We start from the raw sequence: 102510 nt of genomic DNA on the forward strand, positions 1-102510 counted from the left end.
CTGCCACAGTCACCCCAGGGCCAGGTACCAAACAACCAGAGATGGCCCCTATGCTCCAGAGCCCACTGCAATGATCCAAACTCCCCAATCCTTGGCCTGCCTACCCTGCCTTGTGTGTTTCTTTCCATGGAAACCACAGTAGAGGCTCTGCCCGAAGTTTCCCATCTCCCTCTGCCTCCTGACCACCCCCGGTACATCCTCGGGTGGACGCCCCCCCACCCCTACCCCAGGATGGCATGCCCCGTTCTCTTGGGATCTGTGAGAAACTATTTCTTCGATGGCAGATGCCTCTTGATCTGTTGGCCTTGCCAGACCTAAATAATAATAAAGACTATATTTAAAACAGTGACTCTGGGCAACAACCCCACAGTCAAGCCACTCCCAAATTTCTGACCCAGAGAAGGAGATAATAAATGTTTATTATTTTAAGTGAATAAACTTTGGGGTCATTTGTTAGACAGCAGTAGATAACTAATACAGGGTCGGAACCAGGCCAGCAGCATCTGGTCCCAGCGTGGGATGAACATGGAGCAACTTTCCGGGTTCATGAAGCAAGGCAGGTGTTCTGAGGTTTCATGAGCTACTTCCCAGAGGTTTTCTGGTTCCTTTGGTTGAGGTTTGGTGTCTCCTCTGACACCACTGGGCACAAGTGCTTGTTAGTCCTTGGGATAAAGGTACATTCTTCAAACAGGAATCTTTGCTTTGATGATCTCAATTCCTGATTGCAAACCCAGCGCAGCCCAATGCCCCAGTGCATATTCCAACAATTAGTGTTTCCATGCAGGTCATTCACACTGAAGAGCAGCTAATGAGCTTGGCTTCAGGTCCCATCCCTTCCCCTCATTTGCTCTGTGATCCTGATCGCCATACCCAAACAAAGCAATACATCTAAAACAGCTCTGGACTTTCCGGGTGCTCCAGTGGTTAAGAATCTGCCTGCCAGTGCGGGGGACACAGGTTCAATCTCTGGTCAGGGAAGATCCCACCTGATGTGGGGCAACTAAGCCCATGTACTACAACTACTGAGCCACACACCTTGAGCCTGTGCCCCACAACAGGAGAAGGCACTGCAACCAGAAGCCGGGACCCTGCAATGCACAGTAGCCCCTGCTCACCGCAACTAGGGAAAGCCCACGCGGCAAAGAGGACCCAGTGCAGCCAAAAATAAAGAAATCGTTAAAAAATTCTTATCTGTGTCTCCCCTACTGCTTCTGTTTCTGGATAGAATGCTGACTAATACACTATTTAAACAGAAGCATAGGATATTTCCCTGGTGGTCAAGTGGCTAAGACTCCACACTCCCAATGCAGGGGCCCAGGTTTGATCCCTGCTTAGGGAACTAGATCCCACACTCTGCAGCTGAGACCTGGAGCAGTCAAACAGATACAAATAAGCATTTAAAAATAAATTAATACAATTGCATTTAAAATTAAAAAAAACAGAAGACTCACCTATTGAGGGCTGTCTCTGAAAAGATTGATTTTCTATCTGTTGTGATTAGAACAATCCATTTGGTTTTTATTCTTTAAAAAAAAAAGTTAATTTTAATTGAAGGATAATTGCTTTACATTATTGTATTGGTGTCTGCCATACATGAACATGATGGCTTTTATTCTTGAATAACATGTTGATTTTAAAAATTGAATAAGAAAAAACTTGATTTAAAAAACTTTACTTGGAGAGGAAATCTCAAAGTAGTAATATTTCTTTATTTCATTATACATGCAAGCGCTCAAATGATGACTTGGCTGAAAATGTTGAACTTCAAGTTTTGCTAGAGGTCAGCATATCATCAGTTGTTTTCTTTCCCCTCTTGCTCAATTGCATACTTGTGTAAATGTATGGTGAGAGAAAAGATGCCACCTTCCCAAGATGTTGAGATAGCCCCTAAGGTAAGGGTGATGAAAATACCTGCAGAGCTGGCTTCTTACAAAAATTGTGTTCAGCCATTTATTGAACATTTACTATGGGCCAGGCATTGAGCTAGAGGTTTTCTTTATTTTTTAAAAAAAATTTGGGGGGTCTTCATTGCTACATGCAGACTGCCCTCTACTTGTGGCACACACTTCTCACTGAGATGGCCGCTCTTGCTCAGGGCACAGGCTCTAGAGCGCAAGCTCAGAGTTGCTCTGAGCCACGTGGAGTCTATTTTATACATAGTAATTTGTATCTGCTAGTCCCAAACTCCTAGTTTACTTCTCCCACCCCTTTCCCCTTTGGTAACCACAGATTTGTTTTCTGTTTATAAGTCTGTTTCTGCTTTGTAAATAAGTTCATTTGTATCACTTTTTTAAGATTCCAAATATAAACAATATTGTATGACATTTGTCTTTTTCTGACTACTTCACTTAGTATGATAATCTCTAGGTTCATCCATGTTGCTGCAAATGGCATTCTTTCATTTTCCCACTTTTCCCTGGTGGCTCAGACAGTAAAGAATCCATCTGCAGTGTGGGAGACTGGGTTTGATCCCTGGGTTGGGAAGATCCCCTGGAGAAGGGAATGGCTACCCACTCCAGTATTCTGGCCTGGAGAATTCCATGGACTGTATAATCCAAAGGGTCACAAAGAGTCAGACACGACTGAGGAACTTTCATTTTCACAATTTATGGTAGGTGTGCTTAAGCATGTGTGTGTTGCTGCTAAATTGCTTCAGTTGTATCCAGCTTTTTGCAACCCTATGGACTGTAAGCCCGCCAGGCTCCTCTGTCCATGGGATTCTCCCCTCAAGAATACTAGAGGGGGTGGCCATTCTTTTCTCCAGTGGATTTTCCCGACCCAGGGATCAAACCTGTGTCCTCTGCATTGCGAGGAGGATTCTTAACCACTGAGCCACCTGGGAAGCCTCCAGACTAACACATACATCCTTCAGTGGGTAAGTGGTTAAATATCCCAAGGAATATGACTCAGGAATAAAAGGAATGAACTGAGACTTCCCTGGTGGTCCAGTGGCTAAGACTCCATACTCCCAATGCAGGAGTCGGGGGTGGGTTTCGATCCCTGGACGGGGAGCTAGATCCCACATGCTGCAACTAAGAAAAAAAAAAAAAAAAAGACTCGTGCCAAAACTAAAAGACCGAAGATCACAGGTGGGGCAACTAAGACCTAGTGCAGTCAAATTAATTATTTAATTGATTTTCAAAAAGAGGAATGAACTATTGATTCACAGGGCAACCGGAATCCAGAGAAGTGTGCTGAGTTGGGGGGGGTGGAAAGCTGATCCCAAAAGCTTACATACTGTTTGATTCCATTTATATAACATTCTTGTCATGACTAAATTATAGAAATGGAGGACAGATTGTGGTTGCCAGAGATTAAGGACAGGCAAGCGGATTGGAAGTGTTGTGGAGCTGGGGCGGGGGTGGGGGGGTGGGTGGGGGAGAGACGCAGGTGTGGTTGTCAAAGATGATGTAAGAAATCGTGTGGTGAGGAACTGTTCAGGGTCCTGACTGTGGTGGTGGATGCGCGAACCTACACAGGTGATAAAATTGCATAGAACTAGAAACGGCAACCCGCTCCAGTGTTTTTGCCTGGAGAATCCCAGGGACGGGGGAGCCTGGTGGGCTGCCGTCTATGGGGGTCACACAGAGTCGGACACGACTGACACGACTTAGCAGCAGCAGACACACACTCACAGGAGTCCCGCTGAAGCCAGGGCACTCTGCACAAGATGGTTAGATTGTATCAGAGTCAACATCCTGGGTGTGACTTTGTAGCACTCCAGTTTTGCAAGATGTTATCTCAAAAGGAAAAGTTTAGGTCAAAAAAAGTAAATAGATATAAAGGTTCTAATTAAAAGACACAGGATGTCAGAATGACAAAAGAACATTAAAGTCCATTCTCTGTATAAGAACACATTTCAGGCCTAGGATGGAGAAGCTGAAAGTGAAAGGGTGAAAAGGCATGCTGTGCCAGTACCACCTGAAAGAAAGCGTAGCTGCATCAGTATCAGGACAACAGCGCTTGGAAGCCAAAAGTCAATACATAGTGAATGAAAAACAAAAAAATATAGAGAGGGGATTTTGTTAATGAGAAAAGCCTCAATATTTATCCAGAAGTCAAAACTCTAAGTTTGTATGTATCTAATACCATGGCCTCAAACTTTATAAAGCAAAACATGATGGAATTGCAATGAGACATACACAAAGCTGAAGTCATTACGTGTGTGTGTGTGCATTTGCCAGTCTTGTTTCGTTTATATTTTCTTTCCATCTGTATTCAGGTATTTTAACATGCTTCTCTTAGTAACTGATAGATCGGGCAGAGAAAAAATTCAACATAATATGGAAAAGCCAAACAACCACAGAATACACTTTTATTTATTTATTTGGCTGCGTTGGGTCTTAGTTGCGGCATGGAGGATCTTTCCTTGCAGCACATGGACTCTCTAGTTGTGGCTCAGTAGTCGAGGAGCATGGGCTTAATTCTACTGCATTTGGGATCTTAGTTCCCCAACTAGGGATTGAACCTGTGTCCTCTGGATTGCGAGGAGGATTCTTAACCACTGGACCAGGGAAGTCCCAGAATACACTTTCTTTTCAATACGCATGTAACATATACCAAAATTGATTCTGTAGAAATGTCAGCGCATTCCAGTGGATTGAAATTGTAGAGTCCGCTGCCTATGCACAGTGAAAGTGAGCTAAAAGCCAATTTCCAAAAAGACAATTTAGATGGTTGTGATTAAAGGACTATTTCAGGAGCTGAGTCCTCATGCCAGCAAACCACAAGTACCACAGAGAATCACTGCTTCATAGAAAGCAAACCAATATGAAAATGGTAAAAGACAAATTTACCTCAACTTGTTTTTGGAAAATTAGTTAACTTATTTATTTAATTTTAATTTAATTTGGGTCTTCATTGCTGTGAGGGCGTTTCTCTAGTTGAGGCGAGTGGGGGCTACTCTCTAGCTGCGGGATGCGGGCTTCTCATCGCAGCGGCTTCTCTTGTGTGAAGCATAGGCTATAGGGTGTGAGGGAGCAATAGTTATGTCTCGCAGGCTCTAGATCACAGGCTCAGCAGCTGTGGTGCGTGGGCTGAATTGCTCCCTGGCCTGTGGAATCTGCCCAGATCAGGGATCAAACCTGTGTCTCCTGCATGGGCAGGAAGATTCTTTACCACTGAGCCACCAGGGAAGCTCAAATGTGTATTTGGGTTTTTAACTTTAGGGATAAATTTTGCTGTTGTTGAGGTATTATACATCCATAAATACATAATTATGCCTACAGTGCACATACTGTAAAGTACACTCCTCTTTAAGTGGATTTTGTGAGTTTTCAGATTCATGCAGACCTCTGCAGTTACCACCAGATCAAGAGAGAGAGAATGTTTCTAATACCTCAACCCCATAAAGTCGCCTCAAAGTTAGTGCCCTCCAAACCACACATCATTCTGGCTCCTAATGCCATAAACTAGTTTTGCATGTTTCTGAATTCACATAAATGCAGTCGTATACCAGGCATTATTCCGTGTGGCTTCTTTGGCTTAGTGTAATGTCTGTGGGTTTCATCCTTGTGGTGTGTGGCAGCATCCGTTGGGTGTGTTAGTTGCTTAGTTGTGCCCAACTCTTTGCGACCCCATGGACTGTAGCCCGCCAGGCTCCTCTGTCCATGGAATTCTCCAGACAAGAATACCAGAGTTAGTTGCCATTCCCTTCTCCAGGGGATCTTCCTGACCAAGGGATCGAACCCAGGTCTCCTGCCTTGCAGGCAGATTCTTTACCATCTAAGCCACCAGGGAAGCCCTCCACTGGGTGACCGTATCATCACTGATTGGTTGACATCTGGGTTGAATGTCTGGTTTGGGGCTATTATGAGTTAAGGATCAGCTTATTTGATTGTGGAAGCTTGGTAAATCCAAAATCTGAAGGGTAGGCTGGCATTGTCTACTGATTTAAATGTCAATCTCATCTAAAAAAAAAAAAAAAAACCTTCAGAGAAGCATCTAGAATAGTATTTGACCAAACATCTGGGTACTGTGGCTTATTCAAGTTAACACATAAAATTAACCATCACAAATATATACCCAGGAGTTTAGCTTTGGTAGAGAACACGATTTTTCCAAGTAGTTGAATCATTTTAACACTCCCACCAAGAAAGCATGAAAGTTCCAGTTGCTCTATGTCCTTGCTAACACTTGGAATTGTCAGTGCTTCCAATTTTCCTAATGGATGTATAGTGGTAATCTAATGGTTTTTATTTCCTTGATGACTAATGATGTCACACACCTTTTCTTATGCTTGAGGCTTGTGTGATATTGCCACACAAACTATTTCCAAACAGCAAACTCTTTCCCCCCCTTAATTTTATTGAAGAATAGTTAACTTCCAGTGTTGTATTAATTTCTGCTCTACAGCAAAGTGATTCAATTATGCACATTCATGTATTTTTTTCATATTCTTTCCCATTTGGTTTATCACGGGGTATTGTTTGCAGTGTTTTATGCCATTCAGTAGGACCTTGCTGTTTATCCATCCTCTGTATACAACAAGCAGTTTTATTTTATTTATTTATTTTGTTGTGGCGTGTGAGATCTAGTAGCCTGACCAGGGATGTAACCCGGGCCCCCTGCGTTGGGAGTGCGGAGTCTTAACCATTTCCTTGGACCATCAGGGAAATCACAAATACTCTTTTTTAAAAAGATGAGAGTTGGACTCTGAAATATGGGCACAGGTGGCTAGTACTCTGCTCCCCTTTCAAGCCAAAGGTTTTAAATATGTAGTCATCACATATTAAATATTAAGTTTGGCCATATAAAATATGCTTTAAGAAAAGAGATTGTTTACAGAAACATATTCACTTTGGGGGGCTGGAAAAAACCTTCATAGCCATTGCCTACCTTTCTGCTTCTTTGTTATTACTCTTTAGTTACTCGGTCGTGTCTGATTCTTTGCAGCTTCATGGACTGTAGCCCACCAGGCTCCTCTGTCCCTGGGATTTCCCAGGCAAGAATACTGGAGTGGATTGCATTCCCTTCTCCAGGGGATCGAACCCAGGCCTCCTGCATTGCAGGTGGATTCTTTACCACTGAACCACCTGGGAATTCTTGCTTCCAGTTGTGTATTAATTGAATATAAGTTCAACTGAGGTTACAAAGCTTTCAAATAACAGAAGCTGAAACAAGTTAGTTCTTTTCTTGTTCAACTAACGGTCCAGAATCATCTGGATGGGCTGGTATCCACTCCCCATGGTGTTGGAGACCCAGGCTCCTTCCGGCTGACTCTGTCACATGGTTGGCCCATCTCCTGAGTTCCAGCCAGGGGAAGGGGGTCTCTGAACCACACCTGCTGGGGTGGCACCTTCTGGGGTTTACCATGCAGTTGGTAAAATAAGTTACTTGCTGCCAATACCCAGTGTGACCCCACGCAGCATTTGGTTTGGAAGTTCTGACTTTCAATCGACAATAATTTCTAGTGAACAGGCCTTGCAAAAATCCTCAGCAAAAGAGAGGCAATGTTATCAAGAAGTCCCTTTTTTCTCCATTTTCAGCACTTCGGGGTGGTGGGGGAAGAGCGGCATGGATCAATTCATATTCAATCAGTTATTTTAAGGAATCAAGGTGGGGGGGTAAGCTGCCTACTGTATAACTGGTTTATTTCAGTTCTGTTTCATATACAGGCCCCCAGGGAAGCTCCCCCTGGGCTCTGCCCAAGCCCCTGTCTGACTGGGGTAACACATCCCTGGTTTGACAGCAGCAATTCTCTCACATTCTACCAAGCATCTCCTGAAGCCCACAAACATGCCACCACCACAGGGCTGGAGGGCTCACTCCTAACACTCTCTCATCCACTTGTGTTAGAATGATTTGGACTGCACGCCACAGAAACCCCACTCAAAGCAAAGTGAACGGACTGACCTAGCCGGCGGGGAGAGGACGATGCTTCTGACTCGAGGCTCACCGGCTCAGCTCCAGCCCGTCCCAGTTTCCCTGGCCCCTCACCCCTGCTCCCTGGACCGCTGCCCCAAACCAGCGGCCTGCCCCAAGCCATGTCCTGGTCTCGGACTCTGCTTTCTGGGGAGTCCCAGCCTGAGACAAGGAGCTTGTTATGATAAGTTTTTTGTGAGTATTTTCAACCTTGGGAAGGGGAGTGGCTGATTTATTTAGTCCCACGGGTTTTGTTGGTAGAATCTGTCAATGCACAGGGAGGAGGGGATCAGGCAGGTTCCATGGGCTCAGGGACTCTGTCTCACCCCGTGCTGAGTTCTCAGTGCCTTGACCAGTTCCTGATATTCAGTAGATGTTCAAGAAAAAGCTGTGGAGGGTGTGAGGGGGTGGGTGGTCCCGCTGTTCTTGGGCAGCATCTTTTGGTCCTGTCTCTCTGTGTCAAGTTTCTTCCTGGGTTGCACCTCCCCCCTGGCTGCTGAACTCCCTGGCTGTGCCTCAGGAGGGTGCCAGAACCTTGACATCTAGAGAGGAAGGGTGCTCCCCACAGCCCAGGCCCTGCACCTGACAGTCCCTGGCTGGGTGTTTCAGGATGTGTGCCTGGAGGAAAAACCTTACCAGTTTCTCCCACACGAGGCGGGAACTCATCAGCCCCTGGCAGGCGTGGGGATGGCTCTAGGGTGGGGTGCGCTCCCTGGAGCTAGTCTCAGGGAGCAGAGATCCTGAGAGCAGAAAAGGCATCTACCCCAGAATAGATGGGGAGGACGAGAGGTCTGGATCCTGAGTTGACCCATTGGGTTCTGACCACCTTCCCTCTGCTAACTGGGGAGGTGGGAGAGAAGAATCTGTGGCTCTATTTGGAGTGCAGGGCAGCGGGCAGGGACCAGGCTGGGTACGAATGATACCTCTGTGTGCCAGTATCATCTCATTTAATCCCCACAGCTTGTCTCCACTTTGCACGAGAGGAAAGGGAGGCACAAAAATTCTAAGGAGCTAGGCCAAGGTCCCTGAAAGCGTGTGGGAGCTATAATGCAAGCTGCTTGGCCCCAAGATTGCACTCTTGCCCTTGAAGCCCAAGAGGGGGAACTATAAGCCAAAAGCCTTCTTGATTGCTCAGTTTGTGGAGGCCAAGCTTTCGAACTATGGTATTGGAGAAGACTTTTGAGAGTCCCTTTGACAGCAAGGAAATCAAACCAGTCAATCCTAAAGGAAATCAACTCTGGATATTCATTGGAAGGACTGATGCTGATGCTGAAGCTCCAATATTTTGGCCATCTGATACGAAGAGCCAACTCATTGGAAAAGATCCTGATGCTGGGAAAGAGGGGAGAAGGATAAGGGGGCGACAGAGGATGAGATGATTGGATGGCATCACCGACTCAGTGGACATGAATTTGAGCAAACTCTGGGAGACAGTGAAGGACAGGGAAGCCTGGCGCACTGCAGTTTATGGGGTCGCAAAGTCACAACTTAGAGACTGAACAGCAACAACTCAGCTCTGGACCCTAACTGTGTCTTCCCAGGCTTTTAGTAAAGCAGGCAGGGTGCAGGCTGGTCCCTGAGAGCCATGTAATGGTGAGGTGTGGTCTGTCTGGTGGCAGGGCTATCATTTTTAAATTAAAAAATTTTTTTTCAAATTTATTTTGGGCTGCACTGGGTCTTTGTTGCCGCACACGGGCTTTCTCTAGTTGTGGCGCACATGCTTCTCATTACGGTGGCTCCTCTTGCTTCGGAGCACGGGCACACAGGCTTCAGTATTGTGGTGCACTGGCTTTAGTAGCCCCCAGGTATGTAGGATCTTCCTGGACTGGGAAGTGAACTCATGCCCCCTGCATTGGCAGGCCGATTCTTAACCAACCCCTGGACCACCAGAGAAGTCCCTGGGCTGTTATTGTTTTATTTATTTGCACCACTTGGCACGCAGGATCTTAGTTACCCCACCAGGGATCGAACCTGTGCCCTCTGCAGTGGAAGCACAGACTCCTAACCACTGGCCCTCCAGGGCTGTCCCAGGGCTGTTGCTGCTACTTTCTCAAGGCCTGTGCGGGGGGAGCCGTGCCTGCGGCCTTCCCCTGTCCTCGAGCGCTGTGGATGCCCGCATCCTGGCGCTAAGAGGACACAGACCCTGGAAGAGCCTTGCTGGCACCAGCTGGCCCTGCTCCAGCACGGCTGGAAATGCAAGCCCTTCTGGGGTTTCCTGTTGCTCCAGGAGGTTTGAGGGGATTACTCTGAACGCTCACCTGGTTATCAGCTTGTGCTGGGACACCACGAATGATGTGAGCAGGGCCCTGGAGCCCCAGGAATCTAGCCCCAGTCCCTCTCAGCCCTCTGGGGAGTGGTGGGGTGAAGTCGTCTTCCCTTCGTGCCCCTGGCTTGGCCTCTGAGGCCTGACTGAGCCCGAGCCCTTGGTCACACTTCCCATGGCAGTTCGGTGGGCATAGAGTGGCACTGGATCAGCCCAGGGCTGTGGGCTTTCCCTGGCATCAGCCTGCTCTTGGGGACCGGCTCTCCCATGGGAGGTGGAGCTCCCAAGATGGGCTGCTGTCAGCATCTTTCAGCAAGGCCTATGGCTGGGCCCCCAGAGGTCAGGCAGTCATGGTGACCAGCCCGTGTTTGGCCAGGCCCCTCAGCAGGCTGCTGAACCCACCATGGGAGGGGCCCAGAGTGATCTGAGGGGGAGCCTCCCCATTCCGGGCCTCCTTCTCCCAGGGCCTGGCTCACAGAGGTGTCAGCCCAGGCTGCTGGGTGCTGTCGGGTTTGGGGGAGCAGAGAGGGGCTCCAGGTCCCTGGTCTACTTTCTTGCTTCGCACCCTGATTTGGCTGCAGTGAAACTCCACATGGATTCCTAAGAAAAGCATGGAAGCTAGCTTTTTCGAAGCCGTCGTATCTAAAATGTCTATCTTTCCATTTGACCCATCATTTGGCTGAGTGGACATTCATGGCTGGAAATCATCCCCACCTCAACCTGGAGGTCCTCTCACCTCTACCCAGGGTTGATGGGGTAAGGAGGTGGTGGTGGGGGGATGCTGGGGCGTAGGGATCTAAGGCCAGTCTGATTTCACTCTTTTGTGAACAGTGCTTTTTTTCCTCCAAGGAAGCGTTTAGATTTTTTCACTCTGGATATTCTGAACCTCCTCAGCCATGGCTATAGGTGTCAGTCTTTTTTTTTTTCCCCCTTCATTCCCCTGGATTCCTAAGGTTTTTCAGTCTGGGGATGCATGTCCATTAGCTCACAAAACCCTCTCCTACCACCTGTGCAATAATGTCGTTTTCTCTGCTTTGTTAGTTGGATGGCAAAACTCTTGGTTTCATTTTTCTTGTCATTAGTCTTTTTCTTTTATCTGCTGAACAGTAACAACAACAAAAAATCATAAACCATCTCTTTATACTGCAATCCTTTAGTTAGATTTTTGTGTTGGCAATCATTTCGAACTTCTAAGAATTCTCTCTTCTGTGCTTCAGTTTTCTTCTCCAGGGAGATGCTGTACTGCCTGCTGAGAAGAATTCCCTTCTGAACCGAAGGGCAGGACCAGCTCCCCAGCCCTGGGCACACTGATGGCAAACAGCCCTGGGCAGTCCGTCCTCTTTGGAGCTGCTTTGGAAGACATTTGAGTTCACGCCTGAATTCACGCCTCCTTCCCAGCCCACATCCAGTGACTGGTTAGTTCATTTTTTACTGGAAGTTCTGCTTATTTATTTATTTGGCTGTGCTGAGTCTTTTTTCAGAAAGTAATTTAATTTATCTATTTTTGGCTGTGCTGGGCCTTCATTGCTGCCCGGGCTTTTCTCTGGCTGTGGCGAGTGTGGGCTACTCTCGAGTTGCGGCGCATGGGCTTCTCATCGCCGTGGCTTCTCTTGTTGCAGAGCACAGCCTCCAGGGTGTGAGGGCTCAGTCGTGGTGGCTCCCAGGCTCCAGAGCACAGGCTCAACCTGTGCTCAACTAAGCACAGGACCACAACCATCCAGTTGTGGTCCACGGGCTTAGTCACTCCTTGGCATGTGGGATCTTCCTGGGTCAGGGATTGAACCCATGTCTCCTGATTTGGCAGGCAGGCAGCTTCTTCACCACTGAGCCACCAGGGAAGCCCTTGTGCTGAGTCTTAGTTGCGGCATGCAGGACCTTTGGTCTCTGTTGCAGCGAGGAGGATCTTTAGTTGAGGCACATGCGATCCAGTTCCCTGACCAGGAATTGAAGCCCCCACTCCCTGCACTGTAACGCCAGTCTTACCACTGGACCTACCAGGGAAGTCCCCAGTGACTGGTCGACAAAGGAGTAAAAACACTGAACCTTTGTCTGAACTCAGGACAATCTTCCAGAACCATCCAGCTTCCACACTTTCCACAGGGTTGGCTGAGACCTTCACGGATACCCCACTTCAGCTCAGTTTATCCTCCACCCAATCCTGTTTCCTTCCTTTCTCTCCCCTGGGTGTTGACCCTAAGAACTCTCCCTATAAACCTTCTGCAGGCCGAGCTCTGCTTCCTGGGGAGCCAATACAGCAGCTGGTAACAGAAGTGACTCAGAAAGCAGACACCCAGTGGGAGTCTGGAGCAGGGTCACTCGTCATCCAGCTGGCCGTGACGGCACGCCACGCTGGTAGCAGAGAGAGCTCCTGGCCCAGGTAACAGAATGACTGCCATACTTTAACTGGGGAGGGAGGAGGCAGTGGAAAGAAATGTACCAGCTGTCCAGCTAGATCAGGCACGTGAGAAGCAGGAGGGCAGGTGTACCTACAAGGATGGTGGAATCAGATGTCCACTGCTAAGCTTGATTGATGCTTTGGAAAAAAAGACAGTGAAAGGCTGAGCGCATTGAATTGGGATGAAAACCTATGGGGTGTGAAGGAAGAGAGCTAGGCTTCCACCTCCCTGCAGAGCTGGAGGGCAGAGTACCAGGCCAGGAACTTAATCCAGAGAGCAGCTGAGCTCTAAAGAAGGTATAGTTTCCATCGAGGCATATCTGCTGTGCCCAGGTCAGGAGACTCTGCCATACAGCAGGGCACATCTGGGCTGACACCCCCCCCAAATTCTTGAATCTCCAGCTTCCCGCTGAACCTTCAAGCCAGAAGTGGCCCACTACTCTCGGTTAAGGGCTAATGCTCACCCCCACCCCTGTCCCACTTGCTTGAAGAAGGTGCATGCAAGACAGCATGCAGCGCCCCCTCCCCTCCCCCCGCCAGCCTCTTCCAACCACTGTGCAAATAACTAGGTGAGATCACCATACGACTAGGTGAGGACAAGCTGGGCTGATAAGGGAGGAATAAGACCGCCTTCAAAGGAGCCAGAGACCCAGATGACGCAGACCAGGAGAATGTGCCAGGGGCTGGATGGTAATCAAAGGAATCTGATGTTGAACCAAGGAGAGTTTATTGACCTGGGAACACTCTCCAGGGTTATTGGACTCAATTTCTGGCAAGGACTCCAGGAAATGGGGCACTAGAACTGTTAGGGTGGCTCCTAGCAGTAATATCCACACCAAGTGAGGTAGAAGTGCTAGGATTGCCATGATAGATGGTGGAAGGTACAGGTACAGGTTAAGTCGCTAAGTCGTGTCTGACTCTTGTAACCCCACGGACTGTAGCTTGCCAGGCTCCTCTGTCCATGGACTTTTCCAGGCAAGAATACTGGAATGGGTTGCCATTTCCTTCTCCAGGGGATCTTCCCGGCCCAGGAATCGAACCCGGGTCTCCTGCATTGCAGGCAGATTCTTTATCGACTGAGCTATAAGGGAAGTGCAGGTATAAGGCTCAGAGAAGTAGGCACGCAGGGCTGGTTATTCTGTGTAAGGCTGGGAACTCCACATAAACCAAAGAAGTAAAGGTTGCACTGGTGAGAGGGCCCCAGCCTCGCTATGAGTCTCATGGCCGTGCCCCTCCGCAGGCCAGGGCTGACAGTAGGGGAAGCTGTACAGATCTGGGTTCCCCATGGCAACGGGATGCCAGAAGCCTGAAACCACGTAGCCAGGTGGGTGCTTACCCAGAAGGAAATGGGAGCAATTACTGTTAAAAAAAAAAAAAAGAGAGAGAGAGAGAGTAGAATCAGAGTCAGGCTCTGATCAGCAGCTCAGGTCCTGATTGCAAAGGGGTATGTTTGTTTTCTCACTTCAGAGCAGAAATTTGGTGTCATGGTGACAAAGAGGGAGAAGAGGAAAAATATCATAGCATTTCTTAGAAGAAAACATCTCCCTAAAGAACATATCCAAAGTGCAACCGTGGCGCTCCCTCTTGCTGGAGCTCCGGATGCATTTAAAATTGAAGCGCAAGGAGAGGATGAAAAAGTCCTTCTGGACCTGTGGTTTTCAATTGTTGGAGATTGAGCGCCCCCAGGGGACATCTGGCACTGTCTGGGGACATTCTTGATCATCCAGGGAAGGCTGCTGGCTCGTAATGGGTAGAAGACAGGGGTGCTGAGAGGCAAGCTGCAGAATACAGGGCAGCCCTGGATACAGAACAATCCAGACCACAGTGTCTGGAGTCACATCTGAGAAGCTCCCTTTTATTTTATTTGAATTTATTTATTTATTTGGCTGCATCAGGTCTGATAGTTCACGGCATGTGAACTCTTAGCTGTGGCATGTGGGAATCTAGTTCCCTGACCAGGGATGGAACTCAGACCTCCTGCGCTGGGAGTCAGGAGTCCTAGCCATTGGACCACAGGGAAGTCTCAGCTCCGTTTTACTTTTTTTTAAATACTCTTCTTTTTAAAATATTTATTTATTTATTTTTGGTTATGCTGGGTCTTTGCTGTCAACCCGCTGTGCCCACAGTGCCCACAATACCTCTGCTATTTGTTCTTAATAAACTCACTCCTTTCTGCAATACTCTGCGTCTGGAAATTCTTTTTCAACCCTTGCTCGGACTGCCTCAAAAAATATATCATCTAGGAGTGTTACAGTCCATGGGTATCACAACAGAGTTGGACAAAGCTTAGTAACTAAACAACAACAACAAGAAAACAAAAAAGGAATTCATTAGAAATATATCAGTATAATTCTCTACACAAATAAAAATAAAGGAGAAACACCATCTGACTACATTAAGCAATGTAGGAAACGCATTTAATAAGATTTATTTATTTATGACACAAATTCTTATTAAATTGGGAATGGAAGAGAATTTCTTGAACTCGATGCAGTTTCCATGCCAAAAAATCACAGCAGATATTCTACATAATGGCCCTTAACCCTGGCTCAGACACCCTGACCAGGGGCAAAGTCACCCCGAGCCATGCGAAAAGGGAGGATTTAGATAAGACATTTCCTTCTTCATTCATGCTCACATGTCCCTTTAATATCAAAAGCAAGATATTTATATTTAATATAGTTCTGGAGGTGCTGGCCAATGAAATAAAGTAAAATAAATTAAAGCTGTACAGATTGGAAAAAAGGAGATAGAATTCTCCATATTTGCAGATGATGTGAGCATTCATTTAGAATGGACTCAACAGACTATTAGAATCAATAAGATTTCAGTAATATTGCTAGATAGAAACCTATAAAATCATAGTATTTCTAGAATTTCTCTACGTCTTTGATACCCAGCTAAAAAAACAGATTTTATTCACAGCAGCTAGATACAAAGTATCTAGAATATTTTGTTGTTGTTTAGTTGCTAAATCATGTCCCACTCTTCGCAATCCCATGGGCTATAGCCTGCCAGGCTATTCTGTCCATGGTATTTCCTAGACAAGAATACTGGAGAGGGCTGCCATTTCCTTCTCCAGGGGATCTTCCTGACCCAGGGATGGAACTCAGGCCTCTTGCGTTGGCAGACAGATTCTTTACCACTGAGCCACCTGGGAAGCCCCATCTGGAATATATAAGAATATGTAAAACCTCTTGGCTGTTGCTGCTGCTAAGTCACTTCAGTCGGGTCCGACTCTGTGCGACCCCCTGGACGGCAGCCCACCAGGCTCCCCCGTCCCTGGGATTCTCCAGGCAAGAACACTGGAGTGGGTTGCCATTTCCTTTTCCAGTGCACGAAAGTGGAAAATGAAAGTGAAGTCGCTCAGTTGTGTCCTTCTCTTAGCGACCCCATGGACTGCAGCCTACCAGGCTCCTCTGTCCACGGGATTTTCCAGGTAAGAGTACTGGAGTGGGTTGCCATTGCCTTCTCTGAAACCTCTTGGCAGAAAACTTTAATAAAAGATATAGAAGAGAATCTGAACAAGCAGAGAACAAGACCATCATGTGGAGTTCCATAGTGGCTCAGGCAGTAAAGAATCTGTCTGTAAAACAGGAGACCCGGGTTCAATCGCTGGGTTGGGAACAACCCCTGGAGAAGAGAATGGCAACCCACTCCAATATCCTTGCTTGGAGAATTCCATAGACAGAGGAACCTGATGGGCTACAGCCCACGGGTTGCAAAAATCGGACACGACTGATCGACTAAGTTTCACTTTCTTTCAGACAATAATATCGGGTAAGATGACAAAGTTACCGTAATGTGAGTTGTCTCCAAACTCATCTCTAAATGTAATGTAGTCCTAATCAAAATTCATTTGGATATTTTGGAGAAATTTGATAAATTCACAAAAGCATTTTTATAGATGAATAAAGATTCATAAATAGCTAAGAAAAACTTCCAAGAAGAGGAGGGCTCAGGAAAGGAGTGTGTGTGTTTCCTTACTAGAGTTGTAAGACCATGAACGTGAAAGTGTTAGTTACTCAGTCATGTCTGACTCTTTGTGACCCCGCAGACTGTGGCCTTCCAGGCTCCTCTGTCCATGGGATTCTCAAACAAGAATCCTGGAGTGGATAGCCATTCCCTCCTCCAGGGGATCTTCCCAACCCAGGGATTGAACCCAGGTCTCTTGCATTGCAGATTCTGTACTGTCTGAGCTACTAAGGAAGCCCTGTAAGGTTATAGTAATAATAATAATAAAAAATTACAGGGACTTCTCTGGTGGTCCAGTGGCTAAGACTCCTTGCTCTCAGTACAGGGGGCCTGCGTTCGATCCTGGGCTGCTCACACATGTTCGCATGCCACAAGCTGGAACCAAAAGGTCCCATGTGCTTCAACTAAGACCTGGCACAGCCAAATGTGTAAAGTAACTAAATAAATATTTTTCGAAAAATTATGGCACTGGCCAAGGAACAGACACAGAACAGAATGCAGAACTGACCCGACAGCTTCAGGAGCTCAATATGTAAGTCAGTACATTGTTCAGTAGATGGTGTTGGCGAGGTGAATTCCTCCCTGACAGTACAGGCAAGGTGGCCTCTTGATGACTGACGGTGTAAATCTGAAAGTGACTTGACAAAGTTAATAAAAGAAAACATAGGAGCATATTATTGTAATCCAGGGCCATAATTAAAGACTTTTTTTTAAAGTTGTTTTTATTATTAATCCCCAAGCTGTGTGACCTAACTAGTAAATATTGCCTCTTACAAGTCACACAAGTATAAATGTTCCATGTATTCTCTCCTGTCATTAAAACAAGCAGTAATAGGACTTCCCTGGTGGCTCAGTGGTTAGGACTCCCTGTTTCAAATGCAAAGGGCACAGGTTCCGTCTCTTCTTGGGGAAGTAAGATCCCGCATGCATGCCGCTCAGCACAGCTAAAAACAGCACAGAACAAAATAAAAACATTCAGAAATAAAAGGATTTTTAAACAAGGTTTCAAAAGCACAAAACACAAGCAATCCACTCCCCCAGAGAAAACCCCTCCTGATTACACTGTTTAAAGAAAGACATCTTGAACAAAGGGAAGAGACAGACTGAACAGAGAAGGTTTTTGTGATGCTTGAAACGTTTGTGACCTCAAGGACTGTACCCCTCCAGGCTCCTCTGTCCATGGGATTCTCCAGGCAAGAAGAATACTGGAGTGGGTAGCTGTTCCCTTCTCCAGGGGATCTTCCCAACCCAGATGGGAACCCAATGCCTCCATCATTGCAGGCAGATTCTTTATTGTCTGAGCCACCAGGAAAGCCCGATATCTAGAATAAACTCCTGCAAATCAACAAGAAATAGGCAGCAAATCGAATAGAAAATGGTCATGATATGAAGGGCAAAACAGAAGAGGAAAGCAAAATTCAAGGTGCATGGGACGAGATGATGCAGATCCTAGGAAAGAGGGATGCCATTTAGAACAACTTTATACCAATAAGACTGGCAAACATTCCAAAGCTGCTGATGCTGCGTGTTGGGGGTACGTGGGTCTGGAATGAGTCTGAAGGGTAGGAATGCATCTGAAGAGTAGCTGGGGTTTGGGGCGGGCTGGAGCAGCCATTTGGGACAGCAGCCTGGCGCTACTTATGTAAATCGAGGGTTCACATACCTGGGACGCAGCAGAATGAAATGTGGGGATAAAGGGAACACGGAACTAACTACATGCACACAAAGGGGGAGGGCGGAGCCAGAGCAGACGAGCAGTGACATTGGACCAGAATCTGAGGAGCAGGCGTGCTACACACACACCACACACACCCTTGAGGTCCAACAGGCAGGAACGGCCCAGGATGGCCCTGCGACTGCGCCGTGGGAGGAGAAAGCGATGAGACAAGTTGAAATGAACCCGGAAACCACCAGAGGAGTGGAGAAAACACCTAGGCCAGCCCTCCGGCCTGACCCCTGGACACACCCCTCCTACCCTCACTCAATATAAGGAACAAGCTCAGCACCACTGCCCCCACAACATGCCAGAGAGCAAGGGAAACTGTGGTTTGCTCTGTTCTCCATCTCCCTTGCTGTTACCCGGAAATAAAACTGCAAGTATTAGTCGCTCAGTCGTGTCAGACTCTTTGGGATCCCACGGACTGTAGCCCACCAGGTTCCTCTGTCTGTGGAATTCTCCAGGCAAGAACACTGGAGTGGGTTGCCATTTCCTCCTCCAGGGGACCTTCCTGACCCAGGGATTGAACCTGGGTAGAGGCCCCAGTAAAGCCCTGCCTGAAAAAATAAAACGAACCCTGGAGATCTCTTAAGATCCACATGGCACAGGGAAGGAGACTAGGGGTAGACAAATGCTCCTGTATACCCAGGGGCAATCAGGGAGATTGAGTTAAGTCTACTCAGAACCGTGGGAAAGGGACAGAGTCTGGGGCTGGGGCCACAGCAGGACAGGTTGGGGCGGGGAACACCAGCCAGGGTCACCCCCCAACCTCGTCCACCTCAACCCCCCACTTCAATTGCCCAGACCTAGGAGGGGAAGGGGGCGACAAAGGATGAGACGGTTGGATGGCATCACCGACTCAATGGACATGAGTTTGAGCAAGTTCTGGGAGATGGTGATGGACAGGGAAGCCTGGCGTGCGGCAGTCCACAGGGCCGCAGAGAGTCGGACACGACTGAGCAACTGAACAGCAGCAAGCACCCTGCCTGTACAGGAAGACTGAGGTCTGGCTGTCCCTCTCAGGCCCTCGAGACCCCAGAGGAGGGGGCCTCTGCGGTGCCTGGTGAGATTCTAGTCCTGATCATTGTGCGTGGGGGTGTGCAGGTGTGTTTGAGTGTGATGTGTGTGAAAGGGTTGTGCGGGTGTGGCTGTGTCTTTGCAGGTGGGGGCGTGTGGTCCTCCTCAGGGCTGTGGAAAATGCTGCAAAGGGAGAGTGTAGCAGGAAGGGAAATGGACAGGAAGTTTGTTTTTGATATAAAATTGCAACTGTTTATGTTTTTCTTTGCTCTTTGTAGCTCATTGAATATTGCATGTTAAGAACCGGGGGAGGCAAATTTCAGGTGACTTTTAGCTCAGGTCAAATAAGTAAAGGGAGCTCTTCTGGAAGACAAAGAAGAAAAAGAGTTTTGCGCCTTAAGGGATGAAGACGGTATTGGTGGGACCTGAGGGAAGAGGGTCGTGAGTAGAGTAGGAGCAGAGACTCTAAGTGCTGGCCCCTGGCGGGTGGGAACCTGGAGCGTGTGCTAAGGCCCAAGGACTGTGCTGATGGCTTGGCCCAGCCCTCCCGGGGGCCAGAACTGACTGCCTCAGAGCAGTGCCTGTCCTTGCCTGTACCTCCTCTGCCTGGGCCAGTGGTGATGTATAAGGAAATGATTGTTTCATTATCCACTTAGAAAGTTACATACTGACGATATTGTTCAAGCTTTGCATGGCCTCTGAAGAATCCCTGCTGGGGTGGGGCAGGGTCGGGGTGCAGGAGATGTCAAGGGGGTCAGGAGAGGTGCACTGGTCCTTAGGCAGGAATGTGGTTCTCCTGACTCCTGTCTGGGTTTTCTTTCTGCCTCTGCCCCGACCGCCACCCCAATCCCACAGACACCTGGACTCACCAGGTCCAGCACGATGTTGGATGTCCTCCCAGTGGCTGCCTCTCCTCCTGGGTCCCCCTCTCCATCTCCCATAAGGCTTCCTTCCCCACACAGTCACCAAGTCCAGAAGCTTCCACCTGGATGTGCTTGGAGAACTTGCCCAGGACCCAACCCAAGGTGTCCTGCCTGGGGCTTGGCTCTTCTGCATCAGGCCAGCTCTAGGGGAGGGGTCCTTATGAAATACCACCTGGACACCCCTCTCTGAAGCTTTCTCCATCACTGCCAAAAGGGAGACCCAGAGTAGTGCCTGAACAACTTGGAAAGGGGCTCCCAGGTGGACGGTTGGGGTTAAATAGCTTGGATGCTTGTCCTGGAATCCTTTAAAATCGCTCTCAATCCTGATGGAACTGAAGGACGCTGATCAGCTGGGTGTTATTGTGCCAGAAACACCTAACCTTGTTAGTGGCACGTTTGAAAAGGGAAGATCAGACCGTAAAGAATGTGCCTCCAGTGCAGGAGACCTGAGTTTGATCTCTAGGTCGGGAAGATCTCCTGGAGAAGGAAATAGCAATCCACTCCAGTACTCTTGCCTGGAGAATTCAATGCACCACAGAGCCTGGTGCGCCACAGTCCATGGGGTCACAAGGAGTCGGACAGGACCGAGCAACTAACACACACACACACACACACACACACACACGGTGTCCCGTTGTCTTCGATTTACAAAACCATTTCGTTCTCCGGTCGCGTTTTTACAGTTAAGTGCTTGTCACAAGTGGTGCTTGCTTCCACTTACGAGAGTAAGACAGGTTCCCTCTGCAGGCATATCTGAGCTGAAGTGAGAATTAATTTGTGTGTGTGCTCAGTCGCTTCAGTCTTTTCCAACTCTGTGACCCCATGGACTGCAGCCTGTCAGGCTCCTCTGTCCACGGGACTCTCCAGGCAAGAATACTGGAGTGGGTTGCCATGACCTCCTCCAAGGGATCTTCCCAACCCAGGGATGGAACCAGGGTCTCCTGCACTGGCAGGCAGGTTCTTTACCACTAGCACCACCTGGGAAGCCCAATTAATGTTTAAATTAATTAATTCAGATAAAAATGGTAAGGAAGGGGCAGCAGGGCACATGAGTCATACAAGAAACCCACGGTGGCCTCCAAACGGTCCACGGGTCTGAAAAGCCAACCTAGGGCGTGAGCTGGGTGTGCGCGCTTCGGTGTGTCTCCGTCTTTGTGTGCAGCATCTGCCTTTTGTCTGTGGAACAAGTGTCCACACGCAGGGGTTTGCGTGTCTGGGGTCTACGACCCCACTAGGGGTCGGACCGCGCGGACCCTCCGGGTTCTGGAAGCCATCGGCCATCAGAGCCCGGCGGACGTTCAGCAATCGGTCCCGGCGAGCTGCGGGCCCCCAGGGGATGGAAATTAAGCGGTGGGGCTGGGGGCGGCGGCGCAGCGGCTCGTGGCCAGAGCCGTGACTCAGCACGGGGGGCGGGCCGGCCAGCCGAGCCGGGCTTGGCCGGGGAGAGGCGGGGCGGGGCGCGCCCACCGCTATAAGGCTCAGGCCGCCGCCCAGCGCGCTGGAGCTTTGCTGCCGCCGCCACCTTTACCGACTTCCCCGACTCCAGGAGTGAGTTTCCCGTTGCCTGGGGCTCCCAGGGATTCCGAGGGGGGCGCCCAGGGTGTTTGGGGGGGCAGGTGGGGCTCTCGAGGGGGCGGGCTAGAGCGCCCAGAGCCGGGGATGGGACCCCCGGGGGGGACGGGCCGGTGTCGTCTCCCCCGGAACAGGCCTCTCCCGCCGCTAACTGGCTTCTTTGTGCATCCTGCAGTGCCTCCCTACACCATCGTCTACTTCCCGGTTCAAGGTAGGGACCTGGGACGGCGGGGGTGGGGCGGGAGGGGAGCCAGAAGTTGAGGGCTGCAGCCCACACCCCCGTTTTTTTCCCTGGCATCACGTGGCTACTAACTCGAGCCTCCTTCCTGGGCCCCGGAGCTGCCCGGGCTAGCGTACTTCTAGCCTCCCGGCCTTGGCCCGCCCCTCCGCCGTGTGCTGTGAGGTCTTCCGAGCAGTCCCCAGCCCCCTTGGCCCCTGCCCAGGGCACTGCCCACCCTCATTGCCCCGTCCTCCCCTCCCTCAGGGCGCTGCGAGGCCATGCGCATGCTGCTGGCCGACCAGGGCCAGAGCTGGAAGGAGGAGGTCGTAGCCATGCAGAGCTGGCTGCAGGGCCCACTCAAGGCCTCCTGCGTGAGTACTTTTGTCCCGTCCCCGGCTCAGGGGCTGGACCTTGTGGGGGCGGGTGGGGGGCACAACACTGGGGTGAGGGGCAGCCGAGCTCAGCGTCTCTGACAGAACTGTGCGTCCCCCCAGCTGTACGGGCAGCTCCCCAAGTTCCAGGACGGAGACCTCACGCTGTACCAGTCCAATGCCATCCTGCGGCACCTGGGCCGCACCCTCGGTGAGTCCTGGCACTGCAAGTGGCTCAGCCCAGGCTGGGGCGGCAGGCATCAGCCAGCCTTCCTGAGCACCTGCTGAGCCTCCTCCATGTCAATCAAATCGCCCAGCCACCCTGTGGAATGGAGGCGTGTGGAGGTTATCTAGGGCTTCCCTGGTAACTCAGTTGGTAAAGAATCTACCTGCAATGCAGGAGACCCCGGCTCCATTCCTGGGTCAGGAAGATACCCTGGCGAAGGGATAGGCTACCCACTCTAGTATTCTTGGGCTTCCCTTGTGGCTCAGCTGGTAAAGAATCTACCTGCAGTGCTGGAGACCTGGGTTCGATCCCTGGGTTGGGAAGATCCCTGCCTTAGAGTGGGGTCACCTGCCCTGAATTCCGGGCGTGGACTCAGCCCCTTTCTTCCTGCGCATCCTCCTCCCTCCTGCCTGGCCCAGGGGCACGGGCAGCCACATGGCCTGGCTGCAGGGCGCTGGGGGGTCATGTTGCCGTGGCTTTCAGGCTCCCACTCATGCCCTCTGCTCTCCCGCCACCCCAGGGCTGTATGGGAAGGACCAGCAGGAGGCGGCCCTGGTGGACATGGTGAATGACGGTGTAGAGGACCTTCGCTGCAAATACGTCTCCCTCATTTACACCAACTACGTAAGCGCAGGCGTCGGGGTGGACACGGAGGACAAAGAAAGAAAGGGGCTTTTTCCTTCTCACCCTATACTGCCCCCCTCTTGTGGCTCTGGCTGATCCCCGCCTGGGGCTGCTTCTGGTTCTGCGTGGGGGGGTGGGAATCAAGAGCCACTGTAGACCAGACACACCTTTCTGCCTCCCTGCCTGGGGGAGGGACTGGTCAGGTAGCAGTGCACTGCAGAGCGGTGCTAGGACAGGAGACGACCAGCCAGAGGTGGTTCCCTGATCCTCAGCCCGGGGAGGTCCGGAGGGCTTCCTGGAGCAGGTGCAGAAGGAGGAGCTTCTGGAAGGGATGCTGGTACTTTCGGATGCACGAAGTGTGCAGGCGCAGGGCACATCTGGGCACTTGGGAGCAGTTTCGCAGAGGCAGGGTGTGCCTCTGTGTGCGTGCAAATGAGAGTGTCAGGAGATGAATGGAGCTGGAGGGACAGCAGGCCCGCTCCTGAAGGCCTTGGCCAGCTGGCTTGGAGATGCGCTTTGGGGGGTCTAAGCAGGGCGGTGTCTGTGTGATCTGGAAAGATCCTGTGAGGCTTTTGCAAGGCTGGGGAGCGATCATGACAAGACTGGACAAGAGGAGACTCAGCCTCTGAAATGGACAGGATGTGGCAATAGCCTGGGGGGAGGTGAGGAGAGCAGGGCAGGGCTGGGCGAGTGGCCATCCTCTCATCCCCGGGGGCGGGGACGGGACGCGACGGGACGGCAGCATGCCAGGGCCAGGAGGATGATACCCAGCGGCCTCTCTCTGGCAGGAGGCGGGCAAGGAGGACTATGTGAAGGCGCTGCCCCAGCACCTGAAGCCTTTCGAGACCCTGCTGTCCCAGAACAAGGGTGGCCAGGCCTTCATCGTGGGCGACCAGGTGAGCTGGCCCCGCCTCGCCCCTTCTGCACCCCACTCTGTCCAGATGGCATAGCCATGCAGAGACAGCACAGGAGTCATGGGTTCAGCAAAGCTGGGGACTGCCTTGGGCGCCCTGCCCCCCAACTCCCACACCCCCTGAGTCCCATCCTGCTCTGCCCTGCAGATCTCCTTTGCGGACTACAACCTGCTGGACCTGCTTCGGATTCACCAGGTCCTGGCCCCCAGCTGTCTGGACTCCTTCCCCCTGCTCTCAGCCTACGTGGCCCGTCTCAACTCCCGGCCCAAGCTCAAGGCCTTCCTGGCCTCCCCGGAGCACATGAACCGGCCCATCAATGGCAATGGGAAACAGTGAGGGCTTGCGGCACTCTCTGCGCGAGGCAGGGGGCTGCCTGCTCTTCCCTTTCCCCAGGACCAATAAAACTTCCAAGAGAGAAGCAGTGAGCCTTGAGTTTTCTTGGCAGGGACCTCCCTGATCCTCTCGGGCTCTCAGGTTTGGGGAGGGCCGGGGCAACTGGCTGGGATGCTGCTGCTACGTTGCTTCAGTCGTGTCCAACTCTGTGCGACCCCACAGCCCATCAGGCTCCCCCGTCCCTGGGATTCTCCAGGCAAGAACACTGGAGTGGGTTGCCATTTCCTTCTTCAATGCATGAAAGTCAAAAGTGAAAGTGAAGTCGCTCAGTCGTGTCCAACTCTTAGCGACCCCATGGACTGCAGCCTACCAGGCTCCTCCGTCCATGGGATTTTCCAGGCAAGAGTACTGGAGTGGGGTGCCATTGCCTTCTCCGGGATACTTGGATCCTAAAACACAATCAGGCTTCCCTGGTGGCTCAAACAGGAAAGAATCTGCCTCATATGTGGGAGACCCAGGTTTGATCCCTGGGTAGGGATGATCCCCTGAAAGAGGGAATGGCAACCCACTCCACTATTCTTGCCTGGAGAATTCTATGGACAGAGGAGGCTGGTGAGCTACAGTCCCTGGGATTGAAAAGAGTCCGTGCGACTGAGCAGCTAACACTTTCGCTTTCAAAACATAATCGGTGTCTTCCTGAAGCCCTTGGGGTCTGCGTTTACTGAACTCCAAAAACAAAGAGGGGAAAGAAAAAAAAAAAAACAGGAAGAGAAATTAACTATGGTCCCTGCCCTGGATGTCCACACAGTCTAGAGAGACAGGCTCACTTAAATAAACATGTTTTCTGATCTCAGCTAGCCACCTGCCGGAGGGCCCCTGTGCAGGACAGCAGGAGCTCAGGGGCCCTTGGCTGAGAGGAGGGATGTGGAGAGGAGCTGAGTGGCTCAGAGCAGCCCTGGCTGGGGCAGTGGGAGGGTCAGCCGTGTGCTCAGGTGGGGCTCTCCTTGCTTCCCCGTGCATCCCAGGCATGGGAGCAGCACAGTGATCCAGGTGGCTTGCCTGCTGCCTTCTCTTACCATCCTTGTTAGCTGGGCAGAGAGAACAGCCCAGCCTGGGTGAGCTGGCTGTGGGGTGTCCACAGTGGGGAGGCATTGGGGTGCAAATAGCTTGGGGCTCTCGGGGCTCCCAGGAATGGCTGGAGGGAAGGGGCCATGGGCAGCCCCCTGTAGTTCAGCCTGGAGGAGAAGACCCTTCTCTGGGAAGCCTTGCCCAGCATCAGAGCTTCCTGCTCAAAGTAGGAAATCTGACCTCTCAGGAAGTCTACCTCTCATTTCTTTTTTAAATTAATTTTTTTTTTTAAACCTTGGCTGTGCTGGATCTTCCGTGTGGCGCACGTTTTCTCAGGTTGCGGGCTCAGTTGCCCTGCAGCATGTGGGTTCTTAGTTCCCAGGCCGGGGATGGAACCCTCATCTCCTGTTTTGGAAGGTAGATTCTTAACCACTGGACCACCAGGAAGTCCCAGCTTCTCGTTTCTTATGAGAGGACTCATAACAGGTTGAGACATCCAGGAAATGTCACCTGAGGGCCCAGGGGGAGGCCTCTGTGTGGTGACTAAGGTGACCTGCCTGCATGCTGCAGGGATGGTGGTTTGACAGAGAAATACCTGCATGCACCCATCCCACACCCAGAGGCCCTACTTAGGGGCCATTGGTGGTGTCAGAGCAGGTGTGGCTCCAGCATCAGGATGGAATGCCTTGGGGAGGCCTGGGAGCACAGAACGGCTGAGAGCAGTGCCATTGGGTGGGTGGCTGGGGAAACTGACTAGAGGCCTGAATGGGCACTGCCAGCTGGGGACTTTGGGTTCAGGGAGTGTGGATCAAAACTGAAGAGGCATTCGTCCCCCAGCCCTCTATAGCTGCCCTTGGAAATAATGATAATAATTGTTAAAGCTTATCGAGTCCCTTGGATGCCAGGCATCATACTAAATGCTTCAGTATATATGACCTTTAATTCTTACCACCCTTGAGTAGGTACGCTTATCCCTATTTATGGATGAGAAACTGAATCACAGAAAGTTTAAGTAACTTGTTGATGTGTGAGCAAAGGCGCAAGCAAGATTATTCATTTTATTGCTTGTGATCACACGCAGGTTGAAAACACCAGGTGTCCATCAACAGGAGACTGGCTGAGCACATTCAGCGCACACACAATGGCTCTTGCTGGTGCACCGTGGATTTTACTGCTATGAAAAAGAGAAAGGAGGTCAGGATTAGACTCTTACGGAGTACAGGAGGCTGGGCCAACAGTGAAGCCCTCTTTGCGAGACTTTTTCTATTGCACATCCATAACGTGGGAAAATCAAACTTCCCTGTCCCCTCTGCAGTGGGGAGGGGCCAGATAACAGGTTCTGATGCTGGACTGTGGGTAGAGTGGGTAATTCACTTCCAAGGACAGCATAGAGCTAGGCATGTGGAGTGGCTGAGCAGAGGCCTTGTGGTTTTACACTGCTGGCATTTTCTTTTTAATTTTTTATATTTATTACTGCATCAGGTTTTAGTTGGAGTGTGCAGGCTTCTCTCTGGTTGAAGAGCATGGGCTCAGTTGCTCCGAGACTTGTGGGATCCTAGTTCTCTGACCAGGCATCGAACCCACGTCCTCTGCATTGTAGGGTGGATTCTTAACCACAGGACCACCAGGTAAGTCCCACTACTGGCATTTTCGAGTTGCCTGTTACTGCAGCATAATTGACCCAACCTGTCTGATCTACCCTTTACTCTCAGCTCAGGCAAAGGGAATCCAGTCACCTCCCACCTTTGTCCTGCCTCTGAAAGTGATCAGGGGAGGAGAGAGGGCTGTGACCCTGAGGTATTCTCCCTAGCCCAGGACTAGGTCTCTCAGGCTCTCTCAGATCAGGCCCTGAGAGCTGTCAGTGATGGGGAAATGTCTGAGAAAATGTCTATCTGGAGGGCGGTTGGGAGGAAGACACCAAGCTGATCAGAGCGACTAAAGGGCACAGCCCTCTCCTTGGCATGGACATTCGGCTACAGGGCCAAAGTGGGATAGAGTTTGGCCTCTGGGGAGAGCAGAGGATGGTTTCAGAGCTGGGCTGGGCTGCTCCCTCTGCCCGGGAGCCCCCTGCACTTGCACACCTAGTCCACTCCTGGTGGATGGACAGAGACTGTCGGTGCTCCAGCAACCCCTGACCGCAGCACCTCCGTCATCTCTCTTTCGGAAACCCCACTTTCCTCCTAGCTGGTTCTAGCAGCCCTCTGGGAAAGTGAAGACCAGCAACTGAGAACAAGCGGTGGGTGTCCTCAGGGCAGGGAGTGCTCCAGCAAGGGAGTCAGCCACAGCCACTTGATTGGCAGAGCTCAAAGGCAGGCAGAGGAGTGGGAAAGCCTATGGGGTTGAAAAGGGGAGACTCAGGTGTACCCTGAATGGAGGCTGTCGGCCTGGGGTGCTCTGGGAGGGCTGACCGGAAGTGGAACATCCTATGTCACTGCTTAGGGGAGCAGATTTGGCTTCCTCTGGTTGGTCCTAAGTTGGAAGGTGATGGTTAAGTTGCTCCGTCGTGTCCCCGACTCTTGTGATCCCATGGACTGTAGCCCACCAGGCTCCTCTGTCCATGGGATTCTCCAGGCAAGAATACCGGAGTTGGTTGCCACTTCCTTTTCCAGGGGATATTCTTGACCCGGGGATCGAACCCAGGTCTCCTACACTGCAGGCAGGTTCTTTACCCACTGAGCTACAAGGGAAGCCCCTAAGTTGGAAGAGGGGATGAAAATTAAGGAAGCAGTCACTTATTGGGGCAATTATTACAAGGGTTATCCTAAATCATCCTAGAGATAGTCATCAGGCTTCCTACAAGTCTGACCTATTGTGGGATGGCTTCCTGTCTGGTTATTGTAAATAAGAGGTTGGTTTTCAGGCAGGTTGCTGCAGGCGTGGGTCAGATTCTACTTCCATATATAGTCTGGCCATTGTCTGTCGTGTTTTCAATCTCCTCTGCAGAGAGGTGACCCAGCCGTAGCAACTGGAAGCCTTTTCCTCTGTCATCTTCCTCCTTGAGTGGAGAAAACCTGTTGGGAGAAAGCAGGAGCCCACACAATCTCTTTCCAGGAACAGTTCTTGGCTCATTTCTGGGCCCTGGAGGAGACTGAATACTCGGGGCACCAGAGGATCAGTCTGACTTGCCCCTGCAAACACCAAGACAGAGATGGTGTGCTAAAGGGCACTGCTTCCATTGCACGTGGTTACTGAGGGACCCGGGAAGCTGCAAGAGTTGGTGATTCACGTTGCCAACATGCCTATACCTGCCCCACTCCGCCTGGAGGGCCCTGGGGGCTAAGAAAGAGCTGGGCTTCTGGCTGGGGTGGGCTGCCCTGAAGGACCCTGGAGAAGGATGCTCTCCAAGGAAGAACTTTGAGTGGCACCTCTCACTGCCCACTTCGCCAGGAAAAGAGAGAAAGCCAAGGTCAGTGTCCAGAGTCCGGGGCAGAGGCCAGTGATCAGGAACTTGGAGTGAGCAAGATTGGGGGGTGGGGGTGAGCAAGACTGAGGGTTGAGGGGTGGGTAAGATTGAGGGGGTGGGGGGATGGTGGCGTTGAGGCTGCTGGCATAAAGGGTTAAGGGAGGACCTTAGGGTGGCTGGTGGGATCACCCTGCTGCAGGAAAAGAGCTCCGAACTATTGGAGGCGCTGACCTCTAGAAGGTTCTTGGCTTCCTCCCTCCCCAGCTGACTCAGTCCCAGTGGGTTTCGAGGCACCTACTCCAGCAGTGCAAACTTGGTGGCATCACCCTCTATCAGGAATCCAGGCCTGGTGGAGATCTGGGTTGGCCTCCTGCGCTTGGCGACAGGCAGTGGGCGAGGCTGGCAGCCTTCGAGCCCTAGTACCGGCCCCCAAGCTCCACCTGCATCACCAGGCTGGCTCCAGCCGGAGCATGTGCAGAGGGGGCATCCGTGAGAAATGGAAACTGAGCCGATGGCCGCAGTCCTGCCACGCAGATCACAGTCCCCTCGATCACCTGGTTGCTGTTGCTAAGTCGTGACTCTGTGACCCCTTGGACTGTAGGAGGCAGATCTGCTTCCCTGCCCTTCACTATCTCCCGGAGTTTACTCAAACTCCTGAACTTCTGAACTTCCGTCAAACTTCCTGCTCAATCCTAATACCGCAAATCAACAGACAACAATGGCCAGATATTTGAGAGAAATCTCTAGCATAAAAAAGATAACAATGAATAGGAGGGAGGAAGGAACTCTGGGAAGGCAGAGAGTGTGCATGAGAAAACTTGAGTTAAAAATAAACTTTAATGATTATCTTCAGGGAGATAAGAAAAGTTATTAACTCAGAAGATTGATGATGGTGGTGGTGTTCAGTTGCTCAGTCTTGTATGCCTCTTTCTGACCCCGTGAACTGCAGCACTCCAGGCTTCCCTGTTCTTCACTGTCTCCCAGTTTGCTCAAGCTCATATCCATTGAGTCCATGATGCCATCCAACCACCTTGTCATCTGTCACTTTTTCTCTTCCTGCCTTCAATCTTTCCCAGCATCAGGGTCTCTTCCAGTGAGTCAGCTCGTCACATCAAGTGGCCAAAGTATTGGAGTTTCAGCTTCCGCATCAGTCCTTCTCATGAATATTCAGGGTTGGTTTCCTTTAGGATTGACTGGTTTTATCTCCTTGCAGTCCAAGGGACCCGGAAGATAAACTGAGGCTATTAAAAAAGAACGTGAGTTCTGAGTCAGCAGATCTGGGGTGGGACCCAAGAAAACTTGCATTTCTGACAAGGCCCAGACCAGAGCTCCAGCAGGCCCGACTCTCGGAAGGTGCCTTCAGCCCCATCTCCTTCAAGCCAGGCCTGCACCAGGCTGACATCAAGCTGACGGTGTGGAAAAGGCAAAAAAAAAAAAAAAAATAAATAAAAAAATAAAAAAGAACGTTCACTGGGACTTCTCTGGAGGTCCAGTGGTTAAAACTGGATCAGCTTTCATTGCGGGGAGTGTGGGTTCAATCCCTGGTCAGGAGATGCACAAGCCACATGGTGTGACCAAAACGAAACAAACAAACGAGTTCTCAAAAAGGAAAGTACTTTTTAAAAAAACCTAAAATATGATAACAGAAATGAAAAATCTCAAAAAATAAAGTTGAAAAAAGAAGACTCTTAAGAGTCCTTTAGACTGCAAGGAAATCCAACCAGTCCATCCTAAAGGATATTAGTCCTGAATATTCATTGGAAGGACTGAAGCTGAAACTCCAATACTTTGGCCACCTGATGCGAAGAAACGACTCATTGGAAAAGACCCCGATGCTGGGAAAGATTGAAGGCAGGAGAAGGAGATGACAGAGGATGAGATGGTTGGATGACATCACCTACTCAATGGACACGAGTTTGAGTAAACTCTGGGAGTTGGTGATGGACAGGGAGGCTGGAGTGCTGCAGTCCATGGGGTTGCAAAGAGTCGGACACGACTGAGCAGCTGAACTGAACTGGTGCTTTATATCTAGTCAGTCATTTCCTCTTCCTTGGCACAGAGCCCCCTTGTATCTGGACGCAGCGGAAGTGACGAGTGTTGCTCCAGGGCTGGGCAGTGGGAGGAGGTGTTTCTTCATCCCTGCTCCCTCCTTCCCCTCCCTCTCTCTCCAGCTCTGCTCTCTCCACCTGCGCTTTCTCTGTGGCAGCCTCAGGACCTTTGACACAATGACTGGAGTGAGTGTCTCCAGAGACACCACAAAGCTGTGTGACCTTCTTGAACTTAGCCTGGGAAGCCCCACTGTGTGGCATCCTCTGTCTTCACTGAGGCAACAGCAAGCACCTGCCCAGCTTCATGGGAGGGCACGGAGATGCCTAAGTGTCAAAGTACTTGTTTCGTCATCACCACAAGATAAGATGCAGTTTCAAGTTTTTTATGCCTTGTGTGTGGTGTTCCTCTCTTCGCAAGGTTGCATTTGCCTCCTGGGGGCCCTGGAATTTCACGGTTGCCTCGTGTATCAGTCTTCGGTCTGTTTTCATTCAATGTGCGGGGTACTTATTATGCTTTTCAACGTGACAGCTCACCTTCTTCAGGCCTGAGAATATGTATTATTCATCTGATAAGTGAAAGTGGCTCAGTCGTGTCAAACTCTTTGCGACCCCATGGACTATACAGTCCATAGAATTCTCCAGGCCAGAATACTGGAGTGGGTAGCCTTTCCCTTCTCCGGGGATCTTCCCAACCAAGGGATTGAACCCAAGTCTCCCGCACTGCAGGCAGATTCCTTACCAGCTGAGCCACAAGAGAAGCACATTCATCTGATAATCTGTCCCCTACTATTTTTTCCCTTGTCTCTCTCCCTCTCCAGATTTCCTCGACTAATACTCTATTTTTCTCATTTTTCCATGCTTTTATCTTTTCTATTTTTATGCATATTTTTCAACTTTCAGTTCAGTTCAGTTCGGTCGCTCAGTCATGTCTGACTCTTTGCAACCCCATGGACTGCAGCACATCAGGCCTCCCTGTCCATTACCAACACCCAGCGCTGGCTCTTCCCATCAGGGGTCCAAAGCATTGCAGCTTCAGCTTTAGCATCAGTCTTTCCAATGAATATTCAGGACTGATTTCCTTTAGGATGGACTGGTTTGATCTTGCTTAAGATCTCTGCATATACAGGAACCTGGTGTGTAATAGTAGTAGCATCACAAATGTCTGAAGAGTTGCTTAGTAAAACTGATTGACTGTATTGAGAAAAATGAGTGGCTTCTTACCTCATGCCATTTACAACAACAAACTCCAGATAGATCAGTGGTTCTTAATTGGGGGTGATTTTGTCCCCCAGATTATGCTTGACCATGTCTAGAGATATTTTTGTATCCTGCCATTCAACTCTGATGTATTTAACCAAGAGAAATGGAATTATGTGTCCACAAAAGACCTGTGAATGTTCATAGAGGCTTTACTCATCACAGCCAAGAACTGGAAACAACCCAAACAGCCATCAACTGACGAGTGGGGCTTTTTAATTGTGTAGAGATATTTTTGGTGCCACAACTTATGGTGTGCTGCTGGCACTTAGGGATGCTGCCAAACATCTTATAATGCACAGGAAAGCCACCCACAACAAAAAATTGTACAACCCCAGATGTCCATAGTATCAAGGTTCAAAAACACTGCCATAGGGCTCACTTATGTGTGAACAAGAAACATAAAATACCAACAAAAAAAATATAAGATTTTTCATTGTGACCTTGGACTGGGGATGAATTCCTTAAATGAGGCCCTCAAATGAATGAACTTGACTAGATCAAGACTCAGGATTTCTCAGGGACTTCCCTGGTCGTCCAGTGGTTAAGACCCGAGGCTTCCACTGCAGGGAGCATGGGCTCAGTCCCCGGGCAGATAACGAAGATCCTGCATGCTATGTGGTGCAGCCAAAAAAAAACACAAAACAACTCAGGATTTCTCTTGTACGAGGATAGCTACTATTATCAGTTATTAGAGACATGATAAAGGAGATATATTTGGACCATCTGACGGCCAGAGGCGGCCCAGTGGTTTATGATGTTGCAGATGGTGTTCCCACAAATCTTTCAGAATCCCCTCAAAGCCACAAAAAGCATAAAAAGCAAATACACACTCCATCTCTCATGTTGGCAGGAAACATCTGAAGTGTTTATAGTTATGAGCTTCTACGCACCAAATCACATACCCTGACTTTCATAAAGAGAAAGCTGATGGGAAGATAGAGACTGAGACATCTGGAAACAACAAATGTCAAACTCTGAAATAAGGAAACAGAGAAGGCACCGTCCTTTCAACTGTTCTTGGGATATTTGCTTCAATAACTATATATCATGGCTCAGAGAAAGTTTTACAACATTCCAGAGGGAGAGAAAGAAACAGTAAGACAACAGTCTCTCCTTATAAGTGATAAAAAAAAAAAAAAAAAAACTCAGGAAACACAAAGACCCTAATGTTTATAGATATAATATTTATATTTATAAGTATATTTATAAATCTCTCTTAAAATGACATGTCAAGAAAGAAACCGAGGGCTCGCCTGGTGGCTCAGTGGTAAAGAATCCTCCTATCAATGCAGGAGACATGGGTTTGATCCTTGATCTGGAAAGATCCTACATGGCACAGGAGCTGAGAGAAAATCCCGCAGCCTGGGAGCCACAGCTATGGAGCCCACGTGCTGCCAGCACTGAAGCGCCCACGCCCTAGAGCCCGCGCTCCACAGTAAGAGAAGCCACCACAATGGGAAGCCTGCATGCTGCAATGAAGACCAAGCACAGCCGAAAATAAATACAAATAACTTTATTCTATAAGTAAAATTTCAAAAAAAAAAGGAATAGAAATCAAAGTGGCAGAACTTCTAGAAAATGATGATGAAGAATCACAATACTTCGGAAGCCTGGTCTCCTTGTCTTGATCACTCTAGCTTTATAATTAATCTTACTCTCTGGCAGATCTCCCCTCAATTCTTTTGTTCATCTTCAAGATGAGGCTGGCCATCCTAGGCCCTTTGTTCTTCTATATCCATTTTATTTATTAAAAAAAAAATTTATTTATTTGGCTGCGCTGGATCTTTAGTTACAGCCTGCAAACCCGGGCCCCCTGCATTGGGAACATGGAGTCTTAGTCCCTGGACCACCAGGGAAGACCCTGTATCCATTTTGGAACCAGTTTTCCCAGCTCCATGAAAAGCCTTGATGGGATTTTGATCAGAATTGCAATGAGTTTGTAGATTAACTTGGAAAGATGTGACATCTTTATGATATTAAGTCAACCCACCTGGTAAAGTCTCCTGAGCAGCTGCAGTACTGGCTGGAGGCAGAGGGAACGTGGGATTCAGGAAGGAGGAAGGAAGCCATAAATACTGGCTATGGCGTCATGACCGTTGCAACAGCGGCGCCCCCGACCATGTGTCCTTCATGGCTCTGAGTTCTGTATATTGCGAGGAAATTGTCTTTGGAAGGTGCAAAGTGGTCATGGGAGGAAGAACATGTAACAGAAGATGAACGGCTCAATCTGTTTCTAATAAACACTCAACAGGTTTTGCTTTTTGCTGATTTATAAGGTAGGTCCTGGCATTTCTAAAAACTGAAACTTGAGTCTCGTATTTCTAAAGGCTTGGGATTAGTCGAGGGGTGTGTAAGCTCTTCCTGGTGTCTGTCATCCCAAATAGCAGTCAAGGGCTACATGGGGCAAAAAAGAGACTAGAGCTCTTGTGTTAAGGGCCAAAGCGGGTGTAGGCAGAATGCCAAGGGGCAACGTGAAGACGGGAAAGGGGCTGACACCCTGCAGATACCGCGACCTGATCCACCAGGTGTCTGAGTATGCGTCTGCCACCAAGGAGGTGCCAGAGTGGGTGGGCTGAGGGGACTGTATTGATCCCTGGGACTGAGACTTCACGGAGCTCCCTGATGGAGGCTGCAGACGGTGCCCAGGGTTTCAGCACCAGTATAAGCCAAAGAGGGACCCTGGGACCCTGGCAGGCCGACAGGTTCTCACGCCAGGACCAGACGGTCTGCAGGGCATGTGCGGGCGCTCTGCCCTGGAGAGCAGGGAGGGAGGCTGGGCCACGTGAGCCGTTAATTCTGCTGCTTGCGCTCACCTTGTCCCATGTGTGCCTCACCAGCGAAGGCTGACTGACTTTCTCAAGTTCAAATTAGTGGGAAAAAAATAGGGAGCTATCCAGTTGAAGGTATTAGAGTAGAACCGAACATGCACCGTTTCCCTCTCAAAGAAACAGAGAAGGGGAAAAAAGCGTTAGTAATGACATGCCAATCACATAGAAATGAACAAGGGAATTCTGTGTAGACTTGAAATAAGGCTCTCTTTGAAGGAAAGAAATAGGAAGAAAACCCCCAGCCTGGGGTGGGAGCTGAAGCCTTGTGACTTAGCCAGGAAGTGGGAGCACGGCCAAGCTGAACGCACAGGGCCTGGGGCCAAGTCTTCAGTCTGTAACCCGTGCTGGTGAACAAGGCTGAGAGGCTTCAGTGATGGAGGCCAGGTCTCCACCAAGAGCATGAAGCATGGTGCCAGAAATGCCCTCCCTGCCAGGTCATAAACAGGGCCAACCCAGAAAACAGGGATGCAGAACTTGTGATAGAGGTAAGTACAGAGAGATGCAGGACCACCTGTTTTTGTTTCAATTCAGCAGGAGGATAGACGTATAGATTAGCTTTTGCTGGAAAAGGAAATTTCCATCAGTGTTAAAAATGTAAGGGAAACCACTAAAAATATAAATAAAATGTATAACTTTGAAACCAATACTGGGGAAGAAGGGAATAGCACAAAGAAAACTCAATTAATTCAATAGAAGTTCAGAAAACAGAAGAAAAAGTAATCAAGAGAAAGAATGCTAAGTAGAAAACATAATATAATATGGCAGATATATGTTCCAGTGGAAATACCAATAAATGTAAATAGGTCAGACTCTTTTTAAAAGACAGTGACATTGGGTTAAAGTAAAACAAAATGAAAATTTAAATATGGGTTGTTTTTAAAGTCATCCCTAAAACAAGAGAAAGATGGAAAATAAAAAGAAAAGATCCCTGGGGTTTGCCTAGTGTTCCAGTGGCTAAGACTGTATTCCCAATGCAGGGCTAACAGGTTCTATCGCTGGTCAGGGAACTAGGATCCCTTATGCCACATAGCACAGCCAAAAACAGAAAGAAAGAAAGAAAAGAAAAACCCAAATACTAATAAAAAGAAAGCTTAGGTAGCAATAGTAATATCAGAGACCCTAGACCTCAAGGCAAAATCGTTAAAAAAAGAGAAATATTTTATATTAGAAAAAGGGACAATCCATGAAGAAAACATTCTTTAAAATATAGGTGTTCAAAAATGACTCAAGGAAATAAACAAATGGCCATAAAAGAAATGAAAACAGTGGTCAGCTCACCCATAAGCAGAGGCCCCAGCTCCAGATGGCCTTATGGTGAGTCCTAGTGATGCTTCAGGAAACGATGACTTTTACCCTCAGAAAACTCGTGCAAATGGGAAAAGGGGGAAAGGGGCATGCCACAGCTGTCAATCCAGTGAGAAAATATGACAGCATGACCAAAAGCCTTGTCCCTGGAATAATAAAAAACGAGGACAGCAAACACAGAGCACTTACAACCTTCGGGGCCCCGTTGTAAGGACCTCACGGAGATTAAAGCAGGTCACCACTGAAACTAGTCATGAAGCACAGAGAGGTCAAGAAACTTGTCGGATGCCAGGCAGCTGGTAGGTGACAGAACCCAAGATCCAACTGTTCTCTTAGTGACCTCACTCTGCCACCCCTTTAGGTCAAAAATAACTCAGTAGATTAGGAAAAAGACTGATGTAATTAAGAAGAAAGAAGAAACACAATAGGATCATCTCAGACACAGAAGAAGCATTCGGTGAAACTGAGCCTTAATACAATCAAGATCTCTATCAAAAGCCTCAGCAAACTGCATACTAACAGGCTGTCTTGACAGTTGTCACACTTAGCTTTTTTTGCCTTTTGACCACACCACATGCTTGTTTTTAAAATGGGCCAAAGTCTTCAGGACATTTACAATCCTGCCTGGTGCCCTGGGGCAACTAATAAAACCACGCCCAGATCTGGTGAAAGTGAAAGTGAAGTTGCTCAGTCTTGTCCGACTCTTTGCAACCTCATGGGCAGTAGCCTGCACCAGGCTCCTCCATCCATGGGATTTTCTAGGCGAAAGTACTGGAGTGGGTTCCATTTCCTTCTCCAGGGAATCTTCCCGTCCCAAGGATCGAACCCAGGTCTCCCACATTGTAGACAGATGCTTTACCATCTGAGTCACCAGGGAAGTCCTGGTAGGGTAATCCAAATATTGTTGCTCATATCCACCCTCCTCCCACCCACTGCATGGTTTGGAAGCAAGCCATTGGGAGGTTCAAGGTCACACCTCTGATTGACTAGGGAAGAAGCCGATCTGATTATCGCTATTGATTGTTTAGTCACTAAATCGAATCCGACTCCTTAGTGACCCCATGGACTGTAGCACGATGGGTTCCTCTGTCTTTGGGATTTCCCAGGCAAGAATCCTGGAGTGGGTTGCCATTTCCTCCTCCAGGGGATCTTCCTGACTCGCATTTCCTGCATCGCAGGTGGGGTCTTTACCACTGAGCCACCAGGGAAGCATCCAGGTCTGTGACAGAACAAGGCAATAAAGGATGCTGGAGAAAAGACTAGGACTGATGCTCTTGTGGATATTTCCAGACTCCAACTTTATCTAGAAAGGTTTTTAGGTGTTGTTGCTTAGAATTCCATCTCCTTTTGCACCTGCATTGGTGGTTCTTTTCTGCAGTCACTCTGCTTTCATTTTCACGAGTAGCTATTACTAATTAGGAGGGAAATAGACACTTACGGCAGGAATTCTGTTTCTGAGCTGCCAGTTAAAATGTGCTGGTCTAAGGAAATCTAAAGGCACATGAAGTGAAAAGGAGAAACAAAAATCCTAACAAATGGAATTGGAGATTTCAATATTAAGTTTTTACCACTCCCATTAAAGTTACACCCCATATAAGGAAGCTCTGTTGTTCAGTCGGTAAGTTGTGTCTGACTCTTTGCAACCCCAGTGGACTGCAGCACATCAGGCTTCCCTGTCCTTCACTATCTCCCTGAGCTTGCTCAAACTCATGTCCGTTGAGTCAGTGATGCCATCCAACCATCTCATCCTCGGTCGTCCCCTTCTCCTCCTGCCCTTAGTCTTTCCCAGCATCAGGGTCTTTTCCAGCGAGTTGACTCTTCGAATCAAGTAGCCTACTACACTATTCAATCTTATTCTGAAGCTCTTAGTTGATGAAATAAGAAAATAAACTAGAACCTGGCATTAGAAAGGAACATGCTAGGCTTATCATTTCTCAACAATACAATCATCAGCACAGAAAATAGAAAAGCTTCAACGGACAAACTTTCTCACGGGGAATTCCATTAAGGGTTCCAGATGTAAAATCAACTAAGACAAAATAACAGTGTACTAAACACAAACATCCATGGCTCAATGGTAAGGAATCTGCCTGTGATGCAGGAGACACCAGTTCAATCCCTGGGTCAGGAAGATCCCCTGGAGGAAGGCATGGCTACCCATTCCAGGATTCTTGCTTGAAAAATCCCATGGACAGAGGAGCCTGGCAGGCTACAGTCCATGGGGTCACAAAGAGTTGGACACGACTGAAGCGACTGAGCATGACATTCACAAACAACAGTCAATTAGAAAACGTTATCAGAACAGAGATCACAAAAACATCCCATAAAATTCCTATATTTTAAAATGTGTACAATTTTTAAAAATTTTAAATGCTTAGTGAAGGACCTAGTAGATCTGAAAAAAATAAGATCATATCACATGGCTGGATGGGAAGACTCAATAATGTAAAGATGCGGATTTTCTGAATTAATCTATTTAATCTAATCCAGTGCATTTAGCTGAACATTCTTAGGGCATTGTGTCAGACACTGCTCATTTACTTTCCTCAACCCTAACAGTGCTCTTTTGGGATGTATGTGATCCTAATTTCCTAATAGAGGCATGGGTCATAAAATTACACAGGAAGTAAGTGGTGGAAAGCAGGATTTTGAATCCAGGTCTTTAACCTTGATGCTCTGGTGTAACCTGTAGATAACTTGGTTTCTAAATCTATTTGTAAAATGGACTACTCTCAGACACAGTTTTGATTGAAAAAGCAGGGTGAAAGATCGTGTTATAGTTAGACACTGTTTCTACAAATTAAAAGCACTAAACACTCATTTTTCTGCAGGTAAGTGATGTACAAACAAAGTTGCTTTTTTTTTTTTTTAAAGGATTTAATATAAAATTGGATTAGACAGTATTTGGCTCTGGAGTGGAGGCACTTTAGTTTTTTCTATTAAAGTCTAAATTTTTAAGGGTTAGTATATTCATATGCTGGGAAGATTCCCTGGAGGAAGGCATGGAAACCCACTCCAGTGTTCTTGCCTGGAGAATCCCACAGACAGAGGAGCCTCGTGGGCTATAGTCTGTGGGGTCACAGAGTCGGACACGACTGAAGTGACTTAGCACATATTCATATGCTACTGTGAAATGTTTTTTAATCGTCTAGAAAACAGTGGAAAGAAGCAAAAATAATACTGGGGGGATTTCCCTGGTGGTCCGGAGGTAAAGACTCCACACTCCCACTGCAGTGGGTACAGGTTCGATCTCTGGAATTACGATTCCGCATGCTACGCAGCACAGCCAGAATAACAACAGTACTAACAGGGACTAAGTCAGGGCAGTGAAAACATGTGGCATGCATGCCAAGTCACTTCAATCGTGTCTGACTGTTGGCGACTCTACAGACCATAGCCCACCAGGCTCCTGTGTCCATGGGATTCTCCAGGCATGAATACTAGAGTGGGTTGCCATGCCCTTTTCCAGGGGATCTTCCCGACCAGGAAGGCAGGTTCTTTACCACTAGCGCCACCTGGGAAGCCCCTGAAAACATGTTACAACTTTCTCTTGTTACTACTCTCTTTTTGCTAGTTTGTATTTCTTAAATTTCCAACAAGGGAAAAGCATCTAGTTTTTTCATTTTCCAAATATAAAATTAGATTACAATATTGAGTAAGCCCCTCCCGGGAGAAGCTCTGTCCTGGGGGTTGGAGAAGACGGAAGATCAGATCAAGCTGAAGTCACGCTGGTCCCATGGCAGTAGTTATGCAAGAGTTGTATGAAGTGGTGGAAAAAAGCTTCCTGGGAGGTGACAGCCAAAGGGATCCTCTGGGGAGGAGGAGGCGGAGGAGGAAGGGGAGGAAGATGGGTTCCCCGGTGCAAAGCCAGCTGGCGTGGGCAGAGCCAGCTGAGCTAAGTTGGTCTCTGAGTGCCACGCCAGGAAGCCTGGGTTTCTTCCTGAGGACATGGGGAACCACGAGGGATCTCAGGCAGGGGAGGAGCAAGGCAGATCCCAGGTTTACAACAGTCCTGCTCGTTCCATGGTGCGAAGATGCGATTACAGGGCAAAGATTTGAGGCTGGGAGACCTCAAGGAGGCTTTGCAAAATTGCAGATGAAAGCTGATGGGTCATGGCCGCGGGGTGGGGCCTGAAGGCATGGGAACAGGAGCGCGCAGAAGGCAGGGCTGGCAGGATGCAATGGATCTGGGGACAACGAGGCATCCCGGATGCCTCCCAGTTTCTGGCCTGGGGGCTGGCAGGGGAGACAGTGGCGCAGGATGAGACAGCCGAGAACCAGGGTCTGGGATGCCTTAGAAGAGGGCTTCCTGGAAGAGGTGATACCCAGTGGAGCCTGGCAAGCGTGGGTGGGGACTGCAGGTCAGGAGACCTCAGGCCGAGTTCTGGCTGCTATGCTCCCTAGGCAGGCCACTCCGCATGGCTAATACTCTCTGTCCTCTTCCGAAAACAGGGGCCCATCATTCCTATGCTCTGGGTTGAGGGAGGATTAAGGAGATAACACATAGCAAGTGCTTGGCACTGAGCCTGGCACGGGATGATCTGGGGGCCCTGACCCTTGTTCTTACTTTCCCATCACCTCATGCCCAGCATCTCCCATCCGCAGCATCCCTGGGCTGCCTTCTCCCCATGGCTTTGTGTTCCCCTGACCCAGTTAGGCAGGGATGAGGAGAGAATCCACCCTCCGGCTCCATCCTGCCCTGCTTCTGCCACCCCAGAGGGAGGGATCCACGTACTCAGGTCTGAGCCCCAGATTAGCTGTGTAATCCCCAGCTCTGACTGGACAATCTCTTTTCCTGCCCGGGAGAGGGGGCCTGGGGGTGGGAGTCAGGACTGCTGGGCCCTGGGCCTGGGGCTGCCCCACCCCTCTGGGAGCCCTCAGACAAGGTGCCCTGCTCTTGCCTCTTCTTTTGGAAATGCCACTGACTCCCTGAAAGGATTGTCACGTGTGCGCCAGTTGCTCTGTGCGTCTGCTGTGTCTGGGGCGCTCTGAAAAGCAAGAAAGGCCTGGGTCGCTTTCCAGATCTACACACAGCAGCTTCACGCCCCTGGACAAGAGATGAAACCACCGTGGCCCTCCCTTTTCTTCGTGGGGAAAAAGAATTACCAGTACCCGGGGCTACTATGGGAAATATATGAGAAATTAAGGGCCTATTACTTTATAAATGGCACATTTCTTGAGAGATAAGAAAGGATGGGTCTTCCTTAGCGGTCCAGTGGTTCCGAATCCGCCTTCCAATGCAGGGGACCCTGGTCCAGGAAGATCCCACATGCATGGGGCAACTAAGCCACCCATGAGCCGCAGCTACTGAAGCCCGAGTGCCCTAGAGCCCCTGCTCCAAAACAAGAGAAGCCACCACAAGGGGAAGTCTGAGCACTCAACTAGAGAACAGCCCTGCCCCCTGCAACTACAGGAAGCCTGTGCACAGCAAGGAAGACCCAGTGCAGCCAAAATAAATTAATTAATTAATTTAATTTTTTAAAAAGGATGACCACAGGATAAGAGAATAGAGGAGCTGGGGAGAGAAGACCCAAACAGACATCTTGGGACTCAGAGCCACAGCGATCCAGAGAACTGACAAACTGATTAAAAAGTTAATCAAGCTTCGGAGACTTCAGGGGAAGGCGAAGATCAGAAGACCTTCTCAGGTCACTGGAGCCTGGTGGTGGTGGGGGTGGGGGTGTTGGGGACAGAAAGGCCCTAAAGTCCCAAGCGGAAGAGGTCCTGGAGAGAACGGGGCGTGACGTGGCCTGGGCCAGAAGACCCTGCGCGGGAGAGGCAGAGTCCGTCCATTCAGGCCAGGGCCAGGTTGCCAAGGCAGCGGGGACCACGCCAGGATCTTGAGCAGCAGCGCCAAATGCCAAACTCTCCTGACCCGCGCCGCGGGAGGGATGGTGCGGAGAGTGCAGCAGCACCGGGGAGAGGCTGGGCCGCCCGATGACCAGCTCCACCCTCTTGGCCTCACCCCAACCTAGAACTCTAGACGTCCCTCCTCTGGGAGACTCTGCCCCAGAGCCCCCGCCTGCCCCGCCTCCCGGCTTCCCTGAGCCCAGGGGTGCCCGAGGTGGGTGGGGGTAAAGTCACAGTCTGGCAGGGCTGGGACAGGGCCAGAGCAGTACAAGGCAGGCAGGAGGGTCCAGCTGCATAGTGGGCTCAAAGGCTGAGGGTCCGGAGGCAAATGCGAAAGAACAGAGCCGGCGAGCAAGACAGTAAATAAATGCCAGCCTCGCGACAGGAGAAAGGCGGTCCGCAGGCCCACGGGACTACATCTCCCAGCAGCCTCAGCGCCAGACAGGGCACTTCCGGCCTCTCCGCGCTCCCTCGAGGAGGCAGGGCCAAGGGCGGGGCGGGAGCGGCGCGGGGAAGTTGGGGCGCGCCCTGTCAGGGCGCGTGTGACGTTCTTCCTGTGCGCCGCCTAGCGTCTCGGTCGTGCCGGGTCCTGAGCCTCAGAGCTGTGAAGGTGACAGCGGGCGGTCACTGGCTTGCCTTTCCCCGCCCCTCCCCGCGATGCTGGCGGCACGGCGGCTGCTCGGCGGGTCGCTCCCCGCGCGGGTGTCTGTGCGATTCAGCGGCGACACGGTGAGGCCCGACCTGGCTCGTTCCAGGGGCGCTCGCGGGCCGGGTCTCGCTGTCGCGTCTGCGCGCGCCATACCTGGGTCCGTAGTGCCTTCTGGAGAAGCCTCTCATCTCCCCCGTCTGACAGGAAGGTTGCCGATGTAGGAGGGGACGGGTTCCAAACGGGAGGCTGATTCTCCCCGGCCCCCTAGCCCTCCGGCTCCTTGGCTTCCCCTTATTTAACAATTGCGCGACCTAACGGAGAATTTTGCAGGTGGCAAAGCGTCCTTGTCTCATTCCTTCCTCGCTACAACCTTGTAGCGCGTGAAGGGGTCACTGCCCCATTTTACAGATGCAGAAACAGCTTTGGAGAGGGCCGTTCATTCCTCGTCCAAAGTTCTGCTCCCTGTATTGGCCCTTAAGGGGTTAGGTGTCTGGAAGCGAGGTCCCCTTAGCCCTCAGCTGGGGTTCTCTCTATGTCTCATGGGATTCCAGAGCCATCTCTCCTCAACAGCTTTATCCCGAGCGGGTCTCCCGCCATCATCTTGTGTCCCAGCCTCAGTGAAGCATTCCTCTTCCTTCAGAAAACACGTTTTGTCTCCAGCAGAGTTTAGTCATATAAACAAGACTTTGGCCAAATTAAGTTTTGGTCCAGCAGAGCCATACAAGTAAATAAATGGACGTGACATCACGCTGGGTTCAGGGCTGTAGTCTGTTCTGTGGATCCTGTGTGGGCTTTGGCCACAGACAGACCTGTGCTTAGATTCCATCTGCTCCTTCAGGCTGTGTGCCTTTTGTAAGCTCATTTTGTTCTGAGTCTTGTTTCCTCTTCTGTGAAATGGAGGAAATCATTCCTATCTCAGGGTTAGGAGAATGAAATGAGATCTTGGATATAAAAAGCTTAGCCTAGTGCCTGCTAACAGAAAGTGCTTACTAAGTGGTAATGGTAGTTATGACCGTACGAAGGGTTCTGAAGCTTTGGCCCCTGCCCTCCTCCCAGTCCAACCCTCCTTAACTAGGGGACCCAAAAATCTGTAGCTCCTGGCCTGGCCCCTCATAATCCCAGAGCTCTCCTGGGCATACTGACTCTCTGTGTCCCCAGACAGCGCCCAAGAAAACCTCATTTGGCTCGCTGAAGGACGAAGACCGGATCTTCACCAACCTGTATGGCCGCCATGACTGGAGGTGAGATGGTGCCCTTAGGCTGGTGGGTCCCCAGGCAGGGCCTCCTCCTCACTGCCTTCCCCACCCTGCTGCTGCTGCTGCTGCTAAGTTGCTTCAGTCCTGTCCGACTGTGCGACCCCATAGACGGCAGCCCACCAGGCTCCCCCGTCCCTGGGATTCTCCAGGCAAGAACACTGGAGTGGGCTGCCATTTCCTTCTCCAATGCATGAAAGTGAAAAGTGAAAGTGAAGTCGCTCAGTCGTGTCCGACTCTTAGTGACCCCATGGAATGCAGCCTACCAGACTCCTCCATCCATGGGATTTTCCAGGCAAGAGTACTGGAGTGGGGTGCCATCGCCTTCTCCTTCTATCCAGGCTTAAAGGTGCCCAGAGTCGAGGTGACTGGTACAAGACGAAGGAGATTCTGCTGAAGGGGCCTGACTGGATCCTGGGTGAGGTCAAGACGTCGGGCTTGCGGGGCCGTGGAGGTGCTGGCTTCCCCACTGGCCTTAAATGGAGCTTCATGAATAAGCCCTCAGATGGCAGGTGTGTGTAGGCAGGCAGAAATGGGGTTGCACCTCTGGATGGCTGGGGCTTATCTGGGCCTTGGGGCTGTTTCCTTGGAAACCAAGAGTGAATGGAGTAGGAAAACCTTACCAGAGCTCCAGTAGCAGGGACTCGGTTCCATCGTCTTCCTCAGGAGTCTTGGGGGCAGCAGAGTCTACCCAAGATTTTAACCCAGCAGACTTAATTGATCAGTTCCTGGCTCTGCCATTTAATCATATAGCTTTGGGCAGTATTTCTGAACCTCAGTATTCTGTTCTGTAAATGTGTATTGTATTGTGCAGGGATTAGAGAGATACTGTGCCTTCCAGCTTTTGGCCTGCCCTTTGGTCTGCGTGTAGAAAGTAAATGATAAATGTCAGCTCTGCCTCCTTTTGGCTCCAGAGATATGATGGAGGTTCACGGAATGCTCATCGTGACCAAAAGCAGATGTGGGCTCTTGAGAAAGCACTGGGAGAAGCATTTGGGCTGAGTAGAACCAAGACCTTGCCTGTGCTCATAGCTGCCCCAGTGTGGACTAGGCAGTGAGCTCCCCGTCGTTGGTGGTGAGCAAGCAGAGCCCTGGGGACTTGTTGCGGGGACAGAGAAGGATTGGCTGTCAGATAAAACCTGTTTGAGGTTTCCTGGTAGACTGGGGTGGCATACGGTTGAAGGCCTGACCCTGGTGGCCCTGTGGCCCAACTGCCCTGCTGGCCCCTACAGGCCCAAGTATCTGGTGGTGAACGCGGATGAGGGGGAGCCAGGCACGTGCAAGGACCGAGAGATCATCCGCCACGACCCCCACAAGCTGGTGGAAGGCTGCCTAGTAGGGGGCCGGGCCATGGGTGCTCGTGCCGCCTACATCTACATCCGCGGGGAGTTCTACAACGAGGCCTCCAATCTGCAGGTGGGCAGGGGGAGGGCCAGGTGCTGAGTGGGCACTCTCATACCCCAACCCAGGCAGAGTTCTTCTTAGGTTCTCACGTGGGATCTATCTGGAGTTGTGCTGGGAGGGTGGGGATCTCTTGAGCTGGCCTGTGTCCTGAGTGGGACGTGCACCCCAAAGCCTCTGTCTCGCTCTGTGTCCCAGAGCCTCAGCCTGGGAGGTCTTCCAGGGCTCCAGGGCTCCTGGGGTGGCGGTAGGCTGGAGAACTCACACGTGGGCATTTTTCTTGAAGGGTCAAGAGGTCACGTCAGTAATTCTCAGCCCAGTGACGCCTATAGTAATTGGTCTAGGGCCGAAGCCTCACTTTTCTATTAGGTTCATAACCTGGCACATGGTAGCATTATGTGTGTTATTACATATTTAAAAATCAGCCTCCAGGGTCCTTTCCTCTACTCAGAAGCAGTACTCACTCATTGTAAAGACAGGAATCCACACACACCAAAGAAAAATCTCCCATAGACTACCTAGAGAAACTACTTGCTGAAATTTTCATTATTTCCGTAAAGTCTTTAAAAAATACATATAGTTAGAGATTTTGTTAAATGTTATCACACAAGCAGCACACACATTGTAAAAATCCCTACCCTTCTCCCAGCACGTCTTCTGCCTGTGTCCAGAGGGAGCTTTGGCCCTGGACTATGGTGATGAGCTCCCTGGGCCTGTACCCCGCCCTCCCACACGCAGTGTTCCTGGGCACGTGGGGACTGTGTCTGTACACCCCTGTCCCACAGGTAGCCATCCGAGAGGCCTACGAGGCTGGTCTGATTGGCAAGAATGCCTGCGGCTCCGGCTACGATTTCGACGTGTTTGTGGTGCGTGGGGCCGGGGCCTACATCTGCGGGGAGGAGACGGCGCTCATCGAGTCCATCGAGGGCAAACAGGGCAAGCCCCGCCTGAAGCCGCCTTTCCCTGCAGACGTGGGTACGACCTGGCGCCTGGCCTCGTCCCAGGCCTTGTCCTGTGGAACCTGGGATCTGGCTTCAGGTCGCCACTTATCATTCTTGGGGAATTTCTGAGTCCCTTCTGCACTGGGGGGCCTGACACCGAGTAGGTGGGAACAACATAGAGGCTGCGCCAGTGCCCCCAGGAGTCTCATCCTGCCCCAGGGCACAGGCCACACACCCGGGTGCGCTCCTACCCCCCGGGAACTTGGGGCAGGGTGGCAGAGATGCAGCACAGCTGGAATCGGGCTCCCGGGGGACGAGAGTTAACACGGGTGGAAGCAGGGCTCTCTGCCGCAGAAGCAGATCCTGGACAGATGCCACCTCCAGGAGACCCACCCCAACTGTCCCCAACCTCCAGCAGCCACTGGTTTGTTTTCTTTTAAAAAAAAAAAAATGTGTTTTTGGCTGTGCCAGGTCTTCGTTGCTGGGCAGGTTTTTCTCTCCTTGTGGCAAACGGGGCCACTCTAGTTCTGGTACACGGGCTTCTCATCACGATGGCCTCTTGCTGCCGAGCAAAAGCTCCAGGGCGCGTGGGCTTCAGTGGTGGAGCTCCCGGGCCCTGGGGGCAGGCTCAGTAGCTGTGGCGCACAGGCTTAGTTGCCCCTCAGCACGTGGGATTGAACCCACGTCTCCTGCATTGGCAGGTGGATTCTTTGCCACTGAGCCACCAGGGATGTGACATCCACCAGGTTCTTACCCTCCCCCCCGCAGGAGTGTTTGGCTGCCCTACAACTGTGGCCAATGTGGAGACTGTGGCCGTGTCCCCTACCATCTGCCGCCGTGGGGGTGCCTGGTTTGCCAGCTTCGGCCGAGAGCGCAACTCAGGCACCAAACTGTTCAACATCTCTGGCCACGTCAACAACCCCTGCACCGTGGAGGAGGAGATGTCTGTGCCGCTGAAGGAGCTGATTGAAAAGCACGCTGGTGAGGCCCGGGGCCACCCAGCGGGGTGGGCGGGCCTCGGGGGCCTGGGCTGGGGTGGGGGCTGACAGGCGTGCCGGCCCCCGCCCTGACCATCCATCCTCTCGGGGACTGGCTGGGGCCCCAGGGGGTGTCACGGGTGGCTGGGACAACCTCCTTGCTGTGATCCCTGGCGGCTCGTCCACCCCGCTGATCCCCAAGTCCGTGTGTGAGACGGTGCTGATGGACTTCGATGCGCTGATCCAGGCGCAGACGGGGCTGGGCACGGCTGCCGTGATCGTCATGGACCGCTCGGTAAGGAAGGGCTGCCCACGCTCCCACCCAGTGCCTGCCTTAGGCCAGCCTGGCTAGTAACCCAGCCCGAGCTTCTCAGAGACACCCGCCAGTTCTTGGGTCCCGATTCCTGTCACCCAAGATAAGGGAGGTGGGAGAGGCTGGGGGGCAAGGCTTCTCTATGGGGAACGGCCATGGAGCCTGGCAGCGCAGGATGCCTGGGGTGAGTGGAGGTGGCCAGAGCACTGCTGGAATCGGGCGGGTGTGCCGCCAGGGGCTGAGGCTCAGGCTCGGGCACCTCCTCACTGCCCCTTGTCTCCGCAGACGGACATTGTGAAAGCCATCGCCCGCCTCATCGAGTTCTACAAGCATGAGAGCTGTGGCCAGTGTACCCCGTGCCGCGAGGGTAGGCGTGCTGGGCAGGCTGAGGGTTTCTCTGTGGCTCATGCCGGGCCTGGGTGGGGCATGCGGCACAGGTGGCGTGGGTGGGGCACGGGGCACAGGTGGCGTGGGCTCCGGACCCTGAATGCACTGCTGCAGGCGCCCAGCTTGCTGTGGCTTCTCTCAGCCCCCCGACCCCATGACCTGCACCCCTTGGGTTCCATCCCCTGCACCCCGGCCCGGGGGGTCAGCAGGACATCTCTTGCTGCCCCGGCACAGGTGTGGACTGGATGAACAAGGTGATGGCCCGCTTTGTGAGGGGAGATGCCCGGCCGGCAGAGATCGACTCTCTGTGGGAGATCAGCAAGCAGATCGAGGGCCACACCATCTGCGCCCTGGGCGATGGGGCTGCGTGGCCCGTGCAGGTATGCTGCCCCACGAGGGGCACGGGGGGTGAGTGCCCAGGCATTGGGGGGGCAGCGGGGCTTTCACACCCTGCTTCACACAGCGCTCCCTGCATCCCCACCCCCACCCCAGGGCCTGATCCGACACTTCCGGCCGGAGCTCGAGGAGCGGATGCAGCAGTTTGCCCAGCAGCACCAGGCCAGGCAAGCAGCTTTCTGAGCCCACGGGGCTGGTGTCCGTCTGTCTGGATGGCTGGACAATAAAGCTAGCGATACCCACTCTCTCGTTGCATCTTCTCTGTGGCCTTGCTTGCCTGCATGCTGCTGCTGCAGCCTGTGACTCACAGAGGCTTGTTTCTCAGACGGCGGGGAATAGGTCAGGACAAGGTCATGTTGAGAGTTGACACCTTGACTCCTGTGTGTCAACCTGTCGCAGACTGGGCGTGCTCAGTCATGTCCGACTCTTTGGGACCCTTTGGGCTGAAGCCCGCCAGGCTCCTCTGTCCAGGGGATTCTTTCCAGGCAAGAATACTGGAGTGGGTTGCCATTTCTTTCTCCAGGGGATCTTCCTGGCCCAGGAATTGAATCCTCGTCTCCTGCATTGCAGGCGGATTCTTTATGCGCTGAGCCACAAGGGAAGCCCCTGTCATAGACCTCCCTGAGCATTTATTCCTCAGTGCAGCAATCAAGAGTGGGGAGGGGAAAACTGGCCTGGGGTCCAGACCTGGTCCTGGCCCTGTGCAGGCCTCTGGAGGGTGGGAGCAAGGAGAGCAGCGCCCATTCTGCCCTGTGAGGCGATGGCAGGGAAAAAACGGACTGTCTGGTCTGGTTGGGAGGAGAGGTTTATTCTTGCTTCGTGATTTGACGGTGGGGTGAATTTGGAAGTGGGGAAGGAAGGAAACAACGGACCAGGGGCTGGATAGCGGGAGTGAAGCAGCCCAGCGCCTTCCAGCTCTGCAGAGAGGCTGTGGGTCAGCCTGGGGAAGGGGCACTGAGCCGGCCAGGCTGGGGGCCCCACTAGTCGCTGAGCTGGAGGGGCGCGCCGTCCAGCGGGTGCCACAGCTCCAGCCTGCGGTCACTGTGGCCCAGGCATTCGCGCCAGTGTTGCTGGCGCTCCCCGCCGGCCCGGCTGCTCAGCTGCACTCCACCTGGGTTTGGGGACAGGTCAGGAGCCAGGTGGGAGTCCCACCCCCCGACTTAGCTCCCCCGAATTCCCGCTCACCAATGAAGTCGTCAGCCGTGCCCAGGTCGTAATCCCATACAGACACTAGCAGCGTCTTCTGGGCCAGCTCCTCCCGTGGGCCTGCGTAGAAGAACTCCTGCAGGGGACGCGGTGAAAAGGAGGCGGCCTTAGTCCTTCACAGCTTCAGGGACAGACTCAGGCGAGTGGCCCAGGGTGGCTGGGGCCTGTACTGTGAGACAGGATGCCGACCCCTCCCCCAGCAGCCGGGACTGCCTTCTCTCGGGCCAGCCTACCTCATTGAACTCGGGGTTCAGGGTCTTCTTCCGAACGCTGGTCTTGTATTTCGATTTCCTCCCTGTGTTGGGATGCAGGAAACTGGGAGAGATGAGGTTGGTTTCGGTGTGGCCCCAGAGAGGTGAGCCACGGGGGCACTCTGAGGAACCCCCACTGCCCACCCGGCCACCTGCTTCACACTCACAGGCGGACGAAGGGGTCCGAGTAGCCGTTGGAGTCCATGGGGGCGAGGTGGGCGCAGCGCAGCACGCCCACCAGCAGGCCCCCCCGCTGAGAGCTGTAGCACAGCGACAGCAGGACACGCCCGCGCTCCTCCGAGGCCAGCTCTGCCTCCACCTCCTGCTGCAGGGGTAGGCCGGGTCAGCCTGGTGGCCCAGCGCCCACAGGGTAGGCTGGGTCAGCCCCGCGGGAGAACTCAGACTGGCCTCAAATAAATCAGGGGCCAGTGTCCGATGTCGTGGTCCGGTTTCCCGATACTGTCACTGACTTAGTTCCCTGGAATGAGACTTCCAGGTCCACTCTACCCTCGGGCCTGAGAAGGGGAGGGGGCTTGTCCGGGTCTCGTGATCGGCCACTTGTGGCTCTGTTTGTCGTGGAAGGGGAGGGAACTGATGTCTCTGAGGGTCACAAACGTGTAGGAGCTTCCTAGGTGGCCTTCCATTAGGGGCCTGTCTCTTCCCTCTTGGGGAAGCCTCTCGGGGAAGCCTGGAAGCAGCTCCCAGAGGGTTGTCCCTCCTCAAAGTGCACACAGGCCTCGTCAGCTGCAAGACCCTCCCCCCTCACACCCCACACCCCAGGAGTCAGATGCTGAATGCCCTTTGCCCCCCCCCCCCACCCCCCACCCCGGCCCCTGGTGCTTCCAGAAGGACTCGGAGGATACCATGGAAAGAATGTGCTTCTCCCACCCTAATGTGATTTGCAGAAAGCCCATCTGCCTTGCATTCAGTTCTCAGTATGGGGTGGGGGGGTTGTGAGTGCCAGCCAGGCGCCAGGGGGCTGCTGTCAGGTGGGGGTGGGGGGTCTGGGACGGGAAGGGCTTGTAGTAGGGCTGCTCCCCGGGGAGGGCTCCCCAGCCTGGACTTGACTAACCGACAGTCGCAGGCTCCACTAGGGGGCAGGGCAGCAGCGCTTGGCCCTTAGGTCCTGGGGGAGCTGGGGCGGGGAGGGCCCTGCCCCAGCTCTGCGGGTCCCTGGGGCCCGTGGGCTGTAGTGGCTCTGGCCAGGTCTCTGGTTTCATTCTGCCAATCCCTTGTGGTCACCTTCACCCCTCCTGACAAGGGCCAGTCCAGAGCGCCCAGCCCAGGAGCGTTGCCTGCGCTGCCCCAGGGGCAGGCCTAGCAGCCGTGGGCCCAGCAGCCCACGCAGCCCAGTGGGAGCCTGCGACTGTCGGTTAGTCAAGTCCAGGCTAGGGAGCCCTCCCAGGAGAGCAGCCCTACTACAAGCCCTTCCCGTCCCAGAACGCCCCCCCAACCCCCGACAGCAGCCCCCTGGCCCCTGGCTGGCACTCACAACCCCCCAACCCCATACTGAGAACTGAACCGCCCATACTGAGAACTGAACCGCCCATGCAGGCCACTGACCAACTGCCCAGCTCCAGCCTCTGTCTCAAGCTGGCCTGTGCTCCTGAGACTATGAGTGTTCATGGGCCCAGAGAGAGAAAAGGCCTCAGTTTCTCTGAGCTCCCCTGGGCCCAGAGCCCTGCCCAGCACCCACCTCCGGGTCCCACGTCTCACTGACCTCATACAGAGACATGCCGCGTGCTGTGTCCAGGCTCTTGGGCCTCTTGGTCTGAAACAGCAGAGAGCCCGGTCACCTGGGCCAGACGACGCCTGGGTCTCCCTCCCTGTCACCCCCACCCAGCCCCACCCTGTGCGCCAGCCCCACTCACCAGCCTCCGCCTCTCCAGACACACGTCGAAGCTCCGGGCCCGGTTGGGCACCAGCTTCCTCAGGGGCACCCGCAGCTCTCCCAGGGGAGGCGCCCGCCTCCGTCGCCGCAGCCATGGGTCTTCACACACACACAGCCTGGGGGCCACCTGGGTCAGCCTGGCCAGGCCAGCCCCCCATCCCCACCCCCACCCCAGCCCCTCCTCGTGGCCCAGGCCCCGTCCTCACCGCAAGGTCTTGCGCCGGGCGTCCTGGAGGGTGAACCCATGATAGGTGAGCGTCTCCTCCCAGACAGGACCCCTCGTGCCCCGAACCGTGCGTGTCCGCAGCTGGCTGGCCTGAGGGCCAAGCAGGGAGTGTCAGAGCCCTCCTCGGGCCCCGGCGCCCCACCTGGGTGCCCCCCGTCCCAGCAATGGGGGGCCCCTGCCTGAGGGGGGAGGCCTTGGGGAGGAGGGGCATGGCAGACCAGGTGGGCGCTCCAGGCTGGATACCTGGCCGAGGGTCAGCGGTGGGGGCCTGCATCTCGCCCTCACCTTGCTGGCTCCGGGCAGCAGGTTGGCTTTGACGAAGGTATCCATGGAGCCAGAGGCTGGTGGCTTGAGGCCCTGGGAAGGGAGAGTGGCTGTGGGAGAGGCCCGGGGCGCAGGCCCGAGCCCCGGGGACGCCGCCCGCCCCCTCCTCACCTTGGCACGGTGAGCTGTGCAGTGCAGGGTGCTGTTGTCCGTGTCAAAAAGGAGCGTGAACTCGAGGGTGCCGAGGGCGGCTAGGGGCAGGTGGCAGACAGGTCAGCGTCTGCATCAACCCCCGCCGGGCACCAGGCCTCATGGTCCTCCCTGGTCTGAAGCCTGGCCTGCCTGCCCCAGACCCCCTTCCTGGATGGGCGGAGCCCAGAGTGTCCCTCCCCCACCCCGCCCCCACTCACTGCTGTCGTCTGAGTCTCCCTCTGGCTCTGGGTCCAGCTGGGGCTGGGGTGCAGAGCGGACCGGGGTCACTGGAGGGCGTGGGTCTGGGGGGTGCAAGGCAGGCTCAGCGGTGGGGTAGAAGTGCGGGAAGTAGTGGGAGATGAGGCGGATGGGCCGGATGGGGCCCGGGCTCACGTCGATAGCCATGTGCTCCTGCATGCTCACCCGCCCCCGGCCCGCCATGGGGGCGCAGGCATGGGCAGGGACTCAGAGGAGCCCCCGAGGACCGCAGATGAGGGGGCGGCACTGACCCACCCAGACAGGGCCAACGGGCATCACTGAGGGCGTCGTGGAGGGTCCTAGGAGGCAGTCGGGACCTGAGGACAGAGCACAGTGTCAAGGCTGGTGGGGTGGGGGCCTCCAGCCTAGGGGGGGGCACCCCGTGTGCCAGCGGCTAGGCCGGCGGGGCCACTTACCGCTCTGAGAGCCCCTGCACCTGCCTGGGTGGCTGCTGGGCGCTGACTGAGGTGACCCGTGAGAGCCAGCGGGTGGCCGTGGGGGAGGCAGAAGGGGCGGGACTCGGGGCCCCCCCAGAGCCCAGGAGCCCGCAGCTCCCTGCCCTCCACCCCAAGGGTCCCTTCCCCCCACAGTTCGCACTCTGTCGGAGAGTTATTTTCACCACCATCATGTGGCTCTGCTCCCAGGGGAGGAGGCTGGAGGGCCAGAGGTGACACAAGAGGTGTGAGGGCAACAGGAGGCAGGGTGGGGGGAAAGGGGGGGTGAGAGAGGGGGGTCGGGGAGTGGGGGTGGGGGGAAAGGAGGGGTGAGAGAGGACTGGGGGAGCGGGGGTGGGGGGAAAGGGGTGAGAGAGGGGGTGGGGGGAGGCAGGGTGGGGGGAAAGGAGGGGTGAGAGAGGGGGCTGGGGGGAGGCAGGGTGGGGGGAAAGGAGGGGTGAGAGAGGGGGTGGGGGAGGCAGGGTGGGGGGAAAGGAGGGGTGAGAGAGGGCTGGGGGAGGCAGGGTGGGGGGAAAGGGGTGAGAGAGGGGGCTGGGGGGAGGCAGGGTGGGGGGAAAGGAGGGGTGAGAGAGGGGGCTGGGGCGAGGCAGGGTGGGGGGAAAGGAGGGGTGAGAGAGGGGGCTGGGGGGAGGCAGGGTGGGGGGAAAGGGGTGAGAGAGGGGGCTGGGGGAGCGGGGGTGGGGGGAAAGGAGGGGTGAGAGAGGGGACTGGGGGGAGGCAGGGTGGGGGGAAAGGGGGGTGAGAGAGGGGGCTGGGGGAGCGGGGGTGGGGGGAAAGGGGTGAGAGGGGGCTGGGGGGAGGCAGGGTGGGGGGAAAGGAGGGGTGAGAGAGGGGGCTGGGGGGAGGCAGGGTGGGGGGAAAGGAGGGGTGAGAGAGGGGGCTGGGGGGAGGCAGGGTGGGGGGAAAGGGGGGGTGAGAGAGAGGACTGGGGGAGGCAGGGTGGGGGGAAAGGAGGGGTGAGAGGGGGCTGGGGGGAGGCAGGGTGGGGGGAAAGGAGGGGTGAGAGAGGGGGCTGGGGGGAGGCAGGGTGGGGGGAAAGGGGTGAGAGAGGGGGCTGGGGGAGCGGGGGTGGGGGGAAAGGAGGGGTGAGAGAGGGGGCTGGGGGAGGCAGGGTGGGGGGAAAGGAGGGGTGAGAGAGGGGGCTGGGGGGAGCGGGGGTGGGGGGAAAGGAGGGGTGAGAGAGGGGGCTGGGGGGAGGCAGGGTGGGGGGAAAGTGGGGGTGAGAGAGGGCTGGGGGAGCGGGGGTGGGGGGGAAGGAGGGGTGAGAGGGGGCTGGGGGGAGGCAGGGTGGGGGGAAAGGAGGGGTGAGAGAGGGGGCTGGGGGGAGGCAGGGTGGGGGGAAAGGGGTGAGAGAGGGGGCTGGGGGAGCGGGGGTGGGGGGAAAGGAGGGGTGAGAGAGGGGACTGGGGGGAGGCAGGGTGGGGGGAAAGGGGGGTGAGAGAGGGGGCTGGGGGAGCGGGGGTGGGGGGAAAGGGGTGAGAGGGGGCTGGGGGGAGGCAGGGTGGGGGGAAAGGAGGGGTGAGAGAGGGGGCTGGGGGGAGGCAGGGTGGGGGGAAAGGAGGGGTGAGAGAGGGGGCTGGGGGGAGGCAGGGTGGGGGGAAAGGGGGGGTGAGAGAGAGGACTGGGGGAGCAGGGGTGGGGGGAAAGGGGTGAGAGGGGGCTGGGGGGAGGCAGGGTGGGGGGAAAGGAGGGGTGAGAGAGGGGGCTGGGGGGAGGCAGGGTGGGGGGAAAGGGGTGAGAGAGGGGGCTGGGGGAGCGGGGGTGGGGGGAAAGGAGGGGTGAGAGAGGGGGCTGGGGGAGGCAGGGTGGGGGGGAAAGGAGGGGTGAGAGAGGGGGCTGGGGGGAGCGGGGGTGGGGGGAAAGGAGGGGTGAGAGAGGGGGCTGGGGGGAGGCAGGGTGGGGGGAAAGTGGGGGTGAGAGAGGGCTGGGGGAGCGGGGGTGGGGGGGAAGGAGGGGTGAGAGGGGGCTGGGGGGAGGCAGGGTGGGGGGAAAGGAGGGGTGAGAGAGGGGGCTGGGAGGGGGAGGGGCGGGGAGTGGGGAGGCGAGATGGGAGTGCTCCATGGAGACAGGAGGGGTAAGGCAACCTGGTCCCCTTGCCACTCAAGCCTTTAAAACATCAACCCATCACTTCGGCTCCTCTCCCCCTTCTCCCAGCTTGGAATAAAATCCTAACCCACCACTGAGGCTTCGCCCCTCGCTACGGCCCCCTGAACGGTGGGCCCCTTTGCCCCCACGTTTCCTTGAACACGCCAAGCTTTGTACAGTGTTGCTTCTTCTGATTGTTGTTCTGTCTCTCAGTCGTGTTTGACTCTTTGCGACCCCATGGACTGCAGCATACCAGGCTTCCCTGTCCTTCACTATCTCTGGAGATTGTTCCAATTCAGGTCCGTTGAGTCAATGACCCTCCTTCTAAGAGGGATAGACTAAGGATAGTTACACAAGCAGTTGCAGAGGTCCCAGTAGGGGACTAGAGACAGAGGGAACCCAGGGAACTCTGGGGGACTGCTGCAAGTTAGTGAGCACTCAAGAAAGCTGTCAGAACATCATGGGACGAAGCAGGCTTGCTTAACTATAAAGCCATAAATGGAAGCATGAGATATGCCTCAGGTCATTAAGTGAAAGAAAAAAATTATTCTGCTGATTTAAGTAAGCACTGAGACAGTCCTAGTTTGACCTTCTAGGGTCAGATACTCTCCTGTCCGATGTGAAGGAGGAGCTAGTGATGAAGAGTGAAAGTTGCTCAGTCGTATCCAACTTTTTGGGACCCCATGGACTATACAGTCCATGGAATTTTCCATGACAGAATACTGGAGTGGGTAGCATATCCCCCCTCCAGTGGATCTTCCCAACCCAAGAATCGAACTGGGGTCTCCTGCATTGCAGGTGGATTCTTAACCAACTGAGCTATCAGGGAAGACCACCTAGTGATGAAAGCCTGAGGTCTACTCGAAGAATGAGAAGGCAGTCTTTCCCCTCTCCCCAACTTTCCTTCGATTATAAAAATGTAACCCACTTAATCCTTGGGGCAGAGTCTCCTCTCTCACAAGCGTTCTATATTAATAAATCTACTTCTTGCCTAGCACTTTGTCTCTCACTGAATTCTTTCTGTGCTGAAACACAAGACCCTGAGCCTCAGTACGTTGAGACACCAGGTAAGTGACTCCAATTATAAGACTGTGGGCTCAAGTCCTAATCTGGGTTGCACTTTTGCCCCAACTTCCCTCCCTTGCCCTTTGACCTGCCCTGCTCCTGTTTATCTATGGTCTCAAGGTCACTCTCTGCAGGGGAATGTGGCTGCCTTTTGCCTGCTCACCTTCCCTTTCTCTTTCCAGGGGTCCTTTGGGGGGCCACCCCTTCCCTACTCTCATTCTAGGAGGTTCACCCTGTTCCCCAGGCCTGTGCCCCAGACCCGGCTGATCAATGAATTCCAAGTCCAGCAGCCAAGTGACAGGCTCAGGGAAGGTCTTGTGGACCAAAGTCAGCCAAGAAAGTGTAACTCTGGGATAGACTGGCCCAGAAAGAGAAGCTGTTTTCTGTTGATAGGATGCTGACGCTGGTACTGTTCCGTCCTACAGCTGTCGTCTTCTCCTCGCCTCTCAGCTCTGGGGAGTGGAGAATACTCCCGAGGGTGAGGCTGATACAGTGGAAAGCAAGGAAAGAAGAGCACCTGGAGCTCCTGGATCCAGCTATGCCTGAAGCTAGTCTGTCTGTGGAGTTTGCAATCACTTTTCCTCCAGATGGTGACTGCAGCCATGAAATTAAAAAACGTTTACTCCTTGGGAGATAAGTTATGACCAACTTAGCATATTGAAAAGCAGAAACATTACTTTGCCAACAAAGGTCTGTCTAGTCAAAGCTATGGTTTTTCCAGTAGTCATGTATGAATGTGAGAGTTGAACTATAAAGAAAGCTGAGCGCCAAAGAATTGATGGTTTTGAACTGTGGTGTTGGAGAAGACTCTTGAGAGTCCCTTGGACTGCAAGGAGATCCAACCAGTCCATCCTAAAGGAAATCAGTCCTGAATATTCGTTGGAAGGACTGATGCTGAAGCTGAAACTCCAATACTTTGGCCACCTGATGGGAACAGCCAACTCATTGGAATAGGCCCTGATGTGGGAAAGACTGAAGGCGGGAGAAGGGGACAACAGAGGATGAGATGGTTGGAGGACATCACTGATTCAACGAACATGAGTTTGAGTAAACTCCGGGAGTTGGTGACGGCCAGGGAGGTCTGGCGTGCTGCAGTCCCTGGGGTCGCAAAGAGTCCAACACGACTGACTGAATTGAACTGAATTCCTCCTTTGGCAAACTCAGCCACTGAGTGGCGTTTTCTATCCCTTGTCCTACCTGATAACGCCCAGTCCACCATCTCCAGGTCAGACTGCCCACCTCTTCAACTCACAGAGATTTACAAGATGGATATGTAATTCCATTACACATCTGTGAGTAATTAATGTGTAATCACATGATTATCTATGTGGCCTGGTCTAAGGTTGCCCCGAGACTGAGCACCCCTAGAGGGCAGGATAGCATCTGGCTGCTGCACAGATGTGGCCCCAGCACAGCTCCTGGCACAGGGAGAGCCTGGCACGTCACAGGTTTGCAGTAACATGCAGGGCTCCTCTCTGGATGGCTGCTGCCCGGCACAGCGTCAGCCAGGCTCGGAAGACAGTTCTGCGGTGGCTGTAGTGGCTAGGAGTTTGGGCTCTGGTGCCAGACAGGGCCTGGTTCAAATCCCAAACTGGGGTGACCTTGGGCAAGGTGTCTGCCCTCCCTGATCCCGTCTCACTACCCAGGGACAGCGTGGTCTCACCTCACAGGGCCGTGGCGAGGGTGAAATGAGAGAAAAGATGCCAGACACACAGTATGTGCGATAGCAGGTGACAGCGTGATTATCCCAAAGTGCCCCAGCCAGCAGGCCAGCTGTCCCATGGACTCTGCCCAAGGTCAGGGCTCCAGTGCAGAAGATGCAGTTGCCACGGTGTTGGGAAAGGCTTTATTCAGTCCTGGAGAGGAGCCGGCCTGGCCGGGCAGAGGCAGGGCCCGCTCGGGGCCAGGCCTTCAGCCCCGGGGCAGCTCCGGGCCAGCCAGGCGGGGCTGGTAGACGCCAGGGGCCAGCAGCTTCAGGGTGAACTCAGTGATGACGGCTGTGAGCCCCCAGACCCGGTGTGGCCCGTGCAGGAATACGGGCAGCGTGTACTGGAAGTGGCCACCACGGCAGAAGTGGGTGTAACCTTGGTTCTGCTCCTGCAGCAGATGGGCCAGGGGCAGGGCAAACACTTCATCCACCTGTGGGCAGGGGGCAGTGAGAGGGCAGACAGAGCGCTGGCCACTGCAGCCTCCCCCATCAGGACAACCCACCCTCCCCCTTCCTCCAGATGCCCCCACTCACCTCCTCGGGGTTGGGCCTAAGGCTCTGGGGATCCACCGGGCCCACGCCAGCCAGCACTGGCACCACTGTGGCCTTTTCCTGTGGTGGGAGGGGAGCAGGCTGTCAGGGCAGGGCTGGGCTGGGCTTGGCGGGGCTTTGGGCCAGGGGAGCCTGAGGGGAGGCCTCTGGGGCCTATAGCTGTGCAGGCTGGGTCCACCCGGCCCTGCTCATGGACTTGCTCCAGCCATGCTGACTGGCTCAGGCCCCCTCAACACACTAGACCCACTCGGGCCTCTGGGCCGTTGCTCTCCCTTACTTTTACCACCCTCAGATCTCCCCTGCCTAGCCTTCAACACCCTCCCCAACCTCTGTCCACCAAGCTGAGTGGAGCTGGTTCACCTGGAGCCACCTCCATCCCAGGACTGAGCCTCAGGATCCCCTGTGAAAGGGGAATCAAATACCCCTGGCCCCGTCCCGATGGGTGTGGGAGGTTGGAACACAACGGCTGGGCAGGTTGTCTGGGACCCCACCGCCCTCGGTGACTACCACAGTCCCCACAGCCACCCTCCTGGTCCCTGAGCGCCCTGCTCCTAGCCCGGGGCAAGCAGAGAGGCCGAGCGGGGTGAGGGCCTGAAGGGCTTACCCGGTCGTGCACTGGCCGCAGGACTCCCCACACCTGCTCCTCGGGCACAGCCATGCCCAGCTCCTCCTGCGTCTCCCTCAGGGCCGTGTGCACCACGTCCCGGTCAGCGGGGTCACACTTGCCGCCTGGGAAACTGAACAGGTAGAGGGAGCCTGCTTCTTGGGCCACTGGGGCCATGAAGGGCTGGGGGTGGCCGCTGTGGCAGGGACTCGCTTTAAAAAAAAACGTCCCTGCCCCTAGTTTGCAGAGAGGGCTGGGTAAGCCCCACGGCCTCTGCAGGCTCGGTTTACCTCCCTGAACAACAGGAGTAAGGGGGAGAAGCCCCGGGGCTTAGACACGCTAACTGGGCTTATCGTGGGTCGCCCCAGAGGTGCTGACAGCGACCCTAGGGTGTTCCCCGTTTCCGCCGGGGGAGGGGGGTCGCGGCCTGTGCGGGAAGCCAGATAGCCCCGCCCCGCGCTCCCCCTTGGCTCCCGGAGGGGAATCCTCCTGCAGTCGCAGGCAAGAGGCGAAGTTCTGCCTTTTCAGTGTGTGTGCTTGGTCGCTCAGTCGTGTCCGGCTCTTTGTGACCCCGTGGACTGCAGCCCGTCAGGCTCCTCTGTGCATGGGGATTCTCTAGGCAAGAAGACTGGAGTGGGTTGTCATGCCCTCCTCCAGAAGGATCTTCCCCACCCTGGAATCGAACCCCAGGTCTGCTGCATTGCAGGCGGATTCTTTACCGTCTGAGCCACCAGGGAAGCCCAAGAATACTGGAGTGGGTAGCCTGTCCCTTCTTCAGGGGATCTTCCCGACCCAGGAATCGAACCGAGGTCTCCTGCATTGCAGGCGGAGTCTTTATCAGCTGAGCTACCGTATGTCCCGCGCCCGCGCTTCGAGCGATCCGCGCGGCGGCGCCGGGGCAGGAGTACCTGCGGCGCCAGGTTCCGGGCGGAGGGATGTGAATAGTTGACTGCCTCCACAGCCGGCTGGCCGACGGGCTCTACTTAGACCCATTCTGCAGAGGCGGAAACCAAGGCTCGGGGAGGCTAAGTGCCTTGCCCACGACCCGGCGGTCTCCGGGGTTTAGCGGCGCCCTCCTAGAAGGGAGAGGAGGTCCCGGCAGGTGTACCTGACGTCACCCTTGTGCCTCCCGGCCAGGCGGCTGGACCGCAGCGTGTAGAGTAGCGCCGGGACCCCGCGCACCGAGCACAGCGGCACGAGGACCGCGGCCGCCGCAGGCCGCGCGCGCAGCCGAGCCGTGGCTCCCGCCAGCAACCGCCGGCAGCGCTGTTCGCCCTCCGCCGACAGGCAGTCGGGCAGCATGTCCGGTCCAGCGCGGCGGGGACACCGAGGGCACCGGGCGGCGCGAGGGAAGAAGTTCGTGAGAGCACACTCGGGGCGGTCTCTCGGGAACTTGGCCAGCGGGCCGTGGGAGGAGTCTGACCGCCTTGGTGGGGAAAGGTAACGGTACAGGCCACGCCTACGAGGGCGGGGCCCGACCAAGGGGCGGACTCAGGCAGGGGAGGGGCCCCTCTGAGAATTGTGGGGCGGGGCGGGAAGGGGCGGGGCTCGATAGCCTGGGCTTCCGGCAGGGGCAGGCTTGGGCTTCCGGTAGGAGAGGGCCTGGGGCGGGGCGGGCCTGGCCTGGGGCGGGGCGGGAAGGGGCGTGACTCGATAGTCTGGGCTTCCGGTAGGGGCGAGCCTGGGCTTCCGGTAGGGGCGGGTCTGGGGCAGGTAGGGGCGGGGCTGGGGCGGGGCTGGCCCGACGGGTCTGGAGAGTGTCCCCTGCCTAGTGCAATGAGACTCGTGTCTGGCCGGCGCCCGGGGTAGGCCGTACTGACCGTGGGGTTTGGAAGTTGGGGTGTCTGATTGTTGAGGCCCCGCATTTCTCTGCGCCCGCAAGTGCTGCAGGATGTTTGGAGTCGGCGTTTAGCGGGTAGAGATGCCTCCCCACCCTCCGGGCCCTATCTCCTGGCTCCGCTGGGTGGCATGAGCTGAGCCCTCTCGCTCCAGGGGACCCACTCCAGCCCCAGACCTTTCCCCTGCTTTTCCCACCTCCAGGAGCTGGCCTCTTCTCCTCTCCCGTCTCCTCCACAACTTCTACTCTTACAGGTGCTGGTCATTTTCTCTAGAAGCTCTCCTGCCTGGAATTTTGATTGAATTCTCAAACTCATCGCGCCACCCCCACCTTGACCCCTGTGGTCACTGCCAGTGGCGTGCTGCACCCCTCTGCCAGACTGTGGCAACCCCCCCTCCCCCCGCCAAGGACCAGACACCCTGGTTTTGCACACAGCACTTAAACGTGAAATGGCAGGTGTCCCATGCTTTGCTTCGACTTTGAGCAGTGCCTCCCTGAGCTGCAGATTTGGTCCTCATCTGGGCGGCGAGGCAGAGGGCAGGATTACAACCTCCCTCACAGCCCTGCCACTCAGGTTGTGTTGCCAGCTTTACCATGACTCTGCTCCCTGGGATGCCAGCAGCACGGAGCAGAGCTTTGTGATGTCTGCAGCCCAGACTCTGAGGTGTGGGTTTTCCTGAGGCCCTCCACCCTGACCTCCGAGGACAGAAGTGCTCTGACCACCCATTCCGTATGGTTTAATGTTGGAGGGAAGAGAAAGGTAAAGCAGGGTTTGGAGGAGTCGCCCCCAGGGCAGAGGGGGCAGCTTGGAGATAGGGGGTCCAGTTCCAAGCCTGGCACCACCTCAGCCTGGTAACTCTGGGCAGGTCGCTTTCCTCTCTGGGCTTCCACCTGCCCTGCTCTCCTGGTCAAGGGAGGTGGGGGGGGGGGGTCTCTGCAGAAGTAAGGCTGAAGAGAGTGGGCCCCAGGGTGAGAGGACTCTGTCCACAGGGCCCCCACCGTCACTGTGGGTCCTGGCCAGGCCCCAGGCACATTGCAGTGGGGGCGAGGAGCCCCAGCCCCGCTGGGAGGGGCAGGCCTCCCTGGTCCCTGTCGGCCTGGATATTGGGGAGGGGGTATGGTGTTGGTCGGGCCCTTGGTTGGACAGGGCTTGAGGCTCCAGGGTACAGGCCCTGGTAGGTGAGGGGCGGGTAGGTGGCTGGGGCCAGCAGTGCCTCAGGGCGGGCCAGCAGCTGATGGTGGAGCCTGGCGGGGATCCTGGAGGTGAAGGCTTTGTTGGGGTCTAAGGGGGGAGGGCGTGGTCTGAGTGGACCCCAGGCCTCCCCTCACGCCTTCAGCCCACTGGTCTAAGAGCCTGCTGCTCTCCTTTCTCAAGTTGCCCAGCGCTTAGCCTCTGTGCTTGCTCTTGCCTCTGCCTGGAATTTCTTCCCCTCCTCCTCCCTCCTTCTCGGTCCTCCAAGGCCCAGCTCAGGAACCGCCTCCTCCAGGAAGTCTACCAGACCTCCACCCTCACCCCCTACCACCCCTGCTCTCCACAACTAGTCCCTACCCAACTGTTCTCCCTGCCCTGGGTCCAAAATTGTCTCAGACATTTCTGCTTCCCCTCTCTGTCCACACAGATGCCTGGTGAGCTTGCTGAGCAGTCTACAGCTCCTTCCTCAGGGCCCTGTGGCCCTGTCCCCTCCCTTCCTTCCCACTCAGCGGGCTCCAGTCCCACAGTGTCTGTGGGCCTGGGGGCTGACCTTTCTCCCGCTCAGTGGAGCCTTTCAGCAGGCGGGGGCTGAGGCTGCTGCGACTCCGGGTCGGGACGCTGAGCAGGGGCCGTGGAGATATAGGCCTGGAGGTGGGGCAAGCAGGAATGGGGGCAGGGGTCATGGTGGGGAGCCCGTGGAGATGTAGGCCTGGAGGTGGGGCAAGCAGGAATGGGGGCAGAGGTCATGGTGGGGAGCCCAGGGCAAGGGTCATGGTCTGAGTCAGGCAGTGGGACCCCAGGACAAGCCAGTGGCTGTGAGCCTGAAGGAAGGGTCAGGAGCTGAGACCTTAATAGATGCCTAGGGATAGAAATGGGGTGAGAGGATGGGGCCAGACGGTACCAGGAGTCTGGGTCACTCTCCCGAAAGCCCTTGGCAAAAGGATTGCTGGCAATTTTCAGCTGGGTGATCTGCAGAGGAGAGAGTGTAGTTAGAGGTCAGCCTTGAGTTGGGGAGAGGCTGTGGGGCCCCAGGCTAGCCACCCTCTCCTCCCTGGATCCCCGCAATCTGGAGGCCCTGGGCCTCTCAGTCCAGGAACCACAGAGACAGTGGGCGTGAAGGCAGGGGAATGACTGTGGGCTGATGCCCATGGAGTCCCAGAAGGAGAGATGAGCAGGGCTCTGTGCGCCTGTCGGGCCTAAGAACCTGGTACTTCAGTTTCTCCCATGTGATGGACCAGGGGAGTCAGGTCGGGAACTGTGGCCTGACGCACCCGGTGGTTCTGATACGCCGTCACGGCCGTGAACTGGGTCTCCGCGAAGATGAAGGACTTGAAGTTCTCCTGGGCGTAGCGCTCGCTGTCTTTGCGCGGGTCCATGAAGACCACGTGGAAACGCGGCTGGTAGCGGTGCATGGAGTTGAGGATGATCTGTGGGGCGGGCAGGCGGCGGCAGCCAGCCTTCACTGAGGCTGACGCCCTTCCTCCAGGGCCCCCCACCCCCGCCCCGTCTCATAACTGCTGGTGCCGCGTGTGAGGTTGCGAGTCTGCGGTTCTGAGTCAAAGGCCCCTTTGTGTCTGAGCTTTCAGGAGGCTTGGCCTCTCTCACTCCCACATCCCAGCCATCACAGGATGGTTTGGGATCTGACCACCTCTCCGACCCCGTGGCCTCCACGCCGCCCAGCCACCACCGTCTTCCTCCTGGATTTCTGCAGCCACCTCCCAGCTGCGCCCCCTGCCTCTACTTGGTGCCTCTGCCTATTTTCCACATAGCAGCCCTCATGAGCTGCAGCTCAGAACCACCACCCCCCATCCGTGTCTCCCACCCCACACAGAGTAAAGATCTGAATCCTCTCCACAGCCAGCTGGTCCTGCAGATCAGCGCAGGCCGCCCCTAGTATCTCTTCCCCTCCCGCTGCCGCTTCTCGCTCCACTCCAGCCACACGGAGCCTCCTTGCAGGTCCTCTGACTCCCCAGTATCCTCCTGCCTCAGGGCCTTTGCACTCGCTGGCTCCTCTGCCTGCCATAGCTCCCTCTTCTATATACACAGGCTCCCTCCTCCACTCCATCAGACTTCTCTTCAAATAGCCTCAGTTGCCACGTGTCTGAGACCCCTTCCCTGTTTCCTTTTTCTCCTGACATCAGCCTGATCTTTGCCTTGGACAAAGTGTCAACGATGCTATGTTCGTGCGTTTGTGGTGGGCCTGGGCAGTTCCCTCTGCTGTCCGACCCCCTGGCCAGGTGGAATTGGGCATCAAAGCCCCAGCCGGTTCTGGCCCCAGGCTTCATCACACTCAGGCCCCAGTGTCCCCTGCCCTGGCCCAGCCCCTCCCCACGGTGGCCCGGGCCTCACGTGGCCGTTTTCATCCAGCAGGTTGTTGGTCAGCTTGAGCTTGTCAAAGGACACAATCTGACGCATCCACTGCGCGCCCTTGGCCGGTGAGTCGGGGTGGAAGTGCACGCGGCCGGGCGTGGCCGGGTCCGCCTTGCCCGCCACCAGCCAGGCGGAGCTGTGGAAGGCGTACCTGGGGACGGAGCGAGGTGGCGAGGGCGCCCTGACTGCACCCCAGGGCGCCTACCTCGTCTCTCTGCTGCCCCCACCTGGAGCCAAGACTGACGGGGGTCAACATGTCCCCTACTGCCCACGTGCTGGCCCATATGCACAAGAGGAACCAGAGGCTCCAGAAGGGTGTCCGGTCTGGGGTCCCCGCAGTCACGCCTGCCGCCCCGGGCTAGCCCCCTCCATCCCTGCCTGGCAGGGATAGACCCCCTGACATGGCTCCGACTGGCCCCTATTCACCCAGGGAGCGGGTGGGCTTCTGCTTCCCCGTCTCAGTGCCTGAAGTCTAAGCTGCAAGCCCCAGACCTGTATCTCTTGTCGTCCAAAGGCACGAAATCCATGAGCAGGGCATAGTCAGCCAGCGAGTCCATGCCCAGTATCTTCACCTGGAAGGTGGGGAACATCCTCCTGCGGGAGGGGGTGCTCAGCAGCCCCGGCATGGTTCCAGCCTGTCCCCCCTCCCACCACCCCCTCACGCCCCCGTGCTCATACCTGCCCGCCTTGGTGACGATCATCTCTGTGCCCAGCTGGTTGAACTCTTCCCACAGAGCCTTCATCTCCAGCTGAACCGTCACACTGGACACACGTGGGTTCTTGGGGCCCTGCTCAGTGGGCTCAGCCACCGCTGGGGCCCCTGTGGAACCGGTGGAAGGGCCTGATGGTAACATGGAGTCTGGCTGGGGCTCCCAGCTGGAGCTGGTCGTGGGCAGTGTGTAGGTCTCTGAGGGGGCAAATACCCCAAGGCTAGCAGAGAGGAAGGCTGGGGAGAGAGGACAGGATGTGGGCCTTTGGCCTCTGTTCTCCTCACCCCTCGCCACTCCACCTGGCCAGCCTTCATCTTTCAGGCTGCACTAAGATGCCTCTTCTTCCAGGAAGCCCTCCCTGATTGCCAGGCCTGTGTTCCCATAGTATCCCTAACTCAGCATCACTTCATGAGGTAAATGTTCACTTAAAGCTCCTGGAGGCCAGAGACAGGACCTGTCTGGCTTCCCAGGGAATCTTTGTGCCATCAGGAGGCCGTGTGGCCTTGAGCAAATTATTTCACCTCCTGGAACCTCAGTTTCCACATCTGTCCCAAGGAGTTCTTAAATCTGTCTTATTGAGCTGACGTGAGGATTCATGAAGACACACACAGGGCCTGACACGCAGTAGGCCCTTCAGAAAGGACCTTGTTATGGATGATGGTACAGGTGGGGTTGTGGGGGGGTGGGGGTGGGGGAGTCTTTCTCAGTTCTGTGCAGACCTGGCTTCCTCGTGCTGCTTAAGGAACACTGAGCTGAAGGAGATCCCCAAATTACTGTGAATGACTCTTACCTATCTCTGACCCTGAAGTTGTGTTAATCACTCAGTCACGTCTGACTCTTTGTGACCCCATGAACTGTTGCCCACCAGGCTCTCCTGTCCATGGGATTCTCCAAGCCAGTTTTAACATCTTTCCTCTCTGGCCTCCTCACTTTTTTCTTAAGAGCCCCTCTTTTGGGCTTCCCTGGTGGCCTAGTAGTTAAGAATCCAACTGCCAATGCAGGGGATACGGGTTTGATCCCTGGTCCGGGAAAATCTCACGTGGCACAGAGCAACTAAGCCTGTGTGTCATAACTCCTGAAGCCCACGGACCCTAGAGGCCGTGTTCTGCCTCAAGAGAAGCCACCATGATGAGAAGCCCAAGCACCACCACGAAGAATGACCCCTGCATGCAGCAACGAAGACCCAGAGCAACCAAAAATAAATCTTAAAAAGATAAAAGAGCCCATTTTTGGTCTGCAGTCCTGGCACATGGCTTGTGCAAAAGTTTGCCATGGCTCCATCCTTCTTATTAAAAAAAATTTCTTTTAACTACAATGAGATACTTTATACCTACGAGGATGGCTATTACCAAAAACCAAAGCAAGTAACAAAAACAATAACCAAAAGAGTGTTACACGTGTTGGTGAAGATGTAGAGAAATTGGAACCTTTGTGCATTGCTGGTGGAATGTTAGACGGTGTAGCCCCTGTGGAAGACCACTGATGGTTCCTCAAAATATGAAAGATAGAATTACTATGAAAAGTGGAAGTGTTAGTCAGTCACGTCTGACTCCTTGAGTCTCCTGCATTGGCGGGCAGATTCCTTACCACTGTGCCACTTGGGAAGCCCATGTCTGACTCTTTGTGACCCTGTGGACTACAGCCTGCCAGCTTCCTCTATCCATGGAATTCTCCAGGCAAGAATACTGGAATGCCCAAAAGAACCAAGAGCAAGTAGCTGAACAGATACGGGTTCATTGGTATTCAGAGCAGCATTGTTCACAACAGCTAAAATGTGGATGCAAACCTAGTGTCTGTCCACTGATGGATGAATGGATAAGAACGTGTGTATCCAGACAAGGAAATATTATTCAGTCTTTGAAAGGAAGGGTATTATGATGCAGACCATGACATGGATGACCCTTGAGGATGTTATGCTAAGTAAAACAAGCCAGTCACAAAAGGACAAAGACTGTATGATTCCATTCATAAGAGGTGCCTCGTAGCGAAATTCATAAACAGAAAGTGGATGGCGGTTGCCAGGGGCAGGGAGAGGGAATGAATTAATGTTCAATGGGGACAGTGTTTCAGCTTTGCAAGATGCAGAAAGTTCTGGAGATAGATGGTGGTGATGGTTGCACACCAATATGAATGTGCTTAATGCCACTGAACACTTAAAAATACTTAAAATGATAGTTTTGATGTTATGTTTGAAAAAGTGAAAAAGAAACTGTTAGTCGCTAGTCATGTCTGACTCTTTGAGACCCCATGGACTCTTGTCTGCCAGGTTCCTCTGTCCATGAAATCTCCAGGCAAGAATACTGGATTGGGTTGCCATGCCCTTCTCCAGGGGATCTTCCCGACTCAAGGATCAGACCTGGGTGTCCTGCATTACAGGCGGATTCCTTACTGTCTGAGCCATCAGGGAAGACCCATGTTATGTATATTTTAACACAAAATTTTAAAACTAGAAAAGACATCCTGAAAAGCAGACTGTTCATTTCTAGCAGCCCCACATGGGTTGAGAACCTAGTAAAACTGTGTGATCCCCTGGGCAGAGGTAGAATTATGGTGCTGGATGGATGGATGGATGGACAGATCCATGGATGGAGGGAGTTTCCTGGGATGATCACAGTTTCCTGTGATGAGTTGACAGGCGGGCAGCACCTGGCCAGAGCCAGTGCATAGCAGGTACCAGGTGAGAGTGTGGGGTCCAAGGTCAGTGGCCCCATCCTCAGCAGCCCTGAGAGCCACGTGTGAGAAGTGGCACCTCACTAAAGTCCCTGGAAGCTCTGCAGTCTGGGGATGGGTGGGTCTTACTGAAAGGGGACGGGCCATATCAGGTCTAAATCCCCCAGAGATGAAGGGTGGATGGGCCGATGTCCCCCATCACCTGGACCAGGCCATCAGGTGGGCAGTTGCCCATCACTTAGCTGTCCTGCTGGGGCAGGTACATTATCCAGATAACCAACGCCAGCCCCAGCATCTTTGGTGATGTGTCCCAGGGGAAAGAGGCTCATGGTTTTGCTGGGCCTGGGGGCTTCGCAGGCTGGTTACTGGCTCCCCAGTCTTCTGAGCCTATACCCTGCCCCTCCTGGTTCACATGCTGCCCTGTGCTGCCCTCAGTAACTCTGGGGAGGGGCCTGTCCTCTGCCCACTTCCTCTGAAAGCCAACACCTCTTGATTGCCAATTTCCTCCGACATGGAGTCAGATTTGGAGGGGAAGTTGTGGCTCCTTGTCCACCTTGATACACAAGGGGTGAGGCCCATAGAAAGGAGGGGCCAGGCCCAAGGTCCCCCATGCCTGATAAGGCTTTCACCTCCCAGAAATGGCTCTATCCTGCTGCCTATCAGCACTCCCACATTTGCACTTGGATGGCTGCATGGGCCCCGCCTTGGTGGGGCCTGAGGCCTCAGCCTGGGCTGCCTCTGCCCCATCCTCTTGCCCAGGCCCTGGGTACAGTAGGGTTTCCCTGGTCCCCTAAGCTTAGACCCAGCCCCACCGCACCCACCCCGGAGCTTGAACCCACTTGTGGGACTGCCTTGGCCGCCTGCCCCTTACCTGCCATGGGACAGCCCGGACTTCCGGTTCCTGGAGACAGTGGTTCAGCTGGGGTCCCTGCCTGCCGCCCCGGTGGTCAGCCTCTCCTGGTCTCCCGGTCCATTGGCAGCACTGCTCGGTGCTCAGGCCCTCCCTCGGTCCCCAGCCTCCTGGCAGGTCTGTCCTTCCTTCCTGGATCGTCTACGTCTTGGTTCTCTCCTCAAGCCAGGCACCTGGTCTCTGCAGGTGGGACCTCGGCTCTGGGGTGTGCAGAGCCCCTTCTGCAAGCCACCCTCAGACTGGACTGCTCGAGGCCCCGGGCTGGGCTCCTCCAGCTGCAGGCGCGATGCTGTGCGGGAGGAGGGCAGGTGGGGAAGCGCTGACGTGGCGAGGCCGCCTCTCCCCCTCCCGGTCCCTGCTCCTGGCTTCCTCCCCTCCCATTGGAGCCCCCCAGCCATTCCTGATCAATGGGCCCAGATGCACGCAGGGCCGGGGCCCATCTCCAGGACAGGCTGGGAGATCCGCAGGGGTCTGGGCCCGGCTGAATGGAGGGGCCAGGGCTGACAGGGCCTCGGGGAGGTCGAGGAGCTGCGGTAGAAGCATGGAAGGCTGAATGGCAGAGGCGCTGCCCTCTTCCCGGGACCCAGACCCCTGACCGGGAGCTGCTGTCATGCAATCACCAGGGACCTTGGGCCGGAAAGGCAAGGGGGCAGCAGCCACGTGTATGAGCAGAAGCAGAGTCCCACCCTGGACTGGGGGGTGGGAGGCCAGGTCCTCCTGACCGCTCAGCCTATGAGCTGGGACACCGGCAGGACCTGACAGCCCTGAGCCTCAGTTTCCCCAACTGAACTAAGTGCATAATCGCTTCTGCCTGGGATGGGCTGGCCCCGCCTGGGGGGTGCAGTAAGCTGTCCCCATCTTGGCTGATGGTGCCTACACGGTCCCCACAGGGTCGGGGAAGGCTGGCCCAGGTCAGAGGCCTTGGGGGCAAGTCCTGACCGGGCACCTTCCCCAGCAGCCCCTGGCTATCTGGAGTGGGGCATTCAGGGAACACGCAGATGGCCAGTCAGAAAGGGAGGGGGGTCCCCCCACGCTGCTTCCTGCGGTGTGGCCCAGCGCAGGTCATCGGACTAACCCTGGGTTGGCCCACTCTAGGGCCCTGGCTGGGGCACCAGGCTCAAGAGCGCACTGGGCTGGGCCTAGCGTGCCCGATCACGGTTCCCAAAGTCGACTGGACCCCACAGCTCCTCCACAGTTGAGCTCTGGGGACAGCGTGACACCCCGGCCCCTCCCGGACCCACACACTGGGGGCAAACTCTCCTCCCTCAGCTCAGGGGGGCTGCTGCCTCACCACCACCACCCCCCCCCCGCCCCATGCCCCAGGTCCCTGGGGCCAGGCTGGGAGGAATCCCGCCGGGAGAGTGAGGGCCAACCCTGGCACAGACCCAGCCCTGGGGTCTGCTGCTGGGCAGGATGCGGCAAGTCCTCTGCCCTTGTGAGGGAGAGTCCCAGAGGCTCCCAGGGGCCGCCTAGTGAGGTGGAGCCATGCTACCCTGTCCCAGGAGCCACGGTGGGGCAGGGGGGAGATGGGAGAAGTGATGGGGTTGGCGCCCCCTCAGCCTGGACTCCCAGGGGCCTGGGGGCCTACTGGCTTCTGGGGTGTGTGTGTGTGTGTGTGTGCGTGTTTGCACTTGCCTTTGGTCTGTGAGATGGGAAGCCTGCCACATGTATGTGAGCTCACTGGCATGCCAACCCATGGGCACACACAGACTCAAGACTCAGTGACCTGCCACCACTCGTGTGCACAAGTGCACATTCTCCTCTGCACAGAAACACATGCTGTCTCTTACACGCATGCGCGCGCACACACACGCAGGCACGCCTCCCTTCTGCACAGCCTCTTCCCCAGCCGGTCCGCTCTTCCTGCCCGAGGCACCTCCTGGCCCCCTGCCCCCTCATCCATCTTGCCTGCCAGCCTGTCCCGGGTGCCCCCATATCCTTCACACCTTCTCATCTCGCTGCTCAATAGCAGGAGGCAGCGCGGCAGTGGCCGCGGGGAGATGGATGGGCCGGGTGAGGGTGTAGAGGGCCCAGGCAGGGAGAGCTGGGGAGGACGGAGCTCCGGGCTCCTCCAGCCCCCATGTCAGGCAGGAGCGAAGCTCTCAGGCACAGGGGTAGGGGAGGCCTGGACGGTGAGGCCATGCCCAGGCTCCATCCCGCCCCGGCCAGCATGGCCCTGTGGTGGACACTGCAGAGAGTGCCTGGTCAGGACAGAGGGGACCCCAGGGGCAGGACTGGGCCTGCTTCCTCCCGGACGCTGACCGTCTCAACCTCCCTGCTGGGACTTCCCCCACCCTACCTGCCCTACCTGTACCTCCTCCCTGCACCCCTGCACCTGGGCAGGTGGTCACAGATGGGGAGAGCCTTGTCGAGCTGCACCCCTTCCCCAGCCTTGACGCCCCCTGAGTCCCATGAGCACTGGGCTCATTACACACCTGGAAACACGCATCTGGGCTGTGCCACCAGCCACATATGGATCCTTCTGGAAGAAGGGCCAAAGTGCTGAGGCTCTCAGAAAAATGTGTGCTCACCTATACAGCGCCTGGGCAGACATGCCTGGACACCTGCACACATGGGCACATACACAGCCACACACTTCTGCCCTCCCAGATCGACTCTGTGGGCCTGTGAACATAGGGGGTTTGGAGCCCTCCTCTGGACCATGGCCTCCTCTGAAAGCCCCCCTGCTGGCCCCAGGGCAATCTTTCTTCAAGTCCCACCCCCACCCCCACGCACTATGGGATCTTCCCCCTGGGCTGTGATGAAACAGTGTGGGCACAGAGACAGTCAGCCCTGGCCACAGAACACACAGCAGGTCTAAGACCACCCTGAGGCAGACCTGCCCCAGATCCCGAGGTCACAGAGACGGGTCCTCTCCCGCACAGGAGAGAGGACAGGAGCTGTGGACCCCTGGACACCTTCCATTTTATAGAATGGGAAACTGAGGCATGGAGGTGCGGGTTCGGCAAGAAACGTGGCACACAGTGGGGGGCAAAGAGGGGCCCTGGGCTGCAGATTGTGTCTCAGGACCCACTGCTCAGAAGGGAGGTCTGAGGCCAGGCAGGTGTGGCCTGGGTTGTGGGCCCAGGCTGGGGCGGGGGGCCAGTGTGGGCAGGGCAGGCCTGGAGAACGTGAGCTTCTCTGTTTGGATGAAGACAATGCCCCTCTCATGGTTGGCGCCGTGTTGATGAAATGGGGTACGCGGTGGGCTCCCCCTCACAGAGCACGTCCTCACCACTGAACATCTGGAAGATGAGTCACAGTGGCCGGAAGGCTTGGTCCTGGGAGAGGACCCAGGGGCCAAGGCTGCTGGGGCCAACCTCTGCCCTGGCCCCAAAGGGGGCAACCCAGCAGGGACTGCCAAGAGATGCCCCTCACTGATGGCCCTGCCCACCTGCCCCTTCACCTCCTCAGTCAACGCAACGGGGTGTCTGCTGAGACGCCAGCTGGCTGTGTGTAGAAATGGAGACCCCGGTTACCTCAGAAAGATGCTTGCCCTTGTGTGCCCTGGTGGTCACAGGTGCGGATGGCGAAGTCTGGCTTCAAAGCCTTGGTATCTGTGTGATCTTGAGCAAGTCATTTAACTTCTCTGGGTCTCAGCTTTCCCATCTGTAAAACTGGGATTATACGATCTCCTCCTATCATCCTGAGGTTTAAATTAAACAGCTAATAGTGCTTAAAACAGGGTTTGGGGGGAATTCCCTGGCAGTCCAGTGACTAAGACTCAGTGCTCTCACTATGGTGGGCTCAGGTTCGATCCCTGGGGAGTTGAGATCCTATAAGCTGAATAATCCGGACACATAAAACAAAACAAAACAGAACAAAAACCAGTGTCTGACACGTAGTAACTACAATATAAAAGTGTATTAAATAAAATCTTAAATTGTGGGAGAAATCACTCAAAATCACTATTTAGCATCTGCAGAGAAGATGGGTCTGTAGCCCCAAACACTGAAAGGACAGCGTTTCCTCCACCGTAATGTTACAAGTAACGTAACACCTCAAAATAAAACCTGAAGCTGTAATAAGAGCAGAGAAGTCCAGCCAAGTTCTGACTTTTTCTTGTCATTGTTATTTGGTCCTTTAAAAAGGATCATATTTTTGACATGTCAGCCTCTTCCTAATATTTCTCTTTGCACCCCCATTTTGCTGTGCCCTCGGCTGGAGGCTCGGCTTGCTGTGGGAGCCAGATCTCTGCTTCCCCAGGAGGGATGAGCAGGGCTGACGAAGGAAAGAGGTGGAGGCCCCTGAGATGGAAACCCACGGAGGAAGCTGCTCCGGCTGGTCCCTGGGCTCAGGAGCACAGGGCGGGAGGGCCAGTGCCAACAGCTGGTCCTCGCTGAAGCTCCTCCCACCTCTGAAGGCCAGTTGAGGGGCTTTGTTGCTGTTGTTGCTCAGTCGCTCAGTCGTATCCAACTCTTTGCCACCCCATGGACTGCAGCACACCAGGTTCCCGTCCTTCACTCTCTCCCAAAGTTTGCTCAAGCTCACGTCCATTGAGTTGGTGATTCCATCCAACCTTTTCATCCTCTGTTGCCCTCTTCTCCTCCCGCCTTCAATCTTTCCCAGCATCAGGATCTTTTTCCATTGAGTCGGCTCTTTGCATCAGGTGGCCAAAGTATTGGAGTTTCAGCATCAGCCCTTCCAGTGAATATTCCGTGTTGATTTCCTTTAGGATTGACTGGTTTGATCTCCTTGCAGTCCAAGGGACTCTCAAGAGTCTTCTCCAGCACCACAATTCAAAGCATCAGTTCTTTGGCGTTTAGCCTTATATAAGGTCCAGCTCTCCCTGGGGAACAGTTATTAAGCAGGCTAGGGCCCTGCCTCTGGGACTGCAGGACCCGAGGGCCCATGGCGGGCAGGGGTGTTGCTCAACAGTGACCCCATGTGGCGGGCCCTATAGAGCTGCAGCTGGTGGGCTGCCTCTTCTTGCCAACCTCCTCCTCTCCAGTTGTAGAGCAGGATGACCCAGTTTCTGTAACAGCGAGGAAGGGGAGATGGGGAGAGGGAGACGCTGGACTTCCTGCTAATGCGCATAGGGATGCTCACAGAATCCACGAGAGGGTTTAATGAAAGAGAGAGTTCCGTATTTGCTCCTCCCAGCAGGTGAACTGGGTGGTGCCTGCTCCACACCCTCTCCCTTCCACGGTGAGGGAGGAGTGTCCAGGTTGTCAAGGCGCCCCCGCCTGCCTTCCCTGGCACTGGGTCCAGCGTCAGTGCCAGGGTTGCCTGAGCAGCTCCACCCTCTAGGTGAGCCGCCCCCACACTGGCCACGTGCTCGCTGCTGGTGCCTGAGAGGTCCTGCCCCCCACCCCCGGCAGTGACAGGGCCACCGCGGCAATGAGATGGCTGGCATCTACCTGGCCGGGCACCAGCCGCGGGCCCTGGGGGAGCTGCAGAGACCCAGCTTCTCCACCCTGCCTGTGCTGGTGGCCTGCTGCCACCTCGACATAGACCCGGACCTCAGTCGTGTCTTCACCAGCTCCTGAGTGTCCTGGTCTGCTGCTCTAGGGCCCGAACTGGCAGGTGTCCAATCTGAGCCCACCATCGTCCTGCTGGTCTCAAGGCACAGGGAGGGCAAGATGAAGACTAAGCCCCCAGCGCCTACTGGGTTCCCATGCCAGGACCCTGAGGCTGGGTCTCCCCCGGGCAGCTGGTCCCAGGCCTTCTTTACGACCAGCCCTTGTCCTCCCAGGAGGTCTCGGTCTGGCTCCAGAGCCAGCCCAGCAGCCGGGGCTCCCTCCAGGCCAGCCCTCTCTACAGCGCCCAGCTCACATGCTTTCTTCTGTCCCCCCTCCACCTGGACGGCAGGGCCTGTGGGGCCTGTCGGGGTGCTGGCACCTCCATAAGGTAGCTGGCGGGGGTGGACGGGGTTGAAGTCTGAGGCTGGGTCATCCAGTGGGGTGGGGGTCCGTCCTAGCGCCCTCCGGGGATCTGGAGCAAAGGGAGGGCAGAGACCTTCTTTAGATGCTGAGTCCTGCCCCAAGGCCACAGGTGGGAGGCCTTGTACCAAGGCCACTGACACGGAGCCCAGAAGCAAGGTCAGCTCCGGGCCCGACAGATCCCCTTTGTTGCCCAAAGCCCCCTACCCCCGCCCATCATGACTGTAGGCTTCCTGACCCCAAATTAGGCTAGAATGTGCACCCCAGCAGTCTCTCTCCACGCCCTAACCAATCACCTAACCTCCTAGCAGGAATTTTGTCTTGAGGCTATAAAACTGGCGACTAACAGGAGAAAACTTTAGGCTCTCCCTGGTCTGTCAGGGGGGCGGTGGGCTGCATTTGCAGCGCCCTCATCATCTCTGTCCCCTGCTGTCCACTCAGTCCCTTCTGCAGTGCTCTGTCCCTGCAAACTCCTTTCCAACCCACGCTCGGGCTGCCTCAGCATTAGGGTCCCAGGCCAGGACCCTGGAGACCCGCAGAGGGAGCACAGCTCTCATTCCTGCTGCACTGCGGCTTGAGACCTGGGCTCCAGAAGCTCAGTGACTTGGCCGATTCCCGGGCAGCGGTGGTGGAGCGAGCCGGTGGGTGAGTGTGTCTGCCCGCCTGAGGGTCCCTGCTCCCTGCTTCCTGCTTCTCCCAGGGCAGGGACCTCGGAGACCCACTTTATGAGTCAGAAGCCACAGCCTTTGTTCAAGGGGCCCACCCAGGCCGCTGGGCCTCCTGGGAAGGAAGGGGGGCCTGATCAGCAGCCCCCAGCTATGGGGGGCAGTTTCTGGAGACCCGGATGCTTCCTGCCAGGAGGTGTGGGGCCTCCTGCTCTGGGAAGGACAGCATTAGGGGGTCCTGGAAAGTTAAGCTCCCTTGGCTGAGGTCCAGCTTCTGTGTCTCAGAAGGTGTTTTTATATATACATGTATTTTTTATTATTAATTTATTTTTTAGATTGAAGGAGAGTTGAGAGGCCCTTAGACAGCAAGGAGATCAAACCAGTCAATCCTGAAGGAAATTAACCCTGACTATTCATTGGAAGGACCGATGCTGAAGCTGAAGCTCCAATACTTTGGCCACCTGATGCAGAGTCGACTCACTGGAAAAGACCCTGATGCTGGGAAAGATTGGGGGCAGGAGGAGAAGGGGACGACAGAGATGAGATGGCTGGATGCCATCACCAACTCGATGGACATGAGATTAAGCAAGCTCCGGGAAATGGTGAAGGGCCCACAAGCCTGGTGTGCTGCAGTCCATGGGGCCGCAGAGTTGGACACGATTTAGTGACCAAACAACATAGTCGAGTCACAATGTTGTGTTTTATGTATATATTTTTCAAATAATTTCCATTACAGTTTAGCATAAGATATTGAATATAGTTCCCTCTGCTGTATAGTAGGACCTTGTGGCTTATTTTATATATAGTAGTGTGTGTATGTTAATCCCATACACCGAATGGATCCCTCTCCCACTTCCCCTTTGGTAACCATAAATTTGTTTCCTACGTCTGTGAATCTGCTTCTGTTTTGTAAATAAGTTCATTTGTACTATTTTTGTGGCTCCACATGTAAGTGATAGTCTGTAGTATTTGTCTTGGTCTGACTGACTTCACTTAGTGTGATAATCTCTAGGTTCATCCACATTGCTGCAAATGACATTATTTCATACTTTTTATGGCTGAGTGGTATTTCATTGTGTATATATGTACCACATCTTGTTTATCCATTCATCTGTTGTTGGACATCTAGGTTGCTTCCATCTTTTGGCTATTGTAAATAGTGCTGCGATGAGTATTGGGCTGTATGTATCTTTCTGAATTAGTCTTCTCCAGATATACGCCCACTAGTGGGATCGCTGGGTCATCAGTTTCTCTATTTCTAGTTTTTCTAAGGAACCTCCATACTGTTCTCCATAGTAACTGCACGGATTTATATTCCCACAGAAAAGTGTAGGGGAGTTCCCTTTTCTCCACACCCTCAGAAGGTATTCATAGAATGGAAGGGCATCAGGGAACTGGCACAAGAGCCCCCAGAAACAGCAGCCTCCAGCCCCAACCGAGTGTGCGAGTAAGTGCGTGTGAGCACCGGTGTCTGCCTGTCTGAGGATCTGTGTGTTCACACCTGTGCTAGGTGTACCAACACGTGTGCAAGCCACAGCAGTGAGACCAGTCCGGAGGTGGGCCAGCTATTGCCCCTCTGAGCCCCAGGAAGTAGAAGGACCCCCAGCCCCCACTGGCTCCAACACCCCCCTCCCCGAAAGGCTGTGTGACCTGGGGAGTCGGTGCCTTCTCCGGGCCTTGGCTCCTGCCTGTGAGATGGGAGTGAGGCTCCCTCCTGGGTCGGGACAGCTGAGAGGAGTGAGGGGTGAGGGGGCAGGTGCAACCCTGGAGGACAGACACGGGCACAGCAGATGCTGGCCTGGAGGGCACAGACGTCTCTAAGGACCCATGTTCTTCACTGCAGGTGGGGAGGCTGAGACCCAGACAAACCCAGCTTCCCAAACCAGGTGTGGCTGGAGCCGTTAGAAATTACTCTGTACTTCGGGAGCCTAATTATAGTTCTGACATGAGAGAGGCCTTCCTAACCACCAGGGCTGCTCAGCCTAGGGGGTGAGTTCTCTGTCACCAGACATGTTCAAGCAGAGGGTCAACAAATCTGTCAGAAAGCTGCAGAGGGGACTCTGGTCCTGAAAGGGGCTGGACTGGTGGCCCAGAGGTCTGTCCAGCCGGGCGTCTATTCAGACAAAGCCCCAAGGGCAGGACCTTTCTGCTCCTGGACAGGACCCCTGCCTTCTGGGAGCCACTGAGCACCCGGGGTCGTGGACAGAGACCTGGAGGCCGGCAGGGTGCTCACAGAAGGGTGCAGCTGTGGCTGCCCAAGGCCCAGGTGATCAGCTTCTGTTCGAAGTCAGAATAGGGTGGGTAGCGGATGTTGTTCAGCATCTCCAGGCCCGGGTGGGAGAGCAGGCAGGCACGGTGGTGGGAGAAGGTGTCGAAGGAGAACTTGCCGTGGTATCTTCCCATCCCACTTTGGCCTGCACGGGCACGGAAGTGAGGGTCTAAGGCGAGGCCCAGGAGCCCGCCACCACCACCAGCAGCCCACCACCCAGCAGGGAGCCCAGGGAAAGCCAGGCCACGTGAAGAGCCATTTTGCAGAGAGGGAAACTGAGGTCCTGAGAGGCCAGGGGGCTGGATCAAGGTTGAACCGTGAGTGAAGGCCAAACTGAGCCTTCCTGGGTCTGGCGCGCCCACCTGGGCTTCCCTGGGAGTTGGGGCTGGAGGGTGAAGAGGGCGGGGCTCACCGACTCCCGCGAATGGCAGGGAGGTGAGAGTCAGGAGGGCGGGGCTCACCGACTCCCCCGAATGGCAGGGAGGTGAGAGTCAGGAGGGCGGGGCTCACCGACTCCCCCGAATAGCAGGGAGGTGAGGGTCAGGACGGCGGGGCTCACCGACTCCCCCGAATGGCAGGGAGGTAAGAGTCAGGAAGGTGAAGCCCTGATTCCCTGCGAAGTTGCCGCTGCTGGTCCTGTCCAGCATCTGCTTCACTGCCTGGTGGGAGGCGGAGGCCAGGGTGAGGGGTGGAGCGGAGGCTCCGCATTCCACAGCGAGCAGAGGCGCCTCCCCGGTCTCCATCCTCTGCTGAGTAAGTGTCGCCCCTCTGAGTTCATAAAGAGGAGCCCGCGGTCCCGAGAAGTGCCTGTGAGGGTTAGCAGCCGCAGCAGACAGGCAGCCCGCCCGGCTCCGCCTGCAGGGTCTCACCTCTGCTCTACCCCATCCGCCTTCAGGGGCTCTGCACACCCATACAGAACTTTTGCACGGTTTAGGAAAAGAAGGATGTTTGGGGCAGGGCAGATAGAAAGGGCACCTCCTTGTCTGGGTGGAGGCTGCCCCGGCCAGGGCAGGCAGCTGGCCACCCACCCGTTGGTAGGTTCTTGGTGCTGCCCTCACCAAACCCACCCCTGTCTCAGCGGGACACCTGTATTCAGGGAGCCGTCGTCCAATGGCCTGGATTATAGTCACCCTGGAGTTGTCTGCTCCCTGACCCTTGTAAGTGGGCTGGGAAAAGGGAGGTGGCTAGTCTCACCCCTTTGGGCCCCTCTGTTGCCCCCACCTTCGTCCAGCCCCACCTGGCTGCTGTTGGAGAAGGCGTAGAGGGCCAGGGGCTTCTCCCGACGGTTGATGAAGTCGATGGCCTGGTCCAGGCTCCTCACGTTCACGATGGGCAAGATGGGCCCGAAGATCTCCTCCTGCATCACCGGCTCGGCCTCCTTCACGTCCACCAGCACTGTGGGGGCTGCCCGAGACAGGGGCCGGCTCAGCCCAGGGGCAGGGCCCTGTGGTAGGCGGGGCCTCTGGCGGGCGGGGCCTATGGTGGGCGGGCCCGCGGGCTGTCAGGGGCCAGGGACCTGGATGTCCCAGGGACGGTACTCTCCCCGCAGCCCCCGGGAAGTGACCACGAGGGGCTCCCCAGCCTGACCGGGGCCCGTGGGGCCCAGAGAACCAGCCTTGGTCTCACAGTCAGAAGGTGACCCTATCTTAGACCCCAGAGTCTGAGGCCCCAGGTCCCAGCCTGTTAGACCCTCGAGTGGTTCGGCTCAGGAGACCAGGGTTCTTTGTTCACAGAAGAGCGGACGCTCAGGACGGGCAGTGGGAGCTGAGAACCGGAATCGTGGGCACATAGCACCTGGCATTGTGTGGCCCCTGGAGCAACAGATCGTGGGGCTGAAGTTGGGAAGCTGAGCCTAGAACTCTGGGGTCTGAGCTTGGAGACCCAAATAATCCTAAAGGAAATCAGTCCTGAATATTCATTGGAAGGACTGATGCTGAAGATGAAACTCCAATTTATGGCCACCTGATGCGAAGAACTGACTCATTGGAAAACACCCTGATGTTGGGAAAGATTGAAGGTACAAGGGGATGACAGAGGATGAAATGGTTGGATAACGTCACCGACTCGATGGACATGAGTTTGAGCAAGCTCCGGGAGTTGGTGATGGACAGGGAGGCTTGGCATGCTGCAGTCCATGGGGTCGCAAAGAGTTGGTCACGACTGAGTGACTGAACTGAACTGAGCTTGGAGAACTTGGGCCAGAGTGTGGAGTCGTGGGGTCGTGGGCTTAGACCCCAGCAACAGGAAACACCAGTGTCACAAAGTCGTGGTACCAGGCTGGGCTGTAGCGGTGGGGTCGTGGGAGCCTCAGAGCCCAGACTCAGGGCCCAGCTGTGGCCCCCAGTGTGGAGGTGCCTTCCCTGGGGTGGGGGTGGGGGTGCGGCACAGTGGCAGGGAGGGCGGGGCTCACCGATGTAGAGATCGCTTTCATCACTCTGGCCGCCGATGACCACGCGGCCGCAGCTCAGCAGGCCCCGGAGCCGCTGGAAATGCTTCTGGCTGATGATGCGGCCCAGGTCCGGGGACCTCTGGGGGTCGTTGCCATAGAAACGGGTGATGGCGCTCTGCAGGGCGGGCACCAGCTGCGCCTGCATCTCGGGACTGCACAGGACATAGTCGGGGGCCACGCAGGTCTGGCCGGCGTTGAAACAGCGAAAGAAGGCCACCCGGTTGGCCACGGTCTGGGGGTCGCAGTTGTCGTCCACGTAGCAGGGGTTCTTGCCTCCCAGCTCCAGCGTGACGGGCGTCAGGTGCTTGGCGGCAGCAGCCATGACAATCTTGCCAACTCGAGGGCTCCCTGGGGACATGGTATTTGACTCACCTGCTCTTGGCCGGATGGTTCAGGCACCACCTTCCTGGCTCCATCCTGGCTCACCCACTGGGGTCTGTCCCCGCCCTGCAGCCCCAGGACCGCACCCTGCCAGGCCCACCTGCCCCAGATGATTGCCATCAGGGATGCTCCACACCGCTGGCCATCGCCTCCTCCCTGCCCCGCCTTCTCCAGCCTCTTCTCCAACATCCCTCTTTCCCCAGGACACCAGCCGGGGCCCCCCTCACCCGTGAAGAAGATGTAGTCGAACTTGTGCTCCAGCAGCCGCCCCGTCTCCTCGGGCCCGCCCAGCACCACGGCAAAGCAGCTCTGCAAGGGGGCGGGAGGGATGCACGGCTCAGGGGACCCTGCAGGATCTCCCACTGGTGGGAGCGGGGATGTGGGACACAGGCTCACCCTCACCTGGTCCAGGTATCGGGGCAGCACCTCGGCCAGGACCTTCATCGTGCTCTTGCTGATCTCCGAAGGTTTCAGCACCACGCAGTTACCTGTGGGGCGGGGCGGGGCAGGGAGAGGGCGGGGCCATGTGTAGCCACGCCCATCTCCATTCGGTCCTCCGGCCTAGTGCAGCTGAGAGAGGTGCCCTATTGGCCCCGAGGCCACACAGCCCCAAGGATGGTGGCCAGACAGGAAGCAGGCCTTCTCAGCCACCTGGTGCCAGCTCCCTGCTCCTTCCTGGCTCTGGGGGAGGCTGGGAAGACAGGCAGGGGGCGTGAGGGTGGAGGTGTCCTCTCACCTGCAGCGAGGGCGCCCACCAGGGGCCCCAGGCTCAGGTTCAGGGGGTAGTTCCAGGGAGACAGGATGAGCACCAGGCCAAAGGGCTCCTTCCGGATGAAGACCGAGTCCAGCTGCGTCATCTGGGGTGTGGGACGGACAGTGAGGCCTCGCTAAGGATCACCCCAAAGCCCACCTCTCATAGCCCTCGACCTGCCTGTGCAGTGGAGTCCCCTCAAGGAGACCGCGGTCCTGAGAAAGTCAGTGACTCCCCCAGGGCCTGGGCCGGGCCGCCCTGGAGTTGTCCCACCTGGCCAGAGGTCTCACCAGGTTCTTGGCCCCTGGCTCGTCCTTCATCCAGGTGTGCAGGTTCCTGAGAGCGAAGTCGACCTGGTTCTGGCAGAGGATGAGCTCCGAAACTTCCGAATGAAAGGCCGTCTGTGGTGGAGGTGAGATTCAGGGGTTAGGCCTGGGCGGGGTCGGGAGGGGAGCGCATCTAGTGCTGGAGGTCCCCAAGAGTCCTCAGGGTAGACACAGAGACAGTCTCCAGGGTGAGCACAGCCAGCCCCTGGGAACTGCAGTGAGGAGCATGAGTCCTGGGCTCTGCCGCTTTCTGGCTGTGGGACCTTGGGCAAGTGACTTAACTCTCACGTGCCTCACTTTCCCCATCTGTGACATGGGACAGCAGTCAGACCTGCCTCACAGGTTTACTGTTGACGTAGAGCAGCTAGCAGCCCAGGGAAGACTCTGCTGAACCACAGGACTGAGCTGGGGATGTAGCTGGCTCTAGCCCCCACCCCTGCCCTCCTCACCCACCCCTGCCCTCCTCCCCTCACCCCTGCCTGTCCTCACTCACCCCTGCCTGCTCTCACCCACCCCTGCCCTCCTCCCCTCACCCCTGCCCCACCCACCTTGTACAGGTCCTGAGCCAGTGCCTCCTGCAGAAGCTGCTTGTTCTCTTGCAGGAAGAGGCTCAGGCCCTTCAGCTGGGCGGCCCGGAACTTGGCCGGCCGCGTGCGCCCTGAGACGAAGGCCTCCCGCAGCCGCTGCAGGGTGTCTGCGAAGGGGTCCATCCTGCTGGGTGGGGGGCAACGTCGGTTGGGGTGCCCCCACCTCCACCACCCCTCCAAGGCCCCTACTCGCACCCACGTGGGCCCACGGACACCCTCACGCGGCCTCGAGGGGTTCTTTGCCTCAGAGACCACAGAACTTTGCAGTGGCAGAGGGGGAAACTGAGGTTGGGGTGTGCCGCAGGGCCCCGGAGCATGGGACTGTTCCCTGTGCCCTGGGGAGGTGGTCCTGGAACAGGGAGCAATGGGGTGGGCGGGGCATCCGTGGGAAGGCGCAGCTGACAGCCTGGAGCCTTGAGCCCATCTGGCCTTGATCTGACACCCAAGGGAACCCTGGCAGGGCTGGGAGGGGAGGGAGATGGGGCATGGGGTTGGGAAGAAGGAGCCCAGGAGGGCCTCTGAGGGGAAGTACCTGGACTTGGAGCAAGAAAGGGCTCTGAGCACCCCAACCAGGGCCCCAAAACCATACCATCGCCTGTGCCTCCAGATCTCTCTATCTGAGTGTCTCTCTGTCTGAGTGTCTCTCTGCCCATGTCTGTGTGTGTTTCTCTGTGTCTGTCTGTGTCTCTCTTTTCTTCTGTGTGCCGATGTGAGCCATCTACCCTCAGGGTCCAGCAGCATCTCACAGGCCTGAGCCCAGGACCTCTGCCTCAGCACTGACCATGGAGTGAGGCAGGTTTCAGCGTCCCCACTGGGCACCCTGCACCTCCCCCTCCTCCTCTCCCAGCCTCAGTCTCCTCATCTGGGGAGTGGGGACAGACTTCTTCGTGGGCGTGCACAGCACAGGCCTGGCCTGGAAACACCAGGGACATGGAAGTCCTGCTGGGTGGGAGGGGGAAGGCTGGCCATGTGGGTGAGGCCCCTCAGCAGGTGGGCAGCGGGAGTTCAGCTCTTAGGGGGAACCCAGGACCTGCCTGCTCCCACCTGTGGTTGGCAGGGCAGGTATCCTGGCCCTTTCTTGGGCTGGAAGGGGACCCGAGTTGTGCCCTCCCACAGCCAGGCCCGGGGTGGTCCTACCTAGACCCCTGTCCCTGCTCCAGATGGCAGAGGAACAGAGGGAGATCAGGAAGTCCCACTCAGGCCCAGGCTCGGAGCCAAGACGACCAGGGCCATTTCCTCCTGAGCGTGTCCCGGAGCAGCTGGGACTGCGGGGCCACCTCTGGCTACCCGCCCTGCCCACCCTCGGTCCAGGGTGGCCAGGAGCACTCTTAGGCCTTCAAGTTCCAGAGCTGCCCCAGAGGCGCCAGCATCACCCGCCCCACCCAGCTTTCCCTGATGGAGTTCCGGTGGCGCCTGGTCCCATCGGCCCAGCTCTGGCTTTGTCCGTGGCTCTCTAGAGCCTCTCTAGGGCTAAATACCTCCAGAATGAATCAGCCCAGGGACCACATCCTCAGGCCCACCCCACCATTGCCCAATCAAATGAGGAGGCAGATGGCTTGGTGGGGCTGAGGTCAGCCCTTGTTTAGGGGGGTTAGGGATAGCCCTAGGTTTAGCCCTCCTCATGGGGGCTACATAGCAGCTTCAGTCGTGGGTCCTGTGACTCCACAGTCCCTCCCCCACCGGCACCGAAGTGTGCTAGTTTTAACCACTGGATTCCCAGGGAAGTCCTGCCCTGTACTTTTTATTGACTTCTCAACATCTTTCAGTAGCTTCCAAATTTTCTACCATGAGAATGCAACACTCCCAAAATCAGAAATGAACAGTGAGTGTTGTTTTTACAAGGCACTGCCCCCTTTCCCTGTCCCAACCCCTCCAGCACTTCCTGAGCACAGCCCAGGTCACACCTGGCTGGCCCCTGTCTATCCACATTTTCCCTCGGCCTGGGGAGCCTCCACCCCCCAGGTGTCACTGGGGTCTGAGGTGGGGGCATGGAGCGGGGGTCAGGGCAGCACGACCTCCCTGCGCTGAGCCAGGCCCCAGGCGCACGGACCCCCAGCCCTGGGGGCCCCACGGGGTCGGGATCCCATTTGTCTTCCCCACTCCCCCACCCTGTGCTGCTGGCCCGACCCCACATACCCTGGTGTGGACTCCGACCCTGGATCCTTTGCCGAACCTGGGCGCTTTGTGCCTGACATTCTGCCTCCAGATGTGCGCTCTCACCCTGCCTCTGCCCGCTGCCTGTGCAGTCCCCCGGATGCCCTGTGCCCACGTCTGGCGGTGGAGAGGCACCTGAGTGACAAATCACCAAACTGAAGCTCCAGCTGGTCTGGCCTCCTGGTGATTCACACACAGCTGGCCCCCGGAACAGGTTTGGCAACTCCAGGTGACTCCAGTTGATGCTGTGATTTTTGGGAAGGACAGGCAGAAAGTCACCTGATTAAAAAAAAAAAAAAGAAAGTTACCTAATTAAGGAGCAAAAGATAAGGTTGCTAAGTCACTAAGAGTCCAACTCTTTGCGACCCTGTGGACTGCAACCCCTCAGGCTCTTTTGTCCTCCACTATCTCCTGGAGTTTGCTCAAACTCATGTCCATTGAGTTGGTGATGCCATCCAGCCATCTCATCCTCTGTCGTCCCCTTCTCCTCCTGCCCTCAATCTCTCCCAGCATCAGGGTCTTTTCCAATGAGTCAGCTCTTTGCATCAGGTGGCCAAAGTATTGGAGCTTCAGCATCAGTCCTTCCAGTGAATATTCAGGGTTGACTTCCTTTAGGATTGACTGGTTGAATCTCCTTGCAGTCCAAGGGACTCTCAAGAGTCTTCTCCAGCACCACAGTTTGAAAGCATTTCAAACTTTGTCAGTGGGACCCTGGCAGCCTCCTCCAGGACGCCCTCAGCCAGCAGAGCTCTTCGAGTCACCCAGGTCCCCGCACCAGACCCTCATGTCTGTGCCTTCATTCCCACCCCGAAGGGCTCCTTCATTTGCGCTCTCCTCATGTGCCCGACTGGTATCCTCGGGGCAGAGGAAAGGGCCCTGGCAGCTGCAGAGAGAGCGTGGATGGGCCAGGGGCCCCTGTGGCCACAGGGTGTCACATCTTGTTCCTTGTTCCTCTTATTCTCCTATTTACTGTGTGATCCTAGGCAAGTTACTTGGGCTTCCCTGCTGGCTCAGATGGTAAAGATTCCCCCTACAATGCGGGAGACCTGTGTTTGATCCTTGGGTGGGAAAGATCCCCTGGAGAAGGGCATGGCAACCCACTCCAATATTCTTGCCTGGAGAATTCCATGGACAGAGGAGCCTGGTGGGCTACAGTCATGGGGTTAGAAAGACAAAGTGAGTGAGTATACACACAGCACAGGCAAGTTGCTTAACCTCCCTGAGCCTCCCTGGGGCAACAACTGCAATTAGAGGATCTCATGATAAGATGAAAGAATAGATATAGATACCACGGCTCCTGACGCGAAATCAGTGCTCGTAAGTATTGGTTATTAACGTTTCCCCCAGTCTTTCCAGAGCACCTGCTAGGTCCTAGGAAGCAGGAGAATGCACTCAGGCCCCACTGCTAATCCGTCTTGTGTGATTTGCCCCTGTCTGCCCTTCACTCCCAAGCCTGTCCCAAGAGATCAAGACCACTCCATGGCCGAGGGCTATGGAGAGCAGGTCCAGGCACAGCGTGAGAACCAGCTTGCACCCCAGGCAGGCGTGTGAGGTGCTCCTTGGCTGTGATGGGAACCAGGCCAGTGGGAGCCACGCAAGACACCAGAAGGGAAGTCAGGGCTGGCAAGAAGAATCGAAGAGCCGGGGGGTGGGGTATGGTGGGGTGGGGGTACGGCCCGCCTCCTGGGAACCACCGGATTGTGCAATTCACCTCAAAGCTGTTAAAGCGAGACAAACCAAGGAATTCCCTGACGATTGGTGGCTAGGACTCCACGCTATCTGGCCAGGGGTGCGGGTTCAATCCCTGGCTGGGCAACTAAGTTCCCACAAGCCACACAGCCAAAAACAAGCAACAAAAAACTAAATGAACTAAACCACATTGAACTGAACCAACAAGAAGCCTGCATAGCCCACAAGCAAATGAAAGCATGTTCGGCCTCCACAGCAACTGAGAAATGCAAAGTGCAACAATGGCGAGATGCTCTGCAAATGCCTCGGATCAGTTTCCTGGGGCTGCACTGACCAACCACCACAGCAACGGCGGTGGGTGGAGACAGCAGGGTTACAATCTCCCAGTGCTGGAGGACGGAAGTTCGAAACCCATGTGTTGGTGGGGCTCCAGGGAAGGGGTGTCCTCCACTCCCGGGTCTAGCTTTTGCAACTGCTGGCCTTCCCCGGCTCTACACCTCCGTAGTTACGACAAACCAGAACGTCGCCAGACTCTGCCAAGTGTCCCTAGGGGAATGACATTGTCCCTAGTTCAGAGCCACCCCACTAAATGATTCTTGAAAACAGTTCTGTGACTTCCCTGGTGGTCCCGGGGTTAAGATCCGTGTGCAAGCAGGGGGCAGGTTCGATCCCTGGTCAGGGAACTAAGATTCCTGCATGCTGTGCGGCATGGCACAGAAAATATTAACTTTTTAAAAATGGTCAAAGAATGTAAAAAAATAGTTCTCAGGGGGAAGAAAGGCTTAAAAGAAATTCTGCTGCTCCAGGGAAGCAAAGAATCGGTGATGGTTGAGGGGTGGGGTGGGGTAGAGAGGGGGAAGTCTGGGGTTACACTGGGTGCTTACAGGAATGATCCCCCTGATGAGAATGTCACAGGGGGTGACCCATGTGGATGGGGGGTGGGGTCTTGCAGAGTTTGGGTGGGGGGCAGTGTAGTTCCTGTGTTTTCCAGGAAGTGACTACCAGCTAGGGGAGGGGAAGGAGGGACTGGATGTGACAAACCTCAGGACAGAGCAGCAGACTCCAGACAACGATCTTCCAGTGAGACCTCCCAGACTTCTGTCTGAGTGGTGTCTCCCCGAACTCATATCTGTGTGCATGCGTGCTCAGTCGCGTCCAAGTCTGTGTGACCCCCATGGACTGTAGCTCGCCAGGCTCCTCTGTCCATGGGATTCTCCAGGCAAGAATATTGGAGTGGGTTGCCATGCCCTCCTCCAGGGGATCTTCCTGACCCTGAGATTGAACTCACATCTGCTGCATTGGCAGGTGGGTTTCTTTGCCACTGAGTCACCTGGGAAGCCCTTAGGCAGGAAGGGGAGAGGGCCGAGTGGCTGGGTGCCCTGTGCAAAGGGTCCTCCTTGGGGAGGAAAGAAATAGCAGTGCCCAGGACTCCAGGACTCCAGGGCTCCAGTCTCAGTAGGACTCAACAGGTTAATTTGGGGACCCTCAAACTTGCCCTGGGGACCTGAAGATGCCAGGGTCCTGCTCTGGGCTTCTGCCCCGGCAGGTGTGGGATGGGCCCTGGCATCAGCACCTTGACTAGTTTCCAAATGATTGCGAATTTCAGATGGATTTCGAAAGTGGCACTGGGTTCCCTGGAGGGAACAAATGGTACCTCCCTGGTCATTCCTGGGAAAAGCTACCCAGTAAGTTTTGTGACAGATCCTGGGCCCCTGGCAGCCTCCCTTCTGGCTTTTCTGCAGGGAAGCTCCCCAGCTGAGAACCAACCCTGTCCAGAATGCCCAGAGTCTCAGTCTCCCCATCCACAGAATGGGGAGAGAGCAGCCAACGGTGACACCCATCTCACGAGGTCACTGGAAGGTCATTATGGGAGCGGGTTGGATGCTTCCAGAAACTTCAAAGCACTGCGGGCAGTGAGAGGCCTGAGGGGTGGGGGCAGGCGAGGTGTGGCAGGGAGCAGAGGCGGGGCCAGAGGCGCCTGCCTGCCCTTCACGTCACGGTGGAAGGGACAGCTGGGGGCTATGGTCCCAGGGCGGGCTTGAATCATAGTTTGCGAAAACTGTTCGAGAACCTTGACCCAGAGAAATGCGTGGTCTTGAGAGCTCAAGCTCTTAACCACGCTAAACTTCAGGATATGGAGAACTCTAGCATCTGGGGTGCAAACGGTCTTCTTTTTTTCTTTATACCTTATGTAATATGTCTAGCATACAGAAAATACACAGGATAACACACGACCATTCACACACACACACCACCCAGCCTCATCAGATCGTAACGTTTGCTGTGTGTTTATAACTTTGTGAGCAGCGGCATCCTCTACTGTCATTGAACGTTTCATAGAGTTGGTGGCTCAGATGGTAAAGAATCTGCCTGCAATGCGGGGGACACTGGTTCAATCCCCGGTCTGGGAAGATCCCACACGCTGTGGAGCAGCTAAACCCACGAGCCACAACTACTGAAGCCTAGAGTGTGCCTAGAGTGTGCCTAGAGCCATGTGCTGCAGCACGAGAGGCCACCGCAAAAAGAAGCCCGAGCACCACAAAAAACAGTAGCCCCTGCTTGCCACAGCTTAGGAAAGCCTTCTCACAGCAATGAAGACCTAGTGCAGCCTAAATAAATTTTTTTTAAAAAGTAATACAATTTGTATTTGCTGATGATATGATTGTATATATAAACAAATTCCAAAGAAGGTGAATTCCCTGGTGATCCAGTGATTAGGGCTCCACTCTCTCACTGCCAAGAGCCTGGGTTTGATCCCTGGTCAGGGAACTAAAATCCCACAACCCATGTGGTATGGTTAAAAAAAAAAAAAAAAAAAAAAACCCAAAGAACACACACACACATACTACTAGAGCTAATAAACATTTGGCAAAGTTACAGGATATAAAATCAACACTCAAAAATCAGCTGTGTTTCTATACACTAGCAGTGAACAATCTGAAAAGGAAATTTAAAAAACAATTCTGTTTACAATATCATCCAAAAGAATAAAATACCTAGGAATAAATTTAACCAAGGAAGGGGAAATTTTTTTACACTGAACTGCAAAACACTGCAGAAAGAAATTAAAGAATATATAAATGAGTGGAAAGATAGCCCATGTTCATGGATTGGAAAACTTAATATTTTTAAAAATATAATTTTAACTTTACTTTTTTCCAGAGGGAAGTTTTTCTTTGGTCATTAAGGATTTAGCTCCCCACTTGGTATTTGGCAAAGGTCATAGGGCCTGGAAAATCCCATGGAAGGAGGAGCCTGGTAGGCTGCAGTCCATGGGGTCGCTAAGAGTCGGACTCGACTGAGTAATTTCACTTTCACTTTTCACTTTCATGCATTGGAGAAGGAAATGGCAACCCTCTCCAGTGTTCTAGCCTGGAGAATCCCAGGGATGGGGGAGCCTGGTGGGCTGCCGTCTATGGGGTCGCACAGAGTCGGACACCACTGAAGTGACTTAGCAGCATCGGGCGGCACCCCCCATTCTAAATTGGGGTGGGGGTGTTCAGTCCTTCCAGGCTTCACGAGAAGGGTTCCTAACTACTTTGCTATGAATGGTACAACTCACACAGTATTGTAGTTTCACATACAGCTTGGGAGGCACACAGGTATTGAAGACATTTGCTTCAGAAATGTCCTTGATGGCCGCAGCCTCTGTTGTGTTTTGAATGATGAACTTCTTAATGGCCTTGTCCTTGAGCACACACTGGGCACAGCTGGCGCCATGGGTATGCTGCACGTGTCCACAGCCCTTTTTGGCACGACTATTGTTCTTATTTTTTTCTTGGTCACCTTGGAAGTGAAGGCCTGAGAGATGAAAAACGGAATAATGTTTAATATGGCAATGCTCCTCAAAGTGATCTATGATACAATGTAATCTCTATTAAAACTCTAATGTTTTGTATAAATGGAAAAGCCCATCTTCATATGTAATTGTATATTCCAACTCTCATTTTTTAAATAGCCAAAAATGTATGTAAAAAGAAAAACAAAGTTGGAGGCCTTACATTTCCTGATGTGTGAACTTATTACAAACTATAGTAATCAAAGACATTTTGCTTAAGGACTGACAGATAGACCAATAACATAGCATTGAGAGTCTAGAAACAAACCCAAATATCAACGGCCAGTTGATTTCTAACAAGGATGCCAAGATCATCCAGTATGGAAAGAAAGAAGGCAAGAGGACTGGAATGGGCTTCCATTCCCTCTTCCAGGGAATCTTCCCCATCCCAGGATCAAGCCTGGGTCTCCTGCATTGCAGGAAGATTCTTTATCAACTGAGCCACTAGGGAAGCTATGGAAAGAATAGCCTCTTCAACAAATGGTGTGTGGACACCAGGCTAACCACATACCAAATAAGTTGAATACCTACTTCAGTCCATATTCAAAACTTAACTCAGGGTGTTATACAACCCAGTATAGGAGCTAAAACAAATAAAACTCTTAGAAAAAGTAGGAGTGAATCTTCACGTCCTTGGATTTCACGATGGATTCTTAAATATGACACCAAAAAGCATGAACAACAAAAGAGCAAATAGATAAATCGGGGTTTACAGAAATCTACAACTTTCATGCATCAAAGGCATTATTAAGAAAGTAAAAAGACAACCTCAGACTGTGAGAAAACATTTGCAATATAATCTGGTAAGGGTTATGTATCTAGAATATATAAAGAAGTCTCACAACTCAGCAACAAGAAGCAAAAAACCCAATTTAAATATGAGCAAAGTACCTGAATAGCAAAGTACCTATCTCCAAAGAAGATAGACAAACGATCAAAAAGCACATGAAAAGATGTCCAGTCTCACTGACCATTATGGAATTTCAAGTCAAAACCACAATAAGGTACCACTTTATATCCACTAGGGTAGCTATAATGAAATGACAACTCCAAAAAACCCATAAAACCAGAAAATAACAAGTCTTGGTAAGAGTGTGCAGACATTAGAATTTCCGTACACTGCTGGTGAGACTGTCAGATGACGCCTCTGCTTTGGAAATGAGTTTGGCAGTTACTCAAAAAGTTTAGCATAGGTACCACATGGCTGGAGAAGGCAATGGCACCCCACTCCAGTACTCTTGCCTGGAAAATCCCATGGACGGAGGAGCCTGGTAGGCTGCAGTCCATGGGGTCGCTAAGAGTCAGACATGACTGAGCGACTTCACTTTCACTTTTCACTTTCATGCATTGGAGGAGGAAATGGCAACCCACTCCTGTTCTTGCCTGGAGAATCCCAGGGATGGTGGGGCCTGGTGAGCTGCTGTCTATGGGGTCACACAGAGTCGGACACGACCGAAGTGACTTAGCCGCAGCAGCAGCAGGTGTAAATACTTCCCCAAATTGAAAACAGGTGTTCAAACAAATATTTGTTCATGAATGTTCACAGAAGGATTATTCACAACAGCCAAAATGTGGAGACAACCCAAATGTCCATCAGTAGATGAATGGATAAACGGATAGGGTATATCCATACAGTGGAATATTATTCCACCTTAGAAAGGAATGTGAACCTAAAACAACTCTAACAAATAGTCTATTTTTTAAAAAATGAAGTTCCTTATACATGTGCTACAATATGGATGGAACTTGAAAACATTAGGTTAAGTGGAAAAAGAGAAACCGACATCAAAGGGAACACGTTGAATGATTTGTTTTACATGAAATGTCTAGAAGAGGCAAATCCATAGAGACAAGAAGCAGACTGGTGGCTGCCAAGGTCTGGGGGCAGGAAAAATGGGGAATGATTGCTTTGTGGATACAGGTACATGTTTCATCTTGTGGTGATGAAAAAGCTTTGAAACTAGAGAGAGAGAGGTATTGATTACATAATATGCCAAGTGCAGAAAATGCCACTGAACTTTAACATGGTGAGTTTTGTGTTATTCGAATTTCACTTCCACAAAAGTAAAGGTTATTATTCCACCTGCTCATGCTCTTTTTGGTTCTTCTCTTGTTTACTCTGATAAAGCCAGCTGCCTATGGAAAGGCCCACACGGCAGAAACTGTAGGCAGCCTCCGTCAATAGCCAGTGAGGAGCTGAGACCCTCAACCTAACCGCCTTCAAGGAACCACAGCCAGCCAATGGCCAGGGGAGGGAGCTTGGAAGTGGGTCCTTTCCCATCAGAGCCCTGAGATGACTGAAATCTGGCCGATGCCTTGGCTGTAGTCTTATAATCTCAGTACAGGATAGCTGCCACAGGCATTCCTGCTCAAAGAGCAAGAAAAAGGGAGGCACAGTGGGCCGGGCTGGTCCAAAGCAGTTCTGAAATCCAGCCAGGAACACGTGGGAAGTTCTTTGACCGGATTCCAAGGTTTGGAAAGAATGCTGCAAGGCTCACGGCTCTGATCTCTGGGTCCTGGTCATCTGAGTCTTTCCTTTCTCATAAAAGCGAGCATGTGTTTGCAGCCGAGTGGTTTCCTCAGTCTGCTTCCTGCCGGTAGAATCCGACGGACTGGGAGGGGGCATTCTGATGGCCTTTTTTGTTTTTGCATTGTCTGTGTCCTTTCAGTCCAAGCTGGCGAACTTTGTCATAAACCTTGTGGGAATTCTGTGACTCTCGCTGAAGTTCAGTGCGTGTGATGAAAGGTGCCCCTACAGGTCTTTCTGAAGTAAGTCCTACTCTGTGGTTGGACAGCATCACGGATTAAATGGACATGCGTATGAGCAAACTCCGGGAGATTATGAAGGACAGGGGAGCCTGGCGTGCTGCAGTCCATGGGGTCGCAGAGGGTCAGACAGGGCTGAGCCACTGAACAACAACAAATCGTGAGCTCCAGCTGAGCTCCCCAGGTAACCTGTGCCCACAGGCCCTCAGTCACAGGTAGTGATCCCCAGAACCCAGGTGTGATATTTTATTGACGACACTTTCCACATAAATGTCCAAATGGCTTTTTTTTTTTTTTTTCGGTTGTGCCACATGGCTTGTGGAATCTTAGTTCCCCGACCAGGGATTGAACCCAGGCCCTCAGCAGTGAAAACTTGGTGTCCTAACCGCTGGGCCGCCGAGGAAATTCCCTGCACTTATGTCTTGGGCCAGGAAAGTGGGCCACAGAAGCCTCCTTGCTACAGTAAAGATGACATCTCTAGTGTGAAGTCAGACCTGGGTCTTCTGGCGTAGTCTCAACCCCTCCCCACCTCCACCCTTAGCCTGGGTCCCTTCCCAGGACCGTGATGCTCTGGGAGGCCATTCTTGTTTCAGAGTCATTACCAGTTTGGGGTCCCCTAAACAACAGCAACCCACTCCAATATGCTTGCCTGGCGAATCCCATGGACAGAGGAACCTGGTGGGCCACAGACCACGGGGTTGCAAAGAGTCGAACATGACTGAGCGATAACACAGGATAAGAGTAAACAAGACGGCTTCACTGAGAGCAGCAGTTCCACCCCTCCTGGGCCCTCCCTGAGCAGCACGGGCCTCTCAGCCAGCCGAAGTGGGCGCTACCATCAGCACCAGAGCAGGACCCTGACCAGCCAGGACCACAGCCACACTGCTCCTGATCCCAGAGCTGTGCTGCTGGGTTTGCCAACTGTAAAAACAAAACCACGACGTGTATTGCCTCATGACCAGTAACATGTAACACAAAGGGATTCAGCCTGTGCCAAATCGTCCAGCTTCAACAACTCTCATAAGATCCCGCCTTCTCATAAAAAAAAGGCTCATCTCTTGAACAAGATACTCGGGAGAATGTCCACATTTGCAAACTTGCATTTAGATTGACCCTCTGCAATGCAGGAGACCCTGCTTCAATTCCTGAGTTGGGAAGATCTGCTGGAGAAGGGATAGGCTCCCCACTCCAGTATTCTTGGGCTTCCCTGAGGCCTCAGCTGATAAAGAATCCGCCCACAATGTGGGAGACCTGGGTTCGATCCCTGGGTTGGGAAGATCCCCTGGAGAAGGGAAGGACTATGCCAGTAGTCTGGCTTGGAGAATTCCATGGACTGTATAGTCCATGGGTCCCAAAGAATTGGACATGACTGAGCGACTTTCACTTTTCTGAATATAAACTCTAAAACCCTCTAAATAGCAACCTTTACTTTTGTATCCTGCCAATGTAGATCTACCTCAGTTGCAGAATTTATCAAATTTTATTTTTTGGCCATGCCATATGGGATGCCATGGCATGTAGGATCTTAGTTCCCCGACTAGAGATTGAACCTACACGCCCTAGAAAGCACAGAATCTTAACGACTGGACTGCCAGGGACGTCCCCAAACCCAGTTTGCTTCTGATTCAGCATCTCTAGATGACTCTAGAAGGAGACTTTCAAGCTCTCTCATCTGCTATTGAGAAGATAGTTAAAATCTTACACTATGGAGTCTTGGAATCATATAATTTTTAAAATTACCCAAAGGCAGATTGACACAGAATCACAGAAGCCAAGACCATGATGCTGAGTCTGACTTTCCACTTTGGAGTCCAGATGGCCACCCGGTCCCCTTATCCAGAGGTGACAGAGACATCAATATTATACTTTACAACCAGACCTGGAGCTGCCAAGGGATGGAGCATCCACATCTGATGGCTTAATTAGGTGTCCCTGTAAGAGCTGGCCTGCTGGGGCTTGCTGCCGTGACAGTAATCCTGTTTGTTCTGGGTGTGAATGTGTGTGTGTTGCTTGTCATGGGTGTGGCCTGTTCCATGTGTCTGTCTGTGGGTCTTGTCCATGTGCCAGGAACAGTAAGAGGGGGTGTGGAGTCTTCTGATGGGGAGCCTACCCCCCTGCAAAGGATGTCATTGAAAGTCATGCTCCCTCTCAGGTGGCCGCTCTGCGTGCCTGGGCTCATCCCTGGAAACGACTTGGAACTGTGACCAGCTGTAGAACCATTGTCTTCCCCTCCCCTCGCTTGCCTGGCATGCCCAGATGCCCACACTTTCCCAAATGATGCCCTGCCCTGCTTATGGCTCAAGCATCTGGTTGCCCAGTTCTGTCTGGAATTTGGCTGGAATCCTGCCAGAAGGAGGTCAGCATATCTGCCATCAGAGAACACTGCCTTCCGTGCCAGATGCTGTTGGGAACGGGGAGGACAGAGTGCTAGTCACCCCGCATGACTCAGTCTGGGTCTGATTGTCATTGAAAGTCTGTGTATGAGGCAGGCAGTTTTCAGCCCCTTCATCTGTCTGAGTCTAGAGATCACCTGTTGGGGAGGCTGTGGAGAGGTGTGGGCCTTGCTGCCTCCCATAAAGGCAGGATCCTCGAATCTGCCAAAAGCAACTTGGTGACTAGTTTACGCTGGTTCAGAGCAGGGCCTGGGGCATCACAGACCATAGGTTTAATCTCCGTCCCCAGGCTGGGGCCAGAAAAGATGCTTCAGTTCTCTGGACAAGGCAGGAGGGGGGCCCAGGGTCCAACGAGGGCCTCCCTGTAGGTAACTCCGTGCCAGCCCTCTGCTAACACAGAGCTGCCCAAGTGTTCCCTGGTCCTGAAACCCTCAGTGTCTCAGTAATTTATTCATGGTGCTCCTAAGCCAAAAGAAATATCTAGCTGTTCTATTTGTGAATTATTTTAGGTCCAATCAATAAGTATGTATGTTCTAATAACTTAGTAGTCACTTAGAAAATATATTGAATAATACACAGCAATAGAAAGGAAAAAAAATGGTATTTTTATTTCCTTCTCTAATAACCACCGGGCTTCCCTGATAGCTCAGTGGTAAAGAATTCACCTACAATGTAGGAGACACATGCAAGAGACTCGGGTTCGAGTCCTGGGTTGGGAAGATCTCCTGGAGAAAGAAATGGCAACCCACTCCCGTATTCTTACCTGCAAAATCCCATGGACAGAGGAGCCTGGTGGGCTACAGTCCATGGGGTCCCACAAGAGTTGGATACCACGTAATGACTTGACAACAATAACCACCGTGATTTAAAACTGGCTATGTGCACCGGCCAGCTTCTCAAACCTGGAATCAGATGGGACACCCCCGGTCTCATTTCTTGTTCCATGGTCACGTCCATTTTTTATCCCGAAACCACAGGAAACCCACCTTGTCAAAGATATGACATGAAAGGATTTGTGGTGTCATCTAACACTGAAATTGTGAACCAACTGAACCTGTTAATTTGCTCAGAGCAGGGAGATGTCCACATTTTAGACAATTTAAAATATCCTCTGTGCCCTTGTGAGTCTCCTACAGGCTCTGGGGACCTTGGTGCCACCACAGATACAGTTTACAGAGGAGGAAAGTGGCTCAGACGGGCTGACCCCCTGTCTGAGGTCAAGAGCCTGGCTCCAGGGCTCGCTGAGGTTCCTGGAACCAAACTCAAGTGCGGGCTGCGGGAGGCAGAGAAGAGAGGGCCATAGTGGGTGGAAGAAGCTAGAAGACTGATGCTGAGGTGGGTGTGGACAAGGGTCTGGGAGTCAGCCGGGGTGGATGTGGTGTGAGGAGGAATGCTTTGGCTCCAGCATTGCTGGTACCGATCTCCTGGGGTGCAGCTGGGGGCTCTAGGACCCTCCTGTGGTCCCCTTGCCTCTCCTCACAGTAGGATCTTGGTTGCCTCTCCCCACAGTGGTGGGCGACCTCGGGGGATAGGGGGCCTCCCATCCCTCATGGACATCACAAAGTAGGCTGTCACCCCGGAAGATCAGCAGCCAAGTTTAGCTGGGCTCAGACATCAATGCCCCAGGCCCATACTAGACACGGGGTGACCCGCGCACGGCTCAGAAATGGACTTGGCCCCAAAAGGAATCCCTTGGGGAGCTGTGGGCAGAAGTGGCCCAAGGGGTAAGGAAAGGATGGGGGTGGAACAGGAGGGCTGGGTATGCTAGAGGAGGGGGCAGAGGGACCTGGGCTGTGGGACTCCATCCTCTCCTCTAGCCCAACGCGGGGCTTGCTGCCCCCATCACACTCCCCTGAGGTCCCTACTGACGACCCCCAGGCGCCTCTTTGTCCTGAGTGGGTGGGGTGGAACTGGCAAAAGCCGGCGGCTGTGGGGAGAGGCGGTACCTCCAGGAGCGGGAACAGCCTGGTGAGCAGGGCTTAGGGGACCCTCCCTCCCCAATCTCAGTTCAAGGCAGGCGACCCCAATGCCCCAGTCGGCTGGGTCACCCGGCCACACACGCTGGGCCATCTCCGCTCACCCACGACACGCTTCCCAATCAGGATAATACAAAAATCTCTTTATTGCCCATTCTCTTAAAATCGTCGTACACCTCGGCGGACCATGGGGAAGGATGTGCAAAGCAGGCGACACATCGATCAGCCCAGTTCTGGAGCCGGGAGCTGGGGCGGGACTGCGGGGTCCCTGCCCCGGGGCTGGGGCCGGGGAGTGGGTCGTGGAGAGCGGCCCCTAAGGTCGGAGGATGGTTTCCGCTGTGCGGTCTCTTGAACCCTGGGCCTGGCGGAGGGGTCTCGAGGACCCAGTCCGCCTGGGAAGAGGCTGCGGGGAGGATCCCAAGCTCCAGGTGGCCAGGCTCTGGGAGGGGCGTTCCTGAACCCGGGGCGGGGCAAGCAGAGGGTCCTTCCGGAAATTGGCGCGCGGAATCAGAGGGACCCCGACCTGAGACGCGTTAAACCTAGGCCGGAGATCACGCTTGGCCCTTCACTGCTCCTCCGGCCCATCGCCTCCCTGAGCCTGTTCGTAGGGACAGGGCCGGCGGTAGAGAACGGCTGGTTCCGGGCCGGGTCGTGGCCACGCGGGCGGCGCCTCCTCCTCCGCGCAGTCCCCCCGGCCGCCACCTCCGCAGCCGCCGCGCTCGCCCTCCGCTTCGCTCTCGTCGGAGTTGTCCTCCTCCAGGTAGCGGTAGCCGCGCACTTTGTGTTGGGGCCGCGGGATGCGGGGCTGGCGTGGGACCACGCCTCGCCGCAGCTTCTGCTCCATCCACAGGTACGAGGCCGCGGACGCCACCAGCGTCACCAGCAGCACCGTCAGCTTAGCCTGGGCCAACAGGGGTTAAATGCAGGGGACCCGCGGCCGCCGGCCCCGCCCCTCGCCCGGATAGGCACGCCGCAGCTCCTCGGCTGCCCTTCCCTCCTCCTGGGGGCCAGCCAAGCTCTGGGTACCGTCCTGCCGGCAAGGCCCAAACCCCAGCTCTGTCCCTTATGGCCACCCTACTTCTCAGGGCCTCGGTTTCCCTTCCTGTAATGATAATCCTTTTGCCTCCCGGGGTAGTACAGAGTTTGACTGTAACAGGCAGTCAGAAATAATTTTGCATTATAAGGCAGTACATTCACACATATTCACAGGCATACTCCCTGCTATTCTCTATTTTGTCATTAAAAAAAAAAAAAGTTGGCCAGGGATTTCCCTGATAGTCCAGTGGCTAAGACTCTGTGCTCCCAATGCAAGGGGCCCAGGTTCAATCCCTGGCCAGGGAACTAGATCTCACATGCTCCAACTAAGATCCTGTGTGCTGTAACTAAGACCCAGTGCAGCCAAATAAGTATTTTTTTTAATTGTTTTTAAAGTTGGCCAGGACCCTTGAGGGTCAAGAAGGGAGAGGGACCTTCAGCATCCAGCTCAGAGCCCAACATCTAGTGAACAGGTGACCAAACAACCCACCAGGCAGCTGGGATGTGCCCACAAGGAGAGGGCAAACTATGAACTCTTTCAGACACGGGTAAACTGAGGCTGGCAGGAGGTGCAGTAAGTAACAAGCCAGTGATGGGTGTGGGGCCAACCAGTGGGCTTTGCCCAGGGCCTAGCCCTTGGACAGAGAATGCCTTTCAGGGTCTGTGAGGCCAGGGTGGGCACTCAAAAGTATCTGTTGTCTAGGGGGGTCGAGTAGGGATGGCCCTTACCTTCATGGGCAGGCTTGAGCCCAAGTAGACGGTGAAGATGGCCACAGCCTGCCACCAGTGATAGATGGTGAAGATGAAGTCTTGCCTCTCCTTGTCCTCATACAGGATTCCCAGGAGTGCTGCAGACAGGGCAGGGCAGAGAGGGGAGAGGGGTCAGGTGGGGCCCAGAGCTGCGGATCTCCCTCTGGGGACCCCCAGATGCCCTGCGCTGGTTCTAACCCTTGGCAAGAGCGCTTAGAAAGCTGTTGTAAACCGGTCCTGGCTTGCCCCCTAGTGGTTCGTTGTTGTTCAGTCGCTCAGTCGGCTCCAACTCTGCGATCCCATGGACTGCAGCACTCCAGGCTTCCCTGTCCTTCACTATCTCCCGGAGTTTGCTGAAACTCATGTCCATTGAGCCAGTGATGCTAACTAACCATTTCATCCTCTGTTGACCCCTCTTCCTTTTGCCTTCAATCTTTCCAAGCATCAGGGACTTTTCCGGTGAGCCCCCTAATGGACACATCCTGGTTATTTTTCTGGGATGCAATGGACCTGCTCTGGGGCACAGACCTTGATATGTTTCCAGTGTTCTGGAAACTATGCCAAGGTGGACCCTGCCCCCTAGTATGAAATAAGGCCTCCCCAGTGTTTTTTTTACATGGTCCCTAAGAGGTGTCCAATACTTTGGCCACCTGATGCGAAGAACTGACTCACTGGAAAAGATCCTGATGCTGGGAAAGATTGAAGGTGGGAGGAGAAGGGGATGACAGAGGATGAGATGGTTGGATGGCATCACCAACTCAATGGACATGAGTTTGAGTAAACTCCGGGAGTTGGTGATGGACAGGGAAGCCTGGCGTGCTGTAGTTCATGGAGTTACAGAGTCAGACACGACTGAGCAACTGAACTGAACTGAACTGAAGAGGTGTCCATAGAGCCCCATACTCAGCTCATGGAACCACACAATGTCACCCTGAATCCCATGCCTGCCCTGGAAATCGACAGGATGTCCATGCAGGTGACTCAATACCTGCTTTGAGGGTGTCCACAGCCCCCATCTGTCCCTGCAGTGTCCATGGACTTCCCCCCCCCCAACATAGGGATCCCCACCTGCCCTCAGCAAGTGCACAGGCCCCATGACAGCCCTCCAGGGTGTCCATCGCCCCTAAGTTTGTCCCTGGGATGTCTGTGCTTCCCACAACTGCCCCGAGGAGCCCCTGGATCCCCTGTCCAGCTACCCAGAGCCCACGGCTATACTCACTGCTGATCCCAGTCTTGTTGAGGGCACTGCCCACACCCCAGAGCACGGCTACTGTGTAGAGGATCCAGATGTGCTGCAGGGTCCGGGGCTTGGGAGCCCAGAAGAAGAGGCTGAGAGTGAGCAGCAGGTGCAGTCCAGCCCCGGCCACCAGGGGCACCGGGCGTGGCAGCCACAGCCCCAGCAGGCCCAGGGCTGAGGAGGCCGAGGCGCCCAGGCTATAAGCCACGAGGAGGTATGCCAGGCGTTCCAGCCCCACCGAGCACACGCCGTAGCCCTAGGGGGAAAGGGGTGAGGTTGGTGGTCAGGCTCTTTGACTCACATCACGCCACATCCTACCCTCTCAACGGCCACCACAGGGCCAACTTCCTCCAAAGCTCTTGGGAAGATTCCTTAGTGACAGACCATGAGAAAATGCTTGGACAGTGGCCCCGGACACCAAGGTTGGAACCCACGTGGAACCAAACACTTTCTGAGCGTGGTTCTGTCTCAACTGGAAGTGAGTCATTAGACACTTCACAAATGAGGAAGCAGGCTGGGAGAGGTGAAAGTAACTTTCCCAAGGTACAGGGGGATTGAGGGAGAGAGGCAAAAGGAGAGGGGGGGAAATATCTGGGCCTACAATTGTCCCTCGGTGTCTTCAGGGGGTTGGTCCAGGACTCTGCAGACACCCTCTGTGGATGCTTAAATCCCTTCTATAAAATGGGGCAGTGCTGTGGGCCCTCTGGATTTGTGAATGCGGAGGGCCAACTGTGTTTTTATTACACATACTTATAAATTCGAAATTTGAAAAGACCCTGATGCTGGGAAAGATTGAAGGCAGGAGGAGAAGGGGACGACAGCGGATGAAATGGTTGGATGGCATCACCGACTCAATGGACATGAGTTTGGGTAAACTCCAGGAGTTGGCGATGGACAGGGAGGCCTGGCGTGCTGCAGTCCATGGGGTCACAAAGAGCGGACACGGCTGAGCAACTGAACTGAACTGAACTGATAAATTCGAAACCTATTTGTTGTTGTTTATCCGAAACTCAAATTTAACGGGATGTCGTGGACTTTATCTGGCTTTACCCTCTGCAGGCTGCACTTACCAGCGCGAGACCAGTGCAGGCAAAGAGCACCTCGAAGCCGCTGTAGATGAAAAAGGGCACGAGGTGGCGCAGGCGGAAGTCGCGCACGTGCTTGAAGGGCAGCTGGAAGATGTTGCCCCAGCCCACGCTGCGCAGGTCGATCTCCTCCGTGGGCCGGTATGCGGCTCCGCACAGGCCCAGCACCTGCGGGCCAGGAGGTGAGGGAGGGGGCGGGCCGCCGGGAGCCTTGGCTCCGCCCCTTGAACTCGGCCCCGCCCCTCAGCCCAGCCCCGCCCCCGGCAAATCCCAGGACCGGCCTTCTGGCCCCGCCCCCAGGTTGAAGCCACACCTCGGACCCTCGCCCCGCCCCCCATTCCCCCCACCTCTGGTTCCGGCCGGTGTCACAACCAGTCCTCCAGGACCCTGTCTCCAGCTCGACCCCGGATCTGGCCTGGACCCTCTCTCACTGGCCTCTGGCATTCCAACTCCTCTCTCAGTCCACAGGCATCGGCCACGCCTCCGAGCCTCAAGCCCAGCGCATAGGCTCAGGTCCCCTCCCGAGGACTTAGCCCTGACTCCAGACCAGACGAAGCCGCCTCTCTCCCCGCCAAGGGCCCCAGACCTGACCCTGCCACACCCCCACCCCGGGCCGCACCAGCAGCATGGCCAGGAAGGCCACCGCCATGAGCACGCTCTCCACCACAATGAGGTTTCGGCTCCGCGGTAGCGTTCGCAGAACCGTCTTGTTGAAGCCGAGGAGGATGCCCTGGCTGTTAGTGCCTGAGAAAGGGGAAGGGGGGGGGGGGGGGGCGATGCATCGTGAGGCAGGGAGCAGGGCACACTGGCAACTCAGCCATAAAGAAATGAGACCAAGCAGATGGGTGAGGGGAGGGTTAGAGGGGTGGCTGAGGATCCGTGCCTGCAAAGGCAGGGTTCCTTGGGAAAGCCCTTTGGAGGTGAGGGCCAAGGGGGCTGAAAGTACCTCTCCCCAGGTTGCCAGCCCACCTCCCACCTCCATACATCTCCCTGCATTGAGGGTATACTTGATCCTGAGATTCCACAGGCAGCCTCAGCCCAGATGGACCTCCTCTAGGCAGCCTTCCCGGATGCACCCTACCCTGACCCCAGGTTGAGTCAGATGTCGTAAGAACAAGGCCCTTTGCTTTTCCCAATCACCAGAGCTGTGATGGCAGGCTCTCAGCTCTGGTTCCTGTGAGCAAGGGCATCCTTTCTGCCCTTGAGGGCCCAGTGTCTGCCGGGTGACTCAGCAGGGGAGGCAAGCAGACCTTAGGGAACCCACCCCCCTGAGCACTAACCACAGTTCTGCACGTTGAACAGCGTGTGGTTCAGGTCATAAAGGTAGTGGTTCAGGAAG

The 102510-nt window shown here is 54.5% G+C and overlaps 7 protein-coding genes and 1 long non-coding RNA gene across 16 annotated transcripts in view; 3 read left to right on the forward strand and 5 right to left on the reverse strand.

Annotated features, from left to right (window-relative positions):
• The first annotated feature begins 21270 nt into the window (after positions 1–21270).
• LOC133241545 (glutathione S-transferase P) lies at positions 21271–24498 on the forward strand. Its single transcript, XM_061407193.1, has 7 exons — positions 21271–21701; positions 21901–21936; positions 22210–22316; positions 22440–22527; positions 23063–23166; positions 23955–24062; positions 24228–24498. Coding segments are annotated over exons 1-7 (633 nt in total). The 5' UTR covers positions 21271–21700; the 3' UTR covers positions 24417–24498.
• Positions 24499–42527: 18029 nt separating this feature from the next.
• On the forward strand, positions 42528–48737 carry NDUFV1 (NADH:ubiquinone oxidoreductase core subunit V1). Of its 2 annotated transcripts, none has more exons than XM_061407194.1 (10): positions 42528–42785; positions 43983–44065; positions 44419–44589; positions 45310–45493; positions 46264–46453; positions 47188–47400; positions 47525–47691; positions 47995–48076; positions 48331–48476; positions 48589–48737. In XM_061407194.1, exons 1-10 carry the CDS (start codon positions 42543–42545, stop codon positions 48673–48675), a joined length of 1566 nt encoding a protein of 521 aa, XP_061263178.1. In that variant the 5' UTR covers positions 42528–42542; the 3' UTR covers positions 48676–48737. The 2 variants fall into 2 exon arrangements, with proteins under 2 accessions (XP_061263178.1, XP_061263179.1); XM_061407195.1 differs by having other exon boundaries at positions 42723–42904.
• Positions 48738–49279: 542 nt separating this feature from the next.
• LOC133241548 (double C2-like domain-containing protein gamma) lies at positions 49280–58167 on the reverse strand. 7 transcript variants are annotated; one of them, XM_061407202.1, is made up of 12 exons: positions 58049–58167; positions 53036–53097; positions 52741–52824; positions 52502–52581; positions 52310–52423; positions 52047–52156; positions 51821–51956; positions 51670–51720; positions 50117–50274; positions 49932–50013; positions 49678–49774; positions 49280–49603 (listed from the first exon to the last, which is right to left on the reverse strand). In XM_061407202.1, exons 1-12 carry the CDS (start codon positions 58165–58167, stop codon positions 49473–49475), a joined length of 1224 nt encoding a protein of 407 aa, XP_061263186.1. In that variant the 3' UTR covers positions 49280–49472. The 7 variants fall into 7 exon arrangements, with proteins under 7 accessions (XP_061263186.1, XP_061263190.1, XP_061263184.1 ...); XM_061407206.1 differs by having other exon boundaries at positions 53032–53097; positions 58049–58137; XM_061407200.1 differs by lacking the exon at positions 58049–58167 and adding an exon at positions 53197–53502 and having other exon boundaries at positions 50117–50271.
• LOC133241550 (uncharacterized) lies at positions 55252–57685 on the forward strand. The gene is made up of 2 exons (XR_009734626.1): positions 55252–56387; positions 56811–57685. It is a non-coding gene; the product is annotated as an uncharacterized LOC133241550 (long non-coding RNA).
• Positions 58168–58212: 45 nt separating the features above from the next.
• NUDT8 (nudix hydrolase 8) lies at positions 58213–60746 on the reverse strand. The gene is made up of 4 exons (XM_061407207.1): positions 60358–60746; positions 59250–59382; positions 58628–58705; positions 58213–58524 (listed from the first exon to the last, which is right to left on the reverse strand). The coding sequence occupies exons 1-4, from the start codon at positions 60549–60551 to the stop codon at positions 58297–58299; spliced, it is 633 nt and encodes a 210-aa protein (XP_061263191.1). The 5' UTR covers positions 60552–60746; the 3' UTR covers positions 58213–58296.
• A 1248-nt stretch (positions 60747–61994) lies between these two features.
• Positions 61995–68541, reverse strand: TBX10 (T-box transcription factor 10). The gene is made up of 10 exons (XM_061407655.1): positions 68496–68541; positions 65327–65594; positions 65141–65242; positions 64628–64799; positions 63550–63705; positions 63180–63247; positions 62829–62923; positions 62254–62368; positions 62086–62183; positions 61995–62020 (listed from the first exon to the last, which is right to left on the reverse strand). The coding sequence occupies exons 1-10, from the start codon at positions 68539–68541 to the stop codon at positions 61995–61997; spliced, it is 1146 nt and encodes a 381-aa protein (XP_061263639.1).
• A 7638-nt stretch (positions 68542–76179) lies between these two features.
• On the reverse strand, positions 76180–84623 carry LOC133241547 (aldehyde dehydrogenase family 3 member B1-like). 2 transcript variants are annotated; one of them, XM_061407197.1, is made up of 10 exons: positions 84385–84623; positions 82210–82372; positions 81626–81736; positions 81321–81441; positions 80987–81072; positions 80812–80893; positions 80165–80551; positions 78992–79158; positions 78314–78413; positions 76180–77899 (listed from the first exon to the last, which is right to left on the reverse strand). In XM_061407197.1, exons 1-10 carry the CDS (start codon positions 84441–84443, stop codon positions 77715–77717), a joined length of 1461 nt encoding a protein of 486 aa, XP_061263181.1. In that variant the 5' UTR covers positions 84444–84623; the 3' UTR covers positions 76180–77714. The 2 variants fall into 2 exon arrangements, with proteins under 2 accessions (XP_061263181.1, XP_061263180.1); XM_061407196.1 differs by having other exon boundaries at positions 82210–82375; positions 84385–84618.
• A 12569-nt stretch (positions 84624–97192) lies between these two features.
• UNC93B1 (unc-93 homolog B1, TLR signaling regulator) overlaps positions 97193–102510 on the reverse strand; it is a 10084-nt gene continuing 4766 nt past the window's right edge. Inside the window, exons 6-11 of the mRNA XM_061407208.1 lie at positions 102452–102510; positions 101791–101915; positions 101157–101339; positions 100069–100342; positions 98829–98947; positions 97193–97965 (exon numbers count right to left, since the gene is read on the reverse strand). The exon at positions 102452–102510 is cut by the window's right edge and continues 35 nt beyond it. Coding sequence (XP_061263192.1) covers positions 97630–97965; positions 98829–98947; positions 100069–100342; positions 101157–101339; positions 101791–101915; positions 102452–102510 — 1096 coding nt within the window. The 3' untranslated portion in view covers positions 97193–97629. The remainder of the gene's footprint in view (positions 97966–98828; positions 98948–100068; positions 100343–101156; positions 101340–101790; positions 101916–102451) is intronic.

This window comes from Bos javanicus, chromosome 29 (genome assembly GCF_032452875.1).
Source record: "Bos javanicus breed banteng chromosome 29, ARS-OSU_banteng_1.0, whole genome shotgun sequence".
Lineage (NCBI taxonomy): Eukaryota > Metazoa > Chordata > Mammalia > Artiodactyla > Bovidae > Bos > Bos javanicus.

Excerpts from the sequence above, each read along its gene's own strand:
- NDUFV1 (XM_061407194.1), top strand. The coding sequence starts at position 42,543 with ATGCCAGCCTCGCGACAGGAGAAAGGCGGTCCGCAGGCCCACGGGACT. Across the intron at positions 42,786-43,982 it reads TGAGCCTCAGAGCTGTGAAG|ACAGCGCCCAAGAAAACCTC; the intron begins GTGACAGCGGGC and ends CTGTGTCCCCAG. Across the intron at positions 44,590-45,309 it reads AATAAGCCCTCAGATGGCAG|GCCCAAGTATCTGGTGGTGA; the intron begins GTGTGTGTAGGC and ends TGGCCCCTACAG.
- LOC133241545 (XM_061407193.1), top strand. Across the intron at positions 22,528-23,062 it reads GCACCTGGGCCGCACCCTCG|GGCTGTATGGGAAGGACCAG; the intron begins GTGAGTCCTGGC and ends CCGCCACCCCAG. Across the intron at positions 23,167-23,954 it reads CCCTCATTTACACCAACTAC|GAGGCGGGCAAGGAGGACTA; the intron begins GTAAGCGCAGGC and ends TCTCTCTGGCAG.
- NUDT8 (XM_061407207.1), bottom strand. The coding sequence starts at position 60,551 with ATGCTGCCCGACTGCCTGTCGGCGGAGGGCGAACAGCGCTGCCGGCGG. Across the intron at positions 58,706-59,249 it reads TGCGGCCAGTGCACGACCGG|GAAAAGGCCACAGTGGTGCC; the intron begins GTAAGCCCTTCA and ends CTCCCACCACAG. Across the intron at positions 58,525-58,627 it reads TTAGGCCCAACCCCGAGGAG|GTGGATGAAGTGTTTGCCCT; the intron begins GTGAGTGGGGGC and ends CCCTGCCCACAG.
- LOC133241547 (XM_061407196.1), bottom strand. The coding sequence starts at position 84,443 with ATGTCAGGCACAAAGCGCCCAGGTTCGGCAAAGGATCCAGGGTCGGAG. Across the intron at positions 82,376-84,384 it reads GGGTCGGAGTCCACACCAGG|CAGGATGGACCCCTTCGCAG; the intron begins GTATGTGGGGTC and ends CCCCCCACCCAG. Across the intron at positions 81,442-81,625 it reads AGCCAGGGGCCAAGAACCTG|ATGACGCAGCTGGACTCGGT; the intron begins GTGAGACCTCTG and ends CCCACACCCCAG.
- TBX10 (XM_061407655.1), bottom strand. The coding sequence starts at position 68,541 with ATGTCGGAGGAAATTGGCAATCAAGAGGTGTTGGCTTTCAGAGGAA. Across the intron at positions 62,369-62,828 it reads CTCCACTGAGCGGGAGAAAG|ACCCCAACAAAGCCTTCACC; the intron begins GTCAGCCCCCAG and ends CTCCCCCCTTAG. Across the intron at positions 62,021-62,085 it reads GGCCAGGACCCACAGTGACG|AGACCCCCCCCCCCCACCTC; the intron begins GTGGGGGCCCTG and ends TTACTTCTGCAG.
- LOC133241548 (XM_061407199.1), bottom strand. The coding sequence starts at position 53,408 with ATGATGGTGGTGAAAATAACTCTCCGACAGAGTGCGAACTGTGGGGGG. Across the intron at positions 53,098-53,196 it reads GTGCAGGGGCTCTCAGAGCG|GTCCCGACTGCCTCCTAGGA; the intron begins GTAAGTGGCCCC and ends CTCTGTCCTCAG. Across the intron at positions 52,825-53,035 it reads TGCCCGTTGGCCCTGTCTGG|ACCCACGCCCTCCAGTGACC; the intron begins GTGGGTCAGTGC and ends TGCACCCCCCAG.